A 134119-nucleotide genomic window follows, 5' to 3' on the forward strand; every position below is an offset into this window, starting at 1 on the left:
CCTAAATGGGTGGGCCCTGGCCCACCCAGGCCCCAATCTGAGCTTGCTATGTGCCACTTGCATCAGGAGACTATGGTGTGTTTCACCGGAGCCTCAAGCTTGTCAGGTGAAAAACCTTTGCTGGGACATCTGGGAAGAAACCCACATCCAGGAAAACTGAGTATCCGAATGGGAAATGGGAAACTGATATCTTTAAATGTAGATTGAATTCACTCCCTGCTGAAAGAGCAAAAACTCTTAACTTCCTAAAATATCACAAAGCAATTAACCTATTAAATAGATTTGAACATAAAAAGCTTAAGAGAAATTGGTTAGGTGAATTGGGATTTTCTGAATACAATACCGTGGAAATACTGACAGAGAAAATGTTCCTTTGAGATTCATAAAGAAATGCAGGATCCAAAGGGACGATTCATTGCAACAACTGGAGTCCTACAGAGTATAATGCGATGTAATGGATATGAGCCTAATGTTTATATTCAAAAAATGCTTTTGTTGTAACCCTTGTTTGCCTGGTGAGCATCAGGTAGGTTACACAAATATACGCAAACCCAATTCATTATTATAATTATAATAATTTGGATGATTATTATTAATGGTAGGTTTGACTTTTGGGAAATGGATTGGGTTAGTCTCTCACACTAAAAATCAAGCCAACTGCAAACATACCAAACCCAATCCATTACCCCCTCACACTGGAAATCAAGTGAACCACAAATTAGTTCTGTTAACACTGTATTAACTGTTTGCACAGACCTGGGCTATTAGCAAGTGGAAACTCACACATTAAACAGCTAATAAGCGTATTAAAGAGGCCCCTTGTCATCTTTGCAGGTGAGGTACTACAGTAGAGTCCTGAATATCCAATGTTCCAGATGATCCAACAGCTGCTTATTGGAGCTCTGCTCCCTTCCTCCCTCCCCCCTGAAAATCTCCTGAACTCCTTCTCCACCCACCTATAAGCCCACTCAGGCCTATCTTACACTCCCTGGTGGTCTAGTGCTGAAGTTGGAGCAGCAGAAATCCCCAGTCACTGCTGCCCATGCTGGCTCCACTTTCAAAATGGCTGCCTCAACCTCTAGCCTAAGTCTTGCGAGACTGTCACTGGAGGTTGCAGGCAGCCATTTTGAAAGTGGAGCCAGCATGGGCAGCAGTGACTGGGGATCACTCCTGCCCTGACATCACCACAACACCACCAGGAACTGTTAGGTAGGCCTTGGAGGGTAGGTGGGTGAGGGGAGCAGGTGGCACTTGTGGGGGGGGGGGGTCCAGAAGGTGGGGGAGGGGGAGCAGTGCACCGAGTGTGCTAACATTTAAACCTCCTATGCAGAGTAAATGTCCACAGTTTCATTCTAGCTGTGATTTCTGTTGCTTTACCCCTTTTATTTTGTAAAAACACATACATGTCTGTGTATCTTTATAAAATAGGCACCTTCTTACCCTCAAACTTGTTGGAATGTAATTGTATTTTACATGCATTGCCTGTCACCTATTATTTCTCTGTGATTACTCTGTGACCTCTGATGTGAATTACTTAGAGAGGTCACATAGCTATGCAACTTCCTGTGGGGGTTAGATGCAGCACATGCAGCACATGGAGCACATGGAGCTCATGATCTCTCCTAACCTGAGAGGATCTATGGTGGTGTGAGCATCCATTACCATCTAAGCACATGGAAGGAGCTGATAATACAAATGTATAGTAATATGTATATATAAGCCTGTCTGATTATAATCTAACTACAAACTGTGAGTAAACAGATGTTTTGTTATTTCAACTTTAAAGTGACTCAGCAGTGAATTATTCAGGGGTGAATGAGAGAGAGATGAAGAAAGAAATTAACATTTCTAAAGCTGAAGCTGTGTGTACTAAAATCTGCTAATTATTTACTACAAATAATCCAACAAAAGGGTTATGGGCCCAGGGTCCAGGAATTGAAAAAGAAGAGAAATATTACCAGGCAGAAAAAAAGGCCACATTTTTTTCTCTTAAGTTTTAAAGGAAAGATTCAGTCTGTCTCTCTCTCCCCCCACACAGCAGACAGAAGGCTAAGAAAATGGCTGAGGGAAGAAATTCACCATTTTTCTATTCTCTCAAGGTGCCTAGATTAACTGAGTTTAATTATCAGCAGTGGGAATTAAGATTCATATGTCTCCTTCGAGCAAAAAGATTACATATATGCTTAGACCAAGACAGAACAGCTGAAAATATGGCTGAATGGGACAATGCAAACTATTATGTGAAGTGCATGCTTTTGGAAGCTCTCTCAGAGAAACAAGCCATATTAGTGGAGGGAAAAGATACACCAAAGGACATTTTATATAAACTGAGAACTATGTATGCAACTACATATGCAAAGCAGCAACCAATTTGGTTGGCAGAGTTGAATGAAACCAAATTAAGGGATAAAAGTAAATGTAATGATCACATTATGCATCTTATGTCTTCATTTCAAAAGCTAGAACTTTCTGGAATTCCCATGTGTGATGCATTGAAAAGAGCATTTCTTTTTACCTCACTATCAAAGAAGTTTGATGTTTTTAGGTCTGTAAATGAGGCCATTGAAGGGCAATCTTTTGAACAGGCAACATCAAAACTAAGGCAGGAATGCATAATAAATGATTCTGAGGAGATGTGTTCTCAAAGCAAGTCAGAGAGAAATGAAACAAATTTCTTGGCAAAGAACAGAGGAAGGCGGAGCTATGGGAAAACTCCACCCAAGGGCAAGCTGATTTGCTACTCATGTGGAAAGGAGGGACATGTATCTAAATGGTGTAAGGAAACACAAAACACTCCCTCTAGCTCACCTAAGCCAATGGAACTAAAGAATTTTCAAACCAGGAAATGTATGAAGGACAAAGATAAACACAAGGGCTTTCTAATGGCAGAAAAATCTTTGACTATGGTAAATAATAATTCAAATGAAAGTACTTGGATTTTGGATTCGGGGAGCACATGCCATTTAACCAATTGTAAGGATTTCTTTCAGGAAATGTGTCCAGAGGAAGGTATTCTTAAAACTGCAAACGCAGGGACTGCTAAGATCCAAGCCAAAGGTATTGGATTCTTAAAATGCAAAGTGTCTAATGAAGTTAAAGAAATTCCTGTAAGTGATGTCTTGTATATTCCCCAAGCAGTTTGCAATATGCTTAGTGTATCTACATTAGATAAGAAGGGATTTGTGATTCATTTTGAAAACAGTAAGTGCACAATCTCTAAAAATGATGAAGTGTATGCTGAAGCTTTTATGCATAATGATGTTTATAAACTGAGCATTTCAGGTGAAGCCTTACATATGGCGCAAGTAAGGAAGAATGATGGTAAATGTAGTCTGGAAATCTGGCACCGCCGCCTGGGACATCGTGATTCTAAGGTGATCCAGGATCTTTACAGTAAGCAACTGGCCACCGGCATTCAGATAAGTGCAGATGCTGGTAAAATGGAGAAATGCATAGACTGTGTTACTCAAAAGGGTGTGAGACCCTCATTTCCTGCATACACAGGAAATAGGAGTAATAAAGTGCTGGACTTAATACACAGTGACTTATGTGGACCGTTTAATATCCCATCATTGGGAAATAACAGATTTGTGCTGATATTCTTGGATGATTTTTCTAGATATTGTGTGGCCTATTTGCTGAAAGAGAAAAGTCAAGTCACAGACATGCTGAAGAAATACGTAGCCATGGTGAGCAATAAATTTGAAAGAAAACCAAAGGTTCTTCAGACCGACAATGGTGGTGAGTTCACTTCACAAAGCATGCGCACATTTCTAGAACAAGAAGGCATTCAGCATATCACAACAGTAGCTTATACACCAGAGCAAAATTCTGTTGCAGAGAGAAAATTTAGGTCACTTGTGGAAATGACCAGATGTATGCTGTCAGATAGCAATCTCCCTAAAAGACTATGGGGGGAAGCCATTCTCACAGCAGTGTACCTACAAAACAGAATGCCAACTAAAGGCGCTGAGCGCACACCACATGAGACATGGCATGGTAGGAAGCCAAACCTGTCACACATAAGAACATTTGGAAGTACAGCATATGCTCATGTACCAAAGCAAAGAAGGCATAAGCTGGATTCCACAACAGAAAGGGGCATTTTAGTTGGCTATGCTCCAGGACACAAAGGATATAGAATTTTGAATCTGAAAACTGGCATTGTTGGCATAAGACATGTTACATATTTTGATGAAAACAAAAGGGTTGATAAAGGCTGGATTATCCCAGATGAGCCTTATCATCCAGAATATGAAACTAGAACCATAATAGACATGCCAGTGTATATAAATGCCATACCAAGGCAGATGTCTGAAAGCAACTCACCTGTATCTAACGAGGAACAGGCAGAGGAAACAGACACAGAAAGGATCATTGAAGAAGACAGTACAGTTGGAGAAGGGGAATCAATTGGAGAAGAACTCTCAGATTTAGAGGATGCGGAAAGGTCAGACCAACCTGTAGTCAGACGCTCATCCAGGGAAAACAAAGGTGTTCCACCCCCAAGACTGTCTTACCTAACAAAGTCAGCAGAAGCTCAAGAGCCCTTAACATGGGATGATATTGAGAAAATGCCAGCAGAAGAAGCTGCTGAATGGCATAAAGCTGCACAAGAAGAAATTGATGCATTGGATAAAAATAATACTTGGATTCTTACAAAATTACCTCCTGGCAAGAAAGCTATAGGATGCAAATGGGTATTCAAGTTAAAAAGGAATGCACAAGGAAAAGTGGAAAGGTATAAAGCCAGATTAGTCGCAAAGGGATATCTTCAAAAATATGGAGAAGATTTTGATGAAGTGTTTGCACCTGTAGTGAAACACACGACAATAAGAACACTTCTGAGCATTGCAGTCTCAAAAGGCATGCAAGTCAACCACATTGATGTGAAAACAGCATTTTTTCATGAAGATATAACTGAAGACTTGTACATGGAACAGCCAACAGGTTTCATAAATACAAAACAAAGACAGCTAGTGTGTAAATTAAACAAAGGTCTTTGTGGATTAAAGCAAAGTGCAGAATGTTGGAATGACAAATTGCATGAAATATTGACAAATTTAGGATTTAAGCAAGGTGAAGCAGATAAATGTTTGTACACTAGGTGCACAAATGGACAATATGCATACATTTTAGCTTTTGTTGATGATCTGCTCATTGCAAGCAAAAGTGAGCAAGAGTACAAGGACATTGTAAAATGTTTAAACCACAATGTTGAGATAAAAGAACTGGGTAATGTGTCATACTATCTTGGTATAGAAATTGAGAAACAAAATGATGGTTCTTATCTTCTAAGCCAGAAGCAGAAAATAAATGAGCTTATTGAAAGTTTAGGTATGCAAGATGCCCAAGTTGTAAGCACTCCCATGATCACTGATTTTCTGAAGGATGAAACAGTAAGAGAACCTTTACCAGATAACATCCAATATAGATCAGCCATAGGTAAGCTTTTATATCTAGCTACCACATACAGGGCTGATATAGCAAATGCAGTAGGAATTTTGAGCAGAAGGGTCAGCTCACCTACCAAATCAGATTGGACTGCAGTTAAAAGGATGGTAAGGTATTTAAAGGGTACCATTGATTGTAAATTAAAGATTTCAGCCAATAGTAATCCAAAACTAATATGTTACTGTGATTCAGATTGGGCAGGGGATCATTCTGATTATAAATCCACAAGTGGATATGTGTTTATGTATGGAAATGTACAAATTTCATGGGCCAGTCATAAACAAAGTATTGTGAGTTTGTCTTCTACAGAAGCTGAATATGTGGCAGTATCGGAAGCGTGCAGAGAACTGATGTGGATTGAAAAACTTTTGCTGGATTTCGGAATAGCTGAAAAGAGACCAATCCAGATAATGGAAGATAATCAGAGCTGCATCCGACTGTCACAGAATGACAAGGTTCAGTCACGCACCAAGCACATCGCAACGAAATACCACAACGTGCGAGAGTTGGTGAAAGAAGGGGTCATCAGTCTACACTATTGTCACACCAGTGAGATGACAGCTGACATCATGACCAAACCGTTACACAGAGAACATTTTGTGAATCTGCGTATAAAGCTTGGACTTTGTATGAATAAATAATTGCATGACAGTTATGCATGAGAAGGGGTTTGTTGGAATGTAATTGTATTTTACATGCATTGCCTGTCACCTATTATTTCTCTGTGATTACTCTGTGACCTCTGATGTGAATTACTTAGAGAGGTCACATAGCTATGCAACTTCCTGTGGGGGTTAGATGCAGCACATGCAGCACATGGAGCACATGGAGCTCATGATCTCTCCTAACCTGAGAGGATCTATGGTGGTGTGAGCATCCATTACCATCTAAGCACATGGAAGGAGCTGATAATACAAATGTATAGTAATATGTATATATAAGCCTGTCTGATTATAATCTAACTACAAACTGTGAGTAAACAGATGTTTTGTTATTTCAACTTTAAAGTGACTCAGCAGTGAATTATTCAGGGGTGAATGAGAGAGAGATGAAGAAAGAAATTAACATTTCTAAAGCTGAAGCTGTGTGTACTAAAATCTGCTAATTATTTACTACAAATAATCCAACAAAACTCAGGAGTGGAGGAGTGGCCCAGTGGTTAGAGCACCGGTCTTGCCATCCAGAGGTGGCTGGTTCAAATCCCACTGCTGCTCCTTGTGATCTTGGGCAAGTCACTTAACCCTCCATTGCCTCAGGTACAAACTTAGATTGTGAGCCCTCCTGGGACAGAGAAATATCCAGAGTACCTGAATGTAACTCACCTTGAGCTACTACTGAAAAAGGTGTGAGCAAAATCTAAGTAAATAAATAAAGATTCCATGCAGAATCTCAAACAGTAGCAACATTCCATGTAGAACCCTAAAACATAACAAGTGGAGGAGTGGCCTAGTGGTTAGAGCACCGGTCTTGCAATCCAGAGGTGGCTGGTTCAAACCCCACTGCTGCTCCTTGTGATCTTGGGCAAGTCACTTAACCCTCCATTACCTCAGGTACAAACTTAGATTATGAGCCCTCCTGGGACAGAGAAATACCCAGTGTACCTGAATGTAATTCACCTTGAGCTACTACTGAAAAAGGTGTGAGCAAAATCTAAATAAATATATGGAATGTTGCTACTATTGAAGATTCTACATGAAATGTTGCCACTTTTTGAGATTCTGGAATGTTGCTACTATTTGAGATTCTAGATAGACTGTTGCTAGTGGAGGAGTGGCCTAGTGGTTAGAGCACTGGTCTTGCAATCCAGAGGTGGCTGGTTCAAATCCCACTGCTGCTCCTTGTGATCTTGCACAAGTCACTTAATCCTCCATTGCCTCAGGTACAAACTTAGATTGTGCCCTCCTGGGCCAGAGAAATATCCAGAGTACCTGAACGTAACTCACCTTGAGCTACTACTGAAAAAAGTGTGAGCAAAAATCTAAATAAATAAAGATTCTAGAATTCTAAAGAATAACAAGATTCCATGCAGAATCTCAAAGAGTAGTGACATTCCATGTAGAACCCCAAAGAGTAACAAGATTCTTTGGGGTGGAGGAGTGGCCTAGTGGTTAGAGCACCAGTCTTGCAATCCAGAGGTGGCTGGTTCAAATCCCACTGCTGCTCCTTGTGATCTTGGGCAAGTCACTTAACCCTCCATTACCTCAGGCACAAACTTAAGATTGTGAGCCCTCCTGGGACAGAGAAATATCCAGAGTACCTCAATGTAACTCACCTTGAGCTACTACTGAAAAAGGTGTGAGCAAAATCCAAATAAATGACGCCTGTAACAAAATTATTTCCATGTCACTATCAACATATTCTGTAGCTGCTGCAGTTCCCACCCTCCCCCCCCCCCCCAAACATATTGTTCCAATTTAGGCAGGGGGGGGGGATTTATTTCTCCCAGAACCCTTGGTCCGATCTAGTCCATTTTTTAACTCAATGTGCCTTTTCCCTCACAGATAATTTGGCTCATTCTATTGGCTATCAGAGAATTATTTTATCCCCAGAATAGACCAAAGCACATGAGGTAGACAAAGTTATATCAATACCTCAAACCACATAACAAGACTGTATAAAGTAGATAGGAAAGAAGAGAAATCTTATCTATCTTTGGCTGCAATGCGGACCAAGGATATTTCAAAAGCCCCGACTGCCACAGTCGTGGCAAAACCATAAAACTGCACAGAGGAAAATGAAAAGGTGGGATTAAAATAACACCCAGACACTCCATGTTAGAACAGAGCTAATTAGCAGGAATTACACAAAAGCTGCATCTGGCACAGCAGAGAAGCGATTATTCAGTTACCTGTTTAAAGATTTGTGGGTTTTGGACCGAGCTTTATGTTCAAGTGTGAATCCTGAAAATGCCAACATGACTTAAACCAATTAAATTATCCTTTTAAAGTGATTCCTCTGTTTCTGCCTTCAGACTTCTGCACATGTTAGATAGAGACAGTGGCTGAATTTAGCCACTTTTCACATAAATTTCAGTCCCACCCTCGCCTCAATTTAAAACAGATAGATTTTGGCCATGTGGAAGCTGAGTCTAAGGAAAGCAGGCACATACCTTCCTGTACAGCCTATCAACTTAACTGGGTAGATACCATGCAACACAGCAGCCCTACATCTGGCCTAGATAATAGAGATATGCAAATAACAGAGTAGCCTTTAAGACATGCACATATGATCCTGTCTACACTTGGCCCAGACCCCACCCACCTGTAAAACACACACTAAGAAATGCCTGCATTTACAGCGGATTTTCAGGATTCACACGCGTGTGCAACTATGCATTTGTACACACAGCTGTTCAGGTCATTTACCCACGTACTCGTCATGTGAATGTTAACATATGCGATCAGAGATTATGCACATAAGAGGTGTGAACATTCTTAAAAAGTATTTATATGGTCAGAACCCACTGCTAACCACACAATTAAGTTTGAACATTGAGTTTAGAAATTTGAAAAAGTCAAAAATAAATTTATAACCATGAAAATAAACATAGGACATGTATCATACTCATGACCCATAAGCATTGGTTATAAAAGTAATTTTAAAACTGTAGTTAAGTGAAGGTGAGGGGGCACCTTCCCAATTACAATCTTTCAAAACAATTAATAAACCTGAAGGCTACTGTAAAAAGCAACTATGTTCTGAATCCATTGGGTACTCAAGGTGCGGTGTCCTTTCAGGGGTCATGCACATCCTTCTTCCTCCCAGCAGGTCACTGCCCGAATATTCAGGTGATGAAAAAGCCTGGTACAGGAAATAAATACAGCGCTATCAGCTGAAAAGTTGTACGTGGTTCCTGCTCCAGCCTCCCTGTCATCAGAGTGTTTGATTAAAGCCTGAGGGCAAGAGTACGAAAACCACTTCACTGAAAGGTTGTTCTTCTATTGATCTGACAGTATTTGTTCTATTTCTGATCAGGATTCTTCCGCCCGAAGAGGCTTAAAACAAAAAATATGTCATAAATTCACACAAAAATGCAAGAGATCATAAAATGCATGAGCATGTCCTTATGATCTCTAGGAAGTACAGTAAGCCAAGGGCAGGATGTGAGAGGCCCACTGTCTGAGGAAAAGAGACACACGGTAAGCCAAGGGCAGAATGTGAGCGTCTGACTGTCTGAGAAAATAAGACACATGGCAAGCCAAGGAGAGATGCGAGAGTCCCACTGTCTGAAGAAATGAGACACACGGTAAGCCAAGGGCAGAATGTGAGCGTCTGTCTGAGAAAATAAGACACATGGCAAGCCAAGGAGAGATGCGAGAGTCCCACTGTCTGAAGAAATGAGACACACGGTAAGCCAAGGGCAGAATGTGAGCGTCTGACTGTCTGAGAAAATAAGACACATGGCAAGCCAAGGAGAGATGCGAGAGTCCCACTGTCTGAAGAAATGAGACACACGGTAAGCCAAGGGCAGAATGTGAGCGTCTGTCTGAGAAAATAAGACACATGGCAAGCCAAGGAGAGATGCGAGAGTCCCACTGTCTGAAGAAATGAGACACACGGTAAGCCAAGGGCAGAATGTGAGCGTCTGACTGTCTGAGAAAATAAGACACATGGCAAGCCAAGGAGAGATGCGAGAGTCCCACTGTCTGAAGAAATGAGACACACGGTAAGCCAAGGGCAGAATGTGAGCGTCTGTCTGAGAAAATAAGACACATGGCAAGCCAAGGAGAGATGCGAGAGTCCCACTGTCTGAAGAAATGAGACACACGATAAGCCAAGGGCAGAATGTGAGCGTCCGACTGTCTGAGAAAATAAGGCACATGGCAAGCCAAGGAGAGATGTGAGAGTCCCACTGTCTGAGCAGAGACGTGATGAGCACAGGGTTGCTGCCTGATGTCAGGCCACCATGCAGCTGATCCTGTCCTGCTTTTGCCCAGGTGCATGCAGAGAGTTATAGTTCTGGTTGTCCATTTGATTTTCCTAAGAAAATCAGAATTGCAGTTCAGAAAGTGGAGAAGAGAACCAACTGAAAGTAACAGGATAGATCATAAGGAATGCCAAGCCAAATGCAAAGCGGAGATAAGGAGGGCAAAAAAGGACTTTGAGAAGAAATTAGCGTTGGAAGCAAAAATACATAGTAAAAACTTTTTTAGATACATTAAAAGCAGGAAACCGGCCAAAGAGTCGGTTGGGCCGCTGGACGAAAATGGTGTTAAAGGGGCGATCAAGGAGGACAAAGCCGTAGCGGAGAAATTAAATGAATTCTTTGCTTCGGTCTTCACCGAGGAGGATTTGGGGGAGACACCGGTGCCGGAAAGAATATTTGAAGCGGGGGAGTCGGAGAAACTAAACAAATTCTCTGTAACCTTGGAGGATGTAATGGGTCAGTTCAGCAAGCTGAAGAGTAGTAAATCACCGGGACCTGATGGTATTCATCCCAGAGTATTAATAGAACTAAAAAATGAACTTGCGGAGCTACTGTTAGAAATATGCAATCTGTCCCTAAAATCGAGTGTAATACCGGAAGACTGGAGGGTAGCCAATGTTACTCCGATTTTTAAGAAAGGTTCCAGAGGAGATCCGGGAAATTATAGACCGGTGAGTCTGACGTCGGTGCCAGGCAAGATGGTGGAGGCTATTATTAAGAATAAAATTGCAGAGCATATACAAAAACATGGACTGATGAGACAAAGTCAGCACAGATTTAGTGAAGGGAAGTCTTGCCTCACCAATCTAATGCATTTTTTTGAGGGGGTAAGCAAACATGTGGACAATGGGGAGCCGGTTGATATTGTATATCTGGATTTTCAGAAGGCGTTTGACAAAGTGCCGCACGAAAGACTCCTGAAGAAATTGCAGAGTCATGGAATCGGAGGTAGGGTATTATTATGGATTAAGAACTGGTTGAAAGATAGGAAGCAGAGAGTAGGATTGCGTGGCCAGTATTCTCAGTGGAGGAGGGTAGTTAGTGGGGTCCCGCAGGGGTCTGTGCTGGGTCCGTTGCTTTTTAATGTATTTATAAATGACCTAGAGATGGGAATAACTAGTGAGGTAATTAAATTCGCCGATGACACAAAATTATTCAGGGTCGTCAAGTCGCAGGAGGAATGTGAACGATTACAGGAGGACCTTGCGAGACTGGGAGAATGGGCGTGCAAGTGGCAGATGAAGTTCAATGTTGACAAGTGCAAAGTGATGCATGTGGGTAAGAGGAACCCGAATTATAGCTACGTCTTGCAAGGTTCCGCGTTAGGAGTTACGGATCAAGAAAGGGATCTGGGTGTCGTCATCGATGATACGCTGAAACCTTCTGCTCAGTGTGCTGCTGCGGCTAGGAAAGCGAATAGAATGTTGGGTGTTATTAGGAAGGGTATGGAGTCCAGGTGTGCGGATGTTATAATGCCGTTGTATCGCTCCATGGTGCGACCGCACCTGGAGTATTGTGTTCAGTACTGGTCTCCGTATCTCAAAAAAGATATAGTAGAATTGGAAAAGGTACAGCGAAGGGCGACGAAAATGATAGTGGGGATGGGACGACTTTCCTATGAAGAGAGGCTGAGAAGGCTAGGGCTTTTCAGCTTGGAGAAGAGACGGCTGAGGGGAGATATGATAGAAGTGTATAAAATAATGAGTGGAATGGATCGGGTGGATGTGAAGCGACTGTTCACGCTATCCAAAAATACTAGGACTAGAGGGCATGAGTTGAAGCTACAGTGTGGTAAATTTAAAACGAATCGGAGAAAATTTTTCTTCACCCAACGTGTAATTAGACTCTGGAATTCATTGCCGGAGAACGTGGTACGGGCGGTTAGCTTGACGGAGTTTAAAAAGGGGTTAGATAGATTCCTAAAGGACAAGTCCATAGACCGCTATTAAATGGACTTGGAAAAATTCCGCATTTTTAGGTATAACTTGTCTGGAATGTTTTTACGTTTGGGGAGCGTGCCAGGTGCCCTTGACCTGGATTGGCCACTGTCGGTGACAGGATGCTGGGCTAGATGGACCTTTGGTCTTTCCCAGTATGGCACTACTTATGTACTTATGTATGCAATGGGGCAAAACCATAACAGAATCAGCCTGCTCGCGTGATCTGGGCGAGGTTCAAGTGCCCAGGAGGCAGATAACTTTTCATAAAGTCAGCAAAGGGCAGAAAATCAATAGTCACCATTCAGCCCCTCCCCTTCATCACTTCATGAACACATACAGGGGGTTATTTTTAAACACCTCCCCCCCCCCTCCCCACCCAATAGTACTAGTTTGCAAGTGAATAATTTTCTGAGAGAAGCTCCCCGAAGTTTCCCTTTGAAAAGTTGGACTTGCCAGCATGCACGTGGAAAGCTAGTGCTGGGTAAAAACAATTTATTCTGCAGAAGGTACAATTTTCACACAGTCTCGGCAGCTGCAAAATTCCTAGATACCTTGAAGTTTGAAAATTGGTTAGGAATGAAAAACTATCTAATCTATTTCAAAAGATTTCTAGCCCAACAGTACCTCACAGATGGTAATGACACGCCTAATGCTTGATCATATAATCATACACTTACACGGTAACCCAAAGACATTGCTAGCAATACATACACCAAATGTATTACTTCAAAGGAAATCTCATTAATGGATCTCCAGCAATTATTCTAACTCTTGAGTAAATTTATATCTGAAAAAACTTCCTTACTGAAAAAGGAAAGTTTTTAACTCCACGGACATAGCACTAGCTCCAGCTGAAGTAAAAATGTGTACAGAGACGTGAAAATCCAACATATAACCCTCTAATATTTCTTTCATATATTGGTACCAAAGTATTTTTCTATATGTATGATTATGATTCTGTGAAGTGCATTGCAGAATATTTTAGCTATAAGGTTCAATATTTCCTTTTGAAGAAAAGAGGAAAAAAGCCTCAGCAGAAAGTCCAACCACCCACCCCAAAACAACGTGGGTGGAAAGAAATCAACGGGCTGTTTAATCTTCACGGGCTCTAAAAAAAAAAAAAAACCCTTCTAACTTCAAAACTGTGGTGTAAAAATGCTGACTTCACAGAAGTGACTTCAAGTGGATCCCCAAACACGGAAACAATTTTTACTTAATTATCAAGTAGAAGAGGTCATGTGCAAGTGGTCAGTCCATCACATCGACTTTGGCCAGAGTTTCGCAATCAGCTGTCTCAAGGCATAGAGGACCATTGATATCTGGCACATTTAGCCTTAGTGTAATGGGATCACTAAGCCATGGCTTGACGATACTCTCTCAATTCCTTTTTTGTGATATACAAAAATCCAACATATATACATCAATTTCCCCAGGAGACAGACGCAAGTGCGCAGTGGAAACCTATTCTCCTAAGTGATCCTGAAAACTTTTCATGTTGTGTCCTGGTCACCCTGACCAGAATTTCAGTTTGGCACAGCCTGGGTGATGGAAGCACGCCCTGTCATGAGTTCCAGCGAGAAACTGGAAGGGGAACACATGGAGTGCAAATTGCCTAAATTTTGGAAGATTTGCGAACAGCTGCAGACAGTTTTAATGCACTGAATCATCAGAATTGTGAGCCATTCCAGCTTCTGAGCTCAGCATTACCAGCTCTTCTAAAGAACTGCAGGGTAAATCTGTGATTCACTGCTCTGAAAGGAATTCAATGAGCAACTATGCTCTGTTCTGGAGTTTGCAAAACAGAAGATTGTCTTAGAACTTACTGCATGAGGGGGAGAGGCGATGAGGAAGTGCGGCAGAATTGTACAGATTTGTATGAATTGATACTTAAGAGCTAATTATGACTAACAGCAGCTGGCTGTAAATTTTATCAGTAATGCTAGAATAATAAAAGGAGGAATTTAAAGCCTTGGTCCTGAACACTGAAGTCCACAGCTTGAATCACAGTAGAGATAATGCTCAAAGTCTCAAGGAAAAAAAAAAACCTAGACGCAGACCAAAGGAATGAGAGTACATGGAGAGAGACCAGGTAAAGCTTGGAAAAGAGGTTACAGGTACTTTTATCCAGGAAGAGGAGGGTGATTTTCCGACAAGTTGACTTATTAGGGTAAATGGCTTTGAAACAGTTTCACTGAGAGACGCACAAAGGTAACACATAGGAACAGATGGACAGACCCTGGATGACATGAAGGCTCTCAGGTGTGCACACTACAAACAGAGAGACAGATCAGTAGCATAACTACAGGGGGCCTGCCCCCCACCCTCACGTTGGGTTCAGGTCCTCCTCCAGAAGTGTAACACTCCTTTAAACGGCTGCTCCCCTCCTTCTTTAGTGCAAAAGCTGGTGGCTTACCTCCAGCTGCCGACCTCAGGACTCCCCAAGAATACACCAGAAGTCCCAGCGTCGACGGCTGCAGGCACACTGCCAATTTTTGCATAAAGAAGCATGCTAGGGAGTGGCTCCGGAGCTAGCATCCCTGCCTGCAAAGATATGTTTAGCGTGTGGGGAGGGGGGAGGAGGAGGGAAGAATGTGTTGTCCCCCCAGTCCACACCTGGGTGCCCCCAAAAGAGGAGGGCTGGCTAGGTCCCTGAGACAGACACATTCCTTCTGGCCCTGTTATCTTTTACCTACATCAATGTCTGTGTCATGTATGAGTTGGTCAACGATGTCTCTGCAGCCAGTGCTGATGGTATCACAGGGCACGTCAGCATCGACATACCATTCCCGTTTAACGGTGTGGGCATAACCAGCTCCTGGAGACACATGCTGAGCTCTTGTGGTGTTCACTATCAGGCTTATTTTCGAAAGAGAAGGGCGCCCATCTTTCAACAAATCAGAAGATGGGCATCCTTCTCACAGGGTCGCCCAAATCAGCATAATCGAAAGCCGATTTTGGGTGTCCTCAACTGCTTTCTGTCGCGGGGACAACCAAAGTTCACGGGGGCGTGTTGGAAGCATAGCGAAGGCGGGACTGGGGCGTGCTTAACACATGGGCGTCCTTGGCCGATAATGGAAAAAAGAAGGGCGTCCCTGACGAACACTTGGCCGACTTTACTTGGTCCATTTTTTCTTTCAACCAAGCCTCAAAATGGTGTCCGAACTGACCAGATGACCACCGGAGTGAATCGGGGATGACCTCCCCTTACGCCCCCAGTGGTCACTAACCCCCTCCCAACCTAAAAAAAAAATTTTAAATATTTTTTCCAGCCTTTATGCCAGCCTCAAATATCATACCCAGCTCCATGACAGCAGTATGCAGGTCCCTGGAGCAGTTTTAGTGGGTACTGCAGTGCACTTCAGGCAGGCGGACCCAGGCCCATCCCCCCCTACCTGTTACACTTGTGGTGGTAAATGTGAGACCTCCAAAACCCACTGTATCCACATCTAGGTGCCCCCCTTCATCCCTAAGGGCTATGGTAGTGGTGTACAGTTGTGGGTTTTGGGGGGCTCAGCACACAAGGGAGCTATGCACCTGGAAGCTTTTTCTTAAGTCCACTGCAGTGCCCCCTAGGGTGCCCGGTTGGTGTCCTGGCATATGAGGGGGACCAGTGCACTACGAATGCTGGCTCCTCCCATGACCAAATGGCTTGGATTTGGTTGTTCCTGAGATGGGCGTCCTCGGTTTCCATTATGGCCATAAATTGGGGATGACCATCTCTAAGGTCGACCTAAATTTTGCGATTTTGGCGTCCCCGACTATATTATCGAAACGAAACATGGACGCCCATCTTGTTTCGATAATACGGGTTTCCCCGCCTCTTCGTGGGGACATCCTGCGAGGACATCCTCAGAAAAACTTGGGTGCCCCATTCGATTATGTCCCTCCACGTCCACTGACGTTCATATCTGGAATTTGAGATGACAAGCAGGATTAAACACGCTCAGACAATATGTTTCCAGGAAATTTGGTATGGTGCGTTCATTTCTGGTCACCGCATCTCAAAAAAGCTATAGTGGAATTAGAAAAGATGCAGAGAAGGGCGATGAAAATGATAAAGGGAATGGGACGATTTCCCTATGAGGAAAGGCTAAAGTGGCTAGGGCTCTTCAGCTTGGAGAAAAGACGGCTGAAGGGAGACATAATAGAGGTCTACAAAATAATGAGTAGAGTAGAATGGGTAGACGTGAAGCATCTGTATACGCTTTCCAAAAATACTAGGATGAAGCTACAAAGTAGTAAGTTTAAAATGAATCATAGAAAATGTTTCTTCACTCAATGTGTAATTAAACTCTGGAATTTGTTGCCAGAGAATGTCGTAAAGGCGGTTAGCTTAGCGGAGTTTTAAAAAAGGTTTGGGCGGCTTCCTAAAAGTCCATAGACCATTGTTAAATGGACTTAGGGGAAATCCACTATTTCTGGGATAAGCAGTATAGAGTGTTTTGTACTTTTTTGGGATCTTACCAGGTATTTGTGACCTAGATTGGCCACTGTTGGAAACAGGATGCTGGGCTTGATGGATCTTTGGTCTGTCCCAGTATGGCAATACTTATGTACTTGGGATTCTGAATGGAATCTTGTTACTCTTTGGGATTCTACAAGTGTTTTCATTTTTTCATTTCCGAATATACTTGAAGACTTATATGTATGACTATAGAGAATATTTTAGGATGTTTGGTTTAATGATTTCTATGGGAAGTAAGATATGTACCTGGTATACAATTTGTTGTTTTAATGATAAGTAATTCAGCTTCGTAAGAAGAGTTTTTCTTGAATATGTAAACCACCATGAAGCCCTTTGTGGCAAATGCACAGTATACAAGACACAGGTAGTATAGTAGTATATGGAAATCTGGTTTAAGATGGGCTGGAAAGGGCTTAAGCACAGGGCCAGGCAGACTACTAGTCTATATCCAAGAAACAGCAAAGAAAGGCCATGCTCAAGTATTTTACATCACATTCATTGTCGGTTTAATGATGAATTGATAATGTGTAACTATTAGGCAGTGTTTGTCTTTCAAATAATATACAGTGTAGCACCTAACTATATTCAAGGCTTAACTGATCTGGCGGATAGAAATGCACGCATTCAATCTAGGGAATTTCCGACTCTTCATTAGCCCAGTTGTAGGAAAATTATTTATAAATCCTTTCATTCTGCTTGTTTTCCTGATCAAGCATCAAAATGGTGGAACTCACTACCATTAGAGATTAGAACCCAAGATGATCAAAAACTGTGAAAAACTTTTGTTATTTTGTTAAGCCTTTGTCATCATGATGAGATGCTATTGTTGCATTGCTATCTCCTGGATAGGATTCTTTTCTTTTTCATAGTTCTAACCTTTTTGATTGTCTTGATATTATTATTTGTAAGCCACACTGAATTTGACAGCTAATATGGGATAGAAATGTCAATTAATGTAATTCATCTACTATGTTAAACGCTAGCTACGGTATTTCAATTATTCATAGATACTCAGTGCCACCATCCAGACAGTAAACAGTACTGCACTGAGCGGGGACTGCGGCCCTTAACCAGGTAAGAGCGATATTCAAACCACCACAAGGATAAAAATTAGGACAACAATTTTTCAGTCCTAATTTTATCCAGAGATTAAACCAGATGGTGATCTGAAGGCCGTTGTTAACTGGATAATTTTCCAATTAGGGTAGAGGCAGTCTGTGAGGTTATTCTATCTCCTCTCCCAGTGCATTCTGGGCCTCATCCTCCTGCTTTCTACCTCCCCTCCCAGTTAGGGTGGTTCTTATACTCTGAAAGGTAATGGATGAAGCAGTTACAACTGACAGACTAATCTGAAGGAATTCAGATGTGTTTGCCCTCAGAGAGGCCAGGTCTGCCTAAGAGGTAGTGTAGGGGCAGACTGGGGGAGCCAGAGGGAAAGGGTTGAAGAGAAGCCTTAGACAGTTTTGGAAATGGGAGGAGGAGTTGCATTCATGCATTGCTCCAGTCCAGGCTGGAAGGAGGTAAGAGCAGTGGCAGACAGAAAAGAGGAGGGGAAATGTGTGTGTGTGTGGGCGGGGGAGGGGGGAACAGGAGAGGAATGCTGGCTAGTTGAACTGATTTTCATCTTTCCAAATTCTGACCTATTTCACAAGTTTGTCAGAAAATATCTATCTTTAAAAAGGTGCAAAACACAGTGACAGAGGAAGGAAAAGAGAGATGGGGGAGGGCGGAGAGGACATATTGAGCCAGTCTGGGTTTTACTTCCATTGCTTTTAATGGAAGCAAAAACCCGGACTGGATCAATGTGTCCTCCTTTTTCTGGAGCCATATGGTAACCCTAGGGAGGGACTAGAGGTGTATCAGTAAGAAGAAAACACAACGATCAGGGGACTTGAAGGGAACAAAGTCTCATTTGCGGTACTTTAGCTCATGTGAGTCCCACACCCCAGTAACTCATTTCTTATGAGTTACCAGATTTCTCAGAAAACAAGAACCTCCTGCAACATGCATTTCCTACACTATGCAACCATTGTTGCTATTCACTGGGTGTTTATCGGGATTAATTTCAGGCATATGTGGTAAACTAGAGAATAGAAATGAGAACTTTTAGGAACCCGGTCAATCTTCTGAACAACCACTAGGTGGCACCATTGGATAAAGAACATGAGAAGTTGTCCACTAGTTCTGCTCTGAGTCCTTCTCTAGCTTCTGAGAGCTCTGCTCCGTACTTCAGTTATGTGCAGAAAGAACCAATGTCCTTTCTACAACACCATTCTTTTAACAGATGTAAAGTTGTAGTAGATTTACAGAAAGGAGGAGGAGGAGGTGTCTTGGGGATGCCATCGTTCAGGCTTCATCTTTCATATGTACCTTGATTGTGAGATCTGGTTTGGAAAAACTCCCTCTGTCCCTCCACAGCCAGACTGAAATACACACATTTCAAACCTTAAAACAAAGCCATGACACATTTTATTTTACTTTATTTCTTGAAATTCTCTCCATTAATATTTTCAGAACCCCCCTTATTGGGGGCTACGATTGGACAATGTTATTTTCCTAATCTATTTTTTCTTAATCTTTCCTTTCCTCATATTATCCTAATTGCTGGACAGGTTTTGATGTTATTTGGATAATTTTCAATGAATATAAAAATAACAATAACAAAAGGCATGACAAACAGATATGTGTGTTCGTATCTGCTCCTTGTGATCTTGGGCAAGTCACTTAACCCTCCATTGCCCGCCGCATTGAGCCTGCCATGAGTAGGAAAGCGCAGGGTACAAATGTAACAAAAAAATAAAAAATAAATATGTCTGAAAGGAGAGCCATTTCTTTTAAAAATGTTATTTAGCTGAGCAATTAGATTGGAAAATTGTTCTTGGGGGGAGGGGGGAATTTTAGGCAGAGGTGCATATGTTGCACCTAGTCTAATAAGGCAAAATATGCACCTGTATGTCTTTGTAAAACAGCTGAGCCCAAGCTCCAGCAAACAAGTCACACTTGCTGCATGGTAGGTGTAAGGTTGTGCCACTAGGGGTCAGTGTGGATCCTGTCACTGTCTCCCTCATTCTTTGCTCCTAGAAATGTCTAGCCATATAATAGCCTAAGAATGTGCACGTCTTGTTTTACATGAAACAGAGATCAGGATTGAGCTTCCAGACCAGGATGTACTTTGTTCCAGTGGAACTTTAGAAAAGGATCTGCCGATGTAGAGCAGTGGTGTACCCACAGGTGAGCCCAGGCCCACCCAACAGCAGCACAGTTATGATGTGGCTGGTGGGGGCGGGGCGGGGCTTGGGCTGCTCACCTACCTTGGGCCCAGGTCTGCCCAAAATTGAGTGTCTGGCTATGCCCCTGATGTCGAGCCTTTGCTAAAATACCCAGAAGGTGCATTTGCCGATAGGAGCAGCTATTGTACAAATGATTGGCATGAACCTTGCAACCTTCATAGGGAGGTAATTTGGCAATTTTGCAAATTCCTTGTGTCAGTTCCAACATTTCTACTTGTACCTGCCTCGTTTTATAAACTTATCATGTGTAAGTGCTGCCAGTCAAGTAGCAACGCTTGCAAGGTTTCATTTTGGAGGTGGAAATAAACAATGAGAGAAAATGACTCCCTTAATCCCTCGTGTAAAGCCCTGGCCAAAACAAGCAGGGTTTTTTTTTTCTCAACTTATTCATGCCATTGAGAAGATTTAAAAGCCACATGGCTCTTTTCCCCCATTCATGTGTATTCCCTTTGTGAAATCGCAAATACCTGTGTAAAGCTGAGTCTTGGCCAAACCTGTCCCACAAACCACACCCCCTTGAAACGTGTGTTACTGAAGGTTTCCACGTCTAAACAGTGGCTTCCTGAAATTGGGATTTTTACAACTATAATAAGCACGAGAAAATGCTGACATTTCTATTTGGAAATCTCAAACAGATCTTCTAAAATAACCCCTCAAGTTGGAAGCTGGTTTCTGAGGTCACAGGGGGACAACAAGGACAAAGTGCCCCGTATCCAGCAGTCTTATATCTACTCATACCCTTTGAAGCTGACGGAAAACCACCAATTTATTACGTCTCTGTATAGCATCTTCCTTCCTTTAAAAAATTTTTTTTTTAGTATTTTAGTATTGTTTTTTCCATAATTGTTTTAATACTTCTATTCATTTGAGCATGTAATGTATTTATCTGACATCATTTTGTATACATTTTTTGTTACTTTACTTTAAAAAAAAATTAATAAAAAAGATTTGAAGTTAAAGATAAAATTATAAATTGAAAATTAAAGGGACGGAATAGCACACTGTGAACTTATGGAGCTGATGATGAGTTTGGTGAAACACACGGCTGAGTTCTTTGTGTGAAAGAGTCGCTGCCGAGGCTCCTTCACAGTGTTTTAAGAGTAAACATTTTCACAACTACACACTAGCTCACATTTCTCTCTGCCACTTGTACAAAAGAACAGGTGCAAGAAGCATCTGAAAGCCAACACACCTCCTGCTAATTTCCTTTTTCCACTAGAAATAAATCACTTGCAGTGCAAACACCCAAACTGTTTGAAATGTGCCTGATGAATGGCTCTTACTGAAGGAGAAATGCTACTTCTATGGGCTGTAACCTGTACTCAATGTTCAAGGATATGGAGAAGGAAAATGGGCACCACCTCTTCTGATGTAACTTCCTGTGGGCAGGATGTAAGAGAGGAAAGGCCTAGTGAGGCTCGGCAGAGGCTTCTTAGTTTTAATTGCTACTGCTGATGGGGGGGGGGGTGTGGTTAGAGAGTGAAATCAAGAAAGGAGACATGCCAGGTCCATGCGAGGGGGAGAGGAGGAGAAGATAGAGAGATACTGGGCCTGGAGGGGGCAGGAAAGAGAGATTAGACCTGGGAGGAGGGAGGGAGAGATGCTGGACCTTGGAGGGCATTGGAGAGAAGAGAGAGAACAGACAGAGGGGGAGAAATGCTAGACCAAGCAGGGAGACAGCGATGCTGGACCATTGGGGGGGGGGGGATAAGGAGAGGAAGACATGCTGGCCCCAGAGGGAGGTCAGGGGGAGAGATGCTGACTCTGAGGTGGGGGAGGTTACGAGAAAGGGGAGGAAAGAAGTGAGACATGGGGGAAGACAGGGACCCTGAGAGGGCAGATGATGTACATGGGAGGAAGCATAGAGATGAGGACATGATTGATAAGGAAGTGGACAGTGGACATACAGAGAAAAAAATGTGAAAAGGTCAGGAGACCCTGGAAAGAAATTTAAGAAAAAAAAAGAGGAAAGTGGAAAAAAGACACTAGGTCCAAAGCGATGTTCAAATAAGAAATGTAAGAAAAAACAGAGGAAAGTGGAAAAAAGACACTAGGTCCAAAGCGATGTTCAAATAAGAAATGTAGAGGAAAGTATTTTTTTCTGAATTTATTAATTGCAATATGTCAGCTTTGGGAAATGTGCATCTCTGATACCCTGCATTTCAATTATTTTGCTGCATTTGTATCCCACATTTTCCCACCTATTTCTATGACAGGTTTTCTATATATAGGTCTACAATGTATTTGCTTTTTGCAGGGTTTGTTAACTAGAGCTTGAAGGGCTTCCCCCCCCCCCTCCCCGCACTTCAGTCCCCACTACCTTGGGAGAGATGGCTTTATAGGGGGCCCATTCAGTCCTAACTAAGCCACTGGATCCACTATACATTTTTGGCAGGGGTCAGAAGATCACATCAGCCTCATACTGAAAGTGCTACTTTGGTTCCCCACTCTTCCAGGCCATCACACGAGTCTTCCCCGCAGGCATTCCTGCGTTCCCGAGTACTATGCTCACTCCCCACTCATCACATATATGTTGGTAGCACCATCCTGCCACGTAATTAATTATGAAGTTACCAGATGCTGTTCTTCAGGACTGTAGCCCACATTTCCGGATCTGCAAAATGAATCCTCCTTTAGTAATTGTAAAACAGGTTTAAACACAGACAGTTTTTGAAGGTTAATGTCCTTTTCACCGCTTGCAGCCGTGGTCCATAGGCCCCACGAAGACTGGTTTATTCTGGCCGTGGTACAGGAAGACTAGTGCTGGATCATTTTCTTCTCCTCTGCTTGAAGTTTTTTTTCCCCTTCATTTGTATTTTGTAACTATTTCTTACTTATTTTTATTTACTGTGTATCAGTAGATATCGTTGATATGCTGTACCTCAAAAGCTCCCTGTCTTGGACATTTGTCATTTCATCCTCTCTAGGACTTTATAACAAATGCTGCAATGGTTTCCGTGGTCTTGTCAACACACAGTGAATTCCAAAGACTTTAGTTCACTTTTTGAATGATTTCTAATTTAACGTATTTAAAGCAAGTACTGCTGGACATATGCAGCATTGTATAATGATGAGAAGCGTGACCTGCTCAAAGCCTTTACGGTATAATGGCCACTGTGGAGTTCTTTTGAATGATATCATCATTGGGATACATGTGTGATGTTTTTAGGTACTTTGTATCGATTTCTATTGATTTGAGTTGTTATCTATTAAAACATGGAAACCCACTGATTCTCACTTTTTAACAAAGTGAATATTAATTTCAATATTTTTAGATCATTGAATGTGCTTAAAAGACGGCAATTGAGGCCAAGCATTGTGAGATTTTATTTATTTATTTTATTTTGTATTTTTTAGGTGGTTGTATGACTACTTTTAGGGGTTCACTTTGCTTTTTAACCCTATTAGGTAGGTGATATTTAGTATGTATGATCATTCAGTTATTTTAGTGTTGTATATCTCCACCTATCTGTCCTATGCAGTTCCATTGATATACATTTAGTGTTGATATTATTATATTTTGTGTTGATATCATGTCTTGTATTAAAATTATTATTTTATTGCATGCATATTTAATCTGAATGTTTTTAACTGATATTGATTTGATATTATATTTTATTGTATTATGTTTTTAGATTTGATCTGTTTTTATTTTATATGATGTGATAGTGTTTTTAGATATGTTTTATTATCAAATATACAATGGTGAAGTTTATGTTTTACTCATTATGTATTTTTATTTTGTAGTTTTTTTACCCCTGACGCAGCCTGAGGGCGAAACGTGGCCACGTCGGGTAACTTGTAATAAACCACTTCTTCTGTTACCCTCCTGTTCTATTTTTTTTGTCTTTTTTGATCTGCTTTTTTTCTTTTGATTTGCCATGAAGCCCACAGACAGTGATTTCCCTAGAGTCATAAGGGGTGTCATTGGCAGAACTGGGACGTGAACCAATGTTCGGACCCCTAGGCCATTTCTCCCATAAATGAGACGACTTATTGAGCTGATGGACTTTAGATATATAGAGCAAATTGAGTTCTTGTCTGTGTTTATGGTTTTCTGTTACTTGAGTTGTAAGATGTAAGTTTCTATTGCCGACTGATTAAATTCAAGCACTTCACCCTGAGCCTTGGAAAAGTGTGTCAGAAACATGCATATGTGTGTCTGTGGACTGTGCGTGTTTATTATGGACACGTGTGGGCAGCACAGTCTGTCTCTCACATCGCATGGAGCAGGGCCATCCTGGGATGTGTATTGTTCTCGTTCTATGCATGTGGAAAACTGCACAGGCACATCTTTAGGAGATATTAGCATAAATGCTGCAGAAGCTCCTGACATTTCGGCTTGTTTGAGAGCAGGTCTGAATGGTGGAGTATGTAAAGCAGGTGCAGTATTGGGGGAACTTCGATAAAGGACACTAAAAATTAGATGCCCAAGACCTGTGCCCTAAGACAGTATTTTATAACGGAATCTGAGTGCCTACATTCCTCTTATATAATAGAGCGTAAGTTAGTACTTAAGCGTCAACATTTACATCATGTAAACAGAAGGTGTAAATGTTACCACCTAAATCTGGTACCTGGGTTTGGCGCCTACATGTGTGACCTGGCCACGCCCCATCCACATGCACACCCCCCCCCCCCCCCCTTTGTAGTTCTGCACTAAAGCCCCAATGCTCAAACCTCCAGCGCCATACTGAATAACGCCATAAAAATACTGCCGGAACAGCGCAGAATAACGCCCTAATGCTCAATGATAATGAGATGCAAATAGAGGTGTGCTCATAACTTTTAGCATTAGGGAGTGTGGCAGGAGGATTGTGCTTGGTGCACGTGCAGAAGAGATCTGCGGTAAGGTCAACTCCTGTACCTGGTAAAACCCGAATGAGAAGCTCACATTGGCGTCTGTTTTCTAATAAAGAGTTATACATTTTTTTTTTTAGCTTGGACACAATATTCAGACGCAGGAAACAGATGCCAATGAGTGCTTTCGCTTGGGTCTGCTGTTTCTCACAACCAGTGCTTAAAGGCTTGCATGGGCTGCCTTCTGCTTCCAAAAGCAATCAAAAACGGCAGATTTTGCAGAAAGAAGCATGAGAAATCCTCTCTTCCAACACCCTAACGCCTGCTCCGACCTGGCGTTATTTTTGCAGTGGTAAGGCAGTTTTGTTTCAGGCGCTCTTTTCGGAGGAATACAAAATGATCGTAAGCTTGACTGCATCTAACATAGTAACATAGTAAATGATGGCAGATAAAGACCTGAATGGTCCATCCAGTCTGCCCAACAAGATAAACTCATTTTACATGGTATGTGATACTTTATACCTGAGTTTGATTTGTCCTTGCCATTCTCAGGGCACAGACCGTAGAAGTCTGCCCAGCACTCTTGCACTAAGTTCTGAAGATTCTGGAATCCTAAAGAGTTACAAGATTCCGGAATCCCAGTTAGTAGCAACATTCCATGTAGAACCCCAGAGAGTAACATAGTAAATGACGGCAGATAAAGACCTGAAAGGTCCATCCAGTCTGCCCAACAAGATAAACTCATTTTACATGGTATGTGATACTTTATACCTGAGTTTGATTTGTCCTTGCCATTCTCAGGGAACAGACCGTAGAAGTCTACCCTGCACTGTTCTTGTACTAAAGGTTCTGAAGCTAATGTCGAAGCCCGTTAAAATTTACACTCCAGTCCATCCCTATCTATTCAGTCACGATCAGGGCGTAGACCGTAGAAGTCTGCCCAGCTCCCGTTTTGTTTCCCAATTACCGGTGTTGCCACCCAATCTCCACTAAGATTCCACGGAACCATTCCTTCTAAACAGGATTCCGCATGCTTTATGCGCTTGTTCTGTGCAGGTAGGTGCTAATGGCCTATAGCGCCTGTGTTTATTTTTGAGCACTGGGGTCTGAGGCACTAATTTCTAAAATAGCACCTGCCATTTACCCCTTTTTGAGCATCAAACTTGTGGTGCAATATACGAAATTAGAGGTATGTGCATAAATCATAACCCTGCCCGTGACCCACCCAAACCTCTCCCCTGAACATGCCTAAAGACGCAAACACATACAGCTAATTAAAAGTCGCTTATGTGCAAGGTAATTCTGCCAGAGGCCTTTTGCAAGCGCAAATCAGCATTTTTATGTGCAAACAAGGTTTATCAAATTACCTGCTCCCATACTGACCGTGTGCGTCCCCTGCAGATCCAGCAGCAGGAAAAGCAGTAAACACGCAGGAAGGTGAGCTGCGGCTCCTCAGACTTTATTACTACAGAAGACTGCAGAATATGGATGTCTGGGAAATCAGAAAGCGTCAGTACTCAGCGGAGGCCAATGTTACTCATGCAGCACCAGTGCTGAGCGACCCATCAGGAGCTTCTTTTATCCACTTACTGCCATTTGAAGTACTTAAAAACAAAATGAATCTATGAACAACAGAAGCTAAAATAACTAAGACCCTGATTTGATGAGGGAAAGGGTGGAGGATTCTAAAAATTAAAGCATTATTCATTCTTTCACCCCCAAACGAAAGCAACGTTACCAATTTCCAGTTCAGATTAAAAGTCAAACTGCAACCAAAAATGTGTCCTCCAGAAAATAAAAGTTAAAAATAATTCCATAAAAGTCCTTTAAAATGTCCTTGCAACAGTTCAGAGCACCTGGTTAAAACTGCCTTGGCAGGGTGAGGAAAGAGAAAACTGTCCCTGTGCTCACTCCTTGGGTATTTCGCCCGGTCTCTTCAGGGTGGCGCTGTACTTCAAAGGTACGCTCTCCGATTTCAGCACCACCTCCACCAGAGAAAAGATACTGATCACCTGCAGCCAGGAAACAGGATACAGCGGTCAGAAAGACAGCACAAGCAAATGGTGCGGTTCCACCTTGATCCAGCTAGTGAATAAAGGCCCTCGAAAACTATTTTGCTTTTCCCCTACCGCCTGACACATTTCACATCAACAGCAGGTACAAAGGTTGTGAATGTTGTGACTTGAGCACTTTATGCTTTCTAATCTTTCAAAGAGAAAAATGTGGTTAGTTCTATCCCAAACTTTGTGCAAAGTATACAGATTAAAGCAGCTGTCAAATTTACAGCTATACAGGCTACATGAAACCTGCCCTCTAGGAGTAAAGAACTAAGTATTTTTTCTGTGAAAGAGAAATTCAATTATCAGAAAGGAAGATAGAAACAAAGCGTAGAAAGAAAAGGAACATGGACAGTTCTTGAAAGACACTCTTCTAGATCTTGTGTGTCTAGGTTTTCAGAAAGCTTTTGGCGTAAGTACATAAGAGTTGCCATACTGGATCAGATCGACGGTCCAGCAAGCCGAGTAACCTGTTTCCAACAGTGGCCAATCCAGGTCACAAGTACCTGGCAAGATCCCAAAACAGTAAAACAGGAATAAACAGTGAACTCTGACAACTATGTCTTAATAATGGCTTATGAACTTTCCTTTTAGGAAATTAGCCAAACGTTTTTTAAACCCCGCTATGCTAACTGCTTTTACCACATTCTCTGGCAACAAATTCAAGAGTTTAATTACACACTGAGTGAAGAAATATTTTCTCCGGTTTGTTTTAAATTTACTACCTAGTAGCTTCATTGCGTGCCCCTAGTCCTAGTATTTTTGGAAAGGAGTAACAAGCGATTCACCTCTACCCGTTCCACTCTACTCAGTATTTTATTGACCTCTATCATATCTGCCCCTCAGCCATCTCCAAGCTGAAGAGTCCTAGTCACTTTAGCCTTTCCTCATAGGGAAGTCATCTCATTCTATTTATCATTTTTGTCACCCTTCTCTGTACCATTCCGCTATATCTTTTTTGAGATGCGGTGACCAGAATTGCACCATGGAGCAATACAAAGGCATTATAACGTTTTCATTTTTGTTTTCCATTCCTTTCCTAATAATTCCTAACATTCTATTTGCTTTCTTAGCCGCTGCTGCACACTGAGCAGAGGGTTTCAAAGTATCATCAATGATGACACCTAGATCCCTTTCCTCGTCGGTGACTCCTAATGTAGAATCTTGCATTACATAACTATAATTCGGGTTCCTGTTTCCCACATGCATCACTTTGCACTTGCTCACATTAAACGACATATGACATGTGCCATTTGGAAGCCCAGTCTCCGAGTCTCGAAAGGTCCTCTTGTAATTTTTCACAATCCTCTTGTGATTTAATAACTTTGAGTCATTGGCAAAATTAGTCACCTCACTAGTTATTTCCAGCTCTACATCTTGGGAACTTGGAAGACTGGGCGGCATCCAATTGATAAGGGGATGGGATTTGATACACCGCCTTTATGTAGTTACAATCAAAGCAGTTTACTTATTTTGTATCAGGGGTAATGGAGGGTTAAGTGACTTTCCCAGAGTCACAAGGAGCTGCAGTATGAATTGAACCCAGTTCCCCAGGATCTCAGGCTCCTGCACTAACCATTAGGCTACCTGCAAAGTTTAATGTGGACAAGTGCAAAGTGATGCAAATTGGGAAGAATAACCCAAATTATAGTTACATGATGCTGGGTTCCACAGTAGGAATCACCACCCAGGGAAAAGATTTCGGGGTCATTGTGGACTATATGTAGAAATCTTCTGCTCAGTGTGTGTGGCAGCGGAACCCAAAAAAGCACACAGAATGTTAGGAATTATTAGGAATGGGACGGAGAATAAAACAAAGAATATCATAACGCCCTTCCCACATACCTGGTGTACTGCTTCCTGTTCTGGTGTCTCGGGTTCCCAGATGAGGGTCAGTTCTGGCTTCTTTCCCACTTTTGTGAAATGGGACTCTAGAAGTGGCAAGGCCTGCCAACAGAGATATAATATAGCACGTTAGAAAAACGGGGTGACACAAATTCAAGAAAGACAGAGAGGAAGTCAAAGCTACACCGACTGAATCCACCAGGATTTTCTGTTCATAGACAATACTCTCTGCTCCCAGAATTTCTCCCCTCTAATACTTTCAGGTTGCTCTTACATTGCAGTAGACGCGTTTCTGAACTCCATATTTCAACACCAACACATCAAAGGCTTCGTTCAAGACTCCCATCACCATGGCTTCCGATTCCAAGGGGCCAGACTCCTGGGATAACAGTGCAAAGAGGCAGATATAATGCACAGCAATGCAAAGGTTCAACACACTGTGGCAAAAGCAAGTAAAAAAACACACTAACATACTTAAATTCTATTCGTTGTTTATTAACTGTACTATCTATCATTTTTATTGTATTAATAGTAGCACTGCAGTGTCAATCAGACAGCAATGAGAAACAGCTGAGACTCTGGAGATGAGAATGATCCAGTGGCCAACACCCAGTCAGGCCTCACCTTGACAAATACAGAGAAGAAGAGGTCGGTACTGAGCTCATGCACTCGCTTAGAAGCGGTCTTCCGGTCATTGCAGTGGTCTGCTTCTTTCTGAATTTCAGCTGCTGTCAGTCTCACGGGACTCCCACAGCCTGGAATGCAGAAACACATACGTTTGTTACAGTTTCATGAAGCATGTTTAGATCGTCACGTCCTCTTACCATTTCTAGCTTCATCTGTGGAACAAGACTCCAATTTCCAGGCTACAACTGGGAAGCCCCCTCCCCACCACTCTGAGAGTCCAGTACAGATTGCTATGACTGGTTACTTTAGACAAAACAGTACATAAGTATTGCCATACTGGAAAAGACCAAAGGTCCATCGAGCCCAGCATCCTGTTTCCAACAGTGGCCAATCCAGGTCACAAATACCCGGCAAGATCCCAAAAATGTATAAAACATTTTATAGTGCTTATCCCAGAAATAGTGGATTTTCCCCAAGTCCATTTAATAACGGTCTATGGACTTTTCCTCTAGGAAGCCGTCCAAACCTTTTTAAAATTCTGCTAAGCTAACCGCCTTTACCGCATTCTCTGGCAACGAATTCCAGAGTTTAGATGTTTGCCAATTCCTCTGCCTTTTTGGTGGAGAAAGCCCACTTTACTATAGCTAAGAAGTGCATCAGTACGAAGATACACTAACTGGACCTCGTGCTATTTGTTTTGTTCTCACACTGCCTACATACAAGGTCACAGGTCAGCCTCTGATCAATGGCGTTCCTAGGGGGGCTGACACCCGGGGAGAATCACCGATGCGCCCCGCCCCCCCCCCTGCGAAAAGACACCCCCCTCCCCCGGGTGCACGCCGCTGGGGGGGTGCCGCGTGCCGGTCAGCTTCGTTCGTTTCCATGCTCCCTCTGCCCCGGAACAGGTTACTTCCTGTTCCGGGGCAGAGGGAGCATGGAAACGAACGAAGCTGACCGGCGTGCACCCGGGGCGGACCGCCCCTTCCCCCTTGGTACGCCACTGCCTCTGATCCTTGCAGTTACTCTTCTAAACCTACCAATCGCTGCAGCAAGAAGACGGTGTACGATGACATCAGGAAAGCGTCGAATTGGTGAGGTGAAATGTGTGTACAGTGGCACATTCAGTGCATAATGTCGAAACTGAGTCTCATCCTTCAGGATTCCAGTGCAGAAGTACAACGCCATCTGAAACAGGACCAACAGGAAAACTCAGTACAAGACAAGGCATCACAAGGAGGGGAGAACGTCAAACAAAAAGGCAGAAGATACCCCAAAAGACACACAAAACAAACAAAAAAATGGGGAGCGACCAAAGAAATTCCAACACAAGGGCACGTTTATTCAAAAGTACACAAAAATAGAACGTTGACTCGATGCAGACCTGCGTTTCGGCATAAAACACGTCTGCCTCAGGAGTCAATACCATCTGTGAAGAAACAGTGTGTTTTAAGCCTGTAAAAGTTTCCTGCATTATGTTCTGAAGTGTATTACTCCTATTTGGCCAGCAGGTGGTGTTTCTTTGCTGTAAAGCTGTTACAGCGAACTGAAGGGTCCTTTTACTAAGGTGTGCCGGAAAAAATGGCCTGCGCTGTTGTAGGCGCATGTATTGGGCGCGCACAGGTCCATCTTTCAGTGCACCTGCAAAAAAGGCCTTTCTTTTTGGCCGAAAATGGACGTGCGTCAAAATAAAAATTAACAAATGTCCATTTTGGGCCTGAGACCTTACTGCCACCCATTGACTTAGCGTTAAGGTCTCACGCGTTAACTGGACAGTAATTGTCAGCACGTACACTGCCGATTACTGCCCGGTTAGAGCCACGCGGTAGAAAATGAAAAATATTTTCTGCTGCATGTATTGGACGCACATAAAAAATGGAATTACCGCCCGGGGCACGCGGTAGCCAGGCGGAAATTCCAAATTGACGTGTGTAGGTGCCCACACACCTTAGTAAAATGACCCCGGAGTGTTTTTCTTTAGTTTGACACAAACATTAAGCAAGAAACAGCATATATTTGAAATCTTGTCGACTGGGCTCTGATTGGCCTGGAGTTTGAAATTACCCAGCAGTTGTTGCTGGCTGTTGCTTCAGTCTTAGCTTGGGAGGAAAGAGAGACAGATCTCTTTCCTGAGGCTCGGTTGACTATATGTCCTGACCTTCCCAGGTATTGTTTAGACAGTATACAAATGTTTAGTTAGTGTTATAACTGATCCATATTTCAGTTACCGCTTGCACTATTTTGTTCCACTGTTCAATTTTTCAGACAACAATTTGTTTGTTGACTCTGCTGTCTGGACTGATAAAGAATCCTGGTGGATTGTGTGTTGAATCTGTGAGTGCTTTCAGGGAACTGTGGGACCACTGGGAGTGTGGCTCCAGTAACCTAGAAATCACTGGGGCTAATTTGAGAGCGGGAGAATCGCCCAGAGGCATTGTGACCCAGTCGGTGGGAGGAGGGTGTTAGCGTAGAGTACAAGCAGCAGGTGTAGGAGAACCTGAGCTGTGCTGGGGATACAGCCTCGAAGTGGCCAGACAGGTAGGTTAGGCGTCTTGTGAAACTATCAAATCAGCACTATGCAGAAACCAATCAGGAAACCAATGGAGAGATATAAACATAACACCATCAATAATCCTAACCGCTATTGCATGTCAGATGCCACAGACTGAACCACAAAAGTATATAGTGTCAAAAAGCAATGTGACAAACAAAATGCTCTAAAGAGCAGCGCTGATTTGATAGTTTGGGGAGAATGCCAGGCTATACCCAAGACCAAGCATTCAATAGCTACTAGAGAGGTGAATGCGCCTTACACAAACTGAAAATGGGATAACATCAAGTCATCAACTTATCTTCCAGGCCTACATTCAGGATTTCAATACTCAACAGTTGTTCATTTTTCTCCACTCATCCTCCCTTACTTTACCACCCTATGCCAGGCAAACACAAAGCTGGCTTTATTATTAGGCAGTTGCCTAGAGCAGCAACTTCCTGGTGGAATGAAAATAAAAGCTGAAGTCAAAGAAAACAGTTTTTCCTGACAGCCACACAAATTCAAAGCGTCAGCACAGCAGACTTTCACCCACAGGAAGGGCGAGCAATTTTCAAACACCCCATTTACCTGGAAATTGTCTTCATTAAGTACGTATGTATGTATGGGAAAGTTGCTTACCTGTAACAGATGTTCTCCGCAGACAGCAGAGGAATGCAGCCACACTGCCTGGTGGCAATCTATATGCAACCCTATCCTGATATTTCGGGCGTGCTCCTCCACTGCATGTCTCAAACATGTCTAAACCTTGTTTATAGCTAGGGGGGGAGCTCCAGCATGTCGGCTCCATCAATGACATCACCAGGTAGCATGCCTGCACATTCCCTGCATGGCTGCGGAATAAACTATACACATACATACATACGTGTACACACACACAGAGATATACATAAAAACAAATTTTAGTATTTAAAAGTATGATGTCCTATTATGTGGAGAGGTGATGTTGGAATGATCATGATTGTTCAGTTTAATTATCAAAATGTCAGGGGAAAGGGGCGCAAAGCTGACTCTTCACCCCGGCTACTTAATACTCTTGCACCTGCCCTGCTGAAGTGACCTCTTTTTTTTCCAACAAACATCACAGCAAAACCTGCATACGAATGGCCTCTATTTATTTAGCTCACTTATAATGGGTTACAGGATTATATATATAACAAAAATTAAAACAAATAACAATACAAGTGTAACACAAACATAAAACATTAAAACACTAACATAAAACATTAAACTACAGAAAATATCAAATATACCACATTCTAATATAATAATTTGTACCGTCAATGTACAAATGGCTGGCTGGCTGGGTTCGTAACATCCTGACGTCAGCAAGCCTCCAGCGTTCGTTCTCTTCCCTCTCACTGTCTCGCCCTCGTGTAAAGACGAAATGACGTCAGAGGGTGGAACAGAGAGATGGAAGGGAACGCTGGAGACGAGCTGACGTCAGGATGTTACGAACACAAGCAAGACAAGTGGAGGCACGGAATGCTGGACATGGAGGGGAGGACAGAATCAAGGGGCATCGAGGGGAGGAGAGGGCAGGACAGAGGAGAATCGACATGGATGGGAGGAGAGGACAGAATCGCGGGACACAGATGGGAGGGCAGGGCAGAGGAGAATCGCTGGACACGGAGGGAATGGGAGGCAAGGGGAGAATTGCAGGACATGGAAGGTAGGGCAGGGCAGAGGATAATCGTTGAACATGGTGGGGAGGCAAGGGCAGAGGACAATCGCTGGACATGGAGGGGAGGCCAGGGCAGAGGAGAATCGATGGACATGGATGGGATGGGAGGACAGGAGAGAATCGTGGGACACGGATGGGAGGGCAGAGACGAATCGCTGGACATGGAGGGGAGGGCAGGGCGGAGGAGGATTGCTGGACATGGAGGGGAGGCCAGAATCGCGGGACGCAGAGGGGATGGCAGGGCACAGGAGAATCGCTGCACATGGAGGGGAGGTCGGAATCGCGGGATACAGAGGGGAAGGAAGAATCGCTGGACATGGAGGGGAGGGCAGGGGAGAGAGGAGAAATCGCTTTGACGAGAGCTTTAAAAACATAATCACCATTACAAGATAGCCTTGCTAGCGCCCATTTCATTTTCTTGAAAACGGGTCTTTTTTTACTAGTAATACAATAATCATCATAGAAATCTCAGAATCTGACGGAATCTTTCTTTCAAAAAAATCAATAAAAACAAGAAGGTTTTAATAGTTTTATGAAACTCCAATAAATTAGTCTGTAAGATAACGGAATTGTATTCCATGAAAAAGCAATGGAACAAGAGTATGCGTGAAAGCAGACACACTCAAGTTGAAAAACTCTGGTGGGGGAAGAGAAAAACATGTCACTCTGAGGGCACAAAGGATGATTAAGAACATAAATTACCAGATTCCTCAAAAAATATTTAGGTACCATCCCACAGTTAAATGCTAAAACCGACAGTTTAAAAGAACAGCGCTTCTCAACTGCGAGCCAATGCAAAGAATGAAGGCTAGGTGTAACATGACTATACAAACTAGAAATTGTTTCTAGGTCTCTGCCTGCTCAACGCTTGATAATGCATTGCAATAGTCAAGGGGAGAAATCAGGTAGGCGTAGACTGACTGGGCTAAATCAGCCATAGAAAAATAGGAATGGATCCTATGAAGTTGATGAAGATGGTAGGAGGCGGCACTGGCTACATGTGAAATATGATTTTCAGAAGACAACCCCGCATCTAATTCAACTACTTAACTACATATTTGATCCTTTGCAAATATAGTAGATCCATCCCACATCAAAACAGGATGAGGGTAAGAACAACTTTCTCTATGAACTCACAAAAAGAGGAATTTAATTGAACTTCAATACCATTCAATACCATTCAGTTCTTAATTGAAGTCAGACAGGTTAATAACTTCTCTAGTTGATCTCCTTAGGCAGAGCATACGGGAATATATAACTGGGTATCATCAACAAAAGTGTGAATACGAATACCATGACTCAAAACAATATCAATCACAGGTCTTAAATAAAGATTAAGAAGCAAGGGTAACAAAACAGCACCTTGGAGAGCTCCCAATATCAAGGGTTTAGGTTTCGAAAGCTCAGAACCTACCAAAACATGTTAACAGCTATCCTCCAAAAACATCTAATCGTGATAGAGCTTTGTCACAGATCAATACTAGATAAAATAGAACGTTCCAAAGTATCAAAAGCAGCGCCAAGAGAACATCAGTCCCCCTTGTCTAATATTTCCAACAATCATCAACAATATCCATCAGTGCTATAAAGTTTCCAAAAACCAGATTGAAAATCAGAAAGCACATCCTGTTCTTCAGCAAAATCAAGCACCACTTCCTCTTGTGACAAATAATCAAAGCTGTCTAGCGCAATTTCAGGGATTCAGTGCTATGAAAGAGAAATACGCCTCAGTCTCACACTTCCCATTTCTTTTCTCTTCCAGTCAAGACCCAGTTGCATCATTTCTAGATTAAATCTGTTTAGGTCCCTTTTCCCTGAACTGAGCAGCTTATAATGTCGCTCGTATGCTGGTGATTGACTTAGATAATGGGCTGGTAAGCATCCTATGGTGTTAAAACAAGTAAGAACGCAGTCTCACCTGCTCAGTCTGTGGTCTCTGTGCATTAACTGAATGGGTAAAATAATTCTGATCAGCAAACGGAGCAGACACAGGCTGGAAGGCAACACAGCGGGAAATCCAACAACCTCATTTTCACAAATTAACTTTTAGCAGCTTTCAATTAATGTTCCTAAATGTGGCACAGTGTCCCCTCAGGAAATGGAGTTTCAAGAAACCATATAATATTTACTTTCACTGCAACTTCCTCCTGCTCCTTTGATCTTTCAGCTCAACCTGAACCACCCTGTCATTCACAACTATTCACTGGGTTTTGTCCTCTGATTTTACACCCTACTTCAAAACTCAGTCCAGCTTCTGCAGCAACGTCCTTTCTGGGGTCATAAAGTGGAGCTCAACTACTTTAGGCTCTACGTTTGGCCACAAGGTGTCACCTTTGAGTGAGGGCCACAAATCCCTCCCCAAGGGCCTCTGCAGCATCCCTATCTCCAGCAAGCCTAAGTCTTTAGCATGGTATTTTTACTACTAATAATAATTTCTATAGTGCTACTAGACATACACAGCACTGTACACATCATATGCAGGTACTTTCTCTATCCCTAGGGGACTCGCAATCTAAGTTTTTGTACCTGAGGGTTAAGTGGCTTGCCCAAGTTCACAAGGAGCTGCAGTGGGAATTAAACTCAGGTCGCCAGGCTCAAAGCCTGCTGCACTAACCATTAGGCTACTCCTCCAATCACAGCACCTGTCCCTTGAGCCACCAAATTTAGAGGCTGGTGGGTGTGTCTGTAACAACTTTGCTGTGTCCCTGTTTTAACAGTGGCACAGGAAGGCTAAATCTCCTCTTTCTATATAATGTGATTTTCCTCCAAAGTCTGACCTTTCAATAACACTGGGCATTTAGCACACACATCTGGGGTTCTTCTAATTTTTCTATTACAGCCGTCCTTTAACCATATGTTCTAACTGAAATCTTACAAAATTTAACCAGTACAAACAGAGAGTAGAGTCTGCCCAAAAAATTACCAACAAAGCTCCCTTCCCGACATCTTTTCTCATCCTCAGCAAAATGCATGAGAGAGAGAGAGAGAGAGAGAGAAGGAAAGCGTAAGGTAAAGTGAGAAATACAAAACAACCTTATGCATTCTACAGTCTACTGACAGAAGAGTAAAGGATCTTCTGGACAGACCTTCCCTGCAAGCAGTTCCTGTACTGGGATTCAAAGCTGGCTGGAACCCAAGCATTCGCAAGTCAGCTGGTTTTGCCACAGGTGGAGAAACCTTCCCATGTCTGGTGAGCTGCAGTGGACTCAGGGGAGCATAAGAGAGAATTGTGCTTCTTCCAGGTGCTGGGCAGCACACCACGAGCCCCCTCAAAATCTTGCAAAGGAAGTACAGTAGTGCCTGAACAGCCTGGCCCTGGCCTGCACCATTACTGGACTGCATCTGCCATGTTCACTAAGAGGCATATTTTCAAAGCACTTTGGGAGGCTAAGTTCCATAGGTTTCTATGGAACTTTGGGAGGCTAAGTGCTTTGAAAATGAGCCTCAGAGTATCTTGAAATTATCAGGCGTGAGTCAGTCCAAGTGACATTTAATGTGAGCAAGTGCAAAGTGATGCATGTGGGAAAGAGGAACCTGAACTACAGCTACGTGATGCAAGGTTCCACATTAGGAGTCACCGAGCAGGAGAGGGATCTAGGTGTCATCGTTGACGATACGTTGAAACCACATCTCAAAAAAAGATATAGTGGAATTAGAAAATGTATAGAGAAGGGTGACAAAAATGATAAAGGGGATGGGACGACTTCCCTATGAGGAAAAGCTAAAGCGGCTGGGGGTCTTCAGCTTGGAGAAAAGGCGACTCAGGGGAGATATGATAGAGGTCTATAAAATAATGAGTGGAGTGGAACGGGTAGATGTGAAGCATTTGTTTACTCTTTCCAAATTACTAGAACTAGGGACACGCAATGAAGCTACAAAGTAGTAAATTTAAAACAAATCAGATATTTCTTCACTCAATGTGTAATTAAACTCTGGAATTTGTTGCCAGAGAATGTAGTAAAAGCAGTTAGCGGGGTTTAAAAAAGGCTTGGCTATCTTCCTAAAAGAAAAGTCCATAAGCCATTATTAAGATGGACTTGGGAAAAATCCACTGCTTATTTCTAGGATAAGCAGCATAAAATGTATAGTACTGTTTTGGGATCTGGCCAGGTACTTGTGACCTGGATTGGCCACTGTTGAAAACAGGATGCTGGGCTTGATGGACCTTTGGTCTGTCCCAGTATGGCAATCATGTTCTTGTCTTTTCTTGATAGCAGCAGCAGGTGAGACAGGTTTCCACGTAGAAGTTTCTTTGCTCATATTGCACTGAGGACTCCCGATCACTTAATGAAATGCTTTGCAGATGGATTAGGTATGACAAGTCAGTGATATGGCTACTGCAGTACAGCCTTAGGTTAAGAGGGTAAAAGGAACAAAAGGGGTAATTTAGTAACTAAGCAGACAACAAACAACACATACCACACACTTTGTCCTGAGCAGTTACTAGAGGGTTTTCAAAATGTTTCCCAACATGGCCAACATAAATATCCCGGGTTACTTTACACATGTGCAGGTAAACATCAAGCCTGCCCCAGAAACATTTCCATTCGGTTTATGCGCACACAGGCTGAACGCTGATAAATTTATGTGCTTAGAGGCCATCTATGTGAGAAGCCCCAAAACACACCTACTTCAAGTCTATTTTATAAAGGCAACACAAGTACCTATGTGCTCCCAGCACCAACCCCCACGGAGTACAAAGTTACTGGCATTGTTTTTCAATTTTTGTTGTATTTGAATGTTTTATTTTTATTTGTTGCATGTTTTATGTTTTAATTTACATTTCACTTATGCTGTTTGTTAGTGGCTCAGAATGCAAGATAGGCAAGCTATAACATTCCTTAAATATAAAATCTTGTCTGTCTTCTGAATTCTTTTCCTGATTTTCTTTCTCATTGCCTCTCAGCTTGCTCTTCTCCATCTTTGTCTTTTATTTCCCCTCTCAGTCTCTAATTTCAATCTCCCCCTTCTTTTCGACCTTTCCTTTCTCTCACTCTGAATATCTAGCAAGCCTTTCCAGCCTCTCTCCATTTCTCACTCTCTCTGATTCTCAGCTGCAACTCTACCATCCTGCCTTATATTTCCACTTTCCTTTTTCAGTCCCTCCTTCATCTTTCCCTCACCGCTTTCCCTTGTGCTGCTTCAGCCTCAGTCATTCCCCCTCTATGCACATGCTCAACCTCTCTCTAGGTGCCAACCTCCAGCGTTAACCATCTTTCCTGAGTGTTACCACAGCATCAATCTATCATTCTCCTTCTTTGATCTATTAGTGTCAACAAACAGCCGTATAAAGTCCCAGACTCAACTGTTTTCCCCTACTGCCTCTCCAGGTCTCAGTGATCTATTCTCATTGAACCATTCCATAGCCTGAATATGCCCTCCCCCCCACCCATCCAGTATACCCCTCGCCTCTTCCCTCAGTCTCATCTGTCTTTCTCCACTGCCTCGTCCAGTCTCAGTTGATCTCTTCTTGATAAACCATTCCCCAGCCTTAATTATGCTCCCCCCCCCCCCCCCCACCCCCGGTCAAAGACTCGACTGCTAACAACTGAACATAACTGACAGTATCTATGTGGAAGCTGAAGGAGCATTGGGCACCCAGCATTCCCCTTGCCACTTCTGCAGACTTTCAGAAACCAGTGCTTCAATCAGAGAGGACAGCGGGACCAGCACGAGGAATATGGGCATTCCTTCAATAGCCCTAATGTAGATACTTTCAGACTCTTTGCTGTACTTTGTTGTTATAGGGTTTCTGGTGCAGCATTGGTGGGCTGGATACTGCCTTTGAGCCATACTTTGGGGATCTCAGCTTTGAAGGACCAAGAAGAGATGTTGTAGTACATAAGCTTTCTGGATCTCACATCTAAAGATGAGATGCGTGTGGTCCTGAAAATTAATGTGAGAGAAAGACATGGACAACACACGCATGCTACCATATATATTTTTTCAACTATGAAAATATTGAAATACCACTGCCCTTACTCCTCTCTCTCTGCTTCAGAATCCTTGGCCTTAAAAGGCTGAAATAAAATCCACCCTAGAGTTGGCTGCATGCTCTGATTGGTGTGTACATACTCCAGGCTCCTGTTAGGGTGAAAGGTGCTATAAAACGTCAGACTAAGGGTGACCAGCAGCACGATGTCTGACCTTTCTACCACATCACATCAAGGGAGGAAGAAGGAAAACTGAGGAGTCCAGGACCCTCCTTCAAAGGCCCTGCCAATATTATTCTACATGCTGAGAGCTCTGGTTTACATCTTGGGCAACAGCAGTCAATAGGCTGTGAAAATAAAAACTGGAAAGACAGCCGCAGCGCTTACAACTCAAGTTCCGTTTTCTCATTTGAAGCATGACTAGAGCAATGGCGGAACACTTCAGTTTAAATACAGTAAGGGATGCTAGTTCCAATGTTTAAAAGCCCTACACCTTCCCCAGGCTGAGAGGGATACGTTAATACAGTAAATGAAAACACAAAGTCCTGTCCTCACGTCAACTTCAATCTACTACTACTATTTAACATTTCTAAAGCGCCACCAGGGTTACGCAGCGCTGTACAATCTAACAAAGAAGGACAGTCCCTGCTCAAAGGAGCTTATAATCTAAAGGACGAAATGTCAATTTGGGAGAGTCAAGATTTCCTGAATAGAGGTATAATGGTTAGGTGCTGAAGGCGACATTGAAGAGGTGGGCTTTGAGCAAGGATTTGAAGATGGGCAGGGAGTTTATTCCAAGCATAGGGTGAGGCGAGGCAGAAAGGGCGGAGCCTGGAGTTGGCGGTGGTGGAGAAGGGTACTGATTTGTCCTGTGAGCGGAGGTTACGGGTAGGAGCGTAAGGGGAGATCATATTCATGCACCTTTCTGACTTGAAATACAATTTTAAGTTAGTCCCAGTTACTCTGTCTTATCTGTCTATAGGTTCCACCTCCACTTCCACCCTAGGCTGTCTATTAAGATGTTTCATTGTATATTGTGTTGACATTGTAAGTAGCAAACTATGTCGTATTATGAACTGTTTGAATATTTTTACTGCAGTAATTGTATGTTGCCTATGTCTGGCTTATTCTTGCTGTACACCGCCTTAGGTGAATTTCTACAAAAACATGGTAAATAAATCCTAATAAATAGTATTATTTCTTGATTTCTTTTGCAGGTTTTGCCATGGTTTTTGTTTAGCTAGCGTGCTACGAGCCTTCATCCCCCACTGCTTTGTAACTCCTCTCTCATCTAGCCCAGTTACTGCGAAGACAGTAGCTGAGCTTTAGAGTCAGCAACAAGGAGCTGCTGTTGATTTATGGCTGCGACTCCCTTCCCACAAGCACTGTGAACTTTGCTTCCATAGCATCCCTTGCCAGCTTAAAAAATCAGAAGAAACCAAGCCAGTGAAAGCAGAGTGTTCCAGCTTCCAGTCCAGCTAGAACAGGCAGAAGAAATCAAGCTCAGAACAGTTCCCGGTTGGCGAGCTGGCAGAAATTCACCACCGCTTCTTATCTATCGCATTGGGGCCTCAAACATGTAAGGTCACAGGGATTCATTTCTTGCATAGATTGGGAGCATGTGTTAAACACAGGAAACTGCCTTATCTGCACTGGTTGGATGTGAAGGTTAAGGACATGGAGCCCCCTTACCTGCATTGGTCGGGAGCACATGTTGGTCAGCACTTCCTTTCGAGCCACTGCATATTTATCTGTCCCAACTGCTTCATTCAAGCTTTTCTGGAAAAAAGGCAAAAAGATAAGTACAACTTCCATTCTCCAGCATTTCAAAAGCCAACAAAGTGGCATAGCTTTTATGTCTTGGTTCCTTGCCTTTTTTGTTATTGGTCATTGCCTCTCTGGCACAGTCTGCCACCTTCAGCCTGGCCTGCAGGATCTGATAGCTAATTACCTGCCTGCTAAGTGAGCCAACACTTTTCAAATATCCTGTTTTAAACCAAAACATGGCCCCTGGAAGAGGGAACGCGAGAGAAGCCTCTCATGGACAGATCCAGAAGTATACAGCAGGACGGCACATACTCTGGAAGAAGGGCGGAGCCTAAGAAGTCTGGGAGGGATGAAAAGATTGAGGGTGCCTCCCCCGCGGGTAGGAGGTTCAGACCCATGTCCAGCGACAACTGGTCTCTTAGGACATCGGCAAAATTGAAACCTCTGGATATGAGCTATGAACAAAAATACCACTAATTTCAGTGCATTTAGACACAGAAAGGAAATTTACTTTTTTTTCTTTTGCTACAAATGAACCAGTATTTACCAACTCAAAATCATGGCCAAATAACTCAGTTTACTGAATCAATATGCTTAGTTTTACTCAAACCCCAAGAGATGGTTTCTTGACATAAGCAGAAAGTGGTAACTTGGCCTTTTGTCCTTCTTCTCTTTTGCCTTATGCTAGGCGATTTTTTTAAGTCAATGTGGCAGAGGCGTATGTAGACCTGCCATTTTGGGTGGGCCCAGAGTTAACCTGGGTGGGCCCTTCCCACCCCCACCCCTGTACATACATACAATATAGTGTTTTTTTTTTTAATGACCTGATGTCTGCCCATTTCTCTCTGAACCCCCTCCCCCGGTCCTACCTCAGAGCCGTTGCCCATTGCAATTCCTATAGGCAACCTGCGCCAGCCCTGCAGACTTCTCTCTACCACATTCCCACCAAAAAAACAAGACGTGACATCATTGAGGGCAGGACATGATAGAGAGAGGCCTGCAGGGCTGGCGCAGGATGCCGTCAGCAGTAGCTCTGAGGTAGACTGGGAGGGGGCAGATGCCAGGCCACAAGTGAAGAGGGAGAGAGAGTAGTGAGGTGCTGCCACTGAAGAGTTTTGGGGGCTTCATGGGCTGCTGACTGGGTGGGCCTGAGGCAAGAATGGGTGGGCCGGTGTCCACCCAGGCCCACCCTTAGCTATGCCACTGCAATGTGGATAAAACACTTTTTTACCAATATAAATTGCTCTTTCCATACAGCCCACCTTCAAAGTGGGTAATAGTGAATTTTATCCCATTGTTACCATGTACAGTGGCCATTAAAAACACACACACACAAAGATTTCCAGGTCACAGACCACCGACAATGCCGTGCAGCACCCCCCCCCCCTCCCCCTTGAGTTCCGGACTCATGGTATATGTCGAGCATGGCGCAGTACTCACATGGAGATCTCCAGCACTACTGAAGTCAATGTTTAAGCCCATCTGCTCACAGAACTCCATCAGGTCTTCAAGCATTTTAATCTTTGGTGGTGGGTGACAGCGCAGCAGTGCCTGACCCTGGAAGGAACGATAGATTTTGTGGGCAACTGCCATGTTTGCCAACAGCATGAACTCTTCAACTAGCCTAGAATCCAAGAAAGAAGGAGATCAGACAGGGACGTGCAAACTTTGCATGTACACATGGAACCACCAACATAGTTAACATAATATCACAAGACCGTTACATGTTTTCTGATACCTCTGTGGGAACATGAAGAACTACAGCACATGATAGAGTTGATGCTTCTACAGTCAGATAAATCCCAAATGAGGAGCCTCATGGCAAAACACAAGGCATTTCAGGGGGTGGGGGGAAGGGAGGGAAAGAGGTCAGTAGCCATCCTTGGAGTTTGCAACTGAATGCTTGTAAATAAAAAAGCTACTAAGTAATAAATGTAAAACAACCCAGAGATAATATTTCTTCACTCAACGCATAATTAAACTCTGGAATCTGTTGCCAGAGAATGTGGTAAAAGCAGTTAGCTTAGCAGGGTTTAAGAAGGTTTGGCTAATTTCCTAAAAGAAAAGTCCATATACCATTATCAATATGGACTTGGGAAATGTATTGTACTGTTCTGGGATCCTGCCAGGTACTTGTGACTTGGACTGGCTACTGTTCAAAACAGGATACTGGGCTTGATGGACCTTCGGTCTGTCCCAGTATGGTAACACTTATGTTCTAAGCTAAGCCAATTTTCAATTTTGTTCCCAAACAATGGAATTCTTATAAAATGTTATTTGAAATGTTGATGAATAAATGGTGTCAAAGGGTGTTCTTTTTAGTGTTATGATTAGAATTTAATTGACATATACCAATGCTGTCAGAGTCGTTTTAACCACTCATGGGGTCCTGGGCCAATTTTTATGGATGGGCTACCAATCCCCCACCCCCTTAGGTCCTCTTCACCCCCTGGTTCAGCGGCACAGCTTCCTTAGCCAGATAAAGGTACAGAGCCACTGACTAGGTCATGCCCTGATGGCTCTGCTACTTGTGTCCCTCTGAAACAGAAGTCCAGCTCAGAAGGGGCAGGCCCAGCAAAGCTATCTGTGGTGCAGCAGTGCAGCCTAGACAACAGCTCCATGCCTTTAAATAGCTTTTTCTTTTTTTTTTTTCTGGAAGCAGTGGGGGAGTTGGTGGGTAAGGAAGCTGCTAGACCAGGGTAAGAGAGTAGAGGGAAAGTTTATGTTGGACCAAGGTGCACAGATGCCAAGGGTGAGATTTACCACCCCAGTGAGTGAGAATGAAGGCCAATGAATGAGGTTTTTCTTGCAGTGCATTTGGGGTGTAAATTTGGCATGGCGGTAATGAGGAAGGGTTTCTGGCTACTCTTATTGACAAACAATACCTTCATATGCTGTGAAAAATGGATTTCTGCATCGTGAATGACACTTAAATTCACTTATTTCAAACACTTACCAACACTAAACTACATATACAACTATGTAAATAAATTCAGCTGTATTTAATGATCCCGCATAAGGAAGTGTGTCTCATAATTTACCCCTGATCAGACACCATCTCAACACAGAGCAGATCCTTCAAAATGTTCTAAAATTCTCTCTGAAGTTATAACAAACTAAAATTATATTAAAGTTTTGATGTCACCTGAGTAAGGGCAACACACAATCCCTCCACTGCAAAAACATACTCAGAAGCAGAACCAAAAGCAGTAACTCACGGGACTCAAAGACCAACAACCTTATCCATGAAAAGGCAGCACTGTAAATATTACACTGGGCAACAGACCTCCTAGAGAGAACTGCTTCAGAGCTCTACAGACTAGCAGACCACCACACCGGTCACAAGTGCAAAATAAAGACTGATGAAACCAGGGACTGCAGACCAGTAATAGCGACATGAAGGCAAACAAACAAGACTAAACTGAAAACCTCAAGAGGTCAGACTCTGAATTATACAGCAATTCTAGAGAAACAGAAACCAGAAAAGCATATTCCTTTGCCATTCACTTTGGTCCTAGCAACTCTTTTCTGCCTTTTTCCTCTCTTTGCAGGGTCTCCTGTCCATCTGACATTTCTTCTCTCCATGTTCACCATTCATCTCCTCTGCATTCTTATCTATTTTGTCCAGCATTTCTCCTCTGACCCTATCTTGCCCTGTCCAACATTTCCCCTCTGTCCCTCATCACCCCTCTGATGTTGTTATCCCTTTACTAGCATCATCCCCTTGCCCAGCATTGCCCCTCTGTGTCCCACTGTCCTTATCCCTTCCCCATCCAGCATTGCTCCTCTATGTTCTATTGTCTTCTTCCTTGTCCCTATGCTCAATCCCTGTCAAGCATCTCTTCTCTGAGTCCCTGCCCCTCTCCGTGTTCAGCTTCTCCCCTTCCTTCCATATCCCCCACTCTGGGGCTAGCATCTCTCCCTCTGTCTTCCCTGACCACCAAAGCTCCATGGTCCGCATCTCTCTCTCCCTCCCTCCCTGGGTTCATCATCCCCCTCCCCCTCTTTCCGGTCTCTCTTTCTCTTCTCTCCTGTTCCCCCTCTCAGGTCTAACATCTCTTCTCCTCTCTTCCCCTCCCCCATTTCAGTCTTCTCCTCTCTCATTCCTCCTCTCTCCCCCCCTCCGAGTCCAGCATCTCCCCCTCCCCCCAGTCTTTCAATCTTCTCTTCTGTTGCCAGCTGCAGCTGCCTTCTTGCTCACTGGTAAAAGCAGCCCTGAATGCTGTGTGTTATGTGCATTTTGTAGTAGTATAATTTATTCATTAGTATACAAATATGCTAAATGTGGCTTAAATATGCCCAGGGATTCTATTTTAATCAGTTGGATATTATTTCCCTTGACTTTAATGAACTTCTCCATATTCTTGTGTACTGTTTTGCAAGGTCGTCTCCTGTACACGACTTCCATTTTTCAGGTCCTCTGTTTGCCATTATGGTGTAGTGAGAGCTCAGTAAACAGTTCGGAGGGTAAGAGTATTTTGCTATTACCATGTACATATTACAGCCTCCTTTGTACACTTTAATACGCATGGTTAGGTATTTTTAGCGTGCGCAAGTTGAAGTTCAGTGCATAGGATCATACTCTGCCTTATTTGGTACGGGGCTTTTTCCTGGGCAGAGAATGGGGAAAACTTTTCAAATAAGACAGTAAGGGGTCGATATTGAAAATATTTCCTGGCCAGTTAAATTGCTTCTTCGGGGCTAACCAGTCATATTCAGCAACACTTAACCGGACAGTGCCACGCAAAACTGGCTATTTTGGGAGCGTTCCAAGGGCAGAGTCAGCGCTTGGCTGGTTATGTGCCAATGCTGAGTACTTAACTGGCCAAGGTCACCGCATAAATAGGACCAGATAAAACTCAGTCCTAGCTTTAGGCAGTTTAACGTAGCCAGTTAAGTGCTGAATATCGCACTTAAGCATCTACGTTTTTGCCAGCTCCGTAAACCCAGAAATTCAACGCTGGAGCCCGGATACTGAATATCAGATCGTAAGTTTTGAACCAGCTTCAGCAACCCAAAATACATACTACTACTATTACTACTATTTAGCATTTCTATAGCGCTACAAGGCGTACGCAGCGCTGCACAAACATAGAAGAAAGACAGTCCCTGCTCAAAGAGCTTACAATCTAATAGACAAAAAATAAAGTAAGCAAATCAAATCAATTAATGTGTACAGGAAGGAGGAGAGGAGGGTAGGTGGAGTTGTCCCAAGGGGGAGAAGTGGCTGTGATTGAACCTATGTATATCTTTGCACTGGCCTAGGTACAAGGGAAAAGGCTAAAAGGGTTTATAAGAGCCCTGTTTTCCAGCTTGGGTAGGAAGTGGAAGACTGCTTGATAGCAGAAACTCTGGACGTATGAAAAGGGGAGTTGGGGTGAAGCTCCAGAAGCAGTGCCTGAAGTGGGTATACTAAAGGTCTGTCAAGAAAAGGATAGGAAAATGGAAGTAAACAGGAAACTTACAGAATTCCAAGAAAAAAGGCAAAAATAAATGTGTAACTGCAACCATTGAGATATGCAGAATTCGGGACCACGTTTGCACCATTACAAAATGAGCTTCAATCAGGTTAACTGTTCCAGTACCATAACGGATATCTACAAACATCTGTACAAGGATCAGCTGCGTTCACAGATCCAGCTCCCACTCCTCACATACAACAAGTGAGAAAAGCATGTCAAAGTTTCCAAGGCGAGAGAGAGATTCCGTGAGTGTGTGTGTGCGCGTGCGTGCGTGCGTATGCATGCAGTCTCAGACCTGAAGGGGAGAGAGCGAGAAGGGTGATTATAATACGACTCCTCCCATGCAATATGTTGGCTTTGAAACATGACGGCAGATGAGGGCCAAATGGCTCATCCAGTCTGTCCATCCTCAGCAACCACTAACTCCTCCTTTTCCTAAGGGATCCCACGTGCCTGTCTCACGCTTTCTGAAATTCCGACACAGTTCTCGTCTCACTTATATATATTGTAGTATCTTCATCTTCCTGAACTTTTTACCTCATGAAAGTTAGTCCAATACAAAGGTATCATTTTACATAGTGAAACCAGCAGATGGCAACCTAGACCACTGTATAACTCTACTGACCTACAGCGGATGAAGGCCAAAAGTCAAGTACAGGTGGCAGGTTACAGCCTCTCATGTTAGCACTACAGCACAGCTATTCCTGAGGCTTTCAATCTGGGTGTTAAAAAAAAAAGAAAACAAAACTTTCGGGCTCTCTAGTGAATCTAAATGTGACAGTGCACATTACATAATACAGAGAGAGCAGAAGACCTCATCAAACAGGTTCCAGTGCAAAGGCTCATACACAAAATGCCCCTGGCAAATCAGCCTGCCTACAATTTGGCCCCCGACAAATGAGCCCCCCCCCCCTAGACAAAAGGGCCCACCCCAGAGTATTTTACCTGTTCTGCTCCTGCAACTGTGTGTCTTCCTGAGTCCCGCTGCTGCTTTGAGCCGAGGTATGTCTCTCCCCTTTGCCACCCCAGTTTCAGTGCTCACTGTCCAGAATGGCTCCTTCTTCCTCCCGCTCAGTCAGGTATCTCTCTCGCTCTCTTCCCCCCTCAGCAATCCTCCAAAGTTCCTGTGTGCCGCCAGCAGCATCAGCAAAGGAAAACAAGCTGCCTCGTCCGGCCCCGGAAATGTTCCCTGTTGTGTCCCGCCTCATCTAATACAACTTCCTATGTCCAAATAAGCAGGACACAACAGAAAGAGTGCTTCGGGGGGGGGGGGGGGGGGGGGGGGGCAAAGCACCTTGTTAACCCTACCGGTGGCCCACAGGAAAGTTGGAGGATTGCCAGGGGTGAGGGAAAGGGCGAGAAACAGACCACGGAGGGTTGGCAAGAGGAAGAGGGAGACTTGCTGGACAGGAAGGGTAAGAGATGCATTTCCAGAGCATAGGAAGGAGAGGAAGGGAGACAGATGCCAGAATGCAGAAAAGGGGGTAGTTGGACAGAGATAACAGAACATGGGGGTGGGGAGAGAAAGATGCACTGGAGAGGGAGTTGAAGGAAGAGACAGTTCAGATGAGGGAGTGGGGGATTGAGGGGGAGAAGTGATGCTGCACCCCCAGAGGAAGGGAGACGGAGCTTTTATTATACTTCTTATTTTTGTGAAGGGCCATGGGCTATTTTGTCAAGGAATATTTTGTTACGGGGCTACTTTGTCACAAGGCTATTTTGTCAGGGTGCCCTTTATATGTTACATAAAGGGCAGCTTTCAAAGCTATCCGAGACCTGTCTGCCTTCAGCTAACTTACAGTTATGTGTCGTGTTCTACAAGCTGCATCCTTTTATCTACATTATTGGGGGGGGGGGGGGGGCGTTCTGGGCAGCATCAGAAAACACATGCAGATTGTATTTTCCACTCTCCGTGAAAACTCTACCTGTACAAATGCCAGGTGAAAAAGTCTGCGGGAACTTTGTACCTGCAGCTGGTTTCACTTTCACATGATGTGATCTGCATCCACACAGCTGTTCCCCGGTCACACATATGGGTCACATAAGCACATGCAGTAGAAGGGCCTTCACTCATCATGCATTGGTGGTTCCTCTCGTGGATGGGGCAAGGGGATGTTTCAGAGAACACCTGCTACAGGTAAGTAACTTCACATTCTCTGAAAGCATGTAAGAAGACTCCCTAGCTAAGGGTCACATTCAACAATACAAGAGAAAATGATGAGACGTGCCAATGAGCGATAACATTTTTTGTTGGTTAAGACACTTTTATATCTTTTTTCATCAAAAATAATAATGGGCTCTTGGAAGAATGGCACCAGGCTCTAGTACACAGAGAGGATGTAAAGAACAGACTTTAACCTATTAAAACTGAGGTCTCCTCTGACTATTAGCCATGCTTTATACTGATATTTTGGTAACTTTCAAATAGTCAATTTAAATGCTAGCCTATGGAACTGTAACAGAGATTATGGGGCTCATTTTCAAAGCACTTAGATTTACAAAGTCTAAGTGTTTTGAAAATACGCCACTTTATATGCTAAAAAAAAACCCAAACTATTCCTTATACTCCTTTGCTAGACTTTAAAATAAAGCCTCCAAGATTATCTAAAAGAGAATATCAAGAAAAACTTGCCGCAGAGGCTAAAACTCACAGTTAACAACTTTTTTAGGTGCATCAGAAGCAGAATGCCCACGGGGGAGTCCGCAGGACCGTTAGATCACAAAGGAGCAAAAGAGACAGTCAGGGACGACAAGGCTCTAGCAGAGAAACTGAATGAATTCTTTGCTTCGGTCTTTACGGAAGAAGATGTAAGGTATCTGCCTGTACCAAAAATGGTTTTCAAGGATGATGATGCGGAGAAATTGAAAGAAACTGGAAGAAGTACTGAGCCAAACTGACAAATTAAAGAGTAGTAAATCACTTAGACCGGATGGCATTCATCCAAGAGTACTCAAAGAACTCAAGTATGAAATTGCTTATCTGCTGTTAGTAATATGTAACCTGTCATAAAAATCGTCCGTAGTACCTGAAGATTGGACGATGGCCAATATGATGCCGATTTTTAAAAAGGGTTTCAGGGGTGATCCGGGAAATTACAGACCAGTAAGCCTGATGTCAGTGCCAGGAAAAATAGTGGAAACTATTATAGAGAATAAAAATATGGAACACATAAACAAACATAGTTTAATGGGTCAGTCAGCATGAGTTCAGCCAAAGGAAGTCTTGCCTCACCAATTTGCTTCATTTCTTTGAAGGTGTGAAGAAACATGTGGATAAAAGTGAGCCACCTGATGTAGTGTATCTAGATTTTCAGAAAGCTTTTGATAAAGTTCCTCATGAGAGACTCTTGAGAAAATTTAAGAGTGAGGGGATAGGAGGCAAGGTTCTTGTGTTGATTAGGAATTGGTTATTGGACAATGGAAGAGGGTGAACAGTGTGCCACAGGGATCAGTACTGGGACCGGTGCTATTTAACATTTATAAATGATATGGAAATCAGAACTACAGCAGCACCACTCTAGACAGGCATAGAGCTGTCAAGTCCCCAAATCCCAGGAGACCCATGCTGCAGAACCCTTGCACTACAGCAATCAATCCAGGTCTCAGAAAGAAACGGTCAAAGCAATATGAAACAGCAGAGAAAGGTAATTAGGATTTCTGATTTTAGGTTTTAAGCAACGAACACTGATAAAACCACGCTGCTAAATATTTTAAATAGCTGTCTTCTCTATAAAACCCATTTGCTTTAATGCTCTGCCACCTCTCCTCTGGGCTGTCTTATATCCTCCACTCCATTTCTGACACAATCATATATACTTTACTGCAGTGGAAAAACTGGTGTATGCTGGTGTTTTGCACCTCAGGTACTACTGCATAGACCCGTTTTTCTTCCCTCAAGGAGCCCCTACACAAGTACCAGGTCGCAAATGGCTTATGGGCGCCACCATTAGCAGGGTGGTTTGTCATTGCCATGCTCAATCATCTTTCCCCTCCAGCTAAGGCCACATACTCATTTACCAACCAAAACTGGATGGATGGCTGAGTTGAGCAGGGGCCAGTTACCTGACAGAAATTCCAATGAGGGATGCAAACTCAGGTCCTGGGAGCAGTAGGCAAGTGACCTACTGAGAGCAAAATTAAGTGGAAAACAAACGACTACATTTGCAATTTATAAAGATCAAATAATAAAGTCCTTCACCTAACACAGGCAGTCCAGGAAGTCAAATCAAGAGGAAGAGGAAAGGGTGGAGCAGCCTAGTGGTTACAGCAGCAGGTTAAGAACCAGGGGAGTCTGGTTCAAATCCCCCTGCGGCTCCCTGTGATCTTGGGCAGGTCACTTAACCCTTCATTGACCCAGGTAAAAACCTAGGGCTCACCACCAGAATAAACATGATGACAGAGGGAAAAGCTCATGTAAATATAAAAAAACCACCCAAACTCACTAAGCACATGGAAAGCTATGTGCACAAATGCTCGTAGCCTAAGTAAAAAAAGGTTCAAGACTTGCAAGCCCTGATGTTTGAAGAAAGCGTGGATATTGTTGCTATTACGGAAACATGGTTCAACAATTCTCATGAATGGGATGTGACCGTACCGGGCTATAATCTTTTTAGGAAGGATAGAGAGGGCCGAAGAGGTGGAGGAGTGGCTCTGTATGTGAGAGAAAATATCAGAGTGGCTGAAATGTGACGAACCTGGGGAAAAGAAGAAGCTTTATGGATCGTCCTGAAAAGAGAAGACGGAACCTGTATCCACACGGGAGTTATCTACAGACCTCCTGCGCAAACGGAGAAGTTAGACAAGGATCTGACAGAAGATATTCAAAAGATTGGTATGAAAGGGAAGGTGCTACTGTTGGGAGATTTCAATTTGTCTGATGTGAATTGGAACGTCCCGTCTGTGGAATCAGAAAGAAGTAGGGAGATTGTGGATGCCTGTCAAAGTGCCTTGCTCAGACAAATGGTGACGGAACCCACGAGGGAAGGGTCAATGCTGGATTTAGTGCTCACTAATGGAGGTACTGTTTCCGATATCCGGGTGGGTGCCCACCTATGTAATAGTGATCATCACACCGTATGGTTTGATATAAGGGCAAAGGCAGAGTGTGGACGCACAAAACTCAAAGTACTGGATTTCAGACGTACTGATTTTGATAAAATGGGGGAATACCTGAAGGAGTTGTTGGCGTGGGAAGGCGTAGGAGAAGTGGAAAAACAGTGGTCCAAGCTAAAGGCTGCTATCAATATGGCGACTGATCTTTTTGTGAGGAAAGTAAACAAAAACAAGAGAAGCAGGAAGCCTATATGATTCTCCAAACAAGTAGTTGAAAAAATAAGAGCAAAAGAGGATTTGTTCAAGAAATACAAAAGAACACAACAAGAGAATCATGGAAAAGATTATCGGATTAAACTGAAAGGAGCGAAGAGGGAAATACGGCTAGCGAAAGCGCGAGAGGAAGAAAAAAAATGGCTAAAGATGTAAAGAGAGTTGACAAGACTTTTTTCAGATATATTGGAGAAAGGAGAAGAGATAGGAATGAAACTGCAAGACTGAAAGATAATGAGAATGGCTATGTGGAGAGTGATGAAGATAAAGCGAACGTGCTAAACAATTATTTCTCTTCAGTGTTCATGGAGGAAAATCCTGGAGAAAGACCACGGTTGGCTGCCGAGGGAACATCTGGGAATGGAGTGGATACTGCACCATTTATGGAAGAAATAGTTTATAAACAGCTGGAGAATCTGAAGGTGAACAAAGCTATGGGGCCGGATGGGATACAGTGGGGGAAATAAGTATTTGATCCCTTGCTGATTTTGTAAGTTTGCCCACTGACAAAGACATGAGCAGCCCATAATTGAAGGGTAGGTTATTGGTAACAGTGAGAGATAGCACATCACAAATTAAATCCGGAAAATCACATTGTGGAAAGTATATGAATTTATTTGCATTCTGCAGAGGGAAATAAGTATTTGATCCCCCACCAACCAGTAAGAGATCTGGCCCCTACAGACCAGGTAGATGCTCCAAATCAACTCGTTACCTGCATGACAGACAGCTGTCGGCAATGGTCACCTGTATGAAAGACACCTGTCCACAGACTCAGTGAATCAGTCAGACTCTAACCTCTACAAAATGGCCAAGAGCAAGGAGCTGTCTAAGGATGTCAGGGACAAGATCATACACCTGCACAAGGCTGGAATGGGCTACAAAACCATCAGTAAGACGCTGGGCGAGAAGGAGACAACTGTTGGTGCCATACTAAGAAAATGGAAGAAGTACAAAATGACTGTCAATCGACAAAGATCTGGGGCTCCACGCAAAATCTCACCTCGTGGGGTATCCTTGATCATGAGGAAGGTTAGAAATTAGCCTACAACTACAAGGGGGGAACTTGTCAATGATCTCAAGGCAGCTGGGACCACTGTCACCACGAAAACCATTGGTAACACATTACGACATAACGGATTGCAATCCTGCAGTGCCCGCAAGGTCCCCCTGCTCCGGAAGGCACATGTGACGGCCCGTCTGAAGTTTGCCAGTGAACACCTGGATGATGCCGAGAGTGATTGGGAGAAGGTGCTGTGGTCAGATGAGACAAAAATTGAGCTCTTTGGCATGAACTCAACTCGCCGTGTTTGGAGGAAGAGAAATGCTGCCTATGACCCAAAGAACACCGTCCCCACTGTCAAGCATGGAGGTGGAAATGTTATGTTTTGGGGGTGTTTCTCTGCTAAGGGCACAGGACTACTTCACCGCATCAATGGGAGAATGGATGGGGCCATGTACCGTACAATTCTGAGTGACAACCTCCTTCCCTCCGCCAGGGCCTTAAAAATGGGTCGTGGCTGGGTCTTCCAGCACGACAATGACCCAAAACATACAGCCAAGGCAACAAAGGAGTGGCTCAGGAAGAAGCACATTAGGGTCATGGAGTGGCCTAGCCAGTCACCAGACCTTAATCCCATTGAAAACTTATGGAGGGAGCTGAAGCTGCGAGTTGCCAAGCGACAGCCCAGAACTCTTAATGATTTAGAGATGATCTGCAAAGAGGAGTGGACCAAAATTCCTCCTGACATGTGTGCAAACCTCATCATCAACTACAGAAGACGTCTGACCGCTGTGCTTGCCAACAAGGGTTTTGCCACCAAGTATTAGGTCTTGTTTGCCAGAGGGATTAAATACTTATTTCCCTCTGCAGAATGCAAATAAATTCATATACTTTCCACAATGTGATTTTCCGGATTTAATTTGTGATGTGCTATCTCTCACTGTTACCAATAACCTACCCTTCAATTATGGGCTGCTCATGTCTTTGTCAGTGGGCAAACTTACAAAATCAGCAAGGGATCAAATACTTATTTCCCCCACTGTACATCCCAGGATACTGAAGGAGCTCAGAGAGGTCCTGGCGGGACCTCTTAAAGATTTATTTAATAGATCTTTAGAGACGGGAGAGGTTCCGTGAGAATGGAGACGAGCAGATGTGGTCCCTCTTCACAAAAGTGGAGACAGGGAAGAAGTGGGAAACTACAGACCGGTAAGTCTCACGTCGGTGGTAGTGGAGTCGCTGCTGAAAGAAAGGATAGTTAACTTTCTAGAAGCCGACGGGTTACAGGACCTGAGGCAACATGGCTTTACCAAAGGAAAATCCTGCCAAACGAATCTTATTGACTTTTTTGACTGGGTGACCAAACAACTGGATGAGGGACATGCGCTAGATGTAATCTACTTGGACTTCAGCAAAGCATTTGATATGGTCCCCCACAGAAGACTCGTGAATAAGCTGAAAGGGTTGAACTTAGGACCGAAAGTGGTGAACTGGATAAGAAACTGGTTGACCAACAGGTGGCAGCGGGTGGTGGTAAATGGAATCCGCTTCGAGAAAAGGAAGGTGAGTAGTGGAGTTTCTCAGGGGTTGGTGCTGGGGCCTATTCTGTTTAATAAATTGTGGGAGATATTGCTGAAGGGTTGGAAGGAACCTTTTTGCCTTTTTGCGGATGACACGAAAATAGCCAATAGAGTGAATACCCTGGAGGGAGTAGAAACGATGAGAAGGGATCTCCGAACGTTAGAAGAATGGTCGAGAGTCTGGCAGTTAAAATTTAATGAGATAATACTGGGGTACCACTACGTCCTGGTTTCAAAATATATACCTATATAATACATAGAAACTGTTGTTCTCTTTCTATGCTCATCTTTTTTTATTTTATTTTTTTACTATGCTGTGAATCAAAACACAAACACACTGTGCTTTATAATACTAGAAGTGCTCAGTGAAATGCATTTTACTCTGGCGAGTCAACTGGAGAAGTAATATGTCTATTTAAGCATCATCGCACTTCAGCCCTCCCTTGCCTCCTAAATCTTTAGAATATATAAAGATACCATTTATTAATGGATACTTAGCTGCGGGCTGGTGCTGCTCGTAATTATTATACTGTTGTCGAGTTGTTGCCAAGTTGTAGCCAGAGTGTTTTGATGGATGTGTGAACGTGATGTTAAAACTCAGTGATCACGCTGTCATTCTTAATACGGCTTCTATTTCATTAATCTTGAATTCTTAATTCCAATAATATCTAATAATAATAGTCTCCAGTTGACGCGCCAGAGTAATATGCATTTCACTGAGCACTTCTAGTATTATAAAGCACAGTGTGTTTGTGTTTTGATTCACAGCATAGTAAAAAATAAAAATAAAAAAAGATGAGCATAGAAAGAGCACAACGGTTTCTATGTATTATATAGTTAAAATTTAATGCCAAAAAGTGTAGAGTGATGCACTTGGGGTGCGGAAACCCAAAAGAGAGATACCGGATAGGAGGGGAGAGATTAGTAAGCTGGACTCAGGAGACAGACCTTGGGGTGTTGGTGTCAGAGGATCTGAAGGTGAAGAAACAATGCGACAAGGCGACAGCCGTGGCCAGAAGGATGCTAGGCTGCATAGAGAGGGGCATAACCAGCAGAAGAAAGGAGGTATTGATGCCCCGCTACAAGTCGTTGGTTTGGAGTATTGTGTTCAGTTTTGGAGGCCGTATCTTGCTAAAGATGTAAAAAGACTGGAAGCGGTGCAAAGAAAAGCTACGAAAATGGTATGGGATTTGCGTTGCAAACTGTACGAGGAGAGACTTGTTGACCTGAACATGTATACCATGGATGAAAGGAGAAACCGGCGTGATATGATACAGACATTCAAATACTTGAAAGGTATTAATCTGCAAACGAACCTTTTCCGGAGATGGGAAGGCGGTAGAACTAGAGGACATGAATTGAGGTTGAAGGGAGGCAGACTCAGGACTAATGTCAGGAAGTATTTTTTTACGGAGAGGGTGGTAGATATGTGGAATGGCCTTCCTGCAGGAGGTGGTGGAGATGAAAACAGTAATGGAATTCAAACATGCTTGGGATAAACATAAAGGAATCCTGTTTAGAAGGAATGGTTCCGTGGAATCTTAGCAGAGATTGGGTGGCGATGCTGGTAATTGGAAACAAAACGGGAGCTGGACAGACTTCTACAGTCTACGCCCTGATCGTGACTGAATAGATAGGGATGGGCTGGAGTGTAAATTTTAAGGGGCTTCGATGTTAGCTTCAGAACTTAGTACAAGAACAGTACTGGGCAGACGTCTACAGTCTGTGCCCTGAGAAAGGCAAGGACAAATCAAACTCGGGTATACATATAAAGTATCACATACCATGTAAAATGAGTTTATCTTGTTGGGCAGACTGGATGGATACAGGTCTTTATCTGCCGTCATTTACTATGTTTACTAAGGTGTGCTAGCGCTAACCATGTAGACGCCCATAGGAATATTATGGGCATCTACACGGTTAGTGTGTGCTACTAGTAAATTAGGGGCTTAGTAAACAGGGTCCCTAGTCTTTGAGCCCTATGGGGACAAGGAAATATCTGCTGGACTTGGATGTAAATCACCTTGAGATGCAACGGAAAAGTTGCAAGTTAAATCTAAATAAATAAATGCAAAAGACCCAGAGGCACAGGATTTGGTAGCTGATCTCCTAGCTTACGTGTAAGCTGGGTTTCAGGAAACGGAAGGACAACCTACCTAAACTGAAGTTGACAGCTAAAGCCGAAAGCATAAGTAAGATGAATAAGGCCACAAACTTCATAGAGAGATCATCTAGTGATACCATGGCATAAACTGGATACAATATTGTGCAGCAAAACAATGAGGATAAAAGGCCAGAAGAAAAGGAGAATGATAATGTCTCCTCCCCGAGAGAAAACAGAAAAAAAAAAATATTCCTTGATAATAGATCTGAGTGACGCCTAAAATAATGTGAAAGATTTAAAATCTCAGCCTGAAGCATGCAGCACCCATAGAAGAAAACAAATTCACATCCTCTAATAACAAAAATGAAGAAAATACAAAGTCTTATTTAGGCAAGATCCAGAGAATTGGAGGAGAACATTAGTACAGTTTAAAACAGAAGTTCTAGAGAAGACTATCGGAAGCGGAATGACCACCCAGCATAGAGAAATAGAAAAGGCAAATATCAAGACTATGGAATGGCCCCAAGGAACAGCTGAAGAATCGAAAACTAGACTAAGAAGAGCTCCAGACTGAATGACCACCACTCCAGCAAAACTTGACAAACTGCAAAAATGTATTGTTAGCCAGCCAAAATTAATACACTTCTCCTTTCAAAAGGAGACCCAACTAACATCCCCCAAACTTCATAACTCAACCTTAGTCCTCCGGGGCCACAACCCAGCCAGGTTTTCAGGACTTCTCCAATGAATATGCATGAGATCTATTTGCATACATTAGAGGAAGTGCATGTAAATAGTCCTCATGCATATTCATTGTGGAAATCCTTAAAACCTGACTGGCTTGCAGCCCTCAAGGACTGAGGTTGCCAACTCCAATCTACAAGCTGTTTACTGTAATAGATGCCGACAGAATTCATAATCACATATATTTTAATATTATGGGCAGTAGATTCAAAGGGCAATAAAAGAGGAGCTATGGAACCAAGAACCGGGTGATGCTGAATAAAGCTATTATGACAAAACCAGAAATGTCAGCGTTGCATGGACCGACTACAAGACAGCTTTTGACAGCGTTCCAAACTCTTGTACAATAAATTGCCTTGAAATGTACAGTGTGAATCCTGTACTGATTGTGTACGAAAATGTAGCAAACTACAATCCATCTGAATTATGAACAAGGACAGTCTGTGGTTCCTAATATCAAAATCTAAAGAGGAATATTTCAAGGAGATTCCTTTTCACCACTCTTGTTTTGCCTGGCCCTAAACCCACTGAATACTCCTATTAAATCATTGGGCTAATGAGTCTGCCTTAATCCCAGAGGTGTAGATGACCTTCCAATAAAATCATGTCTATTATTGATGTTATATAACTCCTGTAAGAATTTCTCATGATGAAATCTGCAAAGGCAGCGTTCAAGAAGGACAACTAAGGAAAACTCACTGATAGAAGGCCGTATCATAAAAGATCTTGAACAGGAAACTGTATATAAATACGTACAAGGAGGAAGTGCAACCGTCCACCACGAGTGAGAGAAAAAAACCATCAAAAAAATACTACGGAAAACTGAAAAGTGTTTTAACAGCACGGAACATACAAACTGCCAACCATCTTGCAATCCCTGTGCAAAGTGGTTCCATAAAGATCTTGAAACACTGGATACAGGAACAGCAAAACTCCTCCATGATCCATAAGATCCAGTGTATGTTGCAACTTGATATTCCAGGAGCTGAGAATGACAGCAGATAAAGCTCTTACGCCCTATCCTGTCTGTCTGTCCATCCATACCAACTACTCAACTCTAAAATCCCTTCTTTTCCCTGAGAGATCCTCTATGCTTGCCCCATGCATTCTTGAATTTAGTTACAGTTCTCATCTCACTCCAATTACCTCCTCTTTTCTGCTGGTCGTTCCTCTCCCTATGCACCCAAGCATCCTTCCGGCTTTTGCCGTCACCTCTCTCATCGATAGTATTATGGGTTTCAGACTAATGCATTAGACAGCTACCAATATATGCCTTCATGTATACCTTACGGCATCAAAAGCCCAAATATTCAAAAAGCATTTCAGTATGAAAGCGAACCACCAGAGTCCATGTCTATCTTTAAAACCTGATAAAGTGTTCCGATGAACAGAAGGAACGAGTTGCAATCTAGAAATATATGGGAGGAAAGAAGCAACAAAATTTGCAAAACAAGAGAAAACTAAAGAAACTGATCAGCAAACAAACTCTCTTCTCCAGGGTTTACCTCACTACCAGCTCAGGAGGCTGCAGATTATTCAAAACTGCAGTGAAAGCAATATATGGAGCTCAGAAGTATAACACTGCATCAGTACTTCTTGTAGGTGAACATCGGCTCCCAATCTTCTTTCATATAGCTTTTAAAATTCTGTCTCTGGTTCCCCAGATTTCTCATACTGAACTTCCTTCTTTCTTATATGGAAATCTTACTCCATATACTCCAGCCTGAGTTCTTCGTTCAGCTCAGCAACACTTATTATAGTTTAGCTCTCATTATGGAACTTGCTCCCTCTGGAGCTCTGTTCAGAACTCTCCTTCAGGAAATTCAAAACCTCTCTTAAAACTTGTTATTTTACTCAAGCTTTTTCTTCTGCTAATGAGTGACGTAAAATGGTTAATAGTGACTGCGCTCAGTGATACCCACATACAGCACATCACGCGTGTTCATGACTCATCCTACTGTTACTCAGAGTAATTCTATTCTATCCTCTTCTCCCTCCATTCTATAGATATTATTATAACCTTCGTCACTCTGCAATTTCCACTTTTCTTACCCCGGAAGTTATCATTTCATTGTAAAATGCTTAGTAATCTTATAATTTGCGGTATATTAAATAAAGCTGAAATGTGAAATTGTCTACAGCACAAATATATCAGGAACTAGAAAGTTAATTCAGTAACCATATTTAGATCGCATGAATGATTTTCAGAGGGGGACTTTAAACCTAAAGATGAAAGACTGATGCACAGGATAATAGACTGTGGACAAGATAGTTCACAGCCAGTACAGAACAAAACCAATAAAGCAGATAAAGGCAGCTTTTGAAACACTGAACAGGAAACAATTACTTCTATGTGCTAATGTCCAAAACCGTGTCTACAGAAAGGCACACTGGAACACTGAGGGGCACATTTTCAAAGCATTTAGAAGTGCTTTGAAAATGTGCCTCTAAGTAAACCTGGGAACTCTGCTGTGTCAGAAACACACTGGGATCACGATGACCCCAGACAGAATAGTGGAGAATGAAGTTGTGGTCACCAGGACATTTCCATTCCTACTGATAAAAAGCTTGATACAAGAGAACCAGATATTGTGGTAAAACAGAAAGGGAGCACAACATCTTTACTAACAGAAATGTGGGAACCAAGAGACGATTGTATTCTGGGTGAGGAGAAACAGAAGACCTTCAAGTATCAACAAGTGCAATCAGAAGCCAAGAAAATACGGCGAATGAAAGAGAAATCCTCCCAATTGTGTTGGGCGCTACTTGCCTGATTAAAAAAATTCCCAAGCGCATCTTGATATGTTGACAGTTCACATCTTATCTATTCCAGAAGGCTCTCTTGGAACAACATATAATTCTGAGAGGCATAGCTTGACATGGGATGAAGTTCATAGCATATAGAGGGCATAAGTGCCAGCTCAATATTCTTTCCTGTACTCCCCTGATTCAGGAGCTGAGAGCTCTTGCTGAAAAGTGGCAGGGGAAGGCAGGAAAGATGTCTAGCGACTGTTCCCATCTTCCCCTGCAGCCTACTGGCTGGCGATGAAATGTCTGACCAAAGTGCTTACAGAGGGAGCTTCTGGACTGCCTTAAAGAGATACCTACTGAGGTATTGGGTAAGGAAAGAAGAGCTGAAAGAGGGGGCAATCAAAAGGGAAGAAAGGCCTTTGACAGGGGCAGAGAACCTATGAGGGAAGAAGGAGAGGGACGGAAGGTGTAAAGCACCGCTGACAGAGGAGCCAGGAGACAGCAAAGGCTAGCTATAAAGAGGGGCACTGGCTGGGAGATATGATATTGCTGTGAGCATCTGGGACAGAAACTGAAAGAAGCTCTGGGACAGTTGCCTTGAGGGACAGAGAAGAGGAAGGGATGACACAGAAAACAGGCTAAAAATGGATATTGGTCTTTCAGTTACGGTACTAGACTGGTTTCACTCATACCTTACAGACAGAACCTATAGTCCTTTGGCAGAATACATCATCTTAGCTCTGACCCTTTCTAATATTATTTATGGCTCCCCTGCTTGGCCTTATCAGTTGCTTTACTTGACTTCCTACATATATGCAGATGACATCTAAATACTTACCGGTTTGAATCACAACTGTCCCCAGGTGTCACGGCTTGGGGTAGGTGAGCTCTTGGGCTGCAGTCAGGTTGATGCTGCCTACCAAACCCGAAGGCTAAGCGGGCCCCGGCTGGCGGCACATGAGTCATGCCTCAACAAAAACCAGACCAGAGAGTGGCTCTTAGCCCTTGAGGCACCCCGACAAGTCAGGGCAGAGAGTGGCCCTTAAGAAAGCCCTTTGGGGCTGGCCCGATGGAGTTGAGGCCAGGGAGTTGCTGGAACCAGGTTAAAGCCACAAATAGGAACAGGGCTGGAACAAAGCTGAAGGCACAGACTGTTATCCAAATCTGTCAATGACGCTGTCTCTTCCCATAATACTGTTCTCTTCTGTGCTCTGGATACTCTCGCCCCTCCCATTCCCCGTTCTGTAAGGTGTACAGAAGGAGTAAGGAGGGGGGAAAGAGGATAAGGAAGAAGAAAGAATGTGAGGGTATGACGGAAGATGGGAGAAGTTTCATCTCTAGACAGGTATGACAGCCCTCGCAACTCAGCACTTCAATTTCTAGGTCTGGCTCTCTGGAATTCTCTTCTTGCTGTTGCTTGGCTCAAGCCCAGTCTGTTAAAACTTAACAAGGGGCTTCGATCACATTTTTCCAATCTTATTTGAGGCTCTGCTGTAGAGGAATGTGGGGTTACGATGCATGGCTAGCTCTGGAACTCCCCTTCTTACCCTTTCTTCTTTCTCCCTCTTCTCTCCTATAGGTTTTTAATTCCTATACACTATTGAATTTGTAAACAGCTTTGATTATGTCACAGAAAGGTGGTATCTCAAGACTGTAATAAACAACTTCTGGTGTGGACCGGCTGCAGGGGGAGAGGAGGAAGGAGAGACAGCCAAGAACTTGAGTACTGCTCTGGCTTTTCCCCATGGTCCCCATTATCTGCCCTGCTCTCCTCCTGTTACTGGGAGCAAAATGGAGGCGGGAATCTGAAATGCTGGTGGCTCCATCATACAGGGTAAGAAGCAATAAGCAGCATCACTTGCGATTACACAAGGGATGTATCTTCATTGCGGATATCCTGAAAACCAAAGCTGGGCACCCCAGCATTACAGACTGAACAGTGTACAAAGTAATACAGTGAGGGCTAACAGTATTATGTAGCATTTACCCGAGGAAAGAGATAATATATTCAATTCTCCATATTGTAATGAGTATCATATCATACCCAACAACCCCATGCTTGAAATTTACCCCCTGCTGTTTCATTAATGGTTTAAAAAAAAAAGACAAAAATGGAAAAAGCCCCTGCTGTGTCCATAAGTGGTTAGAAAAATAACACAAAATAAAGCAAACTTCTTAGCTCTGATGGGAAACTTAGGTATCAATCGGCTCAAATTTGAAATTAGAAAAATGATGTTATAAAGGGTCATTGTGGCTAGTGAGAGGCCTGTCAAAATCTGCTGCTTCTGACAGCAACAGTAACGGGAATGCAGTTCCAGCACTTCTGCTTAGGTCAGAGGCAGAAGAGTAGTTGAATAGCAATAAACCAACATATTAACAATCAGAACTGAGTCTGGTACTGCCACTTTTGTGCCAATGGGGCTGCTTGTCGGTGTTGAAGGGAGCAGCAGGGAGACAACTGGACCCAGGAGGGGAGCAGCAGGCATTGCTACTGTCTTTAATGCGACTAGCAATATCCAGTTCAGTGGAGAGGGAAGGAAGAGAATCAAAGCTCCTTTGCAGATTAGAGTTAACAGTAGCTTTCAAATGCAATTCTTCTAATGAAGCCCCTCGCAGGGGTTTAATGAAGGCTCTGACTGCACAGCACTGTTTCAGTCTGAAAAGCATAAGGAAGGAAATGCAGAGCAAGCGCTGCTGAACCTCAGGCACGTTTAATTGCACCTAAAGACTGAAACCCCCACTCTACCGTTTAACTTGTCCCCCAAATTGAGTGCACTGCAGTGGAAAACACAGTATGAGAGTCAAGCTCTGGCACCCAATTAGGAAGATTAGCAATTAACAGTGTTTGAGTTTAATACCATTTGCAAAGAGTGATTTAAGACACCGTTTGCTACACTGGGCTATTTCACTGTTACTAACAGGCAACTGAAGATGGCAGACAGGAATTTGAAGGGAAGCATGTCAAAGGGCTCCATTTATTCCTGTGGCTTTATACAATGAAGTGGAGGTATACACACGTTAATCAGCTCACAGGCATTGCCGGGGCCACAGCCTGGGTGAAAGCACAGTGGGGTTGCGATATTCATGCAAACATTTCTTCTTTAGATTTAAAACAAATAGGAGAAAGTTTTTCTTTACTCAGCGTGTAGTTGGACTCTGGAATTCGTTGCCGGAGAATGAGGTGGCAGCAGCTGGCCTTTACGGAGTTTAAGTCCATTGAACATTATTAAATTAATTTTAATTTTTTTTTTTTTTTTTTTGGGGGGGGGGGGGGAGGAGTTGCCAGGTTCTTGAAGCCTGGATTGGCCACTGTCGGAGACAGGACGCTGGGCTTGATGGGACCTTAGTCTTTTCCCAGTATGGCGGTGCTTATGTGCTTTCAAGCAGGTGTAAGTGTCTCTCTCTGAATTTGCACACTATTGGGGCCAGTCCTGGTAACCAAGCATCAAAGTGCCAAAAAAGTCAATGCCCAAGCCTAAATTACATCTGCTACACATTTATCTAACATTAACTACCTCTCCCCCCCCCCCCCACACACACACACTCCACTCTTGCATCTCCCTCCCTCAAAAGATACAACCAAGCACCCCTCCTCCCCCAATCCTATGCAGCTCATTGACCCATACCGATTGTAATCCTACCCATCTCAGCGCATCACTTCTATGCACAACACAATCACCACCCACCGAAGTTCCCCTCCCCCATAAAAAAAGCTTTTCAACCTCTCCTGTGACTTTTATGCAGGTTTGGGCAACCACAGAGCTCAAGGTCCAGTACTTCTGCTTAAGTCACAGGCAGCAGCAGGTCCAGCACTTCATGCACTGCTTCCATTGTACGCAAATATATCTCATGAATATTCAATGTAGAAATCTTGAAAACCCAACTGGGTTGTGGCCCTCGAGGGCCATGTTTGCCCACCCCTGCTTTTATGGATCTCAAAGGGGCTTTGGGACAATGTGTTCCTCCGGATACGATGGTACTAAGCCCAACAGTGCTATGGGAAAGCCGCCTGTGAACTAATCAGTTGTCCTTTTTAGTTCTGGCTTTATCTTCTCTCTCGCCATGAATTCTTCCTCTTCACTTCTTAATCTTACAATCGTGGCTCTGCATCTCTTCCTTTCATTTACATAACTGAAAAAAACATCTTATCACTTGCTTTGTTGTGGTGGTAGTGGGGGAGGAGGTTGTTTTTATTTTTATTTTTTTTAAACATCCACACATTTCTTTCCTGTCTTCCATCCAGGTTTTTCCAGATAGTCTTTCCTGAACTGTGACTGAGACCTCTTGTATCTTCTGGATTGAACCCTTTGCCCTTACATTCTCAACATATCTTTTGGAAATCATATCAGTCTAGTGTTTCTACTTTGTTGAGCTGAAAAACAGTGGACCAAAGTGAAAAGACCTATAGAGTGACCCATGAGCTTTCATGTTGAGACAGTTAATACAACTACTACTACTACTACTACTTAACATTTCTAAAGCGCTACTAGGGTTACGTAGCGCTGTACAATTTAACATGGAAGGACAGTCCCTGCTCAAGGAGCTTACAATCTAAAAAGACAGGTGTACAATCTAAAGACAAGTGTAGAGTCCGTCTGGTAGGTAATACTATATTTCATGAGAGGTTAGGTGCCGAACGCGGCATTGAAGAGGTGAGTTTTAAGCAGAGATTTGAAAATGGGTAGGGAGGGAGCTTGGCGTAGGGGTTGAGGAAGATTGTTCCAGGCAAAGGGTGAGGCAAGGCAGAATGAGCGGAGCCTGGAGTTGGCAGTGGTGGAGAAGGGAACTGACAGGAGGGATTTGTCCTGTGAGCGGAGGTTACGGGCGGGGACATAGGGGGAGATGAGGGTAGAGAGGTAGTGAGGAGCCGCAGACCGGGTGCATTTGTAGGTAAGGAGGAGAAGCTTGAATTGTATGCGGTATCTGATCGGAAGCCAGTGAAGTGACTTGAGGAGAGGAGTGATGTGAGTATATCGGTTCTGGCGGAATATAAGACGTGCAGCAGCGTTCTGAACGGATTGAAGGGGGGATAGATGGCTACGTGGGAGGCCAGTGAGGAGTAGGTTGCAGTAGTCAAGGCGAGAGGTAATGAGAGCATGGACGAGAGTTCGTGTGGTTTGCTCAGAGAGGAAAGGGCGAATTTTGCTGATGTTGAAGAGGAAGAAGCGACAGGTCTTGGCAGTCTGTTGGATATGCGCAGAGAAGGAGAGGGAGGAGTCGAAGATGACTCCGAGGTTGCGGGCAGATGGGACGGGGAGGATGAGGGTGTTGTCAACAACAAAGATCTTCCTGCTCTGCCAGAACTTCCTTAAGGCCCTCCTCCAGTACCATGGAAAACTTTCAGAAATCAAAATTCAGCAGTAAAATCCTGCTAGAAGATGAACATTGCTAGCTGCTTTTGTAACAGCCCTGCCATCTTTGCATGATACAAGTGTGATTTTCTTCAAATGTCAGTGTAAGGATCCAATGGTTACTGGCCTCCACTAATCACCTCAACTACTTTTAACAGAACTTATAAACATGAAACAAACATTGCAAGCTGTTTCTAACGAGTGACTCCAAATGAGTGCATTCCAGAAACCAAAGGAATTCATAAGAAAAACTGAATGTGCAATAAAGAAACAGAAGCCAGGAAAGTATCCATAAAAACAAGGAAGAACAGAGAGAATCAAACGAATCTAGCCCAGGCTCCGTGTTATAACATTTTAAGAGAGAAAGACAGAGAGGTTTGGCCCTCCATGAACTACTGGGGTCTGTCAGGCCCAGGTCACTTTTCAATTTACATACAGGGGCCCAACTGGAATGTGAGATATATAAGCGGTATTTTCTATACTGTCTAGAAATGCCAGGATCCAAGAGGAAGATAGATAAAGGACCTGAGCCTCTTCTCTGCTTCCCTCATAACGTTAGAATGAGGGATAGTGGCCTAACAAGGTAACTGAAGGCAAAACCTTTGTCTGCATCCCTTCCTCCAGGAAGACATTCTGGGCATCAACCAGTCTCTAGGTGAAGAGCCATTTTCTGAGGTTATTCCTGAATCTTACCACCTTGTAGCTTTATACTGTGACCCCCTCATTCCACAACTTCTTCTCACTGAAAAAGGTTTAATTTTTGAGCGATATTAATACCTTGTAGGCATTTATAGGTTTCTGTTTTATCCCCTCATTTCCCCTCTCATCATCCGAGTTCTGTTGCAGACACCATAGCATTTTGGTTGTCTCTCTTTTAACCCCCTCTAGCCCATCCTCTTTAAGCATTGTAGGTGAGCTCTCACCAATAACCTGTACACAGAGGTAGGATTACTTCCTTTTTTTATTATTATCCCTCTTTCTGTGCATCCCAGTATCTCCATTGCTCTAGCCACCAATTTATCTCATTGTTTAGCTACCCTGAAACTATCAGACACTATAACTCCAAGGTCTCCTTCATGGTTGGTGCATATCATGTACCACTTTTGAAATTCTTAATTTAAGCAACACATTAACAACATATGACTTGTGGCAGGCAAGAGGCAAGCATGCTGAATGTCCAGTCATGACGATACTTTGATGTTAACGCATTGACACTGTTTATACTGACTGTATTATGTTGCCACCTGCTGCCTTTATGAGAAACTGCATCAACAGCTTTGATTGGGACACGTGGCTAAGAGGATCATGGGAATTTTGTCCTCAGTCAGATTCTTTGCTTTGGGAGTTGAGTTCCTATAGTTTAGCCTCAGACATTGTCCAGTATACCGTCAGATGTACTCTGAGACTCATAACTCTTCCTCGTGAGTGATTCCATTTTATCATCCAGCAAGTTGTATGTTTTGCAATTCCTTTTATTTCTCCAATAAAGATATGGAAGTTCAGAAACTGAATTCAGATTCACTGTCTGTTTAACTGCATAAAATACTGTTACAAGCTCTAAGGAGTGGAGTGGAGGTGTGGCCTAGTGGTTAGGGTGGTGGACTTTGGTCCTGGGGAACTGAGGAACTGAGTTCGATTCCCACTTCAGGCACAGGCAGCTCCTTGTGACTCTGGGCAAGTCACTTAACCCTCCATTGCCCCATGTAAGTCGCATTGAGCCTGCCATGAGTGGGAAAGCGCAGGGTACAAATGTAACAAACATAAAATAGATACTATTGGAGATTCTACATGGAATGTTGCTATTCCACTAGCAACATTCCATGTAGAAGCCTGCGCGGCCACACTGGTGATCTGCAAGGGCCGACTTCGCTAATGGAATAGCAACATTCCATGTAGAATCTCAAATAGTAGCAACAGTGGAGGAGTGGCCTAGTGGTTAGGGTGGTGGACTTTGGTCCTGGGGAACCGAGTTGGATTCCCACTTCAGGCACAGGCTAGCTCCTTGTGACTTAACCCTCCATTGCCCCATGTAAGCCGCATTGAGCCTGCCATGAGTGGGAAAGCGCGGGGTACAAATGTAATAAACATAAAATAGATACTATTGGAGATTCTACATGGAATGTTGCTACTATTGGAGATTCTACATGGAATGTTGCTATTCCACTAGCAACATTCCATGTAGAAGCCTGCGCGGCCACACTGGTGATCTGCAAGGGCCGACTTCGCTAATGGAATAGCAACATTCCATGTAGAATCTCAAATAGTAGCAACAGTGGAGGAGTGGCCTAGTGGTTAGGGTGGTGGACTTTGGTCCTGGGGAACCGAGTTGGATTCCCACTTCAGGCACAGGCTAGCTCCTTGTGACTTAACCCTCCATTGCCCCATGTAAGCCGCATTGAGCCTGCCATGAGTGGGAAAGCGTGGGGTACAAATGTAATAAAAAAAAAAAAATGACAGAATAGGATAAACAAATCCTGAAATATGAAGACAGGACTAAACGTTTAACATCTGATTTGGACTTTTAAATTTAAGCACTTGCTTCTTCCCAAAACGAAGCTCATGGTGAGCTATAATTCAGATACTATGAATTCCTCTTTTTATTTACGACCACCACAACTGCTTTTTACCTTACCCAAGGTAAAAATACATTAGGTTAGTCCACTAAAATGTATCACTTTATATCTTTTTAATTTTAGTATTATTTATTAACCTTTATTTCTATACTTTCTAAGGTGTAGGACTACGCATTTGCTCCTGTGTTTCCATTAGAACTCAGCTTGTTTGCTATATAAAACTAAACCCCAGGCCAAATTCACAGAAGACAAATGGGGTTTCAGGAACGGGATGGAAAAGTTACTTCCGTGACTGGTGACGAAGAGATAACATTCTTATACCAAATAATCAAGACTTATCCTTTCAGAAAATCCGCTTCCCTTTGTTTTCCAATGCTTTGTTAATATGTTTGCAATATTTATGAAGGGCAATGGGACAACAAGTCACACTGAAGCCTGTAGAAAGCAGGTCGCTTAACAGGAAAACAATTCCTTAACTTTGATAGCGTATGATTCTTAGGAGATATCCTCTACTGAAGTGCAGGCATTCTATGCATGGCATGCAAGGGGATTAAAACTACAACTTAGCTGCTTCAGGTACCAATACATTTAGCACTTATCCTTACCTAATACTTCACATGATCTCAGTCTCCCAACATGGGTCGTTTTCTTACTCTTTGCTACTTTCAGTGAGAAGGCAGCATGTTACAAGCTTGTGCACATTTCCACTTCCACTGTTTAATGTGGGCAAGTTGAAAAGAGCATTTTGTATTAAAAGTCAGACTGCAATCCAGCTGGCTCTAGCACTGTTATTCTTGGTTTGGGCTAATTCAGAAGCACAACAACTGAGGCTCTCAGAAATCAGATGTGTTTCCTATACATGGAAACTACAAAAGCCAAAATGTGTGTGCGTTTGTGGGCAACTTTACCAGAGATAAATGACTGGGGAGACGAAGAGGTGGTGGAGGTATCCAGACAAGACATAAGGCAAGGCCACCATATTTTGCATTGATTCATAGGCCCATGATGTGAAAACTGTTATGGGTACATTGTACCTGCTTTTTGTGTCGATAGATTTAACCCAGAAAATAGTGCTTATAGACTCGGTGTACAATCAAATTTTCACAGTAGTGAGGAAGGCCCACTTTCAGACCTGACAAATTGCATGTGTAGATCGCTATTTAGACTCAAGAATGGCTTTGAAAATTGTCTTGAGTAAATGTAACAAAACTTGAGAGTTTTATAAGTTAATGAGGTAAGTACATGAATTCTGTATGGCATATCACATCCCTTTTTCCATCCTCACTGCACATTGCTAAGCCAAACAGGAACCATGGATCTGTTAATATATTTATTTATAAATCTGTGATCATGACGACAGCAATGATAAGGGTGGGGGTGAGAGGGAACCTGTCACCAGGCACCAAATGAGAACATGTTTAACAGAACAGACGGAAAACTGATATTAAACGACCTGTCCCAGACACCAAATCTTAAAACAACCAAGGCCCTGACCGGCAGCCTGGGACAGAGAACTCTGGAAGTCTGTATGGACTATCATTGATGAATTCTGCCCAATTTCAATCTGATCTCATGTTTACAAGGTGTTTGGTGATTAAATATTTAGACTAGAGGTTCAACCCAGAGCCACATACTTATAAGATTTCCCTCTTATTAATACGTTTAAACTGTTATTTTAATACATGTGTACGAAGTTGGCAAGAGGATATGACAGTTGCCAACAAATGCCCTGCTGGAGTCTCTTCTCAGGCTTAGGAAGATACTTCCCAGTGCACCAACCAGGTGATCTTCCTGCTGAATGTAACTGACTGATGGAACGCAAGATGCTCTTCAATGCCTGTACCCCCTTGCTGCTCCTCCAGAAATGGCTATTATCCACCCTAACCTCAACACACAATGAGTTTCATAACAGGGACCTAGAGACTAAGAAGGCAGTACAGAAGAAGCTGGTGTTGGCAGCGTGGCAGTGCATGGGAATCACTGCCACCACTGCCTTTTGGAAAATGGGAAAAGAAGGTAAACTCGGGGAAGGTGGAGCATGAAGGAAGGGGGTAGATGCTAGACTGTGGCCCGGGGGGAGGGGAGGGGGGGCAGCGGTAGCTTCTCAGCCCTGCCCAAGGCTCTTGCCTTGGGTTGCCTCTGCCTGTGGGTAATACAAAGTTTTAAGGTGGATTGTATTGTGTTGACATTAGAAGTAGCTAAGTGTGTACTGTTATTTGGATGATCTTGTCTTCTTAATTGCATATTGCCTCTGTCCTGGTCACTCTTGCTGCACACTCTGCCTTGGGTAAATTTCTTTTAAAAAGTTGTAAATAAATTCAAATACTGAAAATAGTTAAGCTCTAGAACCTGTTGACAGAGGATGTGGTAAAAGGCCATAAATAGTTAATCTGGTAGACCTGGGGAAGCCTCTGCTTATCCCTAGAAGTCAGTAGCATAGAATCTTGTTACTTTTTGGTATTGTCCAGGTACTTGGGTTGGCCACTGTTGGAAACAGGATACTGGATTAGATGGATCTTTAGCCTGACCCACTATGGCAACTCTTACATTTTTACACCATTATGTTGATATGACTTTATTTTATGTATTTATTTACTTATTAGGATTTATGTACTGCATTTTTGAAGGAATTCACTCAAGGCGGTGTACAGTAAGAATAAATCAACCATGAGCAATAGGCAATTACAAGAGTAAAAATATTCAGATAATCCAAAGTATGGCCTAGTATACTACTTACAATGTCAACACAGTACGTAATAGAACATGTTCATTGATAGTGAAGGGTAAAGCAAAGATGGAACATATAAGATAGGTAGGAGAGTAAGAGGAGTTAGAAAATAAGGTGACTAATTCAAAGAAAGGTGCACATGAGGTGAAAGAGATGGTTAAAAATTATCCCAGCTAGGATACGAGTGGATATCAAGAAAGAAGTCAGTTAAGGTTTAGCTACGTTGTAGTAGAGAGTTCATGATGGGAATAACTCCTGAGGACAACCGACTGCTACTAAATTTGCATCTCTACTGATTACATTTACAAAGGATTTGCATGAGTGATCCTCATCTGCAGCTAGAAGAGATTTTCACCATTTGTGTTCACTCCTGCAAAGTTCCCTTTTCTACTCTACAACCTTCGCCCATTCCTGATGAACCACCACAAAGCCTCCATTTCAAGTCTTACTTTCACACCCTTATGTCTAAGAATCTTCTGTTTACACAGGTCTCTACTTTGAAGAAGTTTTAAACTGCATAAATGGCCTAATATTTGGACGTATATTTTATAATCAAACATATAAATGGCGAGTGTCGTACTCACTCGCAAATGCGCAGTAGAGACCCTCTCTGCCCCGCCCCCGCGTCAATACGTTATGATGGGGGCGGAACAGAGAGGGTCTCTACTGCGCATTTGCGAGGGACGAAACCGCCATCGCTAACGCTCCCCCCACCCGGCCGGGCCCTCGCTCCGCTATTGAAACAGCGAGGGAACGTAGCACACAGCTCTGCTGAGCTGCCGTCCTTCCTTCTTCTTCTCTGCCTGTGTCCCGCCCTCGGCGACGTTACATCACACGAGGGCGGGGACACAGGCAGAGAAGAAGGAAGGCCGACGGCAGCTCAGCAGAGCTGTGTGCTGCGTTCCCTCGCTGTTTCAATAGCGGAGCAAGGGCCCGGGCCGGATGGAGGGGTGGCGGCGAGCTCGGCGGCGGGAGGGCGCCTTGCAGCGGCGGGAAGGGGCTTTCAACCCCCCCTCCTATACTAGCCCGTTTTTACGGGCTCAACGGCTAGTACTAAATAAGACGTGCAGGTCACGTTTGGGAATATTCATCTCTGTCCCACAGAAATCCTTCATACTTAGCAGACTAGAGACTTCTGTGCATTACGCACAAGCATGCAGAGACCTTAACACTTTTGAAGGCATGATCTGCATATTATCTGTGCTATACAGAAATTGGAAGTGAGATACAAATACAAAAATATTCTTGTATTCACAGTCCAGTGCAAATTTCAAAAAAATTAACAAGACCGGACTTTTACCAAGAACTAAATAAAATGAATCAACCATATTCCAACACAATAAAAATTTCTGTAAAAGAAAAACCTTTCAAAGTTTATGAAATGCAAAATAATCTCTCAAGATCTGAACCTGGTTTGGAATTTGATTCCACAGTTGGGATAGTATGGTTTATCCCCCGCTATCATCTCCTGACCACCCCAACTAAACCTTTCCGCTTCTCCTCCTTGAAACCCCACAGTTAAAAAATGCGTAATTAGGCCTGCTCATTAATAGCATTTCCTTACTGGCTAATTTAACAGCTAATATAACTAAACTCCAGGTTGCTCCCTCGGCAATCACATTTGCATGTTGTTGTTCAGTCTTGCTATTAACTTGTAATTTGTGGCAGGAGAAATAGCCAGGCGGTAATAGCTGGAAGCAGCATAGAAATGCTGCCAGTGAACACACTAAATAGAAAACAAACATTTTAGTCAAAGAAAGAAGATTTATGTATCTCGAACAGAACTTTTCTGAAGGTAGAGCAATCAACATATCTTTTTTTCCAGGCTGATTCATTTTCAGCCCTATTAGTTTCCCCGATTCATTGAAAGATACTTTAATTGAGATAACGGAGAGAAATGTACTGATGCCTTAGCACTGGCTCTTCTTCAGAGGGAAAACTCAGTATGTCATTTCTGCTACAGATCAATATTGTCATAATGTGAACATGTCATTCAAAACATCTAATGCAGATATTTTTTAATTCAGTGACGTGGAGGGGCATTTTTGAAAGAAACGTCTATGTTTGGATTTGGACATCCTTGTAAAACATCCAAATCCGGAGGCAGGGAAAAGCGTATTTTCATTTCGAGATCTGGACGTCCTTAGACATCCTTAGACATGGACGTCTTTGACTTTCGGTGATTTTCGAAACCAAAGACGTCCATGTCAAAAACATCCAAATGCAAGCCATTTGTATGTGGGAGGAGTCAGCATTTGTAGTGCGCTGGTCCCCCTGACATGCCAGGACACCAACTGGGCACCCTAGGGGGCACTGCAGTGGACTCCATAAAATGCTCCCAGGAACATAGTTCCTTTACCTTGTGTGCTGAGCTCAAGACTGTGGATAGAATCCAATCAATGGAAGGCAGTTCTAGTCAGACTGTAGGTAGGATCCAGGCAATGGGAAAGCAGTGGAGGCGGAGCACTGGAAGGCAACTCTAGTCACAGACAGTAGGTAGCATTCAGCCAATGGGAAGTTAGTGGGAGCGGGGCACTGGAAGGCAGCTCTAGTCACAGAGGGCTCGATATTCAGTGCTATTTAGCCAGCCCAGAATGGTTCCAGGCTGGTTAAATAGTGCTTAGCACCAATATTCAGCATAAGATAACCCTATATAACCATATATACAACTTTGTATCTGTAATCTACCGACTAGGCAAACGCCTCTGACGGTACTGTATAAGCCACATTGAGCCTGCAAATAGGTGGGAAAATGTGGGTACAAATGCAATAAATAAATATAATGCTTATCAATCATAATCAATTTCTTATTATCTAGAACTTCATTGGCTTCCAATTGAGGCAAGAGTGCAATTTAAGTGATGAGCTCTAATTTTAAAATTTTTCATGGCAGGTGTTTTTTCAACCTTTAAACGGTAACAAGCTTTATCGTACAAGAAATCAGATGTTACTCAGTTTCCCCAATGTTCAGGGGGTAACCTCACTGAAAGTGTTTCAGTCCGCTCTGATTAATCAGGAAGCCTCAGTATGGAATTCACTTTGTTTCTTTAATATCAATAAATGATTATCTTCTATTGAGAAGGTTGTTGGAAATTATTTTATTCTGAAAATTTGTCATGGCTTAATCTGATAATATGATTTTATTTTGAGTCACCGTAATTCCTGGAGTATGCTCCAGCATCTTTATGTACCCCCCGCATTCAACTTTTGGCATATGCGGATTATAAGTCATATTGCAATGTAATGTAATATATAGCAGGACATATTTACCCACTTCTACCCTAGCTAATATTCAAGCACATTTCTGACCTCATGTGCAGTTTTTTTTTAATTAGTCCCCATATTTTTTAACTCCTGTTACTCTGTCTTATCCATCCATAGGTTCCATCTTTGCTTACACCCTATGCTATCTATTAAAATGTCTTATTATGTATTGTATTGATATAACATAGTAAATGATGGCAGATAAAGACTTGAACAGTCCATCCAGTCAACCCAACAGTCACACTCATTATCAAGACATGATTAAATCAACAATGAATGTGATCAAAAATACTTGATCATTGTCTCTTTGGCATTTCATGGACATAGACTGTTGAAGTCCACCCAGCCTTGTCCTTAGTTTGCCACCGAAGCCCAACCCAACCTATCCAAATCCGTCTTGTCAACTGCGGGACACAGACTGTAAAAGTCTGCCTGGCAATTGTAATGTAGCATATTATCTCATACCTTGTATTGCTATTTGAATATTTTTACTGCTGTAATTGTCTATTGCTTATGTTGGACTTCTTCTTGCTGTACACCACCTTGAACAAATTCTTTCAAAAAGGCATTAAATACATCCTAATACTACAAAATAATCATAAATAAGTCTTAATTCATGACCTGCTTGTACAGGATACATTTACAGATGAATCAAGAGTCGAGTTTTGGGTTCTTTGGCTCTCGCTCCACTGTGAGGCTGTTCCATAATGCCAAGGGACTGCCTAACTTGTGAAGAAGGAATGCAGATAAGTTATACCATGTTGTTAACTTTCCCTTTTCAAACTAACCCCCAAACCCCAAGGAAAGTGCTTGCACACACTTACACCTGCTCTTGGGTATGCCTCAAATTTGCCAGTTCAATTTACAATATATGTCCAAAAGTGCAAATCCCACCCACACGATGGATAAGCTTAAAGTGTCCCTACACATACCCCAGGAAAACTTCTAAAAAGCCAGAAATGAGTTAAAAAATGACCTGCCACTGCTGCACTTCATGTGGTAGTACAGAGCCTAATAGACTGACTGCCTGTTCTGTGACATGCCCCAAGGGGTTCTCCAGCTGGGGGAGAACATCAGCCAGAAATACACAATGACATTCACTTTCAACTTGAGAGTTTGGTGCTGATTACCATTAAATATTCATGTCAGAGACAATGATGGATTTTGTAAATGGATTTGTCCAGTCTAATTAAAATAAATGCCACCGGGCTTTGTTACAGGAGCTTCTGGACACAGACATGGAGCACAGAAGGCAGGTGAGATTGTCCTGTGGTAAGGCAGGACACTGGTGGATGCTCAGGAAGATCTGAACATTTGTAATCTAGAGCTGATTCTAGAAATGGAAATTATTCCAGGCAAGTGCGTGATGACTGACAACGTCTGTCATCTGAATTCAGGCTACATCATCCAACTACTGCCCGTAGGGTGGAATCAATTTTCTTTCTACAATTTTCAGAAAGGCTGAAATAGCAACGTCAAAAAAAAAAAAAAAACAGGAGACTGGCAAAGGCAAAACTCTAGCTTGTAAACTGCACTAACATACTAACCCTGGCCCTCAGCACAACTTTAACAAACATCAACCTTTTAAGTCCCCAGATATAAAAATCAGCACAACAAAGAAGCAGAAAGCGACATGAGCACAAATGAAGTGTAGCGAATTCAATAAGGAACAGCGGCAGCTTAATAAGAAGTCTGTGGCAAACTCTTTACATTAGCACTCCAGTGAGTCCCGCTGCTGCCTTAATGACACCTGCGCCGGGGGATTCTTGAAAAGCAATCAAGCACTCTACAGCAGAATTCAGGCACACTAAGGCCCTTATTTACAGACACAAAACGGGAGAGAAAGGTTAGGAAATAGGGACTGCCGGTTGCTATTGGGAGAAGAACGACTCACCATGGGGCAAATTCTTCAAAGAAGGGAAACTGAGCATCTGGCTGCTCGTTCAGTTCTCTCTAAATATCATCTTAAACAGGAGATAAAATAAACAGACCTTTCGTGGCTAGAACGGGAAAACTCTCTATATAAGAATGGAGAGCATTTAACCTTGTTATCATGTACTACCCAACTGGTGGGGGGGGGGAGAGCAGAGAGATACTGATGTTAAGTTTACTGAATCTGATATATGGACAAACAACAGAGAGATCTCAGGGTACTCAGAGCAACATAATGCTGGGCTGAATAGGAACATGAATACCCAGCTTGTCAACAGGTCATTGTAAAACCAGAATTGGATTAGTATGCTCAAATCTACAGGCTGTCCCTTCAAAGGTGCAGAGCATGGCTACCAAAAAATATAAAATCTGCAGTACAAGCCTCACAATGTGAGAGTAAAATTTTGGGCGGGCGTATTAAATATCTTGAAAAACTGGAGGTACAAGCAAGAAAACTCCTCCATGTTGTAAAACTGGTCGTAAGCCCTTGAGCCCAGGACGAGGCCTAGTATAGGGTTTTGGCCAAGGCCTAGGGTAGACCAAACAGACACTACGCACTACCCCAGCCACCAAGCCCCGCACACACACAACAACCAACTAGCACCACCAGAAAATGGGAGATAGAGCATTCAGGCGGGCCTCACGGCCTATCGGGAACCCACTCACACAGAGTCCAAGCATGCGGGCCTCACGGCCGAACAGGAACCAAATCATACACTGGGAAGGGAGAAAGAACGAGGGGCCCCCAAAGGGACAGGAGCACCAGCAACGCACACAGCGCTAGCTAAGAATGCAAGGGAAAAGGGACTGACAGACGTTCCTATAGGAAACACAAGGTTGTGCCACAGGCAGTCAAGGATAAAGGAAGCCACATAAGAGAACACTCTAGGCTACCATACAGCACACAAGGCAACGGGAAAGCCACCTAAGAATACACAATGCTAACCTCACAACATACAGGGATAAAGGGTACTGCTATATAGGATTACACAAGGCTGTGCCACACAGCACTCAAAGGACAAGGGAAAGGTAAGCAAACAGAGAATGTTGCCTTAACACACACACAGATCAGATAAGGAGCAGCGCTCACCAGAAGCAGGAGGCAGACACAGCAAAGAAGGAATTAAAGCAGAATAAAGGAAAAGACAGCTTTAAAACACAACCTGCCAGAAGCAGGGCTACACTACAGACAAAGGGTTAACACAGAGGAAGGGGCAACTTAAACAAACTGGAACATACAAGGGACAAGCTTACCACAAACAATACAACACCTGCCAAGCATAGACCCAGGTGTAGTGTAGTGAGGCAATCAAGCACAAGCTGGGAACACCCAGCACTCACACAGAATCTACAAGCTACGAGGAGAGAAAGCAAATCTCCAACGTAAAGACAGTGTGCACTAGCAGAAACAGAGAGAGAGGAAAGCTGGCTTCAGCTGACAGCAATCAACGCTAAAGCAAGAAAGGTAAGGAGAAGTAGATCAGGCTTCTGACGTCTGCTGCTTCAGCCGTCAGCCCCTAACAAGCCAATCAGGAGTGAGTCCCAAACATTCCCTTGCCTATCTAGCAGATCATAACACATGTTCACAAAGTAGTTTATAAGAACTAGTATATGCCAAGACGAAGGAGGAATGGGCCTCAGAGAAATAGATTATATAGAGAGAGCTACCATCATAGACCTCCAGACCTATTTAAGGTCATCAATATGTCCAAACACACGTGTTCGAGCATGAGAGCAAGCGTCCAGAATCTAGTTCCATCATTAAACTTGGGCAAGCGTTCAGACAAGCAGAAGGGTTGAGTGAGAATCCACCTGTAAGTAAAGGGATGGAACAAACAGAATATGCAAAGCAGGAGAGAAAGCTCTGTAAAGGAGCTAATCAGCAAACAAGGACAAACAAGTGGCAACTGCACAAAAACAGTGGAAATCCGACAGATGTGGATCAAACCCATGAATGGTTAAAGAAGCGGAGAATTGAAACCTAAAGATGAGAGATTGATAGTTGCAACTCAGGACTGCAGATTATGAATGAGATGGTTCAAAGTGACATAGAAAAAACTGGTACAACTGAGATTTACAGATTCTATAAGAAAAAGCTGGAAATGCCATCCGGTCCAGGTGATTTATCACTCTAACCTGTCAATTTGACTTAGTAGGTCTTCCAGGTTCACCGAGATTTCTTTCAGTTCCTCCGCATCGTCACCCTTGAAAACCATTTCCACTACAGATCTCTTGCATCTTCTTCCTTAAAGACCAAATCAAACAATTCATTCAATCTCTCCACTGTGACCTTGTCCTCTAAGTGCCCCTATTGCTTCTTTATGATTTAACGGTCCCACGGATTCCCTCACAGGCTTTCCGATTCTGATGTACCTGAGAAAGGTGTTACTATGAGTTTTTGTCTCCATGGCAAGTTATTCTTCATATTCTCTTTTAGTCTTCTTTATCAGTGCTTTGCATCTAGTTTGACACTGTTTATGTTGGTTCTTATTTTCTTCATGCGGATCTTTTTCCATTCTTTGAAGGATGCTCTTTTGGCACTAACAGCTTCTTTCACTTCACCTTTTAACCATGATGGCTGCCATTTGATCTTGTTTCTACCTCTGTTAATATGTGGAATACACCTGATCCACGCCTGATTTAAAGTTCTAACCTTTGTGATCGACCCTTTCAGCTTCTTTTTAATAATTTCCCCCAGTTTGTCATAGTCACTTTCGAAAATTGAATGCTGCTACAGTAGATTTCTTCAGTGACTTCACTCCAGATATCAGCTCAAATTTGATCATGTTATGACCAGCTGATCCAACACCGTTACCTCTCATACCATGACCTGCATTCCACTAAGAACTACATCTAAAATAGTTCCCCTTCTTGTTGATAATTGGACCAGTTGTTCCAAGAAGCAGTCAGTTATTACATCTAAGAATTTAACCTCCCTAGCGCTCCTTGATGTAGCATATTTCCTGGATGTCTCTATTCCCCCATGCCATTTCATCTTCCTGGGTCTCCTGATTTCTCTTTCCATGTCCAGCATCTCCTTTCTGCCTTCTTACTAGGTCCCCTATGTCCAGCATCTCCCTATGTCATCCTTCCCCCATGTCCAGCATGTCCCCTACATCTCCCTTTGTCCTCCCTCCCCACAACCAGCATCTCCTCAATTTTCCTATTCCCCCCCCCCCCATGTCCAGCATCTCCCTATTTCCCCTCCCCCATTTCCAGCATCTCCATTCAATTTCCCTATTCCCCTTCCCCTTTGTCCAGTATCTTGCCTGGGTCTCCCTATTCCCACTACCTCATATCCAGTATATACTGTCTCTTCCCTCCCCTTGCCACCTGGTCCTACATTGCTTCTTCAACCAACCCCGGACTAGCATAATCAACTTCCCTTCCCCCACATAAGCCATCACAGTCATGGTATCTTCTAAGGCCTACTGCCATGGTAGGAATAAATAAATAAATGCAGAGCCTTTGAGACTCATATGGATATCAAATGACCTGCCAATCCTGCCCTCTCTGACATTAATAGAATGCACCAGAACAGATATGGTCGACAGGGACTCAAAGACTCCACACTTTTGTTTTTATTCATGGTGGCCAGAGAAGAGACTTGCCACCTGCTGCTTCAGACAGAACTACGTAAGGCAGCCATGACTCCACTGATTTGAGAGTACTTGCTGCCCCCCCCCCCCCCCCCACTTCCAAATCTTCCACCTGAGGTAACCGCCTAATGACAGAACCACCCCTTCGCCTTTCCTCTCCTTTTTGTAGCGCCTAAGATCTCTTACAACCATCGTTTACAGTGAAGAAACTGAGAGACCCACTATGATGACTGTGCAACACTAAAATAATCCTCTAGAACGTTATCTCACAGCACAGGAAGCCAGGGTGTGAATATTTTGATTTCAGGCATACCAGGCTCTGAGACATACAGCTAAAGGTCCACGAGAAAGCAAGCTCCTCACATGTACAGGAAAAGTAAGAGGGGCAGAGAAAGGACACAGAGTGCAAGCTTCAGTCATATTAACAAAAAAGCAAGAGGAGTTTCCATTCACGTTGCTTCACAGCCGCAATGGATCCACATTCATGTCCCAAAAAAACAATCCCTACCGCAGGCTGAGAGTCTCACTGATTCTCAGCATAGAGTAATGACTCTGGACCACTGTGGCTCCATATACCAAAGGAAAGACTAGCCAGCAACCAGGCACAAAACATGGTTATGGATGTGTGTCCACGAAAGATATGCAAAACTCTTCAAGACAAAAAGCAGGAGCATAATTTCCACAGCAAGACACCACTCAAGACGCAAAGGGCTAAGTACACACTACATACACTAGACTATTCTATCTCACACAGGCCAGGCTGAGGGAGCACTGGTTTCGCAGGACTGCATGTAGGAAGATGTAGTTTTATTTCCCAGTCCACCATTTCTCCTGCTCACTTTGCTGACGACTATCACTATTTCCAGGTCTGCAGGCGAACAGCTAGTTCTGGGGCCATTTTACAAAAGCTTAGCATATGCTAACTGACATTAGTTTGCATTATGTGCCATGTGACCCATAGGTATAAAAAAGGATGTGCAGGCTCATTGCATTTTCAGCTACCACCTTCCTTCGATTCTTTCCCTACCTCCTCATACTGATTGGGAGGCAGGAGGGGGAAAAGCAGCAGCAGTACATCAAGCTGCTCCTCTTTTTCTGCCACAACTAAAAAGAGTGACGTCCAACAAAAATAAGAATCCAAGATGTAGAAGTCGCATCAATTTATTATAATACCGGACTCAAACAGCTGTGTTTCGGCACAAAGGCCCTGAATTAGGAGTTCATCACAACGACCGATGTTATCAGTCTGATATACCTACAATAATGAGGAGTAAAGATCGAACGTTTCTTCAAAACAAGAGGAATGTCTGTGGCCCATGACAGCGTTTCTCACACAGCATGAACCAAACTGTTAAAAAATTCCCAGGTGGCCCAAATGGACCCCGAAGCCCCCCCCCCCACCCCCTCCAAAACAGGCCCTGAAACATTCCCAAACACTCCCACAGAAAACCCATGATGGGGCCCCCCCGATGCATCCTCACTTCCTCCCCTCCCAAAGAAATTCACAAGTAGGCCCCAAATACCTCACAAGGCCTTGGTCGCAAGGTAAGAGCAATATTCACTCACTCCTGCTTCAAGCACCGCTAATTTGCATATTGCCAGTTCCTGACCTCTAGCGGTACATTGAAACATACCACTAAGGTTAAGAAGAAGGACCTTTCCCTGTGGTAAGAAAAGCATAATGTGCAAGCTTTTTTGTATTCTGTTTTTTAATTAATATTTGCTCCAAAATACAATTAACCATTTCAATTTCAAAAAAGTATCATTAACAACTTTTCTCGTACCTCCCTTTCTCTTTACTCTTCCCATGGTGACTTTCATGCCTCCTCAGAATTCTCAATGACTATTCAATCAGCCTATCCTACCAACTTGAATAAAGTTAATTTTGTCTAGTGGGCAAGTTAGCTTGGGGAATGAATTTTCTTTTGTAAGTTAGTAGATTTTCTTACATTATTATTATTTTTGCTCTACAAATTTTGTTTGAAAACTTCTAACTTGCTTGTAAAATTCCAAAGAGGAAAAAAAAAAGAGGGAAAGAACAGCGTTTCCGAGTTAATTACTTCCACCATATCATTTTTGGAGGGCTTTGCAAATGTCAAACCCAGAAAAAAAAAAAAAACACGCTAAGCAACCTCCCTGGAATGAGCCTATGACATTTCTGCCAGCATGGAAACACAGTACACTCGCTTCCACAGGAACATCAGGTGAAATAAATCATTATAACAAAGAACCAGCAGTGTAAATTTTCATTCAGATTTTACTTTGTACTGATTTCAGAAGACAACAGGAGAGGAAGTGCCAATTCCCTAGTGGCACGGTGAGCGATCTCATCTTCAACCAGCTAAATCACACATCTTCTCCGAAGAATAAGCACATTCTTTGTCTCAGCAGTCACACTTATGCAATTATGGAAAACCATGATCGGTCGTTACTGGACAGGGGACAAATAATCCCATCAGAGGTTTACCACAAGAGATCTGGATTTATTCTTTTTGACACTGGTTTACCTCTGTGTGGGACATACGAAGCATCTCTGCCTTCCAGAGCCAACTCAATCAGCTCTTCTCAACTCTCGACACTTTTGGCATGTTCCATAAATACAAAGGACGTCAAGGCCAACTGTGGTCAATTTTGGTGCCAACTTAGTAAAAAGTATTTAGCTAGGCTCTGAAAACGTAGCCAAGGCAGAATTCCACTTCTGGAGCAAGTTCTTGGACTTTCTTTCTGGTTCAGTTGGGTAATTTAACAGAAGAAATAACTTAAGTACCAGAACGTAACTCGCCTCGCCCTCAGAATTAGAAAAGGCAGTAATAATCCAGAATGATCATGCTTAAAAGCTTTTATTTGAGGCAGGCGTTTAATTTAGTCACCTCTCCCCTCTCCAATAGGTTCAAAACTCTGCTGCCCATCTCGTCTTCCGCCAGGGTCGCTTTACACACACTACCCCTCTCCTCAAGTCGCTTCACTGGCTCCCTATCCGTTTTCGTATCCTGTTCAAACTTCTTCTACTAACCTATAAATGTACTCACTCTGCTGCTCCCCAGTATCTCTCCACACTCGTCCTTCCCTACACCCCTTCCCGTGCACTCCGCTCCATGGATAAATCCTTCTTATCTGTTCCCTTCTCCACTACTGCCAACTCCAGACTTCGCGCCTTCTGTCTCGCTGCACCCTACACCTGGAATAAACTTCCTGAGCCCCTACGTCTTGCCCCATCCTTGGCCACCTTTAAATCTAGACTGAAAGCCCACCTCTTTAACATTGCTTTTGACTCGTAACCACTTGTAACCACTCGCCTCCACCTACCCTCCTCTCCTCCTTCCTGTACACATTGATTTGATTTGCTTACTTTATTTTTTGTCTATTAGATTGTAAGCTCTTTGAGCAGGGACCGTCTTTCTTCTATGTTTGTGCAGCGCTGCGTACGCCTTGTAGCGCTATAGAAATGCTAAATAGTAGTAGTAGTAGTAGTAATTGGAGAAGAGGAATTTAGGATCTATTAGGACACCTCTAATGAGAAAACAATATTTTTGTGTGTTTACTTTGCTAATGAGTACCTTCAGAGAATGTTGTTAGGTCTTTTCTATCATATGAAATGGCATTCTTTTCTTTTTAAAATTTGTAATTTTAAATATTTGTGAACCACTGTGATCTGTAGAAGCCAGGCGGTATATTAAATTTCGGTAACAAAAGAGAAGGAACAGGCTGGGTAAAAAAATATATATTTTTTTTTCAATTTCAAATCCCAGTTCATTCTGGGAACTGAGTAGCAAATCTGCATCTGCAATTCCTATACTGAGATGCGTGATTACCCCATATAAAAGTCTGTTTAATATAAAAAGTGTGCTGTGTTGCCAGAGACTTGGGTGATGGGTTCACTCTTGAGGAAGGAGTCAGCAGCTGTACGATTGGCTCCTTGATAACTACTACTACTACTTAACACTTCTAAAGCGCTACTAGGGTTACGCAGCGCTGTACAATTTAACATAGAAGGACAATCCCTGCTCAAAGAGCTTACAATCTAAAGGACACGTGAACAGTCAGACCGATAGGGGCAGATAGGGGATAGATGAAAGAAGATCCTGACTTCAGTATTGCTCTCCGTAGATTTAGGAATGTCTGTCATCAAGAATGACTAACAGGAGAAAGAAGCAAAAGGTACCATCAATCTGTGCCTAGAAGAAAAGACGCCTAACCCAAGCCTTCAGGACCTGTTTTGGGGTTGTTGTTTTTTTTAAACTTTGACAGTGATATTAAGAAACTGTGCTCGTAATTAACACTCAATTACGAGCACAGTTTCTTAATATCACTGTCAAAGCCATTCCCTCTTCTGTATTGATTCATCAGGTGTTGCACTTACTTTCCTGTTCACTGCAACTGAAAACTGCGAAAGTCAGTCCTCAGTCAGTAAACACCCAAAGTAGTAAATTCCCTCTTCCTGCTTCCGTGGGTTAACTCCATGCAGAAGCCGCTGCTCAGCATGATTACATGGTACAAGTCCAACCATCACATGACATCACAGCAAACAAGAGATTTCGCACCATTCATTTGCTGGCTACGGAAGGAAGCACATTTTATTTAAGATAAAGTTGGGAATATTACCTCACTGGACAGCACCTAGGAATTCAGCTGTCTTTTTATTTGCTGGTTTTTGGCTTCTTAAGTTTCCTCCTGCTCCTTTGAGCTTTCAGCCCAGCAGGGTCACAGCAACATGAGCCACCACAAACCTCCATTCAAATCTACCCAAGAGTTTCTCCCTATGTTGCATTTATTTAAAAAATTTTACCCCCCCCCCCCTTTTTTTTTTAAATATCAGTCGACACAGGTTACATAACACACAAAACAATGAATAAGTAACACGTTGACAAATAATTAAAGAGAAGGAAAAAGAAACTGTTTAAGGCCCTTTCAAAAAGCCAGAAGAGACGTCTGACCCCTCAGAGCATCAGGCAACTTATTCCAGCAAATCAGGCGCAGTTCATTTTTCCAACAGCGACCCTACCTGACTCCACTAAAAGATGACTTTGGCAAGATCTTGACGATCGTATAACAGCTTAGGAGTCTAATTCCTTCATTATTCTGTCACAGACAAAGCACCAACACTGTATCTTCTACCAAGTCCAGCAACAAACCCAGCTCGACCCAGGAGTCCTGCAGAGAATAATTCTATAGCAGTGTTATAGAGCCTGAGGAGAGCCTTTTTTGTAAAGGAACACAGGCCCCTCCTTTCCTTTACAGCGTAACCGGGTATATAGGGGCGAACGCGCTTACGCTGTGAATGCTTGTGCCTAACCAAGACACCACCCACGTGCATGCCCACCTGTCAAATACCTGCTACGTGACATATGCGCAGATTTTAAGCGGATTTGGGCCATTTATACCCGCATGTGGGCACAGTATTCTAATCATTTCTGTGAGTTATTACACCGTCCATGATACAGCTCACTTGACAAAATTACCCCTCACAGGTCAGCCTTCTTTACTTAAATGCCACAAGAACAAGAATGTTCATTTTGATCCTCAGCTCCTAATGCCAGAGCAAGCTCAAAAGGGAAGGCACTAGTAAGAAATGAATGGGTGCCACACTCTCTGAAGTCTTGCATGGATTTCTGTAATACCCGCAGCTTCCTGCAGGTGCCAAACTTGACTGGGTCACACTCTGCAGCCTGCATGTGACCTGGGAAGTTCCTTCACGTGCTGGACGTTGCCTGATCTATCTGCTGATGTGTACAGAGCTGATAGTGCATCTTCAGCAGCAGGGTTTAAAGGTCCTTGTTTTTTGCCTGTCACTTGTAAAAGTGAAAGCGGCTGAGCCAACACTGCTTTGTCACTTAACCCACCTGTTTTTTTCCTCCACTACTACTACTACTACTATTTAGCATTTTTATAGCGCTACAAAGCGTACGCAGCGCTGCACAAACATAGAAGAAGAAAGACAGTCCCTGCTCAAAGAGCTTACAATCTAGTAGACAAAAAATAAAGCAAACAAAATCAATTAATGTGTAGAGGAAAGAAGAGAGGAGGGTAGGTGGAGGCGAGTGGTTACGAGTGAAAAGCAATGTTAAAGAGGTGGGCTTTCAGTCTAGATTTAAAGGTGGCCAAGGATGGGGCAAGACGTAGGGGCTCAGGAAGTTTATTCCAGGCGTAGGGTGCAGCGAGACAGTTCACACCTCATGCAGCTCTGTGCTACTGCTGTATGGTATTGTGTCTGAGACTTTCCCTCTCTCTGCTGGCAGGACAGAGGATCAATGAAGAATTTGAATAGCCCTCATCCACTTTCCCTCCCTAAGAATTAACCACAGAGAGACAGCTCATGGCTCACTGACATAACACAGGTAATTCAGCTGTAGGAGACACCAGACATGTCTTGTAGCACAACCGTTTCTAGGATAAGCAGCATAAAATGTACTGTTTTGAGATCTTGCCAGGTACTTATGACCTGGATTGGCCACTGTTGGAAACAGGATGCTGGGCTTGATGGACCTTTGGTCTGTCTCAGACTATAACACTTACGTAACACCAGGAAACAGGAAAGCCGTGCAAAATAAAATTTGGTGCCTGACTGTGTAATCAACAGAGGCAGTAAACTAGACAGCTTTCTCCTCAGGTTCTGGGAGTACAGCTTTTGGGTGAGAATATTTCCCCCTTTCCACATATAACTAAACACCTTGTTTCTCTGAAGAGGCTAGAAAACCGTAAACCCCAAACCTTATTACAGGCCACGTGACTCTGAGGCGTCAGCAGACTATGCAGTGAGGTACAGCCCACACTAAACAAATAGTATACAAATCCTGTGTGCATACAAAATCTACACCAGCATAGGAGCGTGCGCTGATCACCATGGAAACAGGTACACATCACGCGTGTGACGGCAGTAAATCGACACTTACACTACTGATCCATCCTGTTTCTCCTTTTGACCTGAAATGGCACCACTCCGTATAGCCATGTGTTACCCTCACATAGACTTGTACTGAACCCTGCTAAAACGAATGCAAGCTGGATTTCTGGGTTATTATCTAAACCCACTGCACCTCTTACACTTTCTGACCTTTCTATCGTCCCTGTTGACTCTTTTAAATATCTCGGGGTTGTCAATGATTCAAAGCTGGCATTTGATCAGCAAATCTCTCAGGTTGTAAAGAAGGGATTTTTCTGGCACCTTTTGGACTTAATTCACACATTTATCACGTCTCAACTGGATTATTGTAATATAGTTTACGCAGGGCTTCCTCAGTCAAAACTCTGCTGTCCGCTTGCTATTTTGGCTAAGCGATTTGACTCAATCACTCCTCTACCAGCTGGCTCCCCGTCTCACACCGCATACTATTTAAGATCTATCTCCTTATTCATAAGACCCCACTTGGCTTCACTAATTATCCCCGTACACCCCTTCTCGTGCTCTTAGATCTCTGGATGCTAACCAGCTAGTCTTGCCCTACCCCAAGCAAGCCCACTACGAATCTACCTGCCATGCTGCATTCTTTCTTGGCTCCTTTCCTCTGGAACAGCTTACCAGCAAATATCAGATGTGAACTTTCCCTCTCCAGATTTAAAAGACCCATTTTTTTCAGAAGGCCTTTGGCTTTGCTCCTTTTGCCGTTCCCCCTCTTTGCCATTTCTCTCCTCACCTATGTGAATGCCTCTTTTCTATTGCTAATAGACTTATATTAGCAACGCTAATTTGTTGCCGGTGAACGTGGTGAAGGCGGTTAGCTTGGCAGAGTTTAAAAAGGGGTTATTACTACTACTACTAATAGCATTTATATAGCGCTACCAGATAACATGTATAGAATGTTTGTACGTTTGGGAAGCTTGCCAGGTGCCCTTGGCCTGGATTGGCCGCTGTCGTGGACAGGATGCTGGGCTCGATGGACCTTTGGTCTTTTCCCAGTGTGGCATTACTTATGTACTTATGTCCTCTACTTGGCTCACTTTTATTACATAGAGCAGTGATTTAACCTATTGTGATGTCATAGTGGCTCATTCCACCAATAAGAGCCAACCTCATTAGTGATGTCACAATGGCTTGATTGTATAGAATGTTTGTACGTTTGGGAAGCTTGCCAGGTGCCCTTGGCCTGGATTGGTCGCTGTCGTGGACAGGATGCTGGGCTCGATGGACCTTTGGTCTTTTCCCAGTGTGGTATTACTTATGAACTTATTTTGTTATTGTCCACCACTTTGATCTTTTTGTAAGCAAAGGCAGTATATCAAGTCCATAATAAACATAAACATCAGAGGTGCATATCTGGAATACTTCTGTTCATTAAAAGTATCTTAAGTTCCTGTACTTGAGGGCAGTGACATCAGTTCACAGCAGTGGCACCTCCCCCTTAATTCCAAATTTGCAGACATGATCACCTCAGGTACTCACCCCCCCCCCCCCCCTGCCATTTTTTCACCGATTGACCCGTCCCTTTCAACAAAACAAGCAAAAAGTTGTGGGTCCTTTATTCTTACATGAAATATTGGGCATGAAAGCTTCACTAATGCCATCTTCAGAAAAACAGGCTAACTCTTTACTCCTCCTCAGATCAGGCATTAGAAAATCATGCGCTCAATCTTCAAGTCTTTTATACACTTCTCTGAATGTGGATTTAATAGCTAACACAATTACCACCATTAGATTTAAATGAGCAGTGCACCAATGCTATGTAAGTCTTTGGGTATAGTTTTCTTGCCCACTAAATTCCTTTCTGCACAGAGAAGCCATATTAGCACAGAAAATGGAGTACAGAACGTGTGCTAGGCCTCCTGCACTTTATTACATTGGCCTCTCTGACAGCTAGGTGCTAATGGAGGTGTCAAACCCCCTTCCTGTGGCATACGAGCAACAGGGTTTTCAGTTTCAGCTGAAATTCATCCCTAAGTTTCCAACTGAAACTAAAACTAGCCCTGACCCCCCAAATGGGAAACACCTCCAATCCTTCCCTCCTCGTGGCCCCACCCATAGGCCTGCCTGCCCACCCCCTGAAGAGAAGAAGCCCCCTCCTGCATCCACCCATAGCTACCACCCTCTCCGCCTCATTGCTGATGTGGTGCATAGCTGGGGCAGGAACTATCCCCAGTTGGTCAAGACCACGTTGGGTCCTCAGTCAAAAAATGGCTGCCAAGACCTCAGAAGCAGTCTCGCAAGATTGTCGTTGGAGCTCCCAGCAACCATTTTGACTGAGGACCCAGCATGGATAGGAGCAACTGGGATCATTCCTGCCTCTGCTAGGCACTACAGCACCAATGAAACGACAGGCCTGGGGGAGTGGGGTGCTACTCTTCTGGAAGACAAGAGGTGTTCCTTCTGTTCAGGGAGGGGGAAGGAAGAGAGTGGGGACTGCACAGCATAGGTTCGGTTTTACCAAAAAAAGCAATGGCGTTTTCAGTCAAAACCAAAACAAGGCTGAATACCATTTTCAGGCTGGTTTTTGGTCGGCCTCCAACATGCAAACTCCCTTCCTGTGGCATATGTGCAAATCAGGTTTGTGAAACTTACTTGTTACTGTCCCTGTACTGATAGATGTAACAGCCCTGAGGCATCCCGCTTTCCTTGTCCAGGGTAAATGTGAGTTTCAGCTGGGGAGAAAGAGAAAAGATGACACGATTATATTGACAGTTCACATGTCAGAACCTTTCTAAAAGTCCTCCAACAGATAAAAGAAACCAGCCGTGAATAAAGAACCCTAGCCAGAGGAAGGCCACCTTCTAGAGGTTTCTAACCCTGCTGTAGAGCTCAGCTTGCTTCCTAGGCCTTGATGCGGATGGAAACAGACTGTTTGCCCTGTTTGGGGGTCAATGCAGAAAGCTACCAAGGGTGAACACACACTGTTGGCAAGAAGTTTGAGCAAGTAAATGGTCACACAATGAAAAAAAAATATTTTGCCCTGAAGCAAAACCTTGCATTAAGCACCAGCGCACAGCATATTTAAATGAATGATAAAGAGCCTAAGCTATTCCACCCTGATGGAGAGAACTGCTGCAGAAGACTTTAGATTCCTGTATTGTGCTCACCTTAAATGCCACATCTTAAGAGAGGAAGAAGGGTTAAGCTTGCTCTTCTGCACAGTGCATCAGAGAAAAAAAAGCTAACACCCCCTCCCACCTCTGGCCCCCCTAGACCTCTGACCTCCATCCCCAACCCCCCCCCCCCCCCCATTGCCTTTCTAACCCCTCAAGAATAGGAATAAAAGTACTGGTATCTGGTTGAGCCTTCTGAAAACAGCCCTAGTGTCTAGTGTCATCTGTGACCCTCACCCCGTCCCCCCAATGACCTTCCTGATCTCCACTCCCCCCCCCCAAATGGAAGAAAAGCCCTAGTGTTTAGTGGGCCCAATCCCCTTGAAAACAGCCCTGGTGTCTGATGGCACCCATGACCCCCCCCCCCCCCCCAAAGCATAATCCTGGTATCTAGAGAAGGAGCACCTCTAGACACCACGGCTGTTTTTTTGGTGAAGTGATGGGTAGATGAGGACCACTAGAAACCAGGAGTATGCTTTTTTTTTTTTTTTGGGAGGAGGGGAAATCAACAGGTCATCTCAGGGGGGAGATGGGGGATAGTGGAGCTGAGGTCATCATGAGTTTCACTAGATACTAGGGCCTTTTTTTGGGGGGGGGGGGTGTCAGGGAGGTTGGGAATCTACTGGAAACCAAAGCTTTTATTCATTTGGGAGGGGGTGTGGGGGGGTTCAGGGAAGGATCAGGAGATTGATGAATGCGGGGGGCTCAGATGAGTGGGGGGAGGGGGGGTTATCGTGTTAACAAAACGTACACATATAACTCTACCACTCGGCTTTCTGCATCAACCCCTTGATCACTATAAACTTGAATTATCACCTCTCTTTAGATGTGATTTAAATATCAGATAAAACTAAGCAGGAAATAATAGCCCAGCAAGGCAAAGAAAAGGTCGGTGGTTACAAATTGAAAGTAGTGCAACAAACAGTTGACATCCTGCAGCAGAGAGTGTCAAGGATCTGAAAAGAAAAGGTAAGGCAGAAAAGTCTTGTTGTCTCCAGGCTAAATGCACTGAATGCCACACAAAGGTAGAGAAAGCCTCTTCCCAAAAAATGAGGTAGTGGGAGGCCACGAGGTGATCCCACTTCAAGTCAACATCTACAAGATGCTGGAGAGAAGATCATTATTACATCTCACCTAGGGACATCAGTTTCACAGAAATTGTGAATTGAACTGGGGGGGGGGGGGGGGGGGGGGGAGAAATCAGTGAAAAATGGCAAAACCGGGATAATGATACATATTTCTACCCAAGAATCAATATAGTGTGTGGTGTATAAATACATTTAGGGGTCGGTATTCAAAGCAAATTAACTGGCCGCTCCTAGTCAGTTAAATCACCTGGGGCTAACCAGTCATTTTCAGGGCCACTTAACCAGTTAGGGCTGCTGAAAATGACCGGTTAGCGCTTAAAGCAAAACCGATATTTTGGGAGTGCTCCAGGAACGGAGTTAGCAGTTGGCCGATGAAGTGTCGATATTCAGTACTTAACCGGCCAAGGTCACTGCATAAATAAGACCAGATAAAAGTCAGCCCTATCTTTACGCAGTGCCCCATAGCAGGTTAAATGCTGAATATGGCACTTAACCGGCTATGGTGTAGCCGGCTCCAGAAACCCAGACTGTAGAGAAGGGGACCCAGGTCCACATCCCCTCTAACTTGTGGTGGAAAGTGTGGGCCTTCCAAAACCCACCAAAAAAACCTACTGTACCCACATATAGGTGACACCTGCAGTCACAATGGTTACTGAAGTGGAGTACAGTTGGGTACAGTAGTTTTTTGGTGGGTTTTGGAGGGCTCACCATACAATATAAAGGTGTAACGGTGAGATGTGTACCTTGGACCTTTTATGTGTACACTGCAGTGTTCCCTAGGGTGCCCTACTGCTCTGCTGGGATGTCTGTGTGGCCAGTCTACTAAGAATGCTGCCCCCCCCCCCCCCCATACGCCCTGATGGCGTGTTTTTGTGAGTTTTTCTCTTGAACGGTATTTTTTTTTTTTTAATGGTCACAAAAGAAAAACACACTGAACACAAAACATCTAGGAAATGGACATTTTCGAAGCAAAAAGAGAAAGATTTTTCTGGTTCAAAAATTGCTATGTTCAGCAAAATATACAAAATTAGATTTAGATATCATATTGAAAATGCTCCTTCACATCTCATATATATATAAGTTTAGACAATTTACACAACTATACACAATTCAGAAAATAGGTAAAAACAACCCTCTTAAAAAAAATCCTACGCTAATGCTATTCTGCTCTCGTGTACCTGACCCGACTATAAAGTCCCGAGGGATTGTCTCGGTATCTCTTTCAACACTTGCAAACCGTTTAGAACTTTTTGGTACAAGCAGTTTAGAAATCCAAATAACGTAAAGTAAATATAAACTGACATGTAACCTGGTAAAGCTCTTTTTCAATGTTGTGTCTTGATGAATTTAAACTTTATACAAAGATCTTATCAGCATTCCAAAATGGCACCAGGAAAAGAGAACGGTTCATTGCTTGTTACCAAAAATTGAAGGAGAAAGCACCCTTCATGTTTTTGCAACAGACCAAAGCAGATATGAAAAAAGTCCAGTATACTCAGAGATGAGTCCAGAAAACTTTATTGCACAAGTCCCGACATGGCCATGTTTCACCAAATTGGCTGCATTAGGGATAAGTTTTAATCAACAAACCAAGAGTTTGCTTGATTCTCTTCCTGGTATTCAGCAGTTTATCCAAGACAACACCCTAGCCCATTATAAACCATAAAGCTGTATGTCTCTGTTGATCACCCCACCCCTCACCTATCCACACCCATCCTGTTAGAATATCAATGATATGCTTTGATGGTCCCATGCATACCTCCTACCCACCCCCATCCTCCCACCCTGTCAGACTGTCATAGTAATGCTTGAATGTTTTCACTTATATACACTGTCAGCTAGCACATTTGCTTATTTCCGATCTGAGGAAGAAGGGCAACCTTCGAAAGCTAATCAAGAAATGTATTAAGTTATGTCCAATAAAAAAGGTATCATCTTATTTTCTTTTCCATGTTTTATTTTGTTTGATTTCTATTGATAACTCCAAGACAACACAAAACTTGTGGAGCTCAAAACCAAGAAAGAACTGGCAGAGTTTCGCCTTTAGGTTTGAACAGCATGCTTGTATATACACTCAAGGAGGGAATTTCTAGATAAAACAATAGGACAACCCAGAGGCTGTTGTAAATTCTTATGCACCTTCGGCAAGATGTAAAAAATAGGCAGCTGAAGAGTTTTAAAATTCAGATATTTAAATTCATTCCTGGTCAAAAATCCTTGTTCTAAAGAACTTTTAGTCAACATCTGAATAGCATCCAATTGCTCGAAAGTGACTACAACAGCAAAGAATCGTTCCAAAAGTAGAAAGAGGATATATGTTTTAAATAAAGACTGCATGTTTTGACAAGACATCTTCCATTGTCTGTTTCTTCCTTGCTCTTTATCCACCAGCCATCATTGTGAGGATTATTTCCTTCTTGAATCTAGGGTAGCAACTCCACCCTAGATTCAAGTCAGGGAACTCATGCAAACCAACTATGGGAATTCTTCCAACCACTATCAACTGAAGACATAAAATCACTTCTACTAAAATGCTCATGCTCATATTGCTTCTTAGACCACTGCCAGAATTCTTGATCCAAACCACCCCAAAAGAAGTGATTCAATGGTTAACAGACTGCTTCAACAGGCTACTTGATTCCGGTTCTCTTCCCCCAGACATGAGCAAAATCGTTCTCAAACCTCTAGTAAAGGGTTCAGGGTTAGATACGGCCTCTGCGGCAAATTACCGCCCAGTGGCAAGCATACCACTCTACAAAAATGCTTGAATCATATGTCAGTAAACAATTTTCCAAATACCTGGACACATTCTCAACACCACACCAGTCCCAATTCAGATTTGCATACCACACTGAAACCCTGCTCCTAGTACTAACAACATATGTCAAACAACAGCTACGCAAAGGAGATCAGGTTCTACTACTTCAGTTTGACATCTCAGTGGCGTTCGACACAGTAGATCAAGTAATGCTACTGGAACGTCTGAATCAAACTAGAATAACCGGACTAGTCCTCAAATGGTTAATCAAATTCCTCTCAAACTGAAGCTACTCAGTGAAACAAAATAAAAACCTTTCCAAATTCTGGATTCCAAAATGTGGAGTTCCTCAAGTTTCCCCGCTCTCCGCCCTCCTGTTTAACTTCTTATGTTCTCCCTCAGGTCTACAAACCTGGAGTCAGGAGAATTACTACTATCCTACTATCATGCTCCTACTACTGCTGACATCCCCACACCCAGATCCAACCTGTTCAGCAACATTCGGGATGCAGACCATTCAAACCTGGGCTCTGGCAAACAAACTGAAATTGAACACCCAAAAGACGAAGATTCTCTGATTCCGGAATCAAGGAACTGAGGTCCCAACTTCAATAACACTACCCAGCAACATCACTTTCCCAGTTGAATCAGAAGCCAGAGTCCTTGAAGTCATCCTTGACTCCTCATTATCACTCTTATCCCGTATCAACCAACTATGGAAGAAAACAATGTTTAAAATGAGGCAACCTCGTCTAATAAGATCACTCTTTGATCAAAAAGCCTTAGTAATATTGGTACAAATGCTTATCCTACCAAACCTGGACTACTGCAATGCCCTATTTCTTGGCATCAAGAGCAAACATCTAAAAAAAACTACAGATCATACAGAACACAGAAGATCAATATTCAAACTGAATAGATACAACAGTGTCTCACCTTATTTAACAAATACTATACTGGTTACCAATAGCAGAAAGAACGAAATTTAAAGTGCCTTATCTTTCAAAATCTTCAAGGTGCAACCTCTGCACTCCTGATTAACATCTCATCTATCTGCATTGATCACTCCAACTAAAAGAACAATTGATCCTAGCCCCACCCTTTCACAAGGAAGTCCGATTCCAGAGGATCTTTAATTCACTCTTTTCGGTGACAGGAATCCCACTATGGAACTCATTCCCGTTGACTATCAGAGCACAGAAAACCTACCCCAGCTTCCATAAGAAGCTAAAAGCCTTCTTCTTCCCAAAGACTGCAAAATAATACCCACCATGCATTGATCGCCAAGTACTGTAGAAATATCTAACTTAACATAGCTGTACAACACTATAAGAATGTATTCACCAAATGTCTTAATTATAAATCTGTAACTGCTGCCCTACTAATGCTGTAAACCGAACTGAACCCTAAACAGGGGATATTAGCGGTATAAAAGACCTAAATTGCACTGAATTGAATTTGTCCACCTACACTTCTGTTTAAACAATACCTGGATGTCTGATTTACCTTCACTTTTATTGATTTTTATTTTTTAATGTAATTCCTATGAACTGCTTGGTTTTCTTTGATTATAAACCACATTGAACCACTTGCTTGGCCCCTGCAATGTATGTTTTGTATTGTACTGTACTTCCCACAGCAATGACAAAGTGAAAACATACTTAATTCATAAAATACGTTAACCCCTCTCCTCATCATAACTTAGCAGCAATTGGTTACCACAGTGGAGAGGCTCCTAACAGAACTGGGATGGAAAATGAACTAAGGTATTACCCATAAAAATGGTCCCTCCAGAGTATGACTGAAGCAGGTGGGAATGGAACTTATCTCATATTTTATTGCATCCTGGAGTAACGAAGTGATTTGGACAGGAGGATTAGCCTTTTGATTTGAGCCAGGATTCAGATCTTAGAGATGCTTCTTCCACTGTTTCAAGCACAAACATAGATTGTAAACACTCTGAGTGCAACTCACTTTGAGCCTGGGTTTGGAAAGCTGAGTAATTAAAGCCAAATCCAAAATTTGATTTCCACTGCTGTCAATCAAGTGCCTTTCATGAGCACTGAATTCACCATATGTAAAAACTTGTTGTAATTTAAGCTGAAGGTGAGCAGCAAAAGCATTTTGCCATGTTTATCAGCGCCGATGAAGAGATTTGGTCATGTGGACAATATAACAAAATGCGCCATAAATGTATAGAAAGCTTCAGTAATTCCATCCAAACTGTATTTTATATCATTAGTTGTAACACTGTCCACCTTACCTTTTGTGCAATTATGCTGAAAAAAACCACAAAACCTTCAGATATTCCATATGTAGGAGTCTAACTGGGAGATCTTCCATCCCCTCCTCCCTCTCTTCACTCACAATCATGTCTCACACAACAGACAGGCAACATCTTGATTCTCTGTATTCTCATCACTGGAAACTACTTTTTATAATAAATTTCCCTCTCGGGTTCTTTCACTTATGGCCTGGGCCCCAATTATTAGCTCAGCTAATTAAGATGCTGCAGCCTGACAAATCTGACATGAGACGACAGACTCCTTCCCCAATCTTCTCAGAAGCGAATTACCACATTTAGAAGTAAAATGTTTACTGTAAGAGTTCATATTTATTTTTAAAGTTACATGTTGAGTCACATTCCAAGCTTAATTGTATATTTAGTTCAGTTTAACTGCTGGTTCAATCAAACATATCTTTTCTGGCAAACAATTGCACATCCCACCAAATCTTTGTATTAACTGAAAAGGTATGACACAAATGTTTTGCAAGCTGCAAAATGCCTAGTCATCCCTTCGAACAGAAATAGGAGGGAGGGTTTCAGTCTTCTGGTGACTTCAGAGGCTGCATGACAATGTCACAATGCACAACATCACTCCATCGTTCAAGCAAGAGAGAAAAAAATAAAGCAGCAGCCACAGAAAGTGGAGCCCACAAGGTCACCTTTAATGTGATTAGCTATGGCAGTAAGTGTCATTGTGTAGAAGGCCAAATGGCTCCTCCATGGCCTCCGTCTCCCCCTCTCTTTCTTCGGTAATCCTTTGAGGTAGTGAGAATCCATCACAAATAACTGCTTTATGTTGGACGTGAAGTGCTCGAGCCTATTCAGAGGCAGACAAACATGAGCATTCAGAGCGCAGTACAATTTACTGAAAGTGACATTGTTTGTGCTTTCCATGGCATCAGCAGGGGTAGCCTCCAGAGAGCTCCACTGGATGGTTGGCTCAACCCACGTGCTCCCCTTGCTCCGCTTAAATTTCCTAGCTCCTTCTGACCCATATTCACCAGTTGAATTCCTCTGCCTTTGAAGTTTTGGAAGAAAGCCTACCTCATCCATCACTGACATCAGGCTTTTGAACAACTCAAAAAGCCTGGGAGTCAATTTTGTTCTACACGACTGAAAACATTTTGCCACAAGGGCTGTGTCTAGCAAGGAGATACTGCCATGTGAAGGGTGTGTGAGAGAGAGAGGCAAATGAGAAAATTATTGCTCTACATTACAAGATAGTGCTGGAATCCAGCACTACTAAATTGTTTACACATAACCAGATATGGAAAGATTACATAAACTTATGGTCTTCAGGGAAAAACAGATGCGAAAGTGAATTTGAGCTTGGGATCATAAGAATATGCCATGATTCACGTAGCCACCTATACGTCCAATTCTAGAGGTCAATCAGAAACATAAGTACCTCGTAAAATAACCTTTGGCTGAATTTTGTGCTGGACAGCTCCCGAGCACTTAAAGGCTTTTCCACAGAAAAACCCAGTCTAGAGTTTCACAACATCTTTATTAAAATTGTTTCTATACCACTTTACAAACAATAAAGCCTGTTCAAAGCAGTTTACATCAAATGATTAGCGTCATTTTGAGATGAAGGTTAAAGCTCTTCAGCTGTAGTACCAAAGGCACAGTAAATACAACCCCCCCCCCCCCCACCAACAATTCTATGAACTTGTACACACAAGTTACAGAATACTGTCAGTTGAACAAGTGCTTAATTGTTAAATTAGCTATAATTGGCACTAATTTGCTATTATGCATGTAATTGCCCTTAGTCGATATTCTATAAATTGAGCACGTAGGCTCCAGGTTAGGGGCGTGCCTAGCACTCACGTATGCACGGTATAGAATACTACAGCTCACAAAATCCACAGCTTGTATCTGCAAGGGTGCATGGACGTAGGAGAGCATAGGCAGGTCAGGGGTGTGCCTAGCACACAGAATACTACAGTTACATCCTGACAGCAGTTAAGTATCAGCATTTACACCAGCCATTCAGATGCTTGAGCCTAAAGTTAGGGAGTCACCGTAGACTTACACTAGGCAATTAAGCAACTAATTACAGATAGAGAATTTGCACTTAGCACGTGTGATTTTGGAATGACAGCTACCTGTGCTGAATGGTCTCCCTGGCGTAGTGGCACTACATGCTGCAAAGAGAAAAGTCTCTCTAAGACCTCCTGCTAAGTGCTGTATATAGAAGATTAACATTCTGGAACAGATCACCAAAGGCAGCAGGATCATCGTAGGTTCCAAGCAGTGCTTCACTGTCTTAGGAAGCAAAATATTTACCAATCAGTCTTCCAAATCATCAAAGCTTAAATAAGGAAAGCAGACAGCCAGGGTAAAAGAAGAAAATCAGGCAGAGGCGAGGAACATTCTAGAGCTCTCTAGAAAAGGAAGTTACTCGATGGATATTCTTGTCCTTAACTGTGAATTCGGGGGGGGGGGGGGGGGGGGGGAGGAACAGACTGGTCATTCTGGCAGTGATATTTACACTATGACGTTTTCAGGCTACCAAACTGTTGGGATGTCATATTTTCAATAGAACTAATACTTCCACCATGAATAAGCCAAAAGAAACACATCTGAACTCACTGCTCATGTGGCTCCCATTAGGTTTCGGAGAACGTATAAAACTGATAAATGAGCATTTCCTATAAAATGTAAAAAAAAACTTTGATTGCCCTTCAAAACTGCCACATTCATTTATAAACAAAACTCCGGGGCGCTGAAATTGTTCACATATATTCAACAGAACTGAATATCTATATGACCGATGAGCTATATATAAGTACTTAAGTACATAAGTGTTGCCATACTGGGAAAGACCAAAGGTCCATCGAGCCCAGCATCCTGTTTCCAACAGTGGCCAATTCAGGTCACAAGTACCTGGCAAAATCTCAGATCAGTAAAACAGATTTTAAGCTGCTTATCCTAGAAATAAGCAGTGGATTTTCTCAAGTCCATCTTAATAATGGCTTATGGACTTTTAAACCCTATAAAGCTAAATGCTTTTACCACATTCTCTGGAAGTGAAATCCAAGTTTAATTACATGTTGAGTGAAGAAATATTTGTCTGCAATTTGTTTTAAATTTCCTACTTAATAACTTCACTGTGTGCTCCCTAGACCTTGTATTTTTGGAAAACGCAGATGAGAGATTCACGTCTATCAGCTCCACCCAACTCACTATTTCAAAGACCTCTATATCTCCCCTTAACCGTCATCTCCAAGCTGAAGAGGTCTAGCCTCTTTCCTGATAGGAAAGTCATCCCATCCCTTCATTTTTGACACCCTTCTCTACCTTTTTTGAGATGCGGTGAGCGGTGACCAAAACTGCACAAAATATTCAAGTTGTGGTGGCACCATGGACGATAGGTTGACGTAGTGTATCTAGATTTTCAGAAATCTTTTGACAAAGTCCCTCTTGAGAGACTCCTGTGAAAATTAAAAACCCATGGGATAGGAGGCAATGTTCTTTTGTTGACTAGGAACTAGTTGATGGACAGAAAACAGAAGGCAGTGGAGAAGGGTGAACAGTGGAGTGCCGCAGGGATCTGTACTGGGACCAGTGCTATTTAACATATTTAAAAATGATCTGGAAATCTGAACGACAAGTGAAGTGATTACATTTTCAGATGACACAATACTATTCAAAGTTGACTGTGAAAAGCTGTTTTGGTTCTAAATGATATCCTGACACGTGAGCAGCAAGAAGAGTTTGATGACTCATTGTTTGACTAAAGTAATAAACAAATAGCTGAGAACCGGAAAATAATGAATTCAATATCATACTTACACTGCTATTGCCTGTCACAATGGATGTGATTACAGCAGGAGTTCAGGATGGTTTCTTTCAATACTATGCAGATAACCAAAAGGAACCAAGAGCAAAGTTTAGAAGGGTGTAAGCCAAAGAGAAGGGCGGGCACATGTGCAGTGGAATACAACTGGGAATTAACTGTATTGCTCCTATCACTCAAAAGGAAAGCCTCTATATATCATCTTGTTTTTAGTGTGTTAAGAACAATTCTCACACCAAATTGGTTCTATTGAAAGTCCTATAAATAATAAAAATCCTGTATATGTCCAGTGTCTGGTGCTTCCTCAAGTAGGCATCTTATATAATAAAACTCACCCTCAATGTTCTGAAGACACTGACATCACTTCCGTCACTTCCTTCAGGGTTCGAAGGGTTCATGGTGGTGAAGCCACCGAAATCGCCAAGTCTCGGGGCCCCGCCCTCGCGTCAAACGTGATGATGTCGAGGGCGGAGCAATGGTGTCACACACCGAGGGCGGAGCAATGGCGTACAGTGCATTCAGGAGGTGCGGAGCAATGGCGTCAGAACGACGAGGGGGGGAGGAAAACCTGGCTCCAGAAACGGGCCTCTTTTACTAGTTATTTATAAAGGATTCTTTATCATTCTTTTATTTAAGCTCTTACTTTTCATTCTATATTTAGATCATGGTGAGTTACATTCAGGTACTTTTTGTACTCACATTCTAAGTTTTGTACTTAAGGTGATGGAGGGATGAGTGACTTAGAAGAACACAACGAAAGGATCAGGGAAAAGATTATCTCGTTAAACTCAAAGAAGCGACGAGGGAAATACGGCTAGCGAAAGCGCGGGCAGAAGAAAAATTGGCTAATGATATTGAGAGAGGAGATAAGGCCTTTGTCAGATCTATTGGGGAAAGGAGAAAAGAAAGGAATGGATCTGCAAGACTGAAAGGTACTGAGAATGGCTACGTGGAGAGTGATGAGGATAAAGCGAACGTGCTAAACAATTATTTCTCTTCGGTGTAAATATGCCTTGTGTGTTTCATCACAGAGAGACAGCAAATACAATTTTAGAATAAATAAATATATAAATAGAAAAAGGCCCAGATTTTTTGCAAAGCACCTGGTCACTAAGATTGTGATCTGTATTAGCAATATATGTACACACACACATATAGATATATATATAGATAGATAGATAGATAGAGAGATAGATAGATACATATATAGAGATATATATACACACACACACACACACACATATAGATATATAAAATAGCTTTTCTAATGAGATTAATATGTTAATAAAATGGAGAAGTGTACTTTTTATGGTTTGTGCAAAGAAACCTATTAGAATAAGACAATCTGTTTTAGTGTTCTTACTATGAGGCTGAGCCAAAATACAGAATTAACATCTGGTAAGTTTTGCCATAAAACAGTAAGACAGTGCATTTAGGAAAACTGCAAGTTTTGTCTATAAATGAGCCTTAGATGCTTTCCACTATTCTAATTAACAGAAATCCCTACTGTCTCATACTTCCAGTAAAGCCATGTGGTCAGCAACTGGGGACATATTTTCAAAACCCACTGAATGGAAACACAGCGGGAAAGACAGAAAGAAACACTGAACCATAGTAACATGGTAGATGGCGGCAGATAAAGAAAGACCTGTACCGTCCATCATAAACTCATTACATATGGTATGAAGTGATACATCATATGTATACTTGCTCTTGATTTCTCCTTGCTATTTTTAGGGCATAGATCATAGAAATCTGCCTGGTACTGGCCTTGTTCTAAAATTTCTGAAGTTATTGTCAAAGCACCCGAAAAGCTCCACTCTGGCCCACCCAAATCTACCCAGCCTCCATTTGGACACAGACCGTAGAAGTCAGCCCAGCATCGGTGGGGTATACATGGTAACAAATAATAATAATAAAATAATTATTATTCCTGTTACAATCTGGAGTCTTCCTGAGCAAAAGAACATTGGCAGATTTGGGGGGGGCTCCCCTTCTAATTCAGAGGCACAAAGGCACTGTTTGACCTGTTGAGTTTCTGTTAATGGCATGTCACTTTTTAAGACATTTTCAGGACACTGCAGTGTGGCAAAACAAAAGGATTATAAAAGCATCACACTCCTTAATATCTGGCCCTACTTAAAAATCAAAATATTTTGCTAAAAAGATAAAATGAGAAGAACATCTTTGAAAATAGAATGATTTTCCCACATTTCTGGCGCAAATGGAAGCGGTGCAAAGAAAAGCTATGAGAATGGTATGGGATTTGCGTTCCAAGATGTATGAGCAGAGACTTGCTGACCTGAACATGTATACCCTGGAGGAAAGGAGGAACAGGGGTGATATGATACAGATGTTCAAATACTTGAAAGGTATTAATCCGCAAAAAAATCTTTTCTGGAGATGGGAAGACGGTAGAACTAGAGGATGTGAAATGAGATTGAAGGGGAGCAGACTCAAGAAAAATGTCAGGAAGTATTTTTTCACGGAGAGAGTGGCGGATACTTGGAATGCCCTCCCGCGGGACGTGGTGGAGATGAAAACGGTAACGGAATTCAAACATGCGTGAGATATGCATAAAGGAATCCTGTGCAGTAGGAATGGATCCTCAGAAGCTTAGCCGAAATTGGGTGGCGGAGCAGGTGAGGGAAGAGAGGTTGGTGGTTGGGAGGCGAGGATAGTGGAGGGCAGACTTATCTGGTGGTTGGGAGGCGGGAAATACTGCTGGGCAGACTTGTACGGTCTGTGCCCTGAAAAAGGCAGGTACAAATCAAGGTAAGGTATACACATATGAGTTTATCTTGTTGGGCAGACTGGATGGACCATGCAGGTCTTTTTCTGCCATCATCTACTATGTTACTATGTAAATTGATGAAGAAATCACTATACTCTATTTGATCTAGTGCATTAGTCTCTTTCCTGATTTTACTGTAGCAGGTTTCAAGTCATACAATTTGTTCCTTGTCTAGGTGTATTTTCAGTGGATATAAGAAGGAGACAGGCCTCCTTCACTGAAAAGAAGGTTCTGGAATGAGGAGTCATTGGGTAAGAGTAGAACAGGAGTAATCGGGGAAAATTATTTCTGTACAGAAAGGGTGGTGGTGAAGAAGAGAGAATGAATGTATAGCTAGGAAGCTGCTGTGGTTGTCACGGTCACTGTTTCTGTTAATTAAGGACTGTTCAGATATATTCATGTCACTGCGTATGACAGACTTTAGGCCTGGTTCACTAAAGCTTCCATCCCACAGACAGACTGGGAGACAGCAAACAGTAGCCATAAGCTTTTAATAACTTTCTGCGATCAGCAGTAGCCACAAAATTGCTTCTTTAAGCACATTAGACCTTTTTAAAATTAAGAGCTGCAGAATGGATAAATTAAGGAATGGCCAGGGATGTTCTGAGGTTGGGGACAATCTGTATAGAAGTGATATTCAGACTCGTAGCTGGATAAACCTATCTGTTGCAGCAATTTTAAGTTCAGTAACTGGGTAGAGCCTGCCAAATATTGGGCCTAAGGGTAAGGAAAGAAGTGATGTGCTTATCTTCATTCAGGAAGTAGCTGTATTAGGATTTCTACGAGAAAGCTGCCTTCTGATGTTTGTTATGATAGGGTGATGGACTTCAGAAATCATGTGATTCCCATTGTCAGCAGTCGAGGACTTTGCCTCACCTTCTACTCGCAGGGTACAGTAACGGCAAACAGTTGCAATTAGACCTTTATCAACTGCATTTTTCTTCCATTCTAAAGGTCTTTTGATAATGTGTTTCTATAAAAATAGAAAGCTATCACTGGATTTGAGATTGACTGCTCTAAATTCCTATGACATGGTGATCAGGATAAGCTCCTGGAGTGGAGGAGTAGCCTAGTGGTTAGTGCAGCGGACTCTGATCCTGGGGAACTGTATCGGGCAATCAAGCCATTGTGACATCACTGATGAGGTTGGCTCTTATTGGTGGAATGAGTGGAGGAGTAGCCTAGTGGTTAGTGCAGTGGATTTGATCCTGGGGAACTGTATCGGGCAATCAAGCCATTGTGACATCACTGATGAGGTTGGCTCTTATTGGTGGAATGAGTGGAGGAGTAGCCTAGTGGTTAGTGCAGTGGATTTGATCCTGGGGAACTGTATCGGGCAATCAAGCCATTGTGACATCACTGATGAGGTTGGCTCTTATTGGTGGAATGAGTGGAGGAGTAGCCTAGTGGTTAGTGCAGTGGATTTGATCCTGGGGAACTGTATCGGGCAATCAAGCCATTGTGACATCACTGATGAGGTTGGCTCTTATTGGTGGAATGAGTGGAGGAGTAGCCTAGTGGTTAGTGCAGTGAACTTTGATCCTGGGGAACTGAGTTAGATTCCCACTGCAGCTCCTTGTGACTCTGGGCAAGTCACTTAACCCTCCATTGCCCCAGGTACAAAATAAGGACCTGTATATAATATGTAAACCGCTTTGAATGTAGTTGCAAAAACCTCAGAAAGGCAGTATATCAAGTCCCATTTCCCTTTCCCCCTTTCCCTTATGACATCACAATATCAGAAGTGAGCCAAGTATCAGGCAATCAAGCCATTGTGACATCACTGATGAGGTTGGCTCTTATTGGTGGAATGAGTGGAGGAGTAGCCTAGTGGTTAGTGCAGCGGACTCTGATCCTGGGGAACTGTATCGGGCAATCAAGCCATTGTGACATCACTGATGAGGTTGGCTCTTATTGGTGGAATGAGTGGAGGAGTAGCCTAGTGGTTAGTGCAGCGGACTCTGATCCTGGGGAACTCGGTTCGATTCCCACTGCAGCTCCTTGTGACTCTGGGCGTCACTTAACCCTCCATTGCCCCAGGAATGAATAAGTACCTGTATATACTATGTAAACCGCTTTGAATGTAGTTTCAAAAACCACAGAAAGGCAGTGTATCAAGCCCCCCCATTCCCTTTCCCCTTTCCTTTAATCTTGAGCCTGTGACTTCAAAAGAGGGCGAGTTTCACAGACCAACTGGAGCAGAGAGAAGAGGGTAAAACAAGAGAACATAATTAAAAGAGCAGCCAACGAGGCACCTACAGTTCATGGGTGGGCCAGGAAGATTGGAAGGGCAGCTGCGGCAGGTATTTATGATTTCATAGCTCACTGAGGAACTCTTTGCAGATTTGTAGCTACTGGCTCACCGGACACTACCTTCTGATCACACATCTCAGAACAGTCTCCCTGCAGGTTGCCTCTACCACTGGTTCCTGCAGTCCATGTTGCAGAAAGTTACCGAAGGTATTTTTTCGTATGGTCACAGTGTTAGCCTGATTTTCCTCTTTTCTACATGAAAAATCCTTTTCGGTGTTTTCCTACTGTTTCATCTCCTCAAACGCAGTATCCCACAGGTCTCAGTCCTGACTCCATTGTTGTTTACTATTTCCTTAAGTCCCTTAAATCAATGTATTCTACTGTGCGGATGACATCCCTTTATTCGACTGTAAGGATCCTCAACACGTTGACCCAAGAGTCAGTTGTAATAAGTGCCATTAGACGGTGGATCTCTGACAACTACTTAATCTTAAATACATTAAAGATAATTGCAATCGCATTCTCTGATAGACCCTCTTTTCCCCTCAGTTGCTCCAATGATTGGCAGCACACTAGTTTCCTTGGTAACACAGTTCAAATACTTGTGAATACTTCTTGACCACGGGTCCGTTGCTTTTTAATGTATTTATAAATGACCTAGAGATGGGAATAACTAGTGAGGTAATTAAATTCGCCGATGACACAAAATTATTCAGGGTCGTCAAGTCGCAGGAGGAATGTGAACGATTACAGGAGGACCTTGCGAGACTGGGAGAATGGGCGTGCAAGTGGCAGATGAAGTTCAATGTTGACAAGTGCAAAGTGATGCATGTGGGTAAGAGGAACCCGAATTATAGCTACGTCTTGCAAGGTTCCGCGTTAGGAGTTACGGATCAAGAAAGGGATCTGGGTGTCGTCGTCGATGATACGCTGAAACCTTCTGCTCAGTGTGCTGCTGCGGCTAGGAAAGCGAATAGAATGTTGGGTGTTATTAGGAAGGGTATGGAGTCCAGGTGTGCGGATGTTATAGTGCCGTTGTATCGCTCCATGGTGCGACCGCACCTGGAGTATTGTGTTCAGTACTGGTCTCCGTATCTCAAAAAAGATATAGTAGAATTGGAAAAGGTACAGCGAAGGGCGACGAAAATGATAGTGGGGATGGGACGACTTTCCTATGAAGAGAGGCTGAGAAGACTAGGGCTTTTCAGCTTGGAGAAGAGACGGCTGAGGGGAGATATGATAGAAGTGTATAAAATAATGAGTGGAATGGATCGGGTGGATGTGAAGCGACTGTTCACGCTATCCAAAAATACTAGGACTAGAGGGCATGAGTTGAAGCTACAGTGTGGTAAATTTAAAACGAATCGGAGAAAATTTTTCTTCACCCAACGTGTAATTAGACTCTGGAATTCGTTGCCGGAGAACGTGGTACAGGCGGTTAGCTTGACGGAGTTTAAAAAGGGGTTAGATAGATTCCTAAAGGACAAGTCCATAGACCGCTATTAAATGGACTTGGATAAATTCCGCATTTTTAGGTATAACTTGTCTGGAATGTTTTTACGTTTGGGGAGCGTGCCAGGTGCCCTTGACCTGGATTGGCCACTGTCGGTGACAGGATGCTGGGCTAGATGGACCTTTGGTCTTTCCCAGTATGGCACTACTTATGTACTTATGTACTTATCTGTCCAAGCCTCAGATTGTGAAACTGGTTAAAAACGTGTTTTTGGGGCATGAAGGCAATTTCACTGTGTACATTCTTATTTGGCTGTATCTTCCCAGAAGATCTTGCTCTATGCTTTAAAGCCTTCGGATGGGATTACTGTAACAACATATGAAGCTTCCCACTCTACCTCATCAAACGGCTGCAACTATACAGAAATCAGGCCATATGAACTCTTCATTGAGCATAAAGGCAAGACCATATTACTCTCCTTCTGAAACATCACTGCTACCTATACAGTAATGAATTCAATTGAAACTTCTCTCAATAACTCATAAGGTTTTCTGTTCGGGTATCCTTCCCTATCTCTCTACTATGATTCTCGCCTAATCCCCTCAATGACTTCTTCATTCTCTTTACGATGGCCGCTTATAAAATATTAACAGATCTAATAGCCAACCCAATGCAAAAGTTGTACAAAGACGGTCTTAGGGCAAATAAACCAGCAAGATACACCTACACACTCATATCCACCTCGTGTACATTACTGTACTACCAAAAGCAGGAATTTTTAAACATTGTAAACCACTAAAATGTTCCTTACTGTGAAAGGCAGATATCAAATATCTGGAATACAAAAATATGTACATGCATAACTGCAGCCTGCTTTGTTTGCTCCTTTCATTTAGGATTGCAACTGCCTTTTGGTGCAGGTTCCTCCCCCAAAGCTTTCATTTAGTAACTGCCACTTTGTGCAAACTTCCCTTCCCCAATGTTTTCACTTATTATTTATTTTTTATTTATTTCTTTATTGCATTTGTATCCCACATTTTCCAACCTATTTGCAGGCTCAATTTGGCTTACAATACATCATGAATAATGGAAATACATGATAAGATAGATATTTAGTATTACAGACAGATCTTGGGTGACATGATTATGATAAGACAAGATAGTAGTCTAACAAGCAGATATACTAAGTCTTTTCTGGATACTTGTGGAGAGATTTACATTTGTTGGTCTTTGTGGTATGCCTTGTTAAAGAGATGGGTCTTCAGTAGTTTGCGGAAGTTAGTAAGTTCATAGTTTGTTTTTAAATTGCACGGCAGCGCGTTCCAGAATTGTGTGCTCAGGAAGGAAAAGGTTGACGCATGCGTTAGTTTGTATTTTAGACCATTGCAGTTGGGGAAGTGAAGGTTGAGGAATGTGCGGGATGATTTTTTGGCATTCCTGGGTGGTAGGTCTATCAGGTCTGACATGTAGGCTGGTGCTACTACTACTACTTAACATATCTAGAGCGCTACTAGGGTTACGCAGCGCTGTACAAATTAACAAGGAAGGACGGTCCCTGCTCAAAGGAGCTTACAATTTAAAGGACAAAATGTCAAGTTGGGGTAGTCTAGCTTTCCTGAATCGAGGTGGTTAGGTGCCGAAGGCAACATTGAAGAGGTGGGCTTTGAGCAATGATTTGAAGATGGGCAGGGAGGGGGCCTGGCGTATGGGCTCAGGGAGCCTGTTCCACGCATGGGGTGAGGCGAGGCAGAAAGGGCGGAGCCTGGAGTTGGCGGTGGTGGAGAAGGGTACTAAAAGGAGGGATTTACTTTTACAACCAATGCCCTAACTATACATTATACCCAACCTGTTCTACTTATGATGTAAACCGCACTGAACCCTGAATAGGGGATATTAGCTGTATATAAGATTTGAATTGACTTGAATAATATTGGCTGTATGCTGCATTGTACAGTGATAAGTAGGTATTTGATATAATTTGGGGCTTTACCTGCACTTTGATTCAGGATTCCCCCCCCCCCCCCCCCATGCCTTATTATCTCAGACACAGATTGTTATTTAGGGATCATTTGTATATACTCCCACTCCATTCTGAATCCCACCTGCATACCTTATGGCTAATTTCCAGAGAAACATTACTCCTTTTAGCTTGTGCATAAGCTGACTTACTGAAAATTGCCACTTCTAGAAAGTATTAAGATGTAAGTCCATGTACTTTGGCTGACCTGCACTTTCTTCCACTTCAGTGTATTTGTTCAAGAAATTGCAACTATTCTCCATTTCTGAGGTGGTTATATTCTCAGGGAAGCCTGCTGTTTGAGCTCCAGTGCAGATAAATGCGAAAGATCAACTCAAATGTTCATAAACTTTCAATTACAGCCAGAAAGTGATGTGAACAGCACTAGGCTTCCAATAAGCTCCTATACTGTACAGACTTATCTATATATAAACATACCAATGTATCAGGTCAATATTCAGAAAAACATTTAGGGAATAATATAAAACATGTACTCGAGACATGTCAAACCACTCTTACATTCAGCAGCACTAAGGAGGACAATTCTATAACTGGGCATCTGCATTTATGCACCCTTTGGGATTCCGGAATCTTGCTGCCCCTTTGGGATTCCGGAACCTTGCTGCCCTTTGAGATTCCGGAATCTTGCTGCCTTGTGGGATTCCGGAATCTTGTTGCCCTTTGGGATTCCGGAATCTTGCTGCCCTTTGGGATTCCGGAATCTTGCTGCCCTTTGGGATTCTGGAATCTTGCTGCCCTTTGGGAGTCCACCAGGTACTTGTCACCTGAATTGGCTGCTGGAAGCAGGATACTGGGCTAGATGGACCATTGGTCTGACCTACTATGGTTATTGTTATGACCTTTTGTAAATGTACAGAATATCGACCCTTCTGTGGGTTAAGTGGAAGCTCAATGCCTATGTACCATTCTCTAAAGGCACACAGTGCAATAGTGGGTGTTCAGGAGCATGACCTACAGTGGTGGAAATAAGTATTTGATCCCTTGCTGATTTTGTAAGTTTGCCCACTGACAAAGACATGAGCAGCCCATAATTGAAGGGTAGGTTATTGGTAACAGTGAGAGATAGCACATCACAAATTAAATCCGGAAAATCACATTGTGGAAAGTATATGAATTTATTTGCATTCTGCAGAGGGAAATAAGTATTTGATCCCCCACCAACCAGTAAGAGATCTGGCCCCTACAGACCAGGTAGATGCTCCAAATCAACTCGTTACCTGCATGACAGACAGCTGTCGGCAATGGTCACCTGTATGAAAGACACCTGTCCACAGACTCAGTGAATCAGTCAGACTCTAACCTCTACAAAATGGCCAAGAGCAAGGAGCTGTCTAAGGATGTCAGGGACAAGATCATACACCTGCACAAGGCTGGAATGGGCTACAAAACCATCAGTAAGACGCTGGGCGAGAAGGAGACAACTGTTGGTGCCATAGTAAGAAAATGGAAGAAGTACAAAATGACTGTCAATCGACAAAGATCTGGGGCTCCACGCAAAATCTCACCTCGTGGGGTATCCTTGATCATGAGGAAGGTTAGAAATCAGCCTACAACTACAAGGGGGGAACTTGTCAATGATCTCAAGGCAGCTGGGACCACTGTCACCACGAAAACCATTGGTAACACATTACGACATAACGGATTGCAATCCTGCAGTGCCCGCAAGGTCCCCCTGCTCCGGAAGGCACATGTGACGGCCCGTCTGAAGTTTGCCAGTGAACACCTGGATGATGCCGAGAGTGATTGGGAGAAGGTGCTGTGGTCAGATGAGACAAAAATTGAGCTCTTTGGCATGAACTCAACTCGCCGTGTTTGGAGGAAGAGAAATGCTGCCTATGACCCAAAGAACACCGTCCCCACTGTCAAGCATGGAGGTGGAAATGTTATGTTTTGGGGGTGTTTCTCTGCTAAGGGCACAGGACTACTTCACCGCATCAATGGGAGAATGGATGGGGCCATGTACCGTACAATTCTGAGTGACAACCTCCTTCCCTCCGCCAGGGCCTTAAAAATGGGTCGTGGCTGGGTCTTCCAGCACGACAATGACCCAAAACATACAGCCAAGGCAACAAAGGAGTGGCTCAGGAAGAAGCACATTAGGGTCATGGAGTGGCCTAGCCAGTCACCAGACCTTAATCCCATTGAAAACTTATGGAGGGAGCTGAAGCTGCGAGTTGCCAAGCGACAGCCCAGAACTCTTAATGATTTAGAGATGATCTGCAAAGAGGAGTGGACCAAAATTCCTCCTGACATGTGTGCAAACCTCATCATCAACTACAGAAGACGTCTGACCGCTGTGCTTGCCAACAAGGGTTTTGCCACCAAGTATTAGGTCTTGTTTGCCAGAGGGATTAAATACTTATTTCCCTCTGCAGAATGCAAATAAATTCATATACTTTCCACAATGTGATTTTCCGGATTTAATTTGTGATGTGCTATCTCTCACTGTTACCAATAACCTACCCTTCAATTATGGGCTGCTCATGTCTTTGTCAGTGGGCAAACTTACAAAATCAGCAAGGGATCAAATACTTATTTCCACCACTGTAGGTAAGGCTCTCACTTACAGAATACTGTATGTTCCACATCTCCCTGCTGCATTTAGACACCCACAGTTTTGCCAGCTCTATGGCTGGTATAACTACAGGTGAATGTGTGAGGCTTGCCGATGTCGGATTATGCCAGTATTCTATAACGCAATCGGAGAACCCAGACACTGTTATAGGATAGGCTCTCACCACACGGGGGCACCCAGTTACAGAACTGTCTCCTTCACATATAGCAGGTGCCACTGAGTATGCCCGTGTAAATTATATGTACAAGTGCAAGCAGACTTATACGTAGAAGCATGCCAAAAACTGGAGCTGTACAGGTAACGCCCCCTAATTCCCTCTTGTTGTATAGATTATGCGTTTGCTGGCCACCTGGGGGGGGATGCTGAACTATTGGGGGTAGGGCTTTCAGCCACCCCTGGTGGGGGGCATGTCTTAAGATTCACTTAGTGTGTCAAATACCCTTTGACTAAACTTGCGTCTACCCATCAATTTTACTCAAATATGTTCATGCCAGACAAGAAAAACAGATGCATCTGGTCCAGTTCATTTGAAGGCAAGACATTTATAGCCTGCCAAAGGATGTCCCTCCTCCCTGCAGGAACTCAGTCATGAAATCAAACACAGGTCTTCTGACTACCAGTGGAATCAGCAGCAGTCGAAGCATGATCTTACTCACAGTTAAGATTCATCAATCACAACGATCCAACATAAATCCTCACACCCAGCAACACAACATAATCAATTTTCGTACTGGTCAATTTACTTTCCTCTTTCCCCTCGACCCCATGACGCCCAACTCACTTCTACCTCATCTGACCTCAACACAATCTTGTATTTGTTATCAACCGAAATGGCAAATGCCTTTACGGTACTTTGTAAGCCACATTGAGCATGCAAATAGGTAGGAAAATGTGGGATATAAATTTAACAAATAATAATAATAATAATCTCTACCCAAAAAACACAACTGACTGAGCTACTGCAGGAATATCCAGCAATCTAATCCTTACAACGAAGGGACAAAGCTACAGTCTTACAGGACACATTGGGGCTAATGCAATAAAACTCAAACTAAAAACTTTTATCATTCACTCGTAAAAGAAATGTAACGTACATGAAAATAATTCTTAACACACTATAGAAAGAGTATTTAGATCAGCAATAGGGTGCATTGTAACTCCCAAAATAACTACTGTATGTGCTTCCACTGTTAACCCCCTTCACCCGCTAACTAGCTTGAAGTGAACAAGCTGGCTAGCAAGGTGGATTTCCTTTCTTCCCTTCCATCAGCTACATTCAGCCCTCAGCTGGGGTATCTCCTTCCCCGCATCTCTGTGGCAGAGAGAATCTCCCACCCCCCTCCACCTTAAACCCAGGGATTATCTTCAACTCTTCTCTTTCTCTGCAAACATCCAAAGCTCTGCTAAAATCAGTTCTTTCTTTCTGAGCACCTTGCTAAAAGCCCATCCTTATCCACATTTATCACTTCCTTCTTACAACGCTGCCTCCTCCTCAAAGGTCTCCACTGAACGTCAGCTGTTTGACTTCTTATCCTCCAATGTTGTAACAATTTTGTACACATTTGTCTCTGATCCTATTATTAGCTCTAAATCCACTTTTGCATACAGTTAAGTTTCTCCTACTCACAAGTGCCTTCACTCTGCATCTGCTCTTTACCTCACACGAGTTATCCCCCCATTACACCTGATCTTCCATGGCAAGACACGGTCTTTAATGGGCCATTTCAAATGCACAAGATTCCACACGACCCTAATACATAAAGGCTACACAAAAACGTACTGGCCTCCTATGGAAAACACAGGCAAGGCTATTTGGTTGTTCCTGGGACTGGACAGGGATCTGAACAAGCTTTGGGTAGGTCTAGAAAAAATAACAGCAAAGATTTTTTCTCCAACCAAATAGAAAATCTTCTTTCTTCACTGATCACGCATTTCCACTTAGATTCCTTACACTAAAGCAGGATGGTGCTAGAAACAGATAAACCAAATCTGTCATTCTTACTTTCTCAGCATTCCAGTTTGCAACATTAAAAGGCAGCACATTAGAAAATTCTGAAAACGGAAATACGAACGCGTAGGTACATACCTGGTCTAAACGCAGAGCACCTCCATCAAAGCGCTGCTTGCGCAGGGAGCGTGCTATACAATGAAGATTGAGTATGGCCTGGCGAATTTCATCAAGAGCGTGCTGGGAAGATATGGGTGGCAGCTCCTCTTGCCTGAACTGTCTGTCCGGGTGATCAATCATACTTTGGGCATGATCATAACTCAGCTTCACACAAGAGCAGATAATGCTACGGCCAAACCACTCATCCAGGATCTGCAATAACAGGAGATTCGTATTATTAAAACTAGTAGAAACACCTCTGTCCTGCAATTTCTCAGTTCACTGCTTTCTGGAACCTGAACGTGGAGTATATTTGTATTTTCACAAGATAACACGGTGGAAACTCTGAAACACAATCATGCATCACTGTTGAAATTTATACAAAATGTGAAAAGCAGCACAAAATTTAAGACACCACAGTGGAAACCAACAATGTTGTTTCTAACACAGCACTTTTTGCTTTCTCCTTTCATTTCTGGCCCAGCTGGAAGCAGCGCTATGTTCCTGGCACCAGGAGCCTCCAGGGTCACAACCATCTGAAGATTTTTCCCTTATTTTACTAGGAACACACCAAAGGCACCTGAGAATCTTACAGGCTAACTAGGCTCTTTCAGTAGAGCTTTGAGCTGAAGGTCAGTCAGATAGTCAGCCCGGTGGGCTCTGGGTCAGCACAGTTGCATGGAGGTTAACTGGGCCCTGTCCAGTAGATAAAGTTAGCACTGTCTTTTTGCGTCCTAACTTTATGTGCTCAACCGGTTGGCTGCGAACTGGTTGCCAGCTTCACCCACAGACCCCAATATTTATTTACTTATTTGTTATGCTACTTTCCCAAGAAAATACAGAAATCAAGTGGGAAGCCACTCTGAATCCTACTGTTCAGGTGCAGTCAGCCAGGGCAATCCCTCACTTCACACACCTGGCAAGGTCCCAGAAGTGTAAACACAGATTTTATGCTGCTTTGCCTAGAAATAAGCAGTGGATTTTCCCAGTTCCGTGGACTTTTTTTCTTAGGCATCAAGGAATAGCACTAAACACATGAGCAAAATCTTCTAGCCCAATTGATTCTTATGCCAGGTTCAGAGCTTTTTTTCTCCCGGTTTGGCATGTAATATGAGAAGAGAATGTGCTTGCACAGGGCACCTGCATCCAGCGTCGATGGGACTTGAACCTTGGTTTCCTCGGTTCTGTTCTAACCAATAGGCTATTCCTGACTTAACCAAATGTCTATGTAGGATTCCCCATCATTTGCAACCGGAAAACTGGTTTTGACAACACAGTTCCCAGAGAAATGTTTATTCGATTCTCGATATAACGCCTTTCTCTGGTACAACCAAAGTGGGTCACATATTACACATAGGTTCACAATTTAAAGTTTTGCACCTGGGGCAGTGGAGGGTTAAGTGACTTGCCCAGGGTCACAAGCAGCTGCAGTGGGAATTGAACCCATTAGGCCACTCCTTTCCCAGCAGTTGTAACAAATGACAGTAATGAAGTGAAAGTGGAAAAAACGAAGAGAAGGAAAAGAAAGAAAGAAAGACGATATGATGCAAAGAGCAAGGAATAAGAAGGATAAAAAGAGAAGCAGAACAACCTTGCCTGCAGGAGTTATCTTCCAAATGACAGAAAAGGTCAACCTGTCAGTCATTGGATTCAGACTACACAGCTCTTCACACAACAGACGGGGAAGCATGGGGACCACCTGTGAACAAAAAAACAGAGCATCAGAGCTGCACTCCCAGTCCCCTTCTCCAAACCAAGGCTGGCTTTATAAGACACACTCATCGCACTATAAGTGAAGTATCCATGAGTACATGGCAAGGAAGACACAATTCCCAACCAAAGCTATCTGACTGATATTTCCCTTTTATAGTACACACTTTTAATTCTACATATTTTTGTTAACATGCAGAAAGAATGTGCTCTCATAGTATTAATATATTTACTGAGAGTTGCCTGGTCTGCCTCTTCTCAAAAAGTGGTTTATAAATATGCAATTAAATCTGTATCAGGGCTTTTCAAACCTGTCCTGGAGACCTCACAGCCAGTTTGGCTTACAGGACATCACCAATAAATATGCACAAGCCAGATTTTTATTGTTACATTTGTACCCCGCGTTTTCCCACTTATGGCAGGCTCAATGCGGCTTACATGGGGCAATGGAGGGTTAAGTGACTTGCCCAGAGTCACAAGGAGCTGCCTGTGCCTGAAGTGGGAATCAAACTCAGTTCCTCAGTTCCCCAGGACCAAAGTCCACCACCCTAACCACTAGGCCACTCCTCCACTGTTGCTACTATTTGAGATTCTACATGAAATGTTGCTATTCCATGTAGAATCTCCAATAGTAGCAACATTCAATGTAGAATCTCCAATAGTAGCAACATTCCATGTAGAATCTCCAATAGTATCTATTTTATTTTTGTTACATTTGTACCCTGCGCTTTCCCACTCATGGCAGGCTCAATGCGGCTTACCTGGGGCAATGGAGGGTTAAGTGACTTGCCCAGAGTAACAAGGAGCTACCTGTGCCTGAAGTGGGAATCGAACTCAGTTCCCCAGGACCAAAGTCCACCACCCTAACCACTTGGCCACTCCTCCACATTTGACTACAGCAGGTCTCCAACGTCTGCACATGGTGAATATCCTTCAAATTGACTGGCTGTGAAGTCCTGGGACAGGTTTGGGAAGCTCCGTTTTACACAGCAAATTACTCCACAGGCAAAATGGCTTGTGAGGTGAGATGTCTCTTCTGGTCTGACAACTTTAAATAGCTTAGGAGTTTCTGAATTGTTCCGATTCTGAAGAGCAGCCTGCGCCTCCTCAGATGAAAACATTTTTAGATCATTTTAATTGGCATGAAGGTTAACTGTTGAAATCATCTCCTGCAGCAATATTATAACCAACAAGGGACGAAGAAAGTCACATTGGTTTTCTTTTTCCTTGAAGGATATCAAGATCATCTTATAAATTCTTACTGTGTTCGCAGGCTCTAAAGAATATGAGGCAACCGTCTACCCCTAACATGGTAATGTCTTATGTTGGTCCAAGCCTTAGGAACAGTTTACTTAAGTGGTTAGGGTGGTGGACTTTGGTCCTGAGGAACTGAGTTCGATTCCCGGCACAGGCAGCTCCTTGTGACTCTGAGCAAGTCACTTAACCCTCCATTGCCCCATGTAAGCCGCACTGAGCCTGCCATGAGTGGGAAAGCGCAGGGTACAAATGTAACAAAAATAAAATAGATACTATTGGAGATTCTACATGGAATGTTGCTACTATTGGAGATTCTACATGGAATGTTGCTACTATTGGAGATTCTACATGGAATGTTGCTATTCCACTAGCAGCATTCCATGTAGAAGGCTGCGCTGGCTTCTGTTTCTGTGAGTCTGATGTCAGACTCACAGAAGCAGAAGCCTGCGCGGCCACATTGGTGATCTGCAAGGGCCGACTTCTACATGGAATGTTGCTAGTAGAATAGCAACATTCCATGTAGAATCTGAAATAGTAGCAACAGTGGAGGAGTGGCCTAGTGGTTCGGGTGGTGGACTTTGGTCCTGGGGACTGAGTTCGATTCCCACTTCAGGCACAGGCAGCTCCTTGTGACTCTGGGCAAGTCACTTAACCCTCCATTGCCCCATGTAAGCCGCATTGAGCCTGCCATGAGTGGGAAAGCGCAGGGTACAAATGTAACAACAAAAAAAAAACCTATCCAAAAGGCAGGGGGGTCTTATTAACTAAGAGACTGGTTAAATCATGCTGTTCTGATGGATTAGCATTTGATTACTCTCTCTTCTGGTCAGGATATTACTGTTGACATTTATTGCTATGTTTACTCTCACATCATGTTATATATAGCCTGTTTTACATTTGTCTTATTTTATGATATTTAATTTTTCCTTTATTTTATGTGATCTTTATGAATTTTCATTTCTGGTATAATGTGGATTTTTATTATACTTCTGATATTGACTTATGTACACTGCTCGGAGCACGTTTATTGCTGAGCAGGAAACAAATGTTATTATGTATGATACCAGATAGCATTCAGAAATAAAAATGTGTTATCTTTTCAGTAACTTAATTAACTTGCATTGTGTTCTTAGGGTCAACCTGCTCCAAGAATTGTCTTCTCTCTTCCCCCTCTGAAAAGTCATGGGAACCGGGGGGTCTATCCTTTGTGACCTGCTCCCTTGTTCAGGTCAGCAAGTAATTAGCAGCCAGTTTTCTTCAATTAACAGCTGAGGCTGTAGTTCATATAAAAGAAAGTCTGTCATTACGAAATGCAAACAAGGCCAGATCTCATTGTTTTGGGCATGTTGGCATAACTTGCTCTAAATTTATCACTCAGTACTGTTAGGCTCCCGAGGGAGCAAGCCAATCCTACTACTACTACTATTTAGCATTTCTATAGCGCTACCTCAATCCTCACGTAGTCTATCGGTATATGATGTACTTTTCACAACTAAAACAACACTGGTGGCTTCCGAGTTTGGGGAAATAGCTTATCTCGGCCTGCACCCGTCTGAGCTACACGTAGTACTGACATTCACTGATTCATGTAAGAAGTGGTTCCCTGAGCTAGACAGGCTTTTGGATTACTCCTACAGACTGCCATATGCATGGATTTACAGCCGCACTGACATGCTAGTGATGGTGCTGGAGGCGTCTCCCCAATCCTGCCAGCCAATTCTCAGTGCTCTTGGCTTTAGGGTTGTTTTCTGGAGCCTTCTACTCTCTTTGTATGAACAGTACTTTTTTCATCAAAAAGCAGGACTGTGTCAAGCGGGTAACACCAGTGCTTGTCACCAGGACAGAACAGCTCTCAAAGAGAGAGCGGTCTGAGTATGTGCTGCCCTTCTCACATGCAGCTGTCACCACCTAGTAAAGATCAGAGACACTCTGTTTTTGTATGTGGGGCTAAAAACCCAGGGGAAAAAAAATAAAAGAGACTAGGTAGCAGTGAGTGAAGTGGCAACTGACAAAAAAAACACAGCAAAGCATAAAGGAATCCTGTGCCGAAGGAATGGATCCTCAGGAGCTTAGTCAAGATCGGGAGGCGGGGCTGGTGGTTGGGAGGCGGGGATAGTGCTGGGCAGACTTGTACGGTCTGTGCCAGAGCCGGTGGTTGGGAGGCGGGGATGGTGGTTGGGAGGCGGGGATAGTGCTGGGCAGACTTATACGGTCTATGCCAGAGCCGGTGGTGGGAGACGGGACTAGTAGTTGGGAGGCAGGGATAGTGCTGGGCAGACTTATACAGTCTGTGCCAGAGCCAGTGGTGGGAGGCGGGACTGGAGGTTGGGAGGCGGGGATAGTGCTGGGCAGACTTGTACGGTCTGTGCCAGAGCCGGTGGTTGGGAGGCATGGCTGGTGGTTGGGAGGCGAGGATAGTGCTGGGCAGACTTATACGGTCTGTGCCAGAGCCGGTGGTTGGGAGGCGTGGCTGGTGGTTGGGAGGCGAGGATAGTGCTGGGCAGACTTACAGTGGTGGAAATAAGTATTTGATCCCTTGCTGATTTTGTAAGTTTGCCCACTGACAAAGACATGAGCAGCCCATAATTGAAGGGTAGGTTATTAGTAACAGTGAGAGATAGCACATCACAAATTAAATCCGGAAAATCACATTGTGGAAAGTATATGAATTTATTTGCATTCTGCAGAGGGAAATAAGTATTTAATCCCTCTGGCAAACAAGACCTAATACTTGGTGGCAAAACCCTTGTTGGCAAGCACAGCGGTCAGACGTCTTCTGTAGTTGATGATGAGGTTTGCACACATGTCAGGAGGAATTTTGGTCCACTCCTCTTTGCAGATCATCTCTAAATCATTAAGAGTTCTGGGCTGTCGCTTGGCAACTCGCAGCTTCAGCTCCCCTCCATAAGTTTTCAATGGGATTAAGGTCTGGTGACTGGCTAGGCCACTCTATGACCCTAATGTGCTTCTTCCTGAGCCACTCCTTTGTTGCCTTGGCTGTATGTTTGGGTCATTGTCGTGCTGGAAGACCCAGCCACGACCCATTTTTAAGGCCCTGGCGGAGGGAAGGAGGTTGTCACTCAGAATTGTACGGTACATGGCCCCATCCATTCTCCCATTGATGCGGTGAAGTAGTCCTGTGCCCTTAGCAGAGAAACACCCCCAAAACATACATTTCCACCTCCCTGCTTGACAGTGGGGACGGTGTTCTTTGGGTCATAGGCAGCATTTCTCTTCCTCCAAACACGGCGAGTTGAGTTCATGCCAAAGAGCTCAATTTTTGTCTCATCTGACCACAGCACCTTCTCCCAATCACTCTCGGCATCATCCAGGTGTTCACTGGCAAACTTCAGACGGGCCGTCACATGTGCCTTCCGGAGCAGGGGGACCTTGCGGGCACTGCAGGATTGCAATCCGTTATGTCGTAATGTGTTACCAATGGTTTTCGTGGTGACAGTGGTCCCAGCTGCCTTGAGATCATTGACAAGTTCCCCCCTTGTAGTTGTAGGCTGATTTCTAACCTTCCTCATGATCAAGGATACCCCACGAGGTGAGATTTTGCGTGGAGCCCCAGATCTTTGTCGATTGACAGTCATTTTGTACTTCTTCCATTTTCTTACTAGGGCACCAACAGTTGTCTCCTTCTCGCCCAGCGTCTTACTGATGGTTTTGTAGCCCATTCCAGCCTTGTGCAGGTGTATGATCTTGTCCCTGACATCCTTAGACAGCTCCTTGCTCTTGGCCATTTTGTAGAGGTTAGAGTCTGACTGATTCACTGAGTCTGTGGACAGGTGTCTTTCATACAGGTGACCATTGCCGACAGCTGTCTGTCATGCAGGTAACGAGTTGATTTGGAGCATCTACCTGGTCTGTAGGGGCCAGATCTCTTACTGGTTGGTGGGGGATCAAATACTTATTTCCCTCTGCAGAATGCAAATAAATTCATATACTTTCCACAATGTGATTTTCTGGATTTAATTTGTGATGTGCTATCTCTCACTGTTACCAATAACCTACCCTTCAATTATGGGCTGCTCATGTCTTTGTCAGTGGGCAAACTTACAAAATCAGCAAGGGATCAAATACTTATTTCCACCACTGTATACGGTCTGTGCCAGAGCCGGTGGTTGGGAGGCGGGGATAGTGCTGGGCAGACTTGTACGGTCTGTGCCAGAGCCGGTGGTTGGGAGGCGAGGATATTGCTGGGCAGACTTATAGGGTCTGTGCCAGAGCCGGTGGTTGGGAGGCGGGGCTGCTGGTTGGGAGGCGGGATAGTGCTGGGCAGACTTGTACGGTCTGTGCCCTGAAGAGCACAGGTACAAATCAAAGTAGGGTATACACAAAAAGTAGCACATATGAGTTATCTTGTTGGGCAGACTGGATGGACCGTTGCAGGTCTTTTCTCTGCCGTCATCTACTATGTTACTATGTTAAAGAGAATGAGCATGCACTGCCTCAGTGGAGCAACCGTGGGCAAACTGAATGGACAGCATTGAAGACCGGTGAATTGATTTATTGAAGACTGTTGGTTCTGAAGCAGCTAATGCGAAACGGGACCTGTTGACCACGGTCTGATCACGGTCTTGGTTGAAGAAGGCTGTTCGCCTGCCTAAGTTAAGTAATCTTCTATGACTGTACGGCAGTGCTATGTATTCATTTAGAAATTGGAAAAATATTAAAAATAAGGAGGTTTTTAGCCGCCGATGATGATGAAGTCCTAGCCCTCATCCTGCTATAAATACAGGAGAGGTGCTTCTCGAGACGTTTTCCTCCAGAAGGATACTCTTATGCTTACATTTTTGTAACTGTGTTTCTATATTTATATGTATAGAATTATGAGGAACCAGTCCCTAATAACACCTATAGTTTACTTATATATACTGTCATCTACCACATTTGCTTATTTTCCGATCTGACGAAGGGCAACCTTCGAAAGCTAATGAAGAAATGTATTAAGTTATGTCCAATAAAAAAGGTATCATCTTACTTTCTTTTCCATAAGTACATAAGTAATGCCACATTGGGAAAAGACCAAGGGTCCATCGAGCCCAGCATCCCGTCCACGACAGCGGCCAATCCAGGCCAAGGGCACCTGGCGAGCTTCCCAAACGTACAAACATTCTATACATGTTATTCCTGGAATTGTGGATTTTTCCCAAGTCCATGTTTTATTTTGTTTGATTTCCATTGATTACCTTTAAAAGTGGACTAACACGGCTACCACACCACTCCACTCAGAATAAAGAATCCTTCTATTTGGATGAACTGCTCCTAGAATACAGAACCTCACACAGCACGGTGTCATCCCCTTCAGAAAACAAGCTCAGCTGCAATGCTAGGAAAAGGCAGAAACGGCCTCTTACCTTCTGTACAAGGTAGACACTAGTGGCTCGTTGACTGGCCACTTTGTCCAGCTCTGTTCCTTCCTGGAGGAAATAGCTCACGTCTGCTATGTGAACCCCTACTTCAAAGTTTCCTGGAAGGAAAAGCAATGGTGTATTAGTGCAGAAGAACGATCTACAAATATACAACGTTAGTCTGCATAATCGTACTTAGAACAAAGACAATAAATTTATTTATTTATTGCATTTGTATCCCACATTTTCCCACCTCTTTGCGGGCTCAGTGTGGCTTACAATAAGATATGAATAATGGAAATACATTTGTTACAACTTGGTTATAGGTTACATTGTACAAGTTATGAGAGACCTTCGAAGTATCGTTAGGTATTTCACAATGGGTCATCAACATAGAAACATTGGAAGGAGACAATGGGAAGCTTAAAGGGCAGTATTAAGACACAAAGACATATGGTGTACATATTTCTGTGAGTAAGTGTATGAGTGATGTGGAATTACGGGGGATGAGGGTCAGAAGTGGATGTATGATGCATTGATGAACAGTGAGTGTGGACTCTATGTGTTTTGGCTCTTTCCGTAAATTGTTTCCAACAGATGGGTCTTCAATAATTTGCGGAAGGAAGCTTGTTCGTAAATCGTTCTTAAGTTGCGCAGCAGTGTATTCCAAAGCTGTGTGCTCATGTGAGAAAAGGTTGACGCGTGTAGCGTCTTGTATTTCACGCCCTTGCATATAAGAGCCAATTTTATGCATATGTGTAGCAGATGCTGTGCTTATAACTACAGTACAACGCCGATAATCCAGACAATCCTCTACAGGGAGTGGTCCAGATAATCATATATCTGGATAACTAGACATACCTAATTTTTATCAAGAAAACAAAATCACAACGTAGCATGTTGAACATTAGTTTTATTTTCAACAATAAACTGGAAGAAAAAAAATTATAAACTACAGTATAGTACTGTATTTGCTACTTATTGAAAAACATTGTCTTTTTGGCAAATAGAAGCCCAGAAATCGGGTGGCCCAAGGATCTTTTTTGCAGGAACCAAAGATAGAGAGCTTTATCTACCTTTTCAATAGGCGATCTTTTCATGGTTTTTCTGGAACAACTCCCTTCCTCTTTTTAAAAAACTGAGATGTAGTTTACAATAGCATTTTCCCCTGACACTCCCTTTCTTAATTTCTCCACGATATCAATTTGGTCTTTTAATGATAAAACGGGCTTTTATTTTGCTTTGTTGCCATTTTTAAGTGCAAGGCAATTTTCTCTGTTACGACCAAGCAAGCTTTTTCCTCTGCCACGTCCCTGCAAGCTTAAAGAGCAAGGTTTTTCCTCTGCAGCGTCCCCACAAGCTGAAAGCGCAAGGCTTTTTCCTCTGCCATGTCCTCGCAAGCTTAAAGAACAAGGTTTTTCCTCTGCCATGTCCCTGCAAGCGTAAAGACCAGGTTTTTCCTCTGCCACGTCCCTGCAAGCTTAAAGAGCAAGGTATTTCCTCTGCCACGTCCCTGCAAGCTTAAAGAGTAAGGTTTTTTTCTCTGCCACGTCCCTGCAAGCTTAAGAGCAAGGTTTTTCTCTGCAGCGTCCCCACAAGCTGAAAGCGCAAGGCTTTTTTCCTCTGCCATGTCCTCGCAAGCTTAAAGAACAAGGTTTTTCTCTGCAGCATCCCTGAAAGCTGAAAGCGCAAGGCTTTTTCCTCTGCCATGTCCTCGCAAGCTTAAAGAACAAGGTTTTTCCTCTGCCACGTCCCTGCAAGCTTAAAGACCAAGGTTTTTCCTCTGCCACGTCCCTGCAAGCTTAAAGAGTAAGGCTTTTTTCTCTGCCACGTCCCTGCAAGCTTAAAGAGCAAGGTTTTTCTCTGCAGCGTCCCTGAAAGCTGAAAGTGCAAGGCTAATTCTCTGCCGTGTCCAAGCAAGCTAAAAGTGCAAGGCTTTTTTTCTCTCCCACAAGCTTAAAGAGCAAGGTTTTTCCTCTGCTGTGTCCCCGCAAGCTTTTTTCTGCTGCGTATGAGTTGGGAGGAAAAGGAAAGGGCCGGGCTTTCTGTGCTGCGTCCCAGCTCCCATTCACATCATTTACTGCAGCAGACTGCTGCAGACGGCAAGGATTGGCTGGGAAGGTACTGTACTGTTGGGCAGATAATGGGTCCGGCTAATTGGACATCCAGATAGAAACACAGAAACAGCAACATGACATCTGCCTAGTCATGGACTGTATCAGTTTTTTACCAAAACACATTCTGCATGCTTCTTATAAAATGTATCAATATACCACATGCTATAATAAATGATTTAATAATGTAAAAACTTTAAGTGTTTGTTCCGGTTTCTTTTGTCTAATATTACATTTTGCTTATAGATCAGAAACCATTCAGTGTGACATTAGGCAGAAATCGGGAGGGGGAGCAAAAACTTTTTCAAATCTCTTAAGTGGGTTACAATCAAATATACATAAAATCAAATTATTACATTTCAACCACAATAGTCAAAAAGACTAATTAAAATAAAAAGAAACTAATACTACCATGTTTCCCCGAAATAAAGACACTGTCTTAATATTAATTTTTGCCCCCAAAAATGCGCTAGGTCTTATTTTTCATGGGCTGTCTTATTTTTCGGGAAACAATCGGGATTGGAGTCGGGGGTTGGCCCCCCGCCCTCCGTCGCTCCTGGAACTAACCTTAATGCCTTCCTTTCACCTTCGCAGCAAGCAGCAGCAGGGCAGGCCACTCCTTCCTTCGTGTCCCCGCCCTCGCCTGAACGTACGTCCGCAAGGGCGGGGCACGGAAGGAAGGAGAAGATCTGCCCTGCTGCTGCTTGCTGCGAAGGTGAAAGGAGCATTTAAGGTTAGTTCCGGGAGCGACGGAGGGTGGGTGGAGGGGGACCGGTGGCCTCGGTGGGGGGGGGGGCCCGGGGGCAGCCTTGTCCGGCTCTCGGCAGCCCTGCTTTCAAACAAAATTTGCTAGGTCTTACTTTCGGGGGAGGCCTTATATCTACCAATTCAGGAAAACCTCTACTAGGTCTTATTTTCAGGGGATGTCTTACTTTTGGGGAAACAGGGTATCATCAAAAGCATGCTAAAACATATAAGCTTTTAACCGTTTCCTAAAAGAGAACAAAGATTCCAGAGAGTGGAACTTGTAAGGAAAAACGTACATGACCTGTCGTCTTTTAAATGAACTTAGTGAAAAGATGTGAACATCACGCAAACATTTACCCCAAGATCTCAATGCCTGTGTTCCATACATGATGCAGTACTTAGTGGTGCATCATTATTCATGGCTTTAAAAACCAAAACCAGTATTTTTAAACTGAACACACAGAGCAAAGAGCAGACAGTTAAATTCTTGTAAGAATGTGACTTGATCTAGGAACCCCCCTATCACGTGAGCAGCTTCATTCTGGGACATCTGAAGAGACTGCAACGATGTTTGGGTTAGACCACAATATAATGTATTACAATAATCCAAATAACACAACACCAAGAGAGGATCTTCAAGTCCTCAGCAAAAAAAAAAAACAAGGAACAGAAACCAGAGCAGACCAGGAGTCTAGGAAAATCGTTATTAGAACAGACCCGATGTGACCACGTTTTGCCAAATAGGTTGCATCAGGGGTTTTACAACACACTACATACAGACAGAATGAAAATTAAAAAAGGTTTAAAAAAAAAAAAAATTATAAATATATCGAAATGCATGCAAGGAGACATGCAGAAAACTATAAAACATGCAATAAAAATGCAGTTGCAAATAATAAAAAGTATAACAAATTAAAAACAACAAAGCACTAAAAAAAGAAGCAGAGCATAACAGAAAGGATATACCAAATATGCAAACAACTAATCAATATAAAATCACTAACCATTGTGAACTCTATTGGTGTTTTAACATAACAGTGTGTAAATGATAAGAGTTAAAATAGATTAAAACTCGATCTCAGGCAGCAGGTCACACGGGGTGCTCTAAAGAGTGCTCTGCTGAAAAAGAGACACCATGTGTGAAACTCTGCAGTTGGTCATTTGGAAAACCAGCACTATAGAAACAGAAACTCTACTTTTGAGGCAGGCATGAGAGCCTACTGACCCAGTTGGCAGCTAGCAACAAGTAAAGGTCAACTGGTCTTAACAATCAAAAGCATAATGCAATATGAGAACTGTTATAGACATGAACTTTTTCTTCAGGGTTTAAAAATGTAAGAAAAATAATCAACAAACTGAGAAAAGGTCTCATGACATGGGATAATAAAATATGAAGGGAGCCAAGAAAAACATCTATAATCTAGTTTAATTTCACTCAGGATTTCCACCAGCCCAAGACCTCCGTTGCTTCTGAACCTTTATGGGAAAACCCAAGTAATATTTTCTTACATATTTTTACATAATGTGAACTGGCAACGCTGGGACTAAACTGTTCATTTAAAAAGGTTGAAATGAAGATTGTAGGAATAGAAAATATTACTGCGGGCTAAATGCCAACAGAAGAACATGAAGGACGCCTGTGGCTATCAGAGGAAGGGGCTGGAAAGTGGAGAGTTAAAAGTACACATGGGAGTCCTGAGCAGCCTCCATCACAATCCCTTTTATGAAAGCAAACTGTGTTTTAGTTCACCTGAAGGACTCGTACTTCTGCCTTGGAAATCCAATAGCTTTGAGCCCCCTCCCCATACGTTTATATCTGTTATTATCAATTGTGCGTAGTTAATCCTTTTCTTATAAATCTATTTAGAACACCTTCCAGTCAACACCTGCAGAAATCAATATAAACTCTTGTTTCCTAGTTCCGTCCTTCACGAGCTCACCTTACTCTTGACAAAGATGGCCTACGGGTATCTCTTTCTTTGTGTGTTTATTAGCACCAGGAAATACAGGAGTCCTTTAATCTGCAAGTACTCCACAAAACTGCAGACGCAGCACAATTCAGCCACGGGCCTGCCTAAAGAAACAGCACTCACTGCAAACCCAGACAACCCAAGAAGGACATTTATTATTCTTGCAATATCAAGTAACTGTATTTGCCAGAAACCAGTAGCAAATTAAACAAACACCAAGGATTAACACTGAAAAGCACTGGGAACACCAGGAGAAGCTTTTTACTCCAACTGTACAAGGCAGATCCATTTAAAACTGATTTTCTCAACTTAAAGTGTAAAATCTTTGTGGTGCTGTTGGTACAAAATGATAATTTCTTGACTTGGATTATCTATTTTCATAAACTCAGCTGAAAATCAAACTGACAGGATTATCGTTTCTCTAGGAACATTTCTGAGTACTTTATTTCTCAACACGATGGAGCTCCAGTGCATTGAGCTCTTAACGAACCCCAGAATTCATTGAGCCAACAGCTCAGTGGCGTTGAAGACTTTGTGAAGGTTGAAGGAGGCCACTTTGAACACAAATTATGAATTAACAAAGCAAAGAACCCATTATATCCTAATGTATTTTCAAAGGTCAGACTAAATGTTTAAACGATTGCAAAGTTTTCTGTGTAGATGCAGAAAAGAGGGGCACTTGGAAAACATATAGGACCTACTTATCTACAATATGGGAGTAATTTTATATTTAGGCACCGTCACATGTTGTATTCTGTTATAGAATACGTGGGTAAGTCAGTCACACACCTAAATGCGGCACTTACGTGACTTATAGTATTCTGTAAGTTATGCAGGTAAGTGGGAGACATGGACATTGTGGTCCATGCTCCGTCCCTTTGTGTTTTTTGCGTACTGAAGTTACAGAACACCAGTGGGCAATGCACCTGGCACTTATCCGTGTAAAGGGTCTATGACACACGCAACTGGCACCTAAGATTAGGCGACTTGTTATAGAATGAGGGGCTACGAGGGTAAGTTTTTTTTATTTGTTTTCAATCTACCTAGTTTAATAGGTCGGAAAGTGCCCATTTTCTTAAAGTTCATTATAAAATACCAGCACGTAGTCTGAAGAATCGTACTTAAAGGCACAGACGTTGTGCCTGTTTGAAACAGTCTACCCATACTCTGCTCCAAGCACACTCAGGAGTCATGTCCTTAGTAAACCAGTATTCTGGCCACTTATGTACATAACCTGGCTACGCAGATGTTTACATACATTGGAATGGTTAAAAATGGAATAGCTTAACCTAAAAGTAACTGTCACGACTGGGTTGTGATCCCTCTCTGACTCACCTTTTGTCCCGATGGTCAGCTGCTGTGCTGGCTACTTTCTTTCCTGTGTGGTTCAAGCCTCACTTTGGTGTTCAGTGTGTATTTCCTGCCTCTGTCCTGTTTATAAGTGGTGCACTTTCATTCAGTGCCATTGCAATGCCAAGGTCTCCAGGTTAGTCCGTGTGCAGTGAAGCACTTCTGCCTTGTTTATTATCTGTGTGCCTGTGGGCACTTCTGCCTTGATTCTTGTGCTTGTTCATAGCCTGTGTGCCTGTGGGCACTTCTGTCTCGATTCCTTGTTTAGGGTGCCTATGTGCACTTCTGCTTCTGTTCTTTCGGTCTGTTGTGTGCTGGGTTCAGCCTTCAGCCATAGTTCTGTTGTTTGTCTGTGTGGGTCAGCGTTGTGTCCTGCATCTGCCTTGCTTGTTCTAGTCCCCTCTACCTTAGCTTCAGCCTTAGTTCTGTTGTTTGTCTGTGTGTGGGTCAGCTTTGTATCCTGCTTGTTGTCTGCCCTGTTTGTCTTCAGCTCCAGTCCCCTTCCTGCTTGTCTCTGCCCTGTTTGCTTTCAGCTTCTGTCCTGCCAAGCTTGTTTGAAAATCCTGAATCCTGCTTCAGTATCCTGAATCCTGTTCCTGCCAAGCTTGTCTGAAAATCCGAATCCTGCTTGAGCATCCTGAAACCTGTTCCTGCCAAGCTTGTTTGAAAATCCTGATCCTGCTTGAGTATCCTGAATCCCATTTCTGTCAAGCTTGTTCCAGTATCCTGAATCCTGTTCCAGTCAAGCCAAGTCCGTTCTAGCATTTGGTTCCAGCCAAGCCAAGTCCGTTCCTGAATCCGATTCCAGCCAAGCCAACTGCATCCTGATCCTGTCCAGGCCTGCTTGGAGGGTTTTTGCCTCCTGCTGCCGCTCGACGACAGTAGGCGAAGGGCTCACGTTGTTCCACAGTTCGTGACTGTTTGTTTAAAGCCTGGGACTGTGACAGTAACATCGCATCAATTATCAATTCTCATTGCAAAAGTATAAGAAAAGCTTTGTAGTGGAAATGGGCCAAAATTGTGGAATTCTTTGTCCTTGGAATTGGTAAAACAGGCTTACTGTGGTCGGTATCACAAAGCTTTGAAACATGCCTGTCTGAAAGCTGTTGTTTTAAAACAGCATTTCTGTATAATTTATCTGATTAGAGAGGCATTAATCAACTGGAAGTGAGGACTGATTAGTTAATGCTGTTAATGAATGATGATAAATCTTAAGGGAGTTTGTAGAATGGTTAACTTTCTATCTTAGTATGGTTTGGGATTATATTCTCTGTATTCCACCTCTGAGCTACCAGTTAAGTGGTTCTGAATGTCCAGAAGTGAACTACACAGTTCAGACACTAGGGGCCTCTATTTTAAAAGCTTTTCCACATGTGTAAACTGAATATATGTGTATATTTCAGCAAGGCACTATTTACAGGTGGAAATTAGCAGGACGCAGAGGTGCTGTGGCTTGGACAGGTATTTCCCAACTAGCAAAGGAAATACAAGTCTAGATTAAAATCTTCCCCATCAGGTTCTGTACCACTCAGAGGCATCCTGACCTGGGTGTTTCAATTCTAATCTTGAAGTTTTATGTAGAATGGGCCTATAAGTGCCACAGTACATAGAAACCATTTAAAAAGTTACTTCGTTACCTGGTTCAGTCACTAGGTTCACAACTGATTTACAACACAGAAAATGAAATACACATCTTCACTAAGAGACATCTCAGCAGTACAGATGTGGAGCAGCTGGGAGGAAAGCAGAGAACAAGCACACGACATATCGCATGAAATTATTTCCAACCCTTTTAAACAAGTGTGTGTCTATGTGTGTGGTGTGTGTGTGTGTGTGCACATCTGCATATGCCTATTTATCAAATGTGTTTGTATGTGCATGTAGGTGTATCTGTGTCTGTAACTAGGACTGAGGGGGGGGGGGGGGAGAATGCAGTTTCAAAGAAGTATTCTGTAAGGAGGGGGCTAGGCTTCAGCAGGCATTGGGAAAGCCTCTCCCATAGAAATAAATTAGGCCAATTTGGAGGACTTTTTCTGAAACTCCAATCTGATCTAGGCCATTTTAACTCAATGTGTCTTTCCTTGATTCTTGTCCCCCACAACATGCCAAATTTGGTCCTCTTCTGCTAATTTTTCAGAGATTTATTTTGACCCCAGACAGACAGTCCCCTAAGTGGGGAAAGCACACAAAGCACGGCTCATGTAATCACGTGTGTATGTGTGGACGTGAATGGAGTGGTATCCAAATATTCAGTTGTTTTGGAAGGGCTTCGTAGAGAATACTGGGTGGCCCCTGCACCTCTGTCAGCTCGTTATGTTATGCTAGCGTTCCGTAAGGGCACCAGTATGCAAAATGGGGTTTTATATATGTAAAGTTCCTGAGGGTGGAGTGGGAAAGGGGCTTCTCTTGATTTTAGCAGAGAACTGTAAACGGGTGGCTCTCCTGGAATAATTTACGGTGAAGGAATATGTGTAGTTTTACTAACGTGCACAGTTACATAACTCACTCCAATATGTCCATATTTCATTCTAAATAAAGAAAATGATAGCTCATAGCAGTAAAATATTTATAAATCTCATGTTATTCTAGCTACGTCAGCAAATACTAATAAGAAATATAGCAGAGATCTAAGCACTGGATCTACTTGAGGAGCAGAAACTTAATATCATTTAAATATAAAACCAAAAAGAGGGGGAAGGCATTTTGGGATTTGGCTCACACCATTTTTCAGAAGATGTTTTCCTGTCCCTGGAGGGGGTTCACAGGCTAAGGGTTTCTTTTACAAAGCCATGCTAGCGATTCCTGCATGGCAAATGAGAGGAAGCCCATTCAGTTCCATTTTCCCCATGGGAATCAGCCCTAGGTTTGTACCAGAGGCACCTGGAGGGTAAAGTGACTGCCCAAAGTAACAAGGAGCCACAGTGGCAGGACTTAGGGTTTTTGAACTGGGCTTCCTTGGCTCTCAGTCTGCTGCTCTAACCATTAGGCTGAACAGGATTTAGATTTATTATCCACATTTTTTCAACGTTCAAACTTTGATACATAGTAAAGTGGAGGAGTAGACTAATGGTTAGTGCAGCAGGCTGAGAACCTGGGGAACAGGGTTTGATTCCCACAGTAACTCCTTCTGACCCTCCTCCGCTGTCACAGGCAGAAACTTAGAAAGTGCTTTGGTTGTACCCTTTACACTCTATATACTGTACAAACTAATGCTAAGTTCTGTATTCCCTCCATTCTGCCTTTCAGATTTTAAGTGCGTGATCATTCTCCATCTGGTTATCCAGGAGAAATCATATGATCAACAAGTCACTTCTCCCTGAGTCTCAGTTTATCCACTGGCAGTAGGGCTCCTTTTCCTTCACGCAGTCCAAGTACATGTGCTCAACAAAACCAAACCAGTCCCTTCGGGAATGTCAAGTGTCCTCTTACCCAATTTCCATGGAAATCACTATAGAAATTCATTCGTTGCTATTATCCATTTCAACTTATTAAGCAGATTAGGCTCTAAACAAATAATTTGATTGGTTTGCGACTGTCTATTGCAGTTTTCAACTATTTCAATGTTTGGGTAAATGACAGACTATAAAAGCAAATGCAGCAATAAATGGAATGAAAATGAGAAACCAAACTTATAGCTTCCGAGCACGGCTGAGAATCACACAGACGTTTGCTGCCCAGAAAGCTCTACCACCAATTCATGCATGACATACAAGGATAGAATTAATTTCGCTCTTCCAACATCTCATTAATGCACAGGATTAAAACAAGGAACAGCTCGCGTTTTACATTTCATAAAAACAAACCAGCTCCCAGTCTGCAATAAATCAACAGCAGAAGACAATTTGTGTTCCTACAAGCTCTTGTTGAAATGCAAGACTAGCCACTAGGACTAGAAGGGAGGGAAAGGGAACATTTCTGGCTTTTCTACCGTAACTATTTCTGATCCTGTTCACAAGATAAAGTCTGTCAGGAAAAGAAGGCTTAAGGATGGGAGGAAGTGGCACCCATCAACTTTCCAACTGAATTAGAACCAATCTGGGTGTTGACCCTGATATACTGTTCTGGGAATGGAAGGGCCAAGTTTCTTTTCATCTCTTCAGGATATTATTTTCTGTTCAAGCAACTTTATTCATCTATAAAGAGAGCTTGAGGGAGCAAGCTCACCAAGAGAAGCACCGCGAGCCTACTCTATCAAATAACTTCAACAATCACTTCCACTTCAATTCTTGGCTGGTTTTATCTGGGTTTCAAACTACATTTTTCTCAGTCATTCCAGAATTTGCCTGCTCAGTCCACTGGAACACAGTCCTTCCGTTTCCAAATGCAAATCTCATTAAAGCTGTCTAGAATGTTCCTGGACAGTCCTATACTTCTAACGATGGCCAGAACTACTATTTCTGAGTTAACCACAAAAGAAACAAATGGCTCAGTGAGATGTAATGCAAAATCATTCATAGGTCTTATGTCAGCCTTGTTAGAAGGGTTCTGCCAACATCCACATGTTCTAAGTGTCAAGAGCATGCAAGTTCCTTCACAAACTGCTTTTGGTCCTTCATTTTTGTATATTTGGGACAATCTGATTAACCCAGAAGTATCTGGGAACTGCACTAGGGTAGAACCTAATCTTTGTTATTTTGAGAGTCCTGCCTAGTAACCTCATGGCCTGGAGGCAGTTGGTTTCAGAGATGGGACTTGATTTGCTCTGAATCAAAAAATATGCTATGGGCAGTTTCACTCTTATCTCCCCTGATTTTTAATTTGTACCTAAGGCCTTTTGCTAGGCGATGAGAGAGTTTAACGTTGCCTGTTAGTATATGGTCCTGCGTAATCCGTGAAAAACTAACTCAGAAGCACCTTATAGGCTACCCACAGAATGAGTCTATGTTGTTTGTCTCTCGCCAATATGTTCTTTCAGTGATCAATTTAGAACTTACAATGTTCCACTGGAGGGGACTCAGTCTGATCCAAACTTAGGTAATTATGGATGCAGGTCCATTTGGCGTGCTCTCGATACCCTGCCATGATCACTTAAGACCCTAGAGCACCTTACATAAAACAAATTTTAAAACAAGATATATAGATACACACATTCAATGCCATGATATTCCTAAAGTGAGACCAGTGGGGGGGGGGGGGGGGGCAGTACCTGTCCTCTATCTGATAAGGTGGACCAATCTGTTTCGCATGAACGTGTTTCCCAAAATGGCTTTATGTTCTGCAGACACTTCCTCTGTGGGTGCTTGTGAGTGTCTTTCCCGTTTGGTTTCCCAATTCTGTGGGCTGGTAAAAAGGCTAAGTTCCGTTTTCAGTGGTTTTGGGTAATTGGAGGGCGGGGGGGGAGCTTGGGCTTCCTGATTTGCAGCACTATAATCAAGCTGGTCTGATCCATCACCTGTATGATTGGCTGTATGGAGGTCAGGATTACATTCCATATTCCTACAAGACTGCCTTTTTTCCACCATAATCTTCTTAACTCTTTACGGCAGGTGCTTCTTCCCTGTTGCCTAAATCTTGGAGTCGGAGTATGCCTCTTAGACTGTTATGGGAAGTGTGGAGGTCGCTGGTCAAGGTGCTAGGGGGTAACCTAGCAGTTAAGGACCTGGGTGTGGTTCAGGGCAGATGGGAGCAAGACCTGGGTATTTTACTGCAAGATTGAGATGTTCTTTCTGCATTGCATAGTGCTCCCCAAGTGGTTGCTACTACTTTTGCAGGAAAGCCATCATAGAATCTTGCATGCGTTCTCTCTCCCAACTGCAACTGTTCCATGCGGAAGTGGTGCCTTCGGCTTTCGCATGAAATGGAAAGCTGGGGAGGGTTCCTATTCCATTCTCTGGGCTGCAATGGTGCAGTGCTGTATTCACTCTGTCTATGCCGGCCCCGCAGCGGCCATCTGTGTGGCTTTTGGGACTGTTGGGCTCTGGGGTGCTAGTAGAGAGAGGGAGCTTACTCCTTTTCTGGAAAGTGAGGCTTGTTGGGCTTAAATTTTAGGCAGGTCTGGGTTTCACCAGATCCTCCTTCCTTTTGGAGTTAACATAGTAACATAGTAGATGACGGCAGAAAAAGACCTGCATGGTCCATCCAGTCTGCCAACAAACTCATATGTTATACTTACCTTGATTTGTACCTGTCCTTTCAGGGCACAGACCATATAAGTCTGCCCAGCAGTATTTCCCGCCTCCCAACCACCAGTCCCCCTCCCATCACCGGCTCTGTTACAGACCGTATAAGTCTGCCCTCCCCTATCCTCGTCTCCCAACCACCACCCCCTCTTCCCCCCAACTGCTCCGCCACCCAATTTCAGCTAAGCTTCTGAGGATCCATTCCTTCGCACAGGATTCCTCTATGCATATCCCACGCATGTTTGAACTCCGTTACCGAGTTGCAGAAATCATTTACATCAGTTGGCACTCTTGGAGGCTAGGGATGCTATGAACTGCCCTAACATTCACTGCTTCTTTCTCCCCTGGGACCCTTATATTAAAGTTCTGTCCCCTCTAGAACATAGTCTTTTGTTAAACCAATTGGGACCTTGGGTGCTGTGGGAGGGGGTGGATGAGATTTGGATGGGGTCTGGGGGTATCTGAGATTTCCTTTTTATGACAGTAAAGGCTTCTTGGATCTATATTTTCCACTTTGTTGGAGATGGGGGTGGTTTGTTTGTATGTTTATTTTTCCTTATTGCATGATCTGGG

At 43.1% G+C, this 134119-nt stretch overlaps 1 protein-coding gene across 1 annotated transcript; it reads right to left on the reverse strand.

Annotated features, from left to right (window-relative positions):
* Positions 1-26253: 26253 nt before the first annotated feature.
* Positions 26254-121406, reverse strand: LOC115458688 (DIS3-like exonuclease 2; the record flags this gene model as incomplete). The annotated part of the gene is made up of 11 exons (XM_030188516.1): positions 26254-26888; positions 28779-28880; positions 29053-29157; positions 29403-29533; positions 30443-30590; positions 41263-41349; positions 42778-42961; positions 89244-89323; positions 112902-113135; positions 114514-114621; positions 121253-121406. Coding segments are annotated over 11 exons (1438 nt in total), but the record flags the coding sequence as incomplete, so codon positions are not given.
* Between the last annotated feature and the right edge of the window lie 12713 nt (positions 121407-134119).

The sequence above is a fragment of the Microcaecilia unicolor genome, unplaced genomic scaffold, assembly GCF_901765095.1.
Source record: "Microcaecilia unicolor unplaced genomic scaffold, aMicUni1.1, whole genome shotgun sequence".
In the NCBI taxonomy this organism is placed as follows: domain Eukaryota; kingdom Metazoa; phylum Chordata; class Amphibia; order Gymnophiona; family Siphonopidae; genus Microcaecilia; species Microcaecilia unicolor.